This window comes from Anas platyrhynchos, chromosome 1, assembly GCF_047663525.1.
Source record: "Anas platyrhynchos isolate ZD024472 breed Pekin duck chromosome 1, IASCAAS_PekinDuck_T2T, whole genome shotgun sequence".
NCBI lineage: Eukaryota > Metazoa > Chordata > Aves > Anseriformes > Anatidae > Anas > Anas platyrhynchos.
This window is the reverse complement of record NC_092587.1, coordinates 79,245,845-79,381,482: the sequence shown is the minus strand read 5'-3', so window position 1 is coordinate 79,381,482 and position 135,638 is coordinate 79,245,845. Positions and strand designations below refer to the sequence as shown.

General features: G+C 41.6%; 4 protein-coding genes and 2 long non-coding RNA genes across 7 annotated transcripts; 4 read left to right on the top strand and 2 right to left on the bottom strand.

Moving 5' to 3' along the window:
• The first annotated feature begins 6,228 nt into the window (after nt 1–6,228).
• On the top strand, nt 6,229–14,400 carry FGF6 (fibroblast growth factor 6). Its single transcript, XM_027449911.3, has 3 exons — nt 6,229–6,942; nt 7,730–7,833; nt 9,964–14,400. Exons 1-3 carry the CDS (start codon nt 6,603–6,605, stop codon nt 10,138–10,140), a joined length of 621 nt encoding a protein of 206 aa, XP_027305712.1. The 5' UTR covers nt 6,229–6,602; the 3' UTR covers nt 10,141–14,400.
• Nucleotides 14,401–34,711: 20,311 nt separating this feature from the next.
• FGF23 (fibroblast growth factor 23) lies at nt 34,712–39,289 on the top strand. Its single transcript, XM_005012650.6, has 3 exons — nt 34,712–35,316; nt 37,458–37,561; nt 38,000–39,289. Exons 1-3 carry the CDS (start codon nt 35,094–35,096, stop codon nt 38,435–38,437), a joined length of 765 nt encoding a protein of 254 aa, XP_005012707.1. The 5' UTR covers nt 34,712–35,093; the 3' UTR covers nt 38,438–39,289.
• A 15,185-nt stretch (nt 39,290–54,474) lies between these two features.
• Nucleotides 54,475–65,288, bottom strand: TIGAR (TP53 induced glycolysis regulatory phosphatase). Its single transcript, XM_027449912.3, has 6 exons — nt 65,113–65,288; nt 63,236–63,273; nt 61,293–61,414; nt 58,944–59,021; nt 56,404–56,514; nt 54,475–55,984 (listed from the first exon to the last, which is right to left on the bottom strand). Exons 1-6 carry the CDS (start codon nt 65,142–65,144, stop codon nt 55,526–55,528), a joined length of 840 nt encoding a protein of 279 aa, XP_027305713.1. The 5' UTR covers nt 65,145–65,288; the 3' UTR covers nt 54,475–55,525.
• A 1,217-nt stretch (nt 65,289–66,505) lies between these two features.
• Nucleotides 66,506–72,129, top strand: LOC140003225 (uncharacterized). Its single transcript, XR_011811490.1, has 3 exons — nt 66,506–66,761; nt 67,162–67,271; nt 70,132–72,129. It is a non-coding gene; the product is annotated as an uncharacterized lncRNA (long non-coding RNA).
• A 2,185-nt stretch (nt 72,130–74,314) lies between these two features.
• CCND2 (cyclin D2) lies at nt 74,315–116,014 on the bottom strand. 2 transcript variants are annotated; one of them, XR_003494950.3, is made up of 7 exons: nt 115,808–116,014; nt 114,521–114,741; nt 112,802–113,017; nt 109,972–110,131; nt 98,461–98,609; nt 78,840–79,218; nt 74,315–78,363 (listed from the first exon to the last, which is right to left on the bottom strand). XR_003494950.3 is itself a non-coding variant. In XM_027449915.3 (6 exons), the coding sequence occupies exons 1-6, from the start codon at nt 115,926–115,928 to the stop codon at nt 79,063–79,065; spliced, it is 1,023 nt and encodes a 340-aa protein (XP_027305716.1). In that variant the 5' UTR covers nt 115,929–116,014; the 3' UTR covers nt 74,315–79,062. The 2 variants fall into 2 exon arrangements, 1 of the variants encoding a protein (XP_027305716.1); XM_027449915.3 differs by having other exon boundaries at nt 74,315–79,218.
• Nucleotides 83,964–86,421, top strand: LOC110351512 (uncharacterized). Its single transcript, XR_002399042.3, has 2 exons — nt 83,964–84,282; nt 85,964–86,421. It is a non-coding gene; the product is annotated as an uncharacterized lncRNA (long non-coding RNA).
• Nucleotides 116,015–135,638: the final 19,624 nt, after the last annotated feature.

Below are 135,638 nucleotides of genomic sequence, written 5' to 3'. Positions count from 1 at the left end.
GGAGGCCTAATCATGTGGAAAGCACATGCAGCTGACACCAGAAGCCAGGGGTTTCTGAAACCCTGCCTGAGTCACTTAGATCAGTCTGGAGTTTTGATGCCCTTAGAAAATTTCACCCAAGTGTAGATCTGGAAGAAAGAGGGATGTTAAAGGGACACTCTGTGCAGCAACTCTCCACCCACTCTTATGTAGCTGGGAATGTGCAAATATTGTAGCACAAAACAAAGTCCTGTGGTCTTTGAATATACCCAGAGCATCCTGTACACTGCAGCGTGTGGCTGAGACACACTCCTGACACAAGTATGTGTGAAGACTCTGTAGGACTTCAGATAATAGGCTTGAGATAGCTTTTCAGAGCTCAGTGAAGAAACATGTCTGTGCTGTTGGGAGAAAAGTGCGAAAGATTTCCAAGCAGATACCATCACTGCAAATGCTGCTGGATCAAACACAACATATCCTGGTTGTGACCAGCTCACGCACGTTTACTTGCAGTCTGTCTGCTGCTCTGTTCCTGGGCTGGTTGCTGGGCACCAGGGAGGGGATTCATATCCAGATTAAAAAACTTCCATTTAAGTGTCAATGTGTGCATGCCTCAGCTCCTGTTACATGAAGACCTTGTCAATGAAGGTAGTGGAGTCCTGAGAAGGCTTCAGCTCACCCTGGAGAAGACACCTCCTGGCTGGTGAGCTGTTTCTGCACTCCTTGACTGTGTTAACTAGACACCCCCAGAATGTACTGCAAGCTTAGACCCTTGGAGCACATGGACTCACTGTAGTGTAGGTACCTTTACACCCACATATGAACACAGAGCAGTTGCTCACCCAAAATGGCCCAGGAACTCTTGCCAGAATGGGTTTCTCTTCTGCTCTCCTCTTGCAGTGTGATGCCCTGGATTTTGACCCCTTCCAGGACTCACTCTAACTAATTCAGCCTTCCCCTGTGAATGAGCAACATGACAAGGGTTACACACCTGTATTTCTTACAGGATGTTGAAATCCTCAGATGTGGTGAGTACCTTTTCTTCCCCCAACAACACGGCAATGACAATGGAAAAAAAGGGAAGAGGGCAGGAGGAGAACTCAAAGGCAGGTTCCTTTCCTGGTGAAATTCAGCAACAAATTGTAACTATTATCAAAGTTAGGTTCCAAGCTTTAGACCTTCAGTGTTGCCCAGCTTGCAAGAAACCAGGAAAGAGTTCAGATGGCCCCACAAATGCCCCATGATTCATATTTCTTCTCTGAAACATGAGGGATCAAGACCAAGAGATACAGAATTGACATGCAAGAGAAAGCCCTCACCTGAACTAATGGAACACAAAACAAGGAAGACACATTTACCTGGCACGTGGAAGAAATTGCCTTCAACCTTCAAAACTGGATTACTTCAAATCATCTGAATGGCTTCCACAGCCAGGAATAGCCCAAAGACTTTGTCACTTGGCCTCTTGTACAAAATATCAACACTACCATCAACAAAAAATTGTTATTTTTGCTTTCCTATTGATGATGCTACCTGAATGGTCCATTTAGTGTCCCTATCCCTGCACTGTCCTTGTTCCTGCTGTAATGATAAAACCCTGTGTGTAATAAACTAAAACCAAATTAAACATGTCCCACATCATTCTACTCTTCTAATAAATAACACTGAAGAGATCTCTGTGGGGGCTGGTGGCTGTCACTTTTTTTAAGCTCAGCATTTTGCCCTCGGACTACCTGTACTTGCAGAGTGGGAACAGCTGAGGAGGTGATGAGAGAGGCAGTGGGTTGGTGTTCAGAGCACTGGCTTGGGAAGCAAAAGGTTCACCATAGATTCACTGGTCTGTCTTCTGAAAGTCATTTCAATCTCTATAAGATATGGCAAGGCAGATTTAGCCACCTCAAAACTGTTGTTAGTGGGATTTTATTGTGCCCAGGAATGTAGAGAAGGACTAGGCCAGCTGCACAAAAATACGTCTCTTACTGACAACTCTGCATCACAACTCTGCACAAGTCTTTTCCTGTGCTTCCAGAGAGCAGTCACAAATCTTCAAGTGTCCTCCAAGCTGTACCAGCAAGAGGTCTACAGGGGATCCAGTGCAATCACCAGCTGCTTTGGCCACTCCATTTCCTACTCAACACCAACCACATCTGCAGCTTATGTGGGCTACCTTCTCCTCACAGCCCCTAGAACAAAGGAGAAGTTGAAATACAATTTCTTTTCCCAGAAGTCTTCCAGGCTCTGGGTTTCCATGCCAAGCTTTAAACTGGGATAAGCCTAGGACAGCTCTTGTGTGGAAAACTATAAAGGTAAGATGCAAGTTACATCATGGTACATGAAGAACAACTCTGTTGCAAGAAGGAATTTGTGTTCATGTCTAATGAAGTTCATGTGTTCATGGCTAATGCCTTGGGAGAAAAAGACTAATTGGCTTGGCATATCTGTGTTTGACATGCCCTCTTTGGATTTATATGAATTTATCTTGAATGATCTTGAATGTACCTGTCTATACGAAACTAGCATGTAAAACCTCAATGAGAGGCCTTGTGGTGGAATGGGAAGGTGATATTTATTATAAACAAATCTCTAAGTTTTCTCCTACCCACATGTTCACATGCACCAAGACATATGTGTCCAAGTGTCCTGGCCAGGATCACTGCTTGTGACATGGAAGATGAGGGAGGCTAGCTGTTACATCCTCAGTCTATGTCTTGGTTTCACTTTGACTAGTGATGATAAGCTGTTTTTTGAATATGCCTTTTACATGCTTCGGAAGTCAGCAGCTGTAACAAGGTGATAGTTTTGTTTCAGAAGCTTGTTTGCTTCAGCCTCTAAGTGTCTTATGCAAGGCTGCTGTCTATTTTCTTGCTTATTCACTCTGGGTATAAATGGCTACACATCTGCCTTCCCAGTGGGATAACGGGAAGAAATGCAAAGTGCTATAGCCCTTTTTGTCATTGTCCTGCCACCAGCATTCTGGTCTTCTATTGATTAGTCACATGTGCTGTAGCCCTATCCAATGTGGGTTGTCTGATCTTAATGTCAGCAACACACCCAGAGTTTACCAGTTTTATTTTTGTTAGCTGGGTCCTTGGGTATCAATACAAGTCATTTTCATAACCCTTGCTATATTTTCTTTGGTTTTGCTTTCATACACACATTCTGTGATTTATGTCTTTCATTCATAATAGCATTTCTGTTACAATTCTCTCCATGCTGGCCAACTCATTACAGCAAACCTCCTGTGCCTGAAGATGGTCTGATGGGGCTCTATGTTCATACTGGGGCTAACAGTCCTGTGTGAGATATCCAGAGCATGCAATGCCCTGCCATAGCAGTCTGATCTGTGACCCAGCAATCTCCTTCCTCCTCTGTTCCACCACCAGCCTGGATCTTCAGCACAGGCAAGGTGAACAATTTTAGTTTGACTTTCTGTTTCCGAATGAGGGTCGGCTCCTTCCGTGCCTTAAAATAGGGAGAGACTTTTAAGAGATTTGAAAATGGAACCCTGGAGCCTAGGTCATCATGCATTTTTGAAAGACTTGCTCTGAATCTGTATCACGTTACTGCTCAGCTGCCTGGCTTTTCCTAGACTATCTGAAAGTGGATCTGTATTGCTGTGTTCCAGAGGGGCCTTATTTTAATATTGCACTGAAATACTGACAATGAAAACCTGTTACTTTAATTAGGTGGTAACCCCCATCATCCTGGGTCTTACGACTTTGAGTAAGAAGAGGTTGATTGCTGAGATAAATTTTTACCATTATGGAGTTCATGGGATTTATTTTACTGTAAATTTCTATTTTACATTTTTTTACTGCTACCTCCCTTGACACCTTGCAAATTCTGCAGGACACATGATGCCAGAACAACGTGCTATCTGAAAAAATCAAAAAGATTTCAGTCAGTTTTCTGGAGACAGTTAATTCACAGGCCAAGACAACAAGTTTAACCCAACAAAATACATTGTAAAGGAGAAAAGGGTTATTTGAATCAGAAACTCTAGAACTTACACAAAGGTTTGTCTTCAGACACCTTTCCCAATACACCAAAACTCAGCAACCTGCTGGCTATGATCAGACTGAGAGGTGGTTCAAGACTCGTTTCAGCTCTGATGCAGAACTGCCGAGTACTACAAGACTATAGTATACACCTCATCTCTCAGCTGCACACCATTCACTATTTGGTCTTAGGCTGGGTACCAAAACTCTGTCTCTGAGGACTGTCAGACATCCCAGTGAAGTGTCAATTTTTAGCTGTTGTTTTAGTTTCCAGATCAAGCAAAAGTGGCAGTAGCAGACATGCCAGGAAAAATTAGAGAAGCTGTTTTAGCCCATGCCTTGGCCCTGCTGTGAGAAAACTGACAAATAAGACAAAAGTGACTGAAAGCTGGTGATGGAAAGCCAGCTCTGCATCCTTCTCCCTCAACCCATGAAACCACCAACTGCTGTTTTGCCTGATGATTGACAGCTGTATTCTGCTTTTCCTCTTAGGACACTGATCACAAGCAAACTGCAAAATTACGCTTCAAAAATTTATTAGGGAGAAGAAAACTACACTTGGGAAGTGAATATTACAATGCTTATTTTAGAGACAAGGATGGTTCTGAGAGATTCAGCTTTTCTCTTGGAGTCACACGCATTGGGAATGAGCAGGAGGACTTCAGACTGCACTACAAAACAATCTAGGAAGTCGCTGCTTCATCCCTGTAACATCCCTATAACTATGAGCCTTTTTTCCTGTCAGCACTGGCCTCCCACAGAGACACTGCAGCTGTGCCGAGAGGGTGAAAAATGCAGGTAATTGCTAAAAATTATATATGCAGTTCACACTGCGGAAAATCATGAGATAAAGTAGACAGCAGCAGAGAAATTGACAAAAACTTTTTTCATCGTGAACAAAAGGCAGAAGATACCCTGAATGTTGCTTTGACCAAGACCAAGAGCTTCTGAAATGCCACCTGGCACAAGCTGGGGGACTAGTCCAGTGATTCCCAGTCTTTTTATAGCTGAGCCCCTCTCAAGAGAGTAATCAGTATTTCACACGTCACTGAATCTATCTGCTCACCTGCTTCAAGGCTACCATCTCCTCCCCATCGCTCACAGTGCCTCTGCTTGAGTGTCTGCTGTGTCCATGGCCTCATATTACAGCCCTGTGAATGTGAAACTGTATGTCATGCCTGATGTGCTCAGTTCCACTGCGCTTCCAGGTACTCTCCTTACTAGCGTGCAGGCATCTCAAATGACACGGACAACACAAGTTCTGTGCTGTGAAAAGCTGCCAGGCATATTGGCAAAAATATTTGCAGATATCTCAGCCATTTTCCACCACCTAGTGTATTAATAAGCTCCATGAAACTAATTAAGATAAAAAACTGATGTGCTAGACTTGAAAGAAGAAAGAAAAGAAGAAAACAACAGTAGTGCAAAGTGAGGGGAAATAAGTAAGACAGTCTGAGGAAGAAGGGGAAAATGAAGATGCTTGTCATTTACAAAAGTAAATAATAAAAGTAAAGGAGCACTTGGGCTTGAGGAAAAGAGACAGTGAAAAGGTAGGGAGGAGTGGCCATTTCCCTCTCTCTTTAATGCATTGCCAAAGCCCCTGTCTTGCAAATACAATTGCACACCTGTAAATGTATTCTAGAGCAGCACAGATCCCAGGTTTGTTCACTGTATTAAGACATGTCCTTCCCAAATAAATGGGATCACTTGGCAGTCACCTCAGTGAAAACCACAAACACTTAAGAACATTAGCAACGTCCCCTTGGTACCAGCAACAGCAAGCTCAATGCTTGTGCCTGCATGCCTGGCTTAGCAGAACTGCAACTGCAAACAGCAGAAGCATGTTTGAGTAAAAACGGTAGGAACAAGCCCCACCTTTCACATGGCCTACCTCTGTGTTAACAGACCAGGAGCACTCCTTTTAGAGGCACAGAAAAGCTGTTAGCGCATGGGCCGCTATCATAAGAGGTGCCCTGGATTTGCTGGGCATGCACTAAAAGAGAAACAGCCACTTCAAGCCAATTCTCCCCAAATGCTGAGCTACCCTGATATACACCCAGCGATCATGCAGCTAAGGAAGTGACTGCAAAGTTTTCATTGCTCTCTGATGAGGTCCATGACTGTTTTTACACCTTCTTCTCTAAATAAGGAAGCTGCCTGCGAGGCCTCTGACTGCCCAACCAATTTGATTCCTTTGCTTTGCGCAGCCAATGAAACCTCACTCCTGCCTCTGGTCTTGGATGACAGCACTCATCAAACCCCAGCCAGCCTGGGAGGACGGCAGGTTAGTGTTACAGCCATGGCAAGCTTACCTCTGGCAAGCTGTTGATGTCAGAGTGATGATGTGGGGAGGGACAGCCTCTGCACTATAAAGATGGGTCAATCAAATACAACCGAGGCTGCCCACCAGAGAGCAGGACCTCCAAAACATGGTCCCCACCAGTTTGAGTCCTGTTGGCCTGTCTCTGCTTCCAACTCAACTGCTCTCAGGCTTTAGTTTCATGTCAGCAATCTCTATTTGCTTTCCAAAAATAAGCTTCTGCCACCATGCTGAAGGGAGAAAAACAAGAAGGGCGGTATTTTTAGGGCCATTAATTCTGACCACGTGCCCAGGAGGTGAACCGGATGACCACTGCACAAAGACTTCTCATCACTATGTTCTCCAAAGCCAGCATTCATCGGACGTTGTCTGCTTTCATTCTCCTGTTTTTTTTAGCTGGGATTGCTTCAACATATCCAGTTTTAAGCAGAACTAATGGCACATTGCTGGAAAGAGGATGGCAATCCCTGTTGTCCAGGTCCATTGCTGGGATGTCAGGGGAGAAGTCAGATGTGAACTGGGAGAGTGACTATTTGCTAGGAATCAAGAGGCAGCGGAGGCTTTATTGCAACGTGGGCATCGGGTTTCACCTTCAAATCCTCCCAGACGGAAGGATAAGCGGAGTTCACAATGAAAACCAATACAGTGAGTTGCATCCAGAAATGAAATAGATGTCACTTAATTGCTGTGAACTCTAGTAATTACCCTTCATAGAATGCAAATGTTATTACTTGTTATTGTTAACTGTGCTACATCTGTTGCCTTTTAAAAGTCTCTGGGATCAATACATATTGGAAACCTACAGGCTGAAACATGTCACAAATGCTTAGACAAATTTAGATACAATTAATTTTTACTTTGCTTTACTGAACAGATGAGAAAAGACAAAACAAGTTGAAAACGTTCTCTCTGCTGCATTTGCTCACTCCTCACCTTCTCATTTACCTTTTGAATCTGGGAGGTTGTCACCGAGCTCACAGAGCCAAAGAATGATTTTGGAATCCTACATTTGGGACACTCAGTACTGGAAGGGGCTTGCTGTTCCTGGTGTAGTTGCTCTTATGGCTGCTGTTCTTTAACTATAAGATTAAAGGAAAAGCTTTAGTCCTTTGGACTTGATTTTTTTCACAGAAGACAGTAACAGTAACGTAAAAATAAGTTGCATATTAAAAAGTCTAAGAGAATTTGATAGATACAAGAGCAAAAGGATTCTATATGATGTGTATATGATTCTGGAAGAATTATTATAAGATCTTTTGGCATATAGAAAAAACATCATTTTCTCTGTGTACTTTTATTATGCCCAACTAGGGACATAGTTCTAATAAAAATTATGGTATGTTCATTAAGGTTTTAAAATAGTCATATCTGATTTGCCTTTGATTAGCTACAAATTCTGTGATAATGTTTCTATTAACTTCTTATTTTTTAGGTCTCTTTGAAATATCCACTGTAGAGAGAGGTGTTGTTAGCCTGTTTGGTGTGAAAAGTGCTCTCTTCATTGCAATGAACAACAAGGGGAAGCTGTATGGAACGGTGAGTACAAGTGCAAATAATTTTAATAATTAAAATAAATTAAATAATTCAAGACTTAAACAAAAACTTCAAAGGTCCTGAGTTTTGGTGTTTTGTTTATTTGTTTGTTTTATTTTTTCCTCTTGAAAATCTCTACTTTCAAGCAGAGAAAACAGACTTTCAATTACAGGGAATGTACCCGGCCTGAAGTCATCAGCGTTATTCAGTGCAACAAGTGTTGTGTCTGTTGGTGGACTGTTATTTTAAAGCTTTCCAATAACACTGTACAGAAAGCACCCCAGGAAAATGAATGCATTTTGCAAATAGTACAGATTAATTAGATACCTTCTTCTAAGGGCTCAGCACTGCAAACGTTGTCGTAAGAGTGAATCCTGCTGATGCCAACACTTCATTACACTTAAAATGAAAGAGTGTGCTTTGGAAAAACTGCTAGAACCTAAAGTGTGTGTGTGTGATCATGTGCATACATAAGCGTGTAAGAGAGAGAGAATTAGAGCTATATCAGTGCTAGCTGCTGTTAGTAAAATCATGACAACATGCCTCTCCCTACTAAAAACAAACACAGCATGGAGAATAAATAGGAAGTCTACCCTACAAAGCCCACATATGTGACTGGGGCTATTTTAAGGATTGGTTTTGTGGGATCAATCCCAAAGAGTGAAGAAACAGTAATAGCTATTAATAATGGTATGCAAGTCATACTGAAACATCATCACAATCATCTTCCTCCAGCAAGTGCTAGCTATGCTTTTTAAATGCAATTTAATCTCTGAGACCTGAGCAAGGCATCCTCAGTCTCAACACGGAGTAGAAAAGGCACCTGTCAGGAAGCTCATTTGAAAGAGTCTGACTCTGGGCAATAAGCAAACCTGCTTATCTCACAATAATGAATTATACTGACAGAACTCACCTTTTTTTTTTTTTTTTTTTTAAAAAAAAAAAAAACGAAGCATTTCACTGCTTAATAAAATACCAAATGCTGTGAAGGACTCGTAGCCATTACTAATCTGTCTGTTTCCTGCTCACACAGATAATAGTAATGGGGCATCTTAAGGTTCCACTCTTGGAATATTAGTTCACTCATGTCTGATTTCAAGTACCTAGAATTGCCAGAAACCCAAATGTTTTGCTCAGCCTAGGTCTTTCTAAAGAAATCCAGGGCTCCTTCGGATTATTTTTTACAGTGTCTATTCAATCTTGCTTATTTTCAAAGACATTTTAAAATGCTGAAATAGACATTCATTCTCCCTTGCACAATGCAATGCTCTGAGTTAAACTCTTATAAACTTTGAATTGTTTTATTACAAAGATGCTCCAGTAGAATTGCACTGGTGGTGTCTCATATGCCAGACATTTGATGTCAGAGAATTATTCAGCTTTCTTTTTTGATTTCCTTGGTGCTCTGCATTTGTGTCCTGCTTATCCTGTCACCTTCTCTCCCAGATAACTCTATTTCCTTGGACTGAAGTGACACCATATGAAGATAACTAAAACTGCTTTCCTGGCTTAGAAGCTGGAACATCATATCTCACTAACAGATATATATAACATCAGTAATGATGTAACAAAATATAGCATCACTAATGATGTAACAAAAAAGAAGGTTTGGTGCTAATCAAAGGTTTTATTCAAACGCCTTATTCAAACAACCTGTTCTCCCTGAACACTGCTGTTTGTGAGAGAACTGAATGATTTGACAGGCAGCATATAATTATTTCATGAATGACAGGACCTCTTGCAGAGGGGAGGTATGAAATAAAGCTACATCAATTGGGCAAAAGGGCATGATGATGACAAATTATTGCTTACAAAGAAAATGGTGACATCCATGATTTATGATGAATTAACTTGATCTGTCACAGGAAGTCCACAGTTCATTATCTGGACAGGTGGTATCTAAGTTCATCTGACACCAAATTAGCACTGCAGAGGGAGATTTATTGTTGGATGCAGACACTACGGCACCACCTGTTGCACACTGTAACGTGCTCTTCTTCAGTAAAAATGCTAGTAAGAAAAGTGACTTGGGTCTCCCTGAAATACTTATTGCAAGTGCTTTGCTCTCTCCTTCCTCCCTCCGCAACCCCTCCCCCCCCCCCCCCCCCCCCCCCGGCCCTTCCTATTCTATAGGCTGTTTTCCAAGACGAATGCAAATTCAAAGAAACCTTGCTGCCCAATAACTACAATGCATATGAATCAAATGCTTACCATGGTGCTTACATAGCACTCAGCAAACACGGGAGAGTGAAGAGAGGAAATAAAGTTTCTCCAGCTATGACAGTGACCCACTTTTTACCAAGAATATGAACATGAACAAAGCAGAAGACTTAATCCCAGGAAAAACTCTTTCATTTTGCACATGGGAATAATCTCCCAGGTAAAGTATTTATACTGTTCATTGAAAAAAGTAATCTATATGTGTATATTTGGATAAAATTATTTGTACTAGGTTCATCATATAGCATATGCAATATTATGCTGCTTCTCTTCTACTCTGTACAAATTTTACATGGCTGTGTGCCTCCTTTGGTGCTGAACAGAGAACAATGCAAGTTGATGTGCAAAGAGAAAAAAATATTAGGAAGATGTAGAATGGCTGTGATAAATATCTAATCAACCATTTATTATTTACTAGTTAATATTAATTACCTCAGATAAAAACCCTACATGGTGAGCTGTTTACATATCATGGGCCAAATCATCAGATGACTTTGCTTCACCAGAACGTTGAGCAGTTTACTCCATCTGAATATCTGTCTGCACCTCCCCTCCTACACATGTACACTTGTGTCTTGTCTTGTGAAGTCCTCAGACTATTTTGACCATGATAGTGCCCATTCCGCAACTGTTTCCACACAAGCAAATTGCCTACCCCCAGAGTCCCTCTTTCTCTGAAGGGATTCTGCAGGTCCTCCTCACATGGGCTTGTTGGCAAAATTAAGACCTACAATCAATTTCCCTCAGGAAGGGCCATGGGGTGTATCAGAGGTGGGTCCCAAATACAAAATGCATCAGGAGATTAGGATGTTGAATGCCACCCACGTGGCATTTTGTGAGCTACTTAAGTTTAGACCTGCCTCTAATATAGAAATGTATATCTTTAATATAAATATATAGAGAGATATGGTATGTGTGTTTGTGCATCTAAGTAGTTACATACTTTTAATGCATCAGTCATCCCAGTCTCTAGATGCCCAGGTGCTCTGATATGCATACACACATACAATTATAAATATTTAACAGCAATGTATTCAGTTTTAGCTGAAGCATATTTATCTCTAAGAACTGAAACTGGTCTGTGGGATGCATTATTTAATTATATAATATAAGATGTATGGAATTCATGAAAGCTTCCATCTAATGGTTATTGTAGAAAATGTCTCTGTTTTGAATTCAATTCTATTTACTGCCTTAAGTATATTTGGTTCTTTTCTATGACACCTCACTGAGGTATCAAGTACAGAGGAAGAAGGAATTTATGTAAGCACACCTTCCCGGGTTGGTGCAGAGGAATTTTAACTATAATTAGAATTTCTGTCAATTGCAAAGCATCACATTCAAAGACATCATGGCAAGCTATATGAAATATTCTCCAGATCTCTCCTAGAAACCATACAAATGGTGCATAACCTTGCCTTACTATTTTGACAATCTTTTTTCCATATCACAATTCTCTGTGCCTTTGAAAGAGTATTTTAAGAGGTCCAAAGTCAATAGTCACTATAAATGTCAGTTACCAGAAGCCTTGGGATTCCTGCATTGATGGCGTGCTCCTAAATTTGAAACTAGATTCAATGCAATGTCAGAGCATGAGCATTTTCAGCATAGATGGACTGTGCTGCTGCAGAAGTGAACATCTGAGTGCAAGATAATCTCCCATGTGCAGCCAAAATGTGACTATGTCCAGCCTTGACATGCCATTCTATTTGCAGGGGGTGTCTATTCATAATGAATTTGAGCCTTCTGACATGTAAGAAAAACACTGTTCAGGGCCAGATCCTCAGATGGAGTAAAGCAGCCAAACTGGACTATCAGTTTATAGCTGCAGAAGATTTGGCCCAAAGAGTGTGCCTACAAGGGTGCATCTGCAGCCATACTTTCTGACTTACTGTCAAGACAATTGTTTTCTGGACATAATACAGTTTTCCACTACTTTTGTGTAATTTATACTTGAATTTATTTTTCTTAAATGTAAGTGGTGATCACAATGTAAAGGAAGAGTAAAAAGAATGGAACATTGCTTACATTACATTAAGGGGACATTTTGGATATGGCAAAGGATAGGAGTTATTCTTAATTTTCTGGTCTTGCAGTATGTAGAAAGAAGCCAAGTTGGCAACCGTTGTTCATCTACAACGTGTGCAGCAGTTTACTTTGGGAAAAAAATGCATTTTAAGAGAAAAAGTAGGATGTTTTGAGTGGGGAGATTGCCCCAAAGAAAAGTTTGGTTGATATCAGACAGTTACACTGACATAGAGTCCCTAATAGTGCTGATAGGCAGAGCACAGCTGTGTTGAAATACATTAGCTGACAATCTGTATTCTTGTGTTATATTTCTAATTGTCTTTTGAAATGAAATTTGAAGAAGGGTGGAAGAGTGCATGGACATAGAAGAAATCATAGTTTGAATGCTGACACATTTGTTTCTGATTACAGCTTACACCAGTGTCATTAGGTTAGGATGAAGTCTGTTCCCTCTTAAACCAACATAGATTAAATTAATTTGTTGTTGGCGGTACTGATAAGTAATGGGATAACTGGCATAAAAAGATGAGAATCAGACTCACTGACTCCATTTTATGCATACTGGTCAACAACAAGAAAACCATAGACCAGGTCACAAGAAGTCTGTTTCGATGCAGCAAGCTGAGCTGAACTTGTTTTTAAGAACTGCAGGCCCCCATGGATGCAGTTTTGGTCGGCATTTGAAAATTCCCACCATTCACTCTGCTGAGTTACTCTTTACACCACTGCTTTGTCCATATTACATATCAATGCCAACCAGATCAACTATGAAGTCAACACTGAAAACATAAAAATTTCTGCAGTGCCAGGAGCCATGATTAATACAAAAATGAACAATGACATTGTCAGGTGTGGTAACTGGCAGGAAGCCCCTCCAGCACAACTAGTGCAGTACCGCAGCATTGTGCAGTTTTAGGTTGGTTGAATGCAACTTTGACAGAGGTTCTTCTTCAGTGAATGCTTGTCTACTTTCACTAGAGGAGTTAAGGTGTGTGCTGACACATTGCTGTGCATGTGCAAGCAGTCTAGGGGCAGCCCACAATAGCAGAATTCACTGTGGTAGGATTCAAGAAGTTACACAGATTCAAAAAAAGCCGGACCCTGTTCTTCCTCTTGCTCGATTAGCTAAATTCCTCCTCCTTCCTCTGTTGTCATTTTCATGGAAGAAGGAGGGCTTAGAAAGACCACCACTCACTTTAGACACTTCAGGATAAGTTTATTGAGCTGGTACAGAAGAAAAAAAATCATAAGTTGAATTTGCATCATATGGAAGTTATAGAGAGAATACGGGCATGATCTGGCAAACTCTCAAGCAAGGCCATCTTGAAAAGAACAGTTCCATGGATATGTAACTATGTAAAGGCAAACGCATGAAAGTAAAACAATTTCCCAAGTCAGAGCTAAGAAACCAATTTTTGACATATTTTTTGGTGGTCCCTTTCAAAGCATATGTCATCTCATTCTGCATTAGCACAAAGCCATGAAATGAGATGCAAACTTTGAAAGTATTGCTATGAATTCACCGCATCGGTCTTTGTGGCTTAGATTTTGCAAATGATATTCTCCCAATGACCTGAAACCTATTTTCGAAGTTTCTTCCTCCATAGGCAAAGTCCATGATAATTTAAGACCTAATCCACCTCTGTTAGAAAATAGCCTTTACTGCCACTGCATCATGTTCTTAAATAATCCATTTTTCCATAAACAGGCAGAAATATGGACATTCATACACAGTGGAAAAGCAGAGTAATTTATGTATACCTCACTAACTATTGCAATTCCAAAATTTTATTTGCACAGTAAAATGGTGCCAAAGTTCTCACATTATTTTTTGTCACAAAAATATACCTCATATTCTGACTCAATATGGACTCATAATTGAGACTGTAAATTTGCAAAAGAACACAAAACTTTTTCAATCAATTGTTTGTGAAATTGCTTCTATTTTTATATGTATGTGCTGCGCACAATAGTTTAATGTATTCATAAAATAAAGTTTTATACATTTTTGGAAGTGTTTTGACTCCAAATCCCTCCTAACATTTGTGGGTTTTGTTGTTGTTGTAATTTTTATTTATTTGCTTTGTTTTGTTTTGTTTGTGTGTGTGTGTTTCTTTTTTCCCCCCTTGCTTCAGAGCTGCCATATTCAAACAGAGAAACAAAACACACAGTTTTAATTCACCTCTAGAACCAGAGAACATATCTGTATACTTAAAATTGTGTTAAAATTTTGTATTATTCAGACTTCTTCCCTGGAAAGGCATAAGAAAATCATTATTGTTGAGAAGTTTCACAGAAGAGAAGGAAAATAAAACTCTAATCTGTCTAAAGATGAGCTATCACATTCACCTGTCTAAATTCCCATGCTTTTTTTCCTAGGGAGGGTCTAGTGTTACTCTCTTGTTGTTAAAGCTCTTCAGTATATCCTTTACTTCATTAAATAAAAAAGAATTTTTATTTATTTATTTATTTATTTATTTTTACTTCTTGCTTGGAACTAACTTGGGAGGGCAACTTCCTGTAGCCACCTCTGAAGGTTTTTGCCTCAGTATCCCTCAAAATTGGGGGCATGTTTCAGTGATTTGGTAAGTTTCAATTATTTGCTAAGATTACTCTCCCTCCCTACCTTCCCATATTGTCGTTTAATCAGCTTTTCAGTTGGTTAAATGACTGCATACATTTCCCAATCCGGGAACTGGCACTAAGATATTAGAAATCAATAGCTGTGAATCTGCTACCTACTTTTTAGTTCAAATGCACTGTTTAGTCCTCAACCTGCATGGTATAGAATCATAGGATCACAGAATGGTTTGGGTTGGAAGGACCTTAAAGATCATCTAGTTCCAACCCCACTGCTATGGGCAAGGACACCTCCCACTAGACCAGGTTGCTCAAAGCCCCATCCAGCCTGGCCTTGCACACCTCCAGGGATGGGACATACACAACCTCTCTGGGCAACCTGTTTCAGTGCCTCACCACTCTCTGAGTGAAAAATTTCCTCTGAACATCAAATATAAATCTTCCCTCTTTTAGTTTAAAACCACTCTCCCTTGTCCTGTCAATGCTCAATCAAAAAATTTTGCTCTCCACCTTCTTTATAAGCCCCCTTTGAGTACCGAAACGCTGCAATGTGGTCATCCTGGAGCCTTTTCTTCTCCAGGCAGAACAGCTCCAGCTCTCTCAACCTTTCTTCACAGCAGAGGTGCCCCAGCTCTCTGACCATGTTTGTGTCCCTCCTCTGGACCCATTCTAACAGCTCTACATCTTTCTTGTGCTGGGACCCCCTGGATGCAGTACTCCCAAGTGGGGCCTCACAAGTGCAGAGCAGAGAATGACAATCACCTCCTTTGACTTGCTGACCACTCCTCTCTTGATGCAACCCAGGACGCAGTTGGCTTTCTGGGCTGCAAGTGCACGCTGCTGGCTCATGTTGAGCTTTTTGTCCACCAGAACCACCAAGTCCTTCTCTGCAAGGCTGCTCTCAATGAGATCTTCTCTCAATTTGTACTCATGTTGGGATTGCCCCAATCCACATGCAGCACCTTGCACTTGGACTTGTTGAATGTTCATGTGATCCCACTTCTCAAGCTTGTCCATGTCCCTTTGGATGGCATCCCTTCCTTCTGTTGTATCAACTACACCACTCAGCTTGGTGTTGTCTGCAAACTTGCTGAGGGTGTGCTCAATCCCTTCATCTATGTCACTGATGAAGATATTAAACAGCACTGGTCCCAGGACAGACCCCTGACGGAATACTGCTCATCACCAAATTCCACCTGGACATAGAGCCATTGACAACCACTCTCTGGGTATAGCCTTCAACCAATTCTTTATCCACTGAATGGTCCCCCCATCAAATCCATCTCTCTTCAATCTAGAGATGAGGATTTTATGTGGGACCATGTCAAAGGCCTTACAGAAGTCCATGTAGATGACATCAGTTGATCTTCCCTTGTTATCTGATGCAGTCACTCCATCATAGAAGGCCACTGAAGGTATCACAGAGTGGCCAAGTCTTCAATGTTCAGCACCAACACTCTCACTAAATGGTATTCCTGCGTTTGTATTTTGGCTGTATAAACTCCCCTGCAATAGATCCCTTTGCATACAAATAGTCATAAATTTGTTGCATATTGTTGCTTAGTGCATGTGCGGAATTTCACCTGTGGGAGGACTACATTTCACAGGTAGATTAAGCAACACTTCTGTCTGCTACAGTAGTGCCTTTTTAACAGCTCTGAATGCCAGTTGCTGTAGGCAGAATTTGGAACAGAAAAATCTACAAAGCTGACATGAAGTGACTGAAAACAAAAGGACAAACCAACCTAGCCCCAGCAAAACAAAAACTTCAATGACCTGGTAAGAAGTTCACCTGCAGAGGCTAGGAAAGAGCTACATATGGCCAGCTCATGAGACAGCACCTCATAAATAGGCTAGTTCCCACTCCTGTATCACAGTTTACCTTTTGAAATGTGAAGCTGGTTAAAAACACCTAGATGAGTGCCTTGGTGCCCTGGGAGGCAGAGATGGGTTTGGTGGTCCCATATCCTTGTGTGCTGTCAGCTCAGGTGCCAAAAAATCCACAGGGAATTTTTTGCAGAAAAAAAGCTGCTTTTTACTCCACTTACATAATTTTCTTCCTTCTCCAGATAATTTGAAATGTCTTTGTGTATCTGTTCCTATGGGTACACCTATGACACTGAATGTTTGTCAGGGAAAAAGACGTTTTAACAGAGAAGGACAAATGCAATTTAAACAGAAAAATTAATCAAATGGCTTATAAAGGATGCCTCTCTGAGCTTCTTGCACTAATCCTGGCCCACCAGCCTCTTCTTCCCTCCAGTTCTTTTTCTTTGACCTGTCACTGAAAATATGACTGCTTATCTGAAATGTCTTTTTCTGCAGGCAGAGCAGTTTCCCAGTATGTCTTTTCTCTCTCCCTTTCCGTCAAGTCACGCTGCCTTCAGTGTCCCCTTGCCTGAAGCCACTGGTAGAGGCCCGTAATCTGTTCATTTATTTGGACTTTGTCTTCTCTGATGTCCCACCCTCTATATGAGGCAGCAGGTGCTGTTTTCATTAGCTTCATGACCCTGTGTTGTCAGTAGTTCCTGACTGACAGAAGTTCACACTGTGAGCAGCACAGGTGAGAACAGAGAGCACTGCACCTTCATGAAGCCAGCAAAATTTGCTCAACCATGGTAGCGGTATCTAAAAGTAAACAGATAGATGTAAATATATATGAAAGAGCAGGAAATATTTCCTACTCTATGAAAGCTAAGGTTTATATAGGTGTTGCCCTGGAAACATCCTGGTCATTGAATCAGAGATATTTAAAGTGGAAGGAACTGCTAGAGGACTCCACTCAACCTCTAGCTCAAAGCAAGACCAACTTCAAAGCTAGAGGAGGGTTCATCAGGAAGAGTCCCCTCCATCCACCACCTCCAACAGCCTGTGTGATAGCCTCATTATTCATTAGCCTCTGGATAGCACATCTACAGGGTTCAATCATAGAGAAATGTCTCAAAGGGGTCATCAGTGCTGCTCACGCTTTGCTGGAAGCCACACTCAGGGCTATCAGCATCTCCCTATCAGTTCTTGACACAAGCCACATCTGGTCTGTGCATCAAGAACTTTATCTAGTTTCCTACTGGAACTCATTCTTACCAACACACTTTGCTGCAGAAATCGTCTGAAGGCTTCAGTCCCCTGAAGATAAAAAAATTCAGTGCTTTCTGACAACTCAGGGATGCAAAGTTACCTCAGTTGTAGGTACACAAGATTTAGAGGAGGACACAGGTACATCAACTGCCTGGCTTCAGCACACCTCCAAATCACTTTCGGCGAAAATAGCAGCAGCAGTGCTGTTGTAATATATGTGTGTCATGTAACACCTACGGAGACAGGCAGAAAGTCTGACCTCCTGAGGCTGATTACTGCATTTTTTTTTTATTGGCGGTTATTATTAGTGCCCTCTGGTGGCTATTCTGTTATTTAGCATTGAGATGTCAAAGACTAGACATACATGTAGGTTCTGGACACAAGCCTGGACACAAGGAGAAAAGGAAGCTAAGACCTCCTGGACTGGCCTTCAGAGTATCAACATCAGTTGCATCCATGTACAGGAAAGTCAAAATTTTAACTGGGATGCAACTAAACACGGTATTTGGGATTCAGGTATCTTATTGATTAATGACTTTTCATAACACAAGGCATGTAAATTTATCATGAAAACTACCTTTCCTCATTTTTTTCTAACATGATGATTTACCAAGGTTTTTGCAAATGTGAAGCCTGATCTTACACATCAAAAGCAATGCCAAAAGGTACAGTTTAAAAGACAAAATGACAAGGTTGATTGTACACCCCTGCTGTCCCAGAAGACACCTGTGACAGGAAATACCATTTAGCAGCATGGAGCACCTTCAGGAGAAAAGCACAATAATATATCATCGTTTCCCAAATTATATTGAAAGCAGAAATTTGAAAGCATATTAAGAAAACATTTCCTTACATTATCTCACTGAGCACATTATTTTACATAGTGCTGTGGGGCCATAAGTGTTCACAGTTGATACAATGTCCATCTGCTACCAGAGATGCTCTGTTGGTGCTCTGACTGCCAGGGGGCAGTGTGCCACCTGCAGAAACGACAACTTGAGGCAAAAAAACAAAAAACAAAAAACAAAAACAAGGAGGGGTCACTCACACACTTAGAAACAATTATTTTGAAGTATTCTGTTAAGAAATATACCAAGCAGAGATTTAGCTTGCCAGTAAAATATCTAATATCATTGACAAGTTAGCCACTTCTCTACCAACTACTGAGCCAACCCAGGTTTTTTTTTCCTAGAATAGTGGCAGGTACTGTAGTTTCACACTATAGAGTCCAGTAGAGTTTCATACTGTAGTTTCATACTGTAGAGTTTCACAAAAATATGTAACCAGATCTTTTGCTCAAGGAATAAAAATAGACTTTTAATTTAAACTTTCCAACAAGATATTTAGTTTCCTTAGAACACATGAGTGGAAAGATGATACCTGAAAACATTTTCAAAAATTTACAGATATTTCTTTTTCAGATCAAGAAAGTTAATGGCAGAAAAAAAAAAAAAAAAAAAAAAAAAAAAAAAAAAAAAAAGTAAAAAAGTTCATTTAATAGTTTTATATTTTTCTCTGTTGTACAAAAATAAAAAAATCCCACCAAGTTTAAACCATAGATACGTGAGATATTTTAGTGCTTACACTTTTTGTTTTGGTTTGGTTGTTGTTGTTTTAAAAGTGAATCCAATAGGAAGTGAAAGGCTTGCAACTTCCTCAGAGAGGTTGTGGAATTTCTCCCCTTGGAGATTTTCAAAAGCTACCAGGACATGGTCCTGTGCACCCTGCTCTAGCTGACTGCTTGAGCAGGAGTTGGCCCAGATGAACTTCAGGGGTCCCTGCCAACCTCAGCCATTGTGTGATTCTGTAAGTCTGTGACAGTCTGAGAGGAAAGGGCCAGGATGAACTCTCTTACCTGAGCTTATCTATCCTGCTATAATCAAGGTAGGAAGCAGGTTCAGGCTTGCCTGGTGTACTTAATCTAAGCCTACAATACGGCCTCTGTGAGTTTCTGCACAGGATCCCAACACTGATCCTAGGAGCAGGATAAGAGGTTGGAATGCAATCTTGAAATCCCATGGGACCTGCCTAATTGCTTCCTGGTCCTCTTTTCCTTCTCACTTAATCTTGGTGTACAAGTCGGGAGACTCAAGTCAAGGGAGTCTCAGAGTCTCTAGCTGTTCAGAAGAGCCTGTCTTTTAGGAACCACAATGAGAAACCAAAGCAAAGGTGAGAACTAGACCCAGTTTCTCACAGATCATAAAGTCCTGCACAGGCAGCAGGATTCCTCGAGTCTGCTGTAGGTCAGCTAAACTCAGCCTTGCAAATGTTCCTGACAACAAAACACACACAGGGTGCCAGGATGAGGGAAAAACTATTGCTGTGGTCTACTTATACTTCAGTAAGGCTTTTGACATCATTTCCCATAGCATTCTCCTAAAGAAGCTGGCAGGTCAAGGCTTGGGTCTGTGTACGCTCTGTTGGGTTAAAAACTGGCTGGCTAGCCAGGCCCAAAGAGTCGTGGTGAATGGAGTTAAATCCAGTTGGAGGCTGGTCACTAGTGGTGTCCGCCTGGGCTCAGTACTGGGGCCAGTCCTCTTCAATATCTTTAGCAATGATCTAGAATAAATGATAGAGGCTCAGGGGAGACTTACTGCATGTTATAATTATCTTAAAGAAGAGTGTAGCAAGGTGGGGATCAGGCTCTTCTCCCAAGCAGTAAGTGATAGGACAAGACAAAATGGCCTCCCATTTTGCCAGGGGAGGTTTAGGTTGGATATTAGGAGAAATGTCTTCACTGGAAGGGTTGTGCGGCATTGGAACATGCTGCACAGGGAAATGGCTGAGTCACCAGCCCTGGAGATCTTCAAAAAACATGTAGATGTAGAACTTAGTAACATGATTTAATGGTGGACTTTTCACTACTAGATTAAAAGTTGCACTACATGACAGAGGTGTTTTCCAACCTGAATGGTTCTATGATTCTGGGCCTATCTTGTCAGAAGTAGGTTAGGACTGCCCACTCAATGGTCCTGCTGCCTGGTGAGGTCAGCAGGATCAGTCTTCATCTCCTACCTAGTCACAACAGCAGAGCTCAGGATGAGAGACAAGCATCAACACACTGCATGTCTGAGCTGCCTCAGCAGAGTGCTCATCTTCAGCTCTGTCGTGGAACCCACTGATCTTTACCCCAGTCTGATTTCCCAAACTGGCTTTAACACAGCTCTGTCACCACATGGACCTGCCTGGCTTTCACTGGACCTGATTCTGATGGGAAGATCAGGTCTAGGTCCTAGACCTTTCTTGTCACCATGATGTTGTCTTGTGATCTGGGCTCTTGTCTGGGCCTGCCACCATCTCTGGGTCTGCTCTATGCCCCAGTTTGGGTATTGTGGGACAGCTGCTGACTGGTGAGGTGATTGATTTGCTATGCCTCTGATTATTTTATTTTATTTTATTTTATTTATTTATTTTTTCCTCTCAGCTCTCAGATCCTCTTCCCCTAGAGAGCAGACCCAGCCCACACTGGTCCCTGACACTTGTTTACCACAGTGACTTCTAGTGAGTGATCCACCGAAAGAGATGAGCTTTGTTCTTTTAAACTGGTTGTTGTGTCCTAGCAGGATTCTATGCCAGATGCTTCAGAGAAAATAAATTTCTGTCTTAGTATCTTCTGATGATGCATTTGGCAAAGTATCCAGTGTTTCACAAAACAGAAAAAGCATTTTCCAGATATTCCATTCCACACACATGCACAGACATATGAGACACAAATGTAAAAGCTGGATTGAGATACATCACCATCATTCTAAAGAACAATGTTTCTCTGTAAATTAGCAGTATTAGAGAGATTACCATGAATTTTCGCAACTCTGTACAAATTGCATTTCTGCTTCCAAAAATGGAGGAGAAAGACAACTCTGGGAAAAGGTCTGTCATGGAGATGTGTAGTTGAAGAGGCAGCAGGGAAAGGTTTATAGGATTCTGGACTAGCCTTTGGGAGATCTAAATGGTGTGTGACAACTACCTCAGCCATCTATTTTTCACATAACAACAATATTATTTCTGTCTTCTGTATATTGCCACTCAAGTACTGAAACTCCAACTAGATTTTACCCCTTGCCTTCTCCAGGCCAAACTAATCCAGCTCTAACAGCCTGTCCTTGTGTATCATTCTCCAGTCCACATAAATTTTAGTGGATCTTTACTGTATGTGCTCCCATCTGTTAACATCTCTCTTGCAATGTGGATCGCCAAATCAGACACTGTTTTATATGTGGCCTTACAAAAGGGAAATAAATACTTCCTTCAATCTGTTGGTTATGCTTTTTCGAATGCAACCCAATATGCCATTGTTTTTTTAATGGTTGGGTTGATAGTCTTGCTTAAACTAAGGAGTCTCAGAGGGTATGGGCTGGTAAAGGCAGAGAGTCTATAAACTGGGGATTCCCCCTCCAGCCTCTCAAGGGAATCACCAGACATTCATTTAATACAGTTCAGTGCAGGAGCATGACAATGGGGTGAGGTTAGTGTCTGGATTTCATAAGGCAATTTGCAAAGAGAAATTAAACTGTTGTGAAACAATCCAGTCCCCAGGAGGGTTAGCAATGCTCTGCTCTGCTCCCACCGTTGCTAAGGAAAGCAGAGGATCTTTGACAGAAATTTGCAGGCCATAATCTTTCAGTGACTCAAGAATGCTGGTCAGTAATGGCCATGTGACAAGCTATGCTCATAAAAGGAAAAAAAAAATAATAAAAAAACAGCCTCAAATCTCGTTTGCATTTCCTTTTTTTTTTATATATATATATACATATATATATGTGTCTATACATATCTCTACACACCCCCACCCCTACTTTTTCTTATGTAATTGGCTGAATGTTCTGCATCAGTTTAATCAAAGAAGGACAGAATTATGTCCCAGGTATTTAACTAAGAAGGACTTTGTTCTTTGGGAAAATGACCCAAGTGCGAACTCCTGTGCCTCAGGTTTAGAGTCACAAATGACTCAGCAGAAGCAAAGAGGATATTTGGTTTCCCTGCCATAATGCAAGACTGAAGGAAGAAACACGAATCTCTTCTAGTTGTGGGGTAACTGAGGAAGAGACTGAGGATAAGACAGTGTGGGAATCTCTAGGTTTATTACACGTAATGTAAACTGGATGTACATTTAATTGCAGTGACCAACCCTGACTGATGAAATAGCTGTCACTGGAAAAAAAATCCTAAAAACAAACAACTAAGTATGCAGCCACAAGTAGAGAGTTCTTTTTTTCTCTGCAGCCAACCTCTGCATCCAGCTCAACCCAAAAGCATGTTTGTTTTGGAAGCCATAGTCTGCTGAAAAGAGTTTGGCCAAAATCCAAGGGGCGAATAAGTCCAGATGAGCTGAACAAGCTGTGCCCTTGGATCATGAGAAGAACATATAATTCAATCCTTTATTGCATGCATGCATATCATTGGTTATTTTTTGTTACAAGGTGTAGAGTAAAATGCCTTGATTGGGACTAAATTTCTGTCCCCTAACTCAACTGTTTAGAGTCCTCAATTTTACTGTGTGTTTGTGATTTCATGGGCCAGAACTCATAGCACTAGAATAGCTCCTCCAAGGACAATACAACCATACCAACTTACGTCAGATGAGAAATCATTAGGGATAATGTATAAAACAATGAAGTTGTTTGCGGTTATATTTTTACACGGTTGCCAGGATAAAAGCACCTAACTTTCTCTTAAATATTTCTTAGGAAAACTGATATATTCTGAGTTATTCCAGGTGATCAGAGCCTATTTTTTTCTGGGGTTATTCCATCTGTGACCTGAACCAGAGCTTACCAGGCCAATAAAAATCCTCCGGTTTATTCAATGGACAAGAGATCTGCTTCTAAAATATATAGAAGGTAGTTATGATAACGAGCATAGGTGTCATTCAGTGAGATCATCACCTTTTTCAAAAGCACTTTAGTGCTTTTATCTCAGTTATCCAGTGAGGAACAAGTTAGTTTACATTTACTCCAGGGTCAAAATACAAGCAGGGCACTTGACAAATCCTTACACTACCTTGGCTCTTGGCAATGTTTCCATGCAGCCAGGCCTTCAGACCTCTTGCTGAGGTGATGGGAATAACAAGTAGCACAAGCAGATTATTTGACTCTAACCTCATGATCTTGCCTGGCTTGATCCAGAGACCCTTACTGTGAAATGTTAAGTACTTCTGCACTTTAATATAACCATGTAGCTAACCCTATGCAAAAGTGTTAAATCCTAGAGCTAAATGAACAGAAATGTTAGGAAACTTAAAGTAAACCAAAGATTATTTTTTTTCCCAAAACAAAACAATTTGTCAGCCTATCTTTAGCTTATATGCAGCACAGTACATTAGGGGATGAATGCCTGAACTGATTTTCTTGTTGAGACTGCATATCTGGATCTTCAGTATTCCTGAGGACATAGAAGCAAGCACACAAGAAGAATGAATATACTTCTGTAAATGAGACACACTACCTAGATAGGCCGGTCAACAATACTGGATGTGCCAGCTAAATAAACTGTACTATAGGGCAAACTTCAGAATCAGAGAATTCAGAGAGAGAAACTGCAGCCTTTCCATGGCAACTCACCAAAAAACAACACTTTGCAAAGAAAATGACATGTATGGGACGTGTATGGGTGTCACATTCTTTAAATATTGACCAAATCTATAGACGTTCTGTATTGTGAATTTTAATGAAAAACTTGAAGATTTCAAAAGAAGACAAGAGTAATATTGAACAAAATTTATTTTTCACAACCCTATAACAGTCAACATGCGGGTCTAAAAGCCCCTTGTGTTATTGTGAAATTTCTTTTGTTTGAAATTTCTTATGTATATTTGTATTCTGCACAACTTCAATTTTTTGTTGAGCTGGGTATCAGCTGACATCAAAGTGCTAACTTAACTTTCATTCTTTTTTAAGTTTCCATCCTTTAAGCTCATTTTCATCACTTTCCCCAGAAGTGAAGTCAGAGAGGTGAATGAACCATGGAGCAAAGGGTCTTGAAGGGACCACTGTGTCAGATATACAGTCATGTTTGGGATAAGCAAGTGGGCTACTCACCCTCTGACATGTAAAAAGGTTCACTGGGGCAAAGGAATAGATAAATAATAATAATAATAATAAACAAATAAAATAAATAATAAAAAATACATATTATGTTTCTAAGTTTAAAAAACATATCAGCCAGCAAATCTTTGTTTTTGGAAAACTGAGCAGTTTGGTGAGAGGCCAAAACTTCAATAAAGATGATAAAAACCAGCTTGCTTTTATTCTTTGAAACAGAATGCATTTCCCAACCAGCCCTGGCATGACACCAGACTGTGCCAGCTGTAAAAATGGCTAAAGATCAGCAGGGGGCAGGTGCAGGATCAGTGTCCCAGCAATTGATGAACCTCTGCATCCAGGACACCAAGTTCCTCCCCACCAGCAGCATGATGAGAAGGCAACATGAAGAAATATTGTGGTTGCAGGGATGTGTAAATCTACCTGTAAAGTCATTCTATGATTTAAAGCCTAAATAAGGACAGCATTCAAGACACATTTTTGACAGATTTCCATTCAACCTAATCAGTCCTTGCCTATGTGCTACTGATGTGCACTTTCCTGGTGGAAAGATGAAGTCAGTATTATACATCTTTCCATGCCATTCATGAAGTTGGATCTTCATATTGCTTTAGAGGAGTTCAGAACTGTATATTAGTCTTGCAGTAGCTTGCGAAGCTTTTCTATTTTCCCTGCATTAGAAATACTGGGTACAAGAGTAATGATTTGCTCAGTCATGACCTTCATCAGTTACTGCTCAGGTTTTCAGATTCAGAAATAACTCTTAAAACTTATTTCATATATATATATATATATAAAAGTTTCTTAAACAAGCATTTAGTTTCAAAGGGATCCCAGTAAAAATATGTCTCAGAGCTAAAGAACAACACATGGAACTGTGTTGAAGCAATTCTAACCAAATCAGTCGCATGCCATGTCGTCACTGTCACACAACAGTAGGGCCCTTGGCTGACGATGAGGTTGTCTGCATATTTTGTCTTTTGACAGTTTCAGGGTCTCCCCCCTCCCTCTGTGCATTTTCTAGTCATTTCTTTGACCTAAGCCTTTCCATCTCTTCTTCCAGAATGCAGAATCAATGGAGTAAAACGTCTGAACCAAAGAGACTGAAGTAAGTTTAGAACTAGGTTAGAACACAGTTTATTGTCTATTCTTGTCTTCTTTCTAACAAGGGAAAATGATCCTATTATTTGAAGCTGCCAGCAAATGTCATGGCATACATTACCGTACCCAATGTCACAGAATCACAAAAAGATTTAGGTGGGAAGGGGACACTGGAGCTTTCTAGTCCAGCCCAAGATCACAGTAGGGTAAGTTGCCAAGCTGAATCAGGTCACTTAGGACTTGCCCCGTCAGCTTTTGAATATCTCCAGGGTTGTGAGCTACAGCCTCTCTGGGCATCTACTCCAGTGCTGCATCACTCTTATGGGAAGAATTTTGAATTTTTCTCCAAGTGAAATTTCCATTTTTGCAATTTGTGTAGTATGTTTTACCATAATAGACCGAAACTGAATGGATTTTAGTACAGAAATTGTTCATTACAAAGGACTGTTAGAGAAGATTGTTAGAGAAGACCATTTGAAAAAAAAAAAAAAAAAAAAAAAGCATTATCCATGGAGATCAAACTTTTTTTTTTTTTTTTTTTTTTTTTTTCCTAGACCAAATTAAAAATTACATTGTGTGTTCTGTTCCTGGTTTATTTAGTTTTGATTCCTCCTCTTTTCAGCACCTAATGCTACTTAGTTTGGTTTGCAAACTGTTATATATGGAGTGGTAATTTGTGTCGAGAAAATGGTTGATATTAATAAAGAAGGGGGAGATTTGGTAATGTGGCCATGGGGGTTGGAAAGCCCCATGGTTGAGATAACATTAGACTCTTAATGACGAGGCCATCAGGACTATACAAGAGTTTAGAGGGAACAAAGAAGGGTGATTCAGGAAGACTCCATGCAGTCTCCAGTTTCTTGTTATCCAGATGGTTTCTTGTTCTCCAGTCGTTAAGGCATGGATGTTTCTGGGTGTTTGCTGTTGTTGTTACATTCAAAGTTGTTTGACCAATGAAAAGTTGTTTTGAAAAGAACTGCTGTGGAGAGAAGGGTATAAGAGGGGAGCCTGCCCTCCTCAAAAAAAAAAAAAAAAAAAGGCAGCACGATGAAAAAGAAGTGAAGAGGAACAGGCTGACAGAATGGAGACCAGGACGGGAACAGGCACTTTGATCACCTCATGAAGATAGGTTCGGCCAGACTCAGCAAACCGCTCAGAGAAGCTCGTACTGAAAGGCGCTGGAAATGGGCGCAATGGAGCTGGAGAGAAGCTCGAGCTGAGAGAAGCGGAGCCGCGCACACAACTGCCCCTCGCTGGTAAGCAGTTGTGCATTATGGGGAATCATACAGCCTTAGGAACAAAGACTGTCATGGTAACCTTACAGCTTATTCTCATTATTAACGATCGGACAGTTTATGAGCCTGAAACATGGGACCAAACTGAGGTCAAGGTGTGGGACTCTGCAACTAAAAACGACAAGGTTGCATTGGGGTTGCTCAGCACCTGGTGAGCAGTCTCTGAGGCCTTAAAGAGCCATGTGGGACCACAGTAAGACATGTATGGTTTGCCAGACAGCGAGGGAGCTGTGGGCTCCTTTACTGATCCGACTGCTACGCCATGGGCCCCTCTGCTGCTACAGCCATCAAAGGCTTTTGCTGTTCCGCCCCCTGCTGACCTGGACGTGCCTTTTGACCCAGGCCTATTGGCCTTGAAAAGATGGATATGCTTTTCTTCGATCCAGGGAGAACGGGATACATAAGGCCTGAAGACCGAGTTGCTTGACAACTTAAAGCGAGACATATTGTTCAGAAGGAATGGAAAATGGAGACTTGTTAAGTCATGGAACTTAAAGGATTGTTTGTTACTTTTTCTGATTTTACGTATGTATAGGCGTACTTGATTTTAGTAAGTTATTGTTTGTTACCTTTCCTGATTGTACGTATGTATAGGCATACTCAGGTTTAGTATGTCAAGCAATGTTCTGTATATTTAGAATGTTTGATGTTTGTGTGTGCATGTTGGTGGAGTGTAGACTCCCCGCACACCCAGTGCTGTTTACTTGCCTTTTATACCTTTTAGAAATATTTGTTTTATAAATATTACAAAATTCAGATTGACTTGAGACCTCATTTATAACACAAACACTACTCAGAAATGCTTTATAGTTGCATTTCAAAAATTTTTTGTAATACCAGTTTTTCTTCAAAATTTTGAGAGGATCTTGTTTGCTTCTTGACATCTGAAACCAAGCTGATGCTAGATAGGTCCATTTAAAAAATGTTAGCTGTTCTTCAGGAAAAAAAAAAAATAAATAAGAACCTTCATAATCACTAAAACTCAGGTGCAAATCTGTAGAGATAAAGTGGAGAGTTTGGGCTGCCCAGACACTACCTTCAGCTATGTCTAGATCAAATATCATTGCTGTAAAGCTGAAATCTTAAGGCTTGTGAATACTGTACCAATTTATTTCTTCTCCAAAACAGGTTTGGATACAAAATAAGAAATTATCATTAAAAAAAAAGCAAACTCTTTTAAACCTTTTGCTTCTGCTTATAAGGCTGCCATCTCCATCCTTTCTAGCCCCATGTGCAAGAGTATGCATTTCTCAAGTGCAGACTTGTATTGCAGCTGAGAACTGAAATGCTCTTCAAAGACAGAAAATATTTGCCATGCTAGCAAACTGCATTTTACAACATTGGACTCCAATTTAAGTGCCAACAACCCCAATAGGTTTTTACAAGAGAGATGAGTTCACACCTCAAAGCAAGTATCCAGAAAACTGAGTTATCTACTTCATGTGTGCTGATATGCAGGAGGAAAAAAAAAAAATCCTTGACCAGTTTAATAACAACACTTTCAGTAGCATTTGGCTATGAGGATCTGAATTCAATTTAGCACCCATAATCAAACACTAAATGTGATAACTGCATCAAGCAACGAACATTCCCTTTAGCCCTGAACACCCAAATGCTTTTGTATCAAGTATGGAAAATGGCACAGGAAAAGGAGGATTTTCTATGGGCGCATTTCTATTTATACTGATTTTGTTTCCAGTACTAAGAAGAATGGAAGTGAAAGCCAACAGCCTTTGGGGGCAAAACATTTCACAAAGAGCTCAGCGCCAGCCTTTAAACTATTGTGTATCCAAAAGGAGCCCTTTAGAGGCTACAGTGTATATTTTTGCTCCCCAGCCCTGTAGATGAAGGGGAGGCTATTGTACTTACCTATGAGAGGTGAGGTGGGGGGGGATGGGGGAATTATAATTAAGCTTAAAAACTGCGTATCACAAAGAGAGCTTTGTTACTCCTCCAGCCACCTCTCACACCTCAGCTCCTCGCAGCCTCCTTGCCAGCGACATCCAGTCCAGTCTGCAGCCACAGGTGAGCTCTTTTGGCCACCTGTGCAGGTCCCACAGGCCGCAGCACCCTGCTGTCTCATCTCACATGTACAAAGCTCTGCTCCGGCTTTTTCCTGGCTGAGCATTACTGCCTGGAGTAATCAGCTACTCAAGAGCATGTATTTAGTTAAGCTGGACAAGCAGAGAATATAGGAAATAACAGAGACATATCCTGGGAAGAAATGAACATGAATTGAAACAATGGATGGACAGATGTTTCATTTTCTTACTGCTGGTCACAAGCATTTTGTTTTATAGAGGGTGGTCTGAACTGAAGATAAGTATTCAGACTAGGAAGTGAGTAAGAGCAACCATCCAAGGACACTCAGTGGAAGCATGCAGAGATCTCCACATGAGAGCTCAAATTGACTCAGCTGTCTAGTTTTGAGGAGAAAAAACACCCAAGAGCTACTACAAGTATATGTGTCAGAACAGCATTAACTTGAAAGACTTTCACTGCTATGGTACTTTATATGAAATTACAAGGTGCAGACTGAGGAGTCAAAATACATATCTTTAGTAAATACATATTTTATATATATATACATGTATTTCAAGCCACAGACTATCAGGAGAAGCTACTAGCACAAGACACTGGGAAAGGACACCTAGACCTAGTTTGGCCACCTGTGTCCTTCAAGCAGATTACCTCAGAGTTTGCTCATGGACAAAGAGCAGCAGGTCCTGCAGCCAAGTATGAAAAGAGGTCTGTCTTTGTGCTCTCTGCCTTCTCCTTCTTGGTGTACCTCTCACACTTGTACTGCTCACTTTGAACACTTGCCTCCCACATACTCCCGTTCTGGGGCTCACCCTCAAATCCTAACTTTTCTCATTTCTCTCACCCTAGGCGAAGTCCATCCTCTCATCTACCTACCACCAAGAATATTAGCTGGGTTGGTTGTGCCCAGGTGCTGACCTGAGGTTCAGAAGCAGGTCCCTGCATATGGAAGGGTTTTCCCACCCCCAAAGGAACAGATACCACAGCCTGAGAAACTCCATTTCAGGAACTGGAAGCATCTCTTTGGAAATGGAGAGTATCAGCAGCTGTCATTTCAGACTGGGACCACTCTCTATTCCACAATACCTAAGAAAATTCAGACCCTTTAAAATGACAGAAACAGTCCCTGTTCAGAAAACACAACCTTTTAGGGACTCGTTCTGCTTTGACTGGGAGCTCTGCCAAAGATTTCAGCTGGGGGAGGAATGGGGCCCTTCATTTCAGTCAGTTAGAGTAAAACAGCACAAACAGCATCACAAATGCCCATGTGGGATGTTTGCAGACCGGGAAGTCTGATTTCTTATTAACCTCCTCCTCAGAATATAGTGAAGTACTGGGGCTTTCTGCTTCTCACCATCTTTGTAGCATTACATTTTAAAAACCCATAATCTCTAAAGCCACTGGTAAAAATCTACCTCCCTTTGGGAATTGTGAATGAGAGCTAAAAGCTTATGCCAGCCTTCTGTCTGACTGGACAGAAAAGAGCCTAGAAGAAAAGACAGGCACTCCTCATGAAGACCATATATCCTGTATCATGTGAACACAGGCACCAAAGAAGCTGCTCCAGAGCTTCAGACACATGTGATTTAGCACTTCTACAACTGGAAACAGATTTCCAAAATGTCTGTTATGTAGAGAAAAGGTTGAGGGGAAAAAATAGAAGAGCCAAGACAATATATTTGGAAGTACATGGCAGAAACTGCTAGTACACGCTGCGGTCCCAAACCCAGTGGGCTGTTCTTACTTCATTTGTTTCACGTAGGTGAGGATGGCCAGGATGTTTGCTTTAGTCGTGGGCAGTGTGACAAGAATGGGATGTCCAAATAAGGTCCCTCAGGATGTGTTTAACAATGCTGGGTAAAGTCTGTGGTGAAGGCTCATGCATACACATGCTTACAGAGCATCCACTGTACATACTGTCGACTTGGTACGTCATTATTCCTAGAATAACTACTAGAGAGGCACTCCACCCTTGTACTTTCAATGCTGAAGATGTGATTGTCCCAGAGCCAGTTATTACAGTGATTTTAGGAAGAGGAGGGAGGGAAAAAAGACCCCAGTTTCTCTTATGTTTTTGAAGTGACACAATGCAAATAAAAGTGTTAAAAGCAGAGGTAGTTTCAAATATGTCAACTCAAACTCCCTTGCAATCTTTGAAACAGTAGAGAGCACAAGGCTTTCTGAGGCCATCTGAGATACCTGGGAACTGCAGGGGCAATTCCTGCCCAGCCTCACACACTTACCACGTGGCTCCTAGCCAGGGGGACAGGCTGACTGTGAACAGGGATGGTGAACATCCCTCTGTCCCTAGATAGCCAGAGTTCTGCAACGGGACAAGCCACACACCTGTTTAAATAAGGGTCAATATGCTTTATTAAGCAACAGTGCTACAGGTGCTCCTACGTGATCAAGGTGGTCTAACACTGTGAGGGAACATGCCTCTTTACTTATAGGAGAGTCCTGGAAGGCAACCACATTATGTTGATTTTTTTAAACAGCTTCTCTTTAATGTGAATTTTTTTGATGGTGCATAAAGCACTTCCAAGGTGTCTGTAAAAGGTAACTGAGAGCAAATAAGTTGTAGTAACTTAAATTTGTAATAAAAAGCTTGCCTTTCCCCTGAAAGTCCTCTGCAGTTGACTGAAGTGATAAACAATAGAGGAAAGGAGTTACTTTGCTAGCAGCTGAAGAAGAAATGACACACAGCTGCTGAGATCAGGGTTTTATAGAGTTGAACATATACATTTTGATTTAAAAAAAAAAACAAACAAACAAACAAAAAAAAAAACTAAGGCTGAAACACAACATCATTAAGCTAGGGGGAAGTCAGAGTTTAGGATGCTCCCATGAACCTAACACACTTCCCTTTGTCTACAGTCTTGTGTATAATTTACTTAAATTACAGAACTTTCCACCATACATTTACTTTACTCAGGACAGAAAGTTATCTTGTTAATTTACAGATATCTAGTGTTTTCTGTCCACTGTTTGCTGCATGTGCTGTTGTCACACTTAGATCACACTTTGTACTGGTGAGGCACTCAGGCATTACAGCTGAGGCATCTAGCACAGTCAAACCTGTGCTGCCTCAGCAGGAAGGAGGCAGCAGGAGTAGGCCTGGGAGGAAGGCATGGCAGAGGGAAGGAGGAGAACGGGATCCAGTAGGGTGCATCAGAAATTTTCTCAAGCACCTGCAAGCCAAGCCCGGCACTGACAAAAGCTGTCTTGGTTGGTCAAACATCTCAGAACAATACAGAGAGCTAAAAAAGCAATATCAATATATGTGGTAGAAGTTGCAAAAATATTGTTACTACTGATATAACAGCATAATGACAAAAGAGAAATAAGGTGGTTACTACTTCTAACTGATGCAGTTGAAAAATCAAGCAAAGAGTTGAATGGGTAGGAAAGTTAAGTGGCATACCAAAAGAGAAAATAAATGGATCAACCAGGAATAAAAAAGAAATGTATTGTTAAAAAAAAAAAAAAAAAAAAAAAAGGAAAGAAAGAAAAGAAAAAGCACACACACAAACAAACTACCAACAGTGTACATTGATAGGTTTAAAACAGAAATGTAAATGAAAAGGCAAAACCTACATTATCACCCTCAAAAGTAGAGAGTTTAATATATTCACTTTAGCCCAGTTGCTAATACACAACTCAGCAAAGTCAGGGGTTTTGCTGACTCTCTGAGAAGCTTCTGAAAATGCCTAACAATTTAAGCATATTAAAGAACTCTTTGCTTCTTTGAGACATTAAAAAAATAAAAATAAAAATCAGGTTCTCACAACTGCTGTGTGCTACCACAGGGCTTGAATGCATTTTTTAACCACCTGAGAACCATTTCTTTGTAGCTAAGACACCAAAGAGAGATCAAATGAATGCATAATGGTAAGCATAGGAAGACTTCATGATGAATACGAAATATCAAACCAGAAAAAATGCATTAACAAAAAAATCACAAAAATTTCCAAGAGGACTCAGTACCCTATACGTGCCTCTTGTGGAAAATTTTGCAACTACTTCTGAAGTATCCATATCCACATTTCCATGGTAGTCTAATGAAAGGGAGCAAAAGGCAAATGAACAAACAAAAAATACTTTTGTTTGAATGCTGGACCAAAAAGCTTCAGTAGATAATTTCAACAGTAAATAGATGCATCACTTAAAACAAAACAAAACAAGAACTCCTTTATTTATAAGCTATTTTTTTCAATTAAGATGGCAAAGCGTTTCAGATGTTATAACCAGTGAAAGATTTGTAGCCTAGATTGTCTCTCAGTGAAGACAGTTTTGTCAATCTACTCAGCTTAAGATATGACCCTTATACACTTTGGCTAAAAAATGCTGTCATTTACACAGGTGTATATACAATGACGCAAGCCTCTAGATTTACACAGGTGTGACAGAAGTATTTGGCAGAAATATTTTGCTGATTTAAAAAAAAAAAAAAAGAATCACATCAACCTTTACAGTTGTGTCAAGCTATAACATATTCTGTGATGATGGCACTGCTCCACAGGTTCTTCATAGAACTAAAAATTTTGCACACTGTGTCTAACTAAAGACTAACTCGCTGATATCTGTGCTTGGAATTGGTGAACTTAAGACTGCTACACTTAAAATCCTCGTGTTTCCTTTTAAAAAGTGACCAATTTATTGTTTAGTATTCTTTTCAGTTCTATATTCATTTTAAAAAGAAATCTAAACACTGCCTAGTTTGTGACCTGTTATTCCTATCATCGTTTTACCTGTATACTCAATTTCCCATTAGTACAGCATTTTTTTATTTTTATTTTTATTTTTTTTTGTAAAAACACAGGACACCGGCAGGACAACTGAAAAGCAAGTTTCATATCTCGGAGTGTTTTTTAACATTGCTTTACGTGTTTATTACTTTTTCAGTTTGGTCATGTTTCTAAGTAGTTCTTCCAAGCTTTCTTGCTGTACCTAAAGTAATAAAAATGTGACAATATGAATGTTTTAGTCTTGATTCAGATCTGAGATCTTCTGGCCATGCTAACCAATATGGCTCTATAAAAGACTGTCAGCTAAATCTGCAGTGCAGGTTCTTGCAGATTCTAAGTGTTTTGCCTCTAATTTTAATTAGTTTTGCAGTTAATGTTTGGCCAACTTCAAATTAATTAGTGACTCAAATAGGAGAAAGAAAAGGGAGAGTTTATTTGAAATGGGCTGCACTTGCTTCAAGTTTCACTTGCTTAAATGGGGTAGCACAAGTATCAGTCCAACAAGGTCACTGCTAAACTTATACTATAATGAAGAGGGAATCAGGCCCAGACCAACCTAATGTCAGCTTTTGATACAGCTGTGGAAATTTTTAGTAGCATTGGTATTTTCACCAAATCAGAATGTCATTTGGAAACTGAGAGGGAGGTGGGAATCTAAATAAACATCTATGAGGAAAAAAAAAAAAAAAAAAAAAAAGATAACTGAAGTTTAAAGGGTCATTCCCTTCTCTTCACAGAAAGGACAGTGGAGTGCTCTTCCTGGATTTAACAGTAGGGGCGTGGGAAGCTCTCAGATGTCACAGGGTTGTAGATAACATTTGAACATATGATTAGCTTTTGTGAGCTGTCTTTAGAAACCTTACATTTTTCCCCCCCGCACCTTACCCAGAGATCCTACGTGCTTTCCTTCCCTTGAGGTTTTGGGACACTTAAAATGTTGCTTTGACAAAAATCAAGGATGTGGAGAAGTTTTTCCTGTGTGATGTCATTTTGCTGCCCTTTATAAGCCTCTGCAAAGAAGAAGGGAACCTATCCGAGAATTCTCACTCCAGGCACATGCAAACAAGGGAAAGCAAGAAGCACAGAGGAGTATCAAGTTTCAGATACCAACCAGCCACGACGAGCAGAGAGCCATGCAACAGACTAGTCCCTACTGCTGCCTGGAGCACATGCTGCTTGTACTCTGTAGCCTGAAGGCTACAGTCGCCTTTCCCAACTCCTCTCCACTGCTGAATCCCAGCTGGGGGAATGGAGATCGCCTGATGCACCTGTATACATCTTCAGAGAGGAACAGCTTCCATCTCCAAATCAATGCTGATGGCTACATTGATGGTGTTCCTCATCAAACCATATACAGTAAGTAGCTTACTACGGACCCTCGGTCTTTATGGGAACAGGGGAGGGAGGACAAGACTTTTGTTTTCTTGCTACCTGTAGAAAATTCCATCCTCTTGTTAGGCATTGGGACAGAGGAGTATAGCTATGGGTTGGAAAACATACACAATTATAATGCTTCTTTTGATTAACAAATAAAATTGCTTCAAAGAAATATAGCAGGTGGGAAATTTCTTTCTTTGTCTCAGAGCACTACATTTCTATGGTTGTTGTAATCCTCTTCAAGCAAAAACTACCTGAATTATCCTTCACTGCATGATTTTACCTACAGTTTCTTGTGGAAGTTCCTATTAGAATTTGGTGATATGTCCCAAAGAGCTACTTCATGTTGCAGTGACAGCATTGTACTGAAGAAAGTCATCGCAGTACCAGTTGGGGAACTGATTGTGTCCACAGAATCTTTATTCTGGGGTAGAGAGCTGCTAAATACTAAAACTAGGTCATGTCCTTTCAAATATAACCGTAGATCTCTTTATTTAAAATTGGTTTGTAAGGCAACCTTCAAATTCTTATGTCTGAAGGTGTGTGGCACTAATTCAGCAATGCATAGAACATAGGTAAATAAGCATGACATGTTTGATTAAATGGGGGGAAACTGCAGAAGGCCAGACTGTCATAAATGAAGAGCTACGCTTTTGCAGTTCATGAGAAGTAAACATCCACTTTTGTAACTAAAATCTTCTATTATAGTTTATTTTCATGGAAAATTCATGTATCCTTGGCTGAATGCCAGCCCAAACAGCATGACTAGTTAAAAAAATGTTGTTGCTCTTGTTGTTTATTTGTTTGTTACATTTTATTTTTTTAAGACATGGGGTTATTTCACAGGATTCCAAAATTACTTCTCTTCTAGCATCACTCAAATCACAAGTAGCTATGCACTATAAAGTCTTTTATATCATTACCACATAGCATGTTCTTCACCCACACAATGCAAAATGTAAACACATCTTGTGATATTTGTGTAGAAGTATATAAGGAAAAAAAAAAAAAAGGTATTTTAAAAAGTTGTAATTTGTTAAGGAGAAAAAGGGATCAAGTTTCAGTATTTTTTCTTTTAAGGAATTACTGATGAAACGCTTTTAGGAATGCCTGTGCTCTCTTGCTGCTATTCTTCCTGCATATTGATAGGTTTTATAAAATTCACTTTTAAGTATGTTGGTCAAGAACCAGGGAGAAATTGTCGACAATAACAGCCAGCAAAATATCACGTTTTGCCAATGTCTGCCTTGAAACAAAACCACCTATATTTGGAATGGTAGAATAGGGAAGGTGGAAATCAGACAAAAAGGTCATGAAAGGGAAGGTGACTGAATCTCTGCCAGGTCGCCACAGTGCCACTCAGACACCAGGTAAATAAGAAGTCCAAAGTGCTGCACAGACTGGGCAGAGGCTGGGTGTATACAACTCTCCTGGGTAGGACCTAAGGGTTACAGAGTATACCAAATCAAATACAGCACACTCAGTTTTAGAAGATGACAAGCCATCTACTGTGATCAGTGGATCAAGGGAAGTTAGTTTTCCCCCTTCAGTTGTCATGAGGGAAACTGCACTTGGAGTACTATAGCAACCCCAGTTCAAGATGCATGTGGAGAAACTGGAAATGGTCTAGCAGAGGGTTTGCAGATTGCCCAGGCACCTTGAGCACAAACTTTTGCAAAAGATTTAAGGAGGCGATCTTTTTAACACAGCAAAAAGGAGGTTAAAGATAATCTAATACCACATAGCAGTCAATATAGGGCAGTCATAAAGATGAGGATCCAAACTCCTCGTTGTCATGGCTAGTGACAGAAGAAAGGGTAATAGCCCCAGATTGGGGTTTGGGACTTCAATTAGGATGTTAGAAAAAAATTGTCTTTGAGATTCTACTACTGCACTGGTACAGGGCACCCAGAGAGTTGGTAGCATTTCCACCCTGGGAGCTGACCAAAGCTCAGACAAAGCCACAGCTAGATCTAGGGTGCACAATAGTCTCAATTCACACAGTAAGTGGGTTCAGACTCCTCAGAGGACACTTCCAGTCACCATTTCTGTGGACCAGTAAGGCAAATGTGCAGTGTCAAACTGGGTCCTGGATTTGACATCTTTGTTTTCTTAAACAGGTGCCTTAATGATCAAGTCTGAGGGTGCTGGCTGTGTAATAATCACAGGTGTGAAGAGTGGACGCTACCTATGCATGGACATGAAAGGAAACATCTTTGGATCGGTGAGCCACCTTTACTAAGACTCATTTAGGGCAAATCTGTATAGCTACAGCAGGCGGATTCAGGCTTAGGCAAGCTGACAACCCGCCATTTAAATTAAACTTTCCTCTCTTTTTTGTTTGTGTTAAATTGTAGAGCTGAATTCCTGCTGGGATAAATGAGAGCAGAAGGAGATCCAATGAGATCTTACAGTCTTGCTGTAGTGTAGATTCACAGGTTGGGAGTAGCTCAAACAATGCAGACCTCTGAAAGAAAACAGCGCTATCTGAATAATATCTAAGTTGAAAATGTAGGCACCCATAATAGATTTGCGTTTAAATGAGCCTGAAAACACCCTGCTGAAAGAGCTCATTCCTCTTTCCATCTTTAATTGGTACTTGTCTTTTACCAATTGCCTTTGATCACAGTTGTCACAGTTGTCTTTTTTTTTTTTTTTTAAGCATTACTTCAGTCAAGAGGACTGTGTGTTCAACCATAGGACACTGGAAAATGGATATGATGTGTACCAATCTCCCAAGCACAACTTTCTGGTTAGTTTAGGCAGAGTTAAACAAGCTTTCTTCCCTGGTATGAATCCACCACCGTACTCCCAGTTTTTGTCCAGAAGAAATGAAATCCCTTTGTTTCGATTCAACACACCTGAGCCCCACAGAAACACTAGAAGTGCAGATATTGATCCAATGGATCCACACCAGATCCTGGTCCCACAGAGAAAGGTCTCTGCATTAGGATCTCAGCTGCAGCTACAAACAGACTTTTCCCACATGCCCAGGGAACCCATGAGAATCAATCAGAATGATGTGGTGAACCCAGATGACCCACATGCCATGATGGATGCCAGGAGGTATGCGAGTCCTCGCTTTTATATTACAAGATAACTGGGGCCACCTGCAAATTGATGACATGCGTGAGTGAATATAATAGACAAAAGGAGGTGCCTAGCACACTCAATTTCTGACTCTTAAGATGGCTATTAGAAAACTGAAAGATACTGGGAAAAAATCCTGTATTTCAAATTCTGTCCTTACAGATGACAGCTTACTGAAAAAAAAGAAAAGAAAAAAAAATAGAGTTGCACTCTGCTTTACTGGAAAGAAGATATTTTCAAAAAGAATAATACAAACCAAATAATCTAGGGTCTGAATTACCCTTGGTATCTATCAGTGAGAAACAAAATTCACTGGAATGAATGGGAAACTGATGTAGCTTGGAAGAGACTTGGGCCCTGGAGCAATTGATATTCCAGCAGAGGCAGAGAATCCTCTTACCAGCTCACTTGCAAGCACAGCAGACTAACTAACCAATGGTGTGCTATATTATTATATAAAATTTATGATATATGTTTTTAGCTGTTAAGATTGGAACTTTGTCTCTTTTCATGCCTGTAAGAGTTGAAAAGTGACCACTCTGCTGTTAAAAACAAACAAACAAACAAACAAACAAAACAAAAACAACAAAAAAAAAAAAACACACAGCACGCCTGGAAAATGTAACAACTGACAGGAGAACAAGGATCAAATAATTTTGTTTAGGAAGAGTCATTTCTGACACATCTTGATTCCAAGCTGAGGTTTAGAAACAGAGGAGCTGATTTCACCATTTTCTTAAGTCCTTTTCTGTCACACCTCTCTATTCACTTAGTTGTAATGATGTGAAATATAATGTGGAAACATTCATTAATTTTGCATATTTCCAACAGAGACATAAGTAACAGAAATATTAATAACCAATAATGTGTCAAATAGGTTGTTTTGTTTGTTTGTTTGTTTGTTTTGCACAGTGCTTAACTCTGCACAGTGCTTGGGGAAAAAAGTCTCCGCAAATTATGCCTCATAGACATTAAAATATTAACAGTTAATGCAGACTCTCATCTAATAAGTGAAAATGAGTTGTGTATTTAGAAAAGGAGAATCTAAGTTTAGCATCAATGCTTTTATCTAATTCTGAGCAGGTATCAGATAATTTATGTCTGTAAGAATGAAATGACCTTAATATGATCAAATCTCTAAATGTTGACAAAACTTAGACATCTAGATTGGAATATGTTATGGTAAGTTTATTTGTCAAAATATAACCTCAGTATATACATTTGACATTTACAAATCTTTAGTTAAGATGAGATATGTGCAGAGCAGAGCTTTTCATTGTAATTTAGGTGTCAAACTGTTAACTGGCAGAATTCAGTATAGCTTCACTGGTTTTAATGAAGCTATATTCAGGACTCAAAATTGTACACATATTTAGTTATTTTTCTCCTTTATTTCTTCTACTTTTAATCCCATCTTCCTGGGAGTAAATTTGAGTAATTCTGAAAAAGCTGTTCTTGATGTACTCCAGCAGAAATCAATAGCATCAGAAATCAACAGCTGGAGAAAAATCCAGTGTGGTGGATATATGAGAAGGGTTTTACATCTTGGTGTGCATGTGCTTTCCGTCAAGATGCAGACCCTTCTGTTTTGTTTACTTAGTATATTTAACAGTCTGACACCATTCTGAAAATAGTACATTTGGCCAGTTTTATTTGCAATAACACAAAATATGTCAGGCTAGATTCTGGTTCTGTTCTTCCTACTGTCTGGTGAAGTAATTCACTGAAGTGACTGGAACTGCATCACTGTAACAAGATCAAAGTAAGACCCACTAAGTTCTTTTTTTTCATGGAAATTCTGGATTTAGCACAGGGTCTGTCCTGCTGACAGCATTTAAAACATATTTATATATGCATATATAGTGATATACATACAAAATATTTATTTATTTACAACCTCCAGGTAGTTATGTTAGGATAATCATAAGGCCTGATTCTGCTGCTACAATAGTTTTGCCACTTGGCATGATTCTCAATTCATACAAGTACCCAGGAGCACAGGACAATCCAAATGATTAGGATTAGATCAAGAATTGGGTCTCACAATTTATTATTTTTCTTCCTCTAAATTCATCATGTTTATAATTATCTTCTAAGGAAAATAAGTGATTATAATGGACTGGGAGAATTGAAGAGCAGGGTTTGTGTATTTTCTTGCTTATTCAAAATCACAAGACTCTTTACCTTGTTGTTTATGTGGTGAACAGGTATCATTTTATTTGTGTTTCAGTTTAATATTTTTACTTATTTCTTTACCATTCTTCTTGGCTTTTTCTCCTTGACACCTCTGGACTGCAATCACACAAGCAAAAGTTTAATTTTGCATAAATTGTTCTAAGCTTCAGAGAGCGCTCCAGGACTATGAGTCAATAGATTTACAACAGTTTTAATTGTGAAAAATTCTGCCTCAATCCATATCGAGCTTTGATGACAAAATCCTGTGGGGTTATATCTCTATGCCATCTCTATATTTATGCATCATAACAAAGTAAGAAGGGTTGCTCACTCCATGAGTAGCCAGGAGATTTAGTCCCTATGCTAAGAGTGAATGCACAGTAATTTTTGCATCAAAAACATATTTGTAATTACAAAGAAATGTAGTGAATGTGTCAAAAGAATTAGTTGTTCAAAGGAGATGCTGGCCATCACCAGCTAGTAAGAAAGCATTACTTTATATTTTAATATTGCAATATTTATTTATTTATTGGAGTGGGTCTGAAGTCCCACATAATATTTATAAATATTTATATCAATGTATTATAGTGACCATTTCCTTTTATAAAATACCAATAAACTTTTCTTTCTCTCAGAGTGGTGGATTTTGCATTGTTTGTTCAAGCCCCCCATTTCAGAAAAAACCTGAATGGACAAATGGTACTACCTGTGTCTGATAAGTGAGTCCTACTGTCCTCTGTGATTCTCAGCTTCATAGATTGCAGGTTCCTGGGTTTTTCATGTACCACACCTGCGGAAGTTGTGTGAAAGATGATGAGAAAAACAAAGCCTTAGTGGGTCTAAACTGACTGTGAAGAGATTGTCACCTTTACTGGGAAACTGCTTGTGCAACACAGAAGTAATGGAAAACTGCTGGTCTAGCAGTTCGGTCCTACTGGGAAATGCTTGTGATCCTGACTCGATCTTATAATAAAAGGCATTAGGTAAATTACTGTTACTTCTATCTTATTGCTGCTCATACAAAGTATTCTTTCTCCATTCCTAAGGCCATGATCAGGCTGTTTTGCAGCAAACAGGTCACAGATTGAAAAAAATTGCAGATACTCCCTTTCTGCAATGGTATCCAGGCCCACAAAGACCTAACAGACACCCTCAAAATGGCAAAGGGCCCATGGGTCTCATAAATTATCTCCTTGTAGTGCTCCCTCACCACAGACACTCTGTGGTTCTCTGTACTGTACACTCACTGTTAGTTATATGTATTATATTATATATTATATATAAATATAAATATATATATATATATATTATATATATATTATATATATAATATATATATGCATTATATAATTTATAATATATATAATATATATAATATATTATATATGTATAATATTATAATATATATATTATATATTGTACCACAGTACAAAAGTTCAAAAGTTGCACTTTGTGACCAAGAAGAGAGTGGTCTTCAGTGGGAGAGAGATATCAGGCAGGTGGGGGTCTCTCCTCTCTCCTCCAAGACCCCTTTCTCCTCCCATTGCTGTAAGTTTAAACCTGTGTACTTGAAGGAGGAAGAAACACAGCAGAAATATTCAATAAGCATTGAAGCACATGAAAAACTTTATAGAAACTTCATTAAAAAATCAGCTTGTATCATTTAGTTTTACACACATTTGAAATCTCCATACTGACTTGGGACCTTTTGAGCTTCATTCACAGTAAGGTGTGCACAGGGAAATAAAAAGAAGCATGCTGAAGAGCAACCATACCATGAAGAAGTAATGGACTAGGAGATTTCTGGAATGTATGGAGGATAACTTCTTCACACAGGTGATGAGGGATTCTGAAAAAGCTATTCTTGATGTACTCCAGCAGAAAGTTGCCCTGGTCGATAGCCAGCTGAACATGAGCCAGCAGTGTGCTCAGGTGGCCAAGAAGGCCAATGGCATCTTGGTGTGTATCAGAAATAGCATGGCAGAGGACTAGGGATTCTGTGATTCTATGCCCACAGGCACCCACCAGTGACTGTTTCAGCTCTCAAAGGATTCTCTTTCACACAATCTCCTGCATCATGGGGAGAGGTTCCTTCCTTCCTTTTGTAGCACCATGCATACTTTCTTTCTAAAACCAGACACAGAGAAGGAAACCCATCCCACCTCAGGCTTACCATCTCACTGGTCTATTGTGTAGTTTACGGCATCTGTCACTTCCCAGTCTTTTGTTCCCCCTGGGTTATTTCTGGATCTGAGCAGAATTCAGCCTTGATGTGTCAGAGAAGGATAATGTGGCACAATAATCACCTAATTAGTCTTACAACATTTTTCTCACTGTTCATTATTGCTTCCTCACAAGCCCACATAGAACAACAGCTCCCACATAAATTCAGCTGTGGAATTATCTTCTTCTATACAACTGTGAATTGAATGGAGCATCTATTTACTTCTGTAAGGATGAAAGGAAATCTAACCCAATGTGGCTTGAATCTAAATTATATTTCTTCTGACTCTCCCGTCTGTCACACAGATGTGCATAGAGAACATGCCTCATGTCGGGTCATATGAGTCAATGTGCCACATGCTTGCCATGGATTATCATGTTGTCCCAAGTAGCTTCAAATCAAATATAATACACAGTGTTCACAGAACAGGACCCCTAGGCTCTGGGGTGATGCAAAGAGATGATAAAGGCAGTGAGAACATGGGGAAGGATGGAGCCCTGCTGCTTACCCTCCCTGCCTCTCATTATGGGGTTGTCCTACAGCAAGACACAAACCCCCTGTGAACACCATTGCTGCTGATACAGAGCCCCCCAGAATCTAGGCTGGATCTCAGCAGCCCACTCTGGGGAGCACTAAAATGTTCTAGACAGGAGTGTGCCAGTGTATAAGAAACATAGTTTTTCAGATCTTCATATCCTAGGCAGAACCTGACTAGTTTGATGGCCTTCTATGATGAAGTGACTGCATAAGATAACAAGGGAAGAGCAATTTATATCACCTACATGGACTTCTGTAAGGCCTTTGACACAGTCCCACATGACATCCTGATCTCCAGATTGGAGGGATATGTATTTGATGGTTGGACCATTCAGTGGATAAGGATAGGCTCGAAGGCTGCACCCAGAGAGTGGTGGTCAATGATTCTATGTCCAGGAGGGGGCCAGTGGTAAGTAGTGTCCCTCAGGGGCCTGTCTTGGGACTGGTACACTTGAAATCTTTATCAACGACATAGACAATGGGATTGAGTGCACCCTCAGCAAGTTTGCAGATGACACCAAGCTGAGTGGTGCAGTCAATGCAACAGAAGGAAGGGATTCCATCAAAAGGGACCTGGACAAGCTTGAGAAGTGCACCCATGTGAACTTTATGAGGTTCAATGAGTCTAAGTGCAAGGTGCTGCAACTGGGGCAATCCCAACAGGAGTACAAACTGGGTGAAGAGCTCCTCGAGAGCAGCCCTGCAGAGAAGGACTTGGGGGCTCTGGTGGACAAAAAGCTCAATGTGAGGCAGTGTATGCTTGCAGCCCAGAAATCCAACTGCGTCCTTGGCTGCATCAAGAGAGGAGTGGTCAGCAGGTCGAGGGAGGTGGTTGTCATCCTCTGCTCGGCCCTCGTGAGTCCCCATTTTAAATTTGATGTCAGGAGGAAATTCTTCACTCAGAGAGTGGTGAGGCACTGGAACAGGTTGCCCAGAGAGTGGTGGTTGCCCCATCCCTGGAGGTGTTCAAGCCCAAGCTGGATGGGGCTTTGAGCAACCTATTCTAGTGGGAGGGGGCTTGGAACTAGATGATCTTTATGGTCCTTTCCAATTCAAGCTGTTCTATGATTCCACTCATCACTCGTCTTTACCTGGACATAAATCTGTTGACTGCAATTCCCTGTGTGCAGCTATTCAGCAAATTCCTTTTCTACTGAGTGGTCCAGATAGTCCTTTGCACAAGTCCAGATAGACGACATCAGTTGCTTATACTGTTTCTTGTCAACAGCTCCTTCAGGACTATGTCCTATGGCTGTGGTTTACATCTGTTTTTATTCCTCATGTACGAATCGGTTAAAACAGTTTTGTTACATGCTTGAAATATTTGATTGTATTTTCACAGGTTTGACAGTACTCTGGGTGCTTGCAGGGCATATTGGTAGGACAAGACCCCATGTACCACTGCTGCATAGACTATCACCTGCAGCAAAAACACTGTCAGCTTAGTAGGAGATCAAGGAGCCTGACCCCATATCGACCACAGGGCGTGATCACCCTGGTGTGAAGTTACCTCTTGCTTTTTTACAGACCTGACATGACGGTGAAAGACAAGGAGAAAAAGGAGAAGGAAGGGGAGTGGCTGACAAATGGCAGGTGACCATCTGATTACATGGTATTACCCAGAGCTTGGCAGTTTGTTGCAGCATGACAATATCAAGCTGGATTTGCCTTCAGAGCACGGAACCTTGCAGAGGAGGAGGAAGGAATGAAGTAAGTGTGTGACAGGAAAGCAGAAATGAGAGAAATAGCATGGAAATCCAAGGAAGGGAACACATAGCATCAGTACCAGCATGCTGTAGAGGTTCAAGAAGGGTACAGTAGTTAGGCATTGTGGTATAAGGAGCACATGGACAGGAATATCTGTCGCAATAGAAGATCACCACAGTTGAGAACAATGCATGAAATACAAGTCATGATGAAGCCCATACTGTTCTCTGTGGTTTGACTCCTTTTAGTATAAATGACCAATATTTAGATGGAAATCACAGGATAGTTGTGGATGTGCTGTGTGGTGCAAAATTCTTCTAAACCATTAAAACACAAAGAAAATTTAAGTTGATACATCAGAGGGAAAAGTAATTATCTGCTGGTTAAAAATAAATAAATAATGATATTCTGAGCTGTTCCATAGAGTTTGGGATGAATCTGGACCCACTTAAAGTGAAATACAAATACACAAATATCCATGTTGTGACCTCAGCATTGGGTTATGAAATTAATGTCTGCAGTACAGGCTCTGCTTCCAGTAGATGGATATACCAGAAAAAAGCAGGCAGAATCTCACATTTGGTATTGCATTAAAGTACCCTTTTATGAAGGAAAAAATAAAGTGGCCTACTTCGTTTGCCTGGGTGGGGTTTTGGAATTATAGTAGCTTGATGTAACCTTCTTATACCTTCTCTCTAGAGGTCCTCATACTGCCTTTGGCCAGTGCTCTCTTCTCCAGAGCAGATGCAGATGCAAGGACAAGGAGAAGAAGGGATTAAGCTAGACACTTACACAGCCCCCAGCTATTCTGCCTATTGCTGTATTTCATCTCATTGTAAATTGTGTAATTTTACAAACTACTCTTCTGTAATAATCCTGTAATCCTTTCCTCTTCCCAAACTTTCAAAATGGATACAGCAACAAGCTTGTAAGACTTCCAACAAATTTTTCCTTCATTCTTAGTTTAATAATAATAACAGACAGCATAAAGCCAACAAAAGTTTTTGCAAAACGTTGATAAGCCCCTCAGTTTCCTTTTGGTATGGGCTAGGCTGCTGGTGGACTTGCCAGCACAAGATCAAAGGCTGTTAGTGCTTTAGGTATAATCACAGAATGTTAGGGATTGGAAGGGACCTTGAAAGATCATCTAGTCCTATCCCCCTGCCAGAGCAGGAACACTTAAATCATGTCACACAGGAACATCTCCAGATGGGATTTGAAAGTGTCCAAAGAAAGAAACTCCACAAGCACCCTGGGCAGTCTGTTCCAGTGTTCTGTCACCCTCAGCATTATAAAGTTTTGTCCCATAATTAAGTGGAACCTCCTATGTTCCAGCTTGCACCCATTGCCCCTTGTCCTATCATTGGCTGTCACCAAGAAGAGCCTGGTTCCTTACTCCTGACACTCACCCTTTACATATTTATAAACATTAATGAGGTCACCCCTCAGTCTCCTCTTCTCCAAGCTAAAGAGACCCAGCTCCCTCCGCCTTTCCTCATAAGGGAGATGCTCCACTCCCTTAATTGTCCTCATGGCTCTGCACTGGACTAATAAAGAAGCACCAAGTACCTCCTAGCATGAGTCACACCTGCTGAGCATAAAACACAAGCTCTTGCAGCCCCTATTTCTACTCTCCTGCCTGTTATGCAGGCTGTGGTTGAGTTCTCTTCATCACCCACCATTCTGTTGTCTTCCCTACCCTTGTCTTCACCCTTGCCTTGATTTAACAGGGATTCACTCTTTTTTGATTACTTGCCTGATTCTGTGCTTTTCAGAAGATCACAGACCCTCTGAGAAAGTCCACAGTCAGGAGGCTTTTGGGAGGATTTATGCTGAAGTTGGAAGACAAAAAACATTTCTGTAGCCTTATCACATAAGCACATGTGATTTTCACAGGCATGAACGAAGTTTTATTTTTATTATTCAAAAACAAAAGCAGCATAAATAAAAAAGCCTGCTAGTCACAGGCCTCATTCAATACCAATGAAGGTAATGAGGCTACTCAAACAAATATGAGAACCCTGAAGTTTTTTACTTGGAGTTGCTGTCCTTCCAGCAGAGGAAGATGAAGCATGAAAGTTCACACCTGGTTCAGACTCCTGTCCCTGATGACATTTGTTTTAGATCCTAAAGCATGATGATTCACATCCCAGCCAGAACTTTTGTATTTCCTTTATTCTTTTAATTTTCCAAGTCTTCTCTAACCTACCAGATCCCAAGTTTTCCCCAAGCAAGGGAAAACTCCAGACTGCAAGCAGCAGACTGAGTAAGCACGAACCTGTTCCAGAACTCTGGGCAAAACTTCATCCCCAACAGTTCTTCACTTCATTTGAACAACCTCTGGTGCATAAGCCAGGAGACTGCTTGCTGAGGCAAAGGAACAATCCTAGATACAGCACAAATGTTTTCAGAACTGATTTTAAGACCTAAGAAGTAGTAAGACCAGCAATATAACTAAAGGTAACCTTAATTTCTATGATTTTTGATGCTTTACTGTTGGAAATTCTTCTGCAGAGTAAGCCTCTCCTCCAACCCTACGCTGAGCATGTAAACAAGATGCAAGACTTGTAATATTCATCTGCACATCAGTGAACTTCATTCTTGTCTTCGCTTTCAGGGTAAGCAACTTACCTAGGAAGGTACAGTTTAGAAAGAGGAGTTTTCTTACGTGAAATCATAGAATGGCTTGGGTTGGAAGGGCCCTTAAAAATTATCTAATTCCACCCCACTGCCATAGGCAGGGATGCCACCCACTAGATCAGTTTGCCCAGGGACTCATCCTGGTCTTGAACACCTCCAGGGATGGGGTATTCAAAACATCTATGGGCAACCTGTTCCAGTGCCTCACTGCCCTCTGAGTGAAGAATTTCCTCCCAACATTGCATCTAAATCTTCCCTCATTTAATTTAAAACCATTCCCCTTGTGCTGTCATTATCTGATTGAGCAGATATCTGATTGATTATCTGCCCCCTCCTCCCAAAACTAAACATGCATTAAACACCAACTCCTGGACCTATTGATAAAAGGCAAACTTTTACAAAATGCTGTTGGTGTTTATTTAAGTAATGAAGGGCTTTGATTTAACTTGTGTCATTGGCTTGCATTTTCAAGGTAGAGTTACATTTCTCAGCTCCTCCTCAAAGGTGACAAAAATTATTATTGCAGGTGCAATCTCATCAGTGCTCATACAATGGCATTAATGTCTCTGGTCAAGGTAAGGAGTCATCTTTCAGGATTAGGCTTATGTTTCTAAATACAACAACACCAACTACCCATAGTAAGTAAGAGATTTATATTACACAAATTATTCTCCTCTGTTGGTCTCAGCAATTTAACCCCATGCCTCAATTTCATCGTTTATTTCCCTACATGACATTCTGATCCACTTATTGATAATGCCTCCACACACTTCCACATTCCTTAGTATTTTTACTCAAAGTCGTTAAAAAAAAAAGCCCCATGAGGAACCTACTCTCAGTGCTCAACCTCGAATGCTATTACTTAATCATATGTCTGGAAACTGCTTGGATACCTATTTCACTTTCTTTCCCTAGTAACACTTATTTTTTTCCAGTTGAGCTGAGGGTTCACGCCATTGCGTTGTATCAAGTGATCAATTAAAATTCATCTGAATCACATTCTATCACTGTTCCCTTGCCTAGACATCAGTTATTTCAAAGAACTATCAGTTTAATGTTAATTACCTATAGCAAAACCTTATTTAAGTATATCCCAGGTTTCATTTACCACTCTGCTTGTAATTACATTCACCTTCAGAATTTGTTCTAAAGCTTTGGATGTTAAGGTCAAACTAACTGTTCTGTAGGATTACTTTGTCCTCTGTTCTCTAATAAAAAATATTTTATTTCCTATTCTCTAGTCATACAGTTCCACACCCAGTTTGACAGATCTATTTAAAATTCTTGCTTTCAGACATGTAATTTTAGATGTGCTTTCAGAATTCTGGAATAAAGATTAGTCATTTCCCCTGACAGAAGCATGCTAAATTCTTTAGTTTTTGGCTTTAAATGTGGTATTTTCCCTATCCTCAATTCCATTATCCCTTTTTTTTTTTTTTTAACCCTAGTGTTCAACACTACTGCAAGTGAAGCAATGCATTTTGGAGATACAATTCAAAACTACCTAATCTCTATTCCAAACATGGCAACAGTTCTGAAACTCCTTCCCTTGCTCTATATTTAGATATATATGTATTTCAAGCTCTTTTTGCTACTTGTTGCGTTATGCCAATTCTCATAATTTCATATCTAAGATATGTCTTTCTGCACAATACAGCTTTCTTCCTACACTTTATAGGGTCTCTTCCCACTACTAGTAATTCTTTCTGAAATGATTATTCATCTAATTGGGCCTGAAGACCTTCCTCATAATTGTTGCCAATTGGGACAGAAGTTCTAGGTAATTTTTACATTCAGTTTATTTAAACAGAACTTTCCCCCATTTCTTTTATATTATGTTCATTTAAGGCTCTTAAGTATTAAGCTGATCTCACTCATTTTGTGACATCTCCCTTTTTGAAATAAATTAAAAGATAAGGTAAGGAAGGTTCTAAGTGAATTCAGTTAGTTCTCCAAGGCTACATAACATGACTTAACTGTGCTAAGTCTAACACATCACACTGCTGTTTAGTTATGGCTTGATAAAGCAGCTTGGTGCCACAGTAAAAGACTACTATGTCCCATCATGCTCCCACATGGGTTCTGCTTGGACTCCAACACGCTACTTCAGTGAAAGTAATTACCTATTCCAAACGCATGCTTTTTATCCTTGGGGCTCCTGGTATCACCCTCTCTGCCTGTATTCTCAAGGCCTGTGCTATTAACCTCTGATTGTGCTCTCAGGGGTCCCACTACAAGCTTCTGGTGTTCAGGTAGGACATACTAAGACTCAAACATGGCCTTCTACATGCTAGGGAATCCCAGAGATGTTTACAAATGACATTAGAGCTATCTCAGTGCATAAGACCTGCCTGAACAGTGCTAGATTTACCACGCACATACAGATCATCCACACAGGTTTGTCATATCCACAGATGTCAGGGAATCAGTTCACATACTGCACAGTTGATTTGTGCTCATGCAGCTGTTATTTGCTTGGGATTACTATATATCCAAAAACCTCAGGCTTATGGCCAATGCGCTCACAAGAGGGACACATCTAGGGAAAACTTGACATATTTCAAGCCCAGGCATGTGGGCTGTGCATCCGAGGCAGTCTCATGAAATACCAAAAGCCTGGATGAAGAATGCATCTGATCTAAATTCTGTAATAAAAAAATAAAAAGAGAGAGAGAGAGAGAGAGAGAGAGAGAGAGAGAGAGAGAGAGAGAACCAAACTATTCCAAACTATTGCTATGGGGCTATGTCTGGAAAACAACACTAACAGAGAACTGTGGGAATAAAGCAAGTGTCTGGAAAAAAGGTCTTTATTTTAGATGAAGGAAACCGTGATACTATCAGCACACTCTGCTAAAGTGCATGCCTGATGACTGCTAGACATTAAGCATACCTGCTAGGAGACTGTGTTGCTGGAGCCCAAACTAAAGAATAAGTGGAACTTTGAACTCATAAGGGAACTTTGAACTCACCTTTGTCTCTCCTGTCACCTTTTCCAAATCAAGCTTGGCCTCATAAAGCAATGCTTAAGCATGAACGAGGGACTTCCTACATTTTGAAGCATAACTTTCTTGGGAGTAGAGTATCATTGAACAAATAAACAGCAAAATAAAACATTAGCTTAAGGAGGGGACTAAGTTTCTTGATCTTGGCAACTGCCATAGTCACCCTTTCCTTCTCCTGTTCAACTGGGAAAGGCTGCCAAGACAGCTTTTATTTTAATTTTCACCAGTTTAAAAGATAAATTTTAAATAAGCATCAGTTCTCTCAGAGCTCACTAAAGGCCATTAAATGGGCAAGCTGAGATACTTCTGACATTTATTTCAGTTCTGTTTTCCTACAGAAGTAGGAAAAATGTGACTTTTTCTTATCACTTGAAATTCTCATCATCCTAGTAACCTCTTTAACAGCGCAATCTGTTTTCATAGTCTCTCTTACATCTTGGCAGCTACTACTGAAAATCCAACCTGCAGTTAAGGCATTGTCTCCCACTGCTAATTAGAGACTGGCATTTCACAAAGACAAAACATTCATTTTCCACTACTGAGTAATCCCTCAAATATTTATGTTCTGCTACTATTCCTAATGGAACTATCTATAACTTCAACTCTCCTTTCCCATTATCCTAATAAACTGTACAGTAACTGTACAATTGTACAAGATAATGATTTTCTTACAAAAACAAGAAGATTTAATCTTCGCATCAATTTCAAGACTTAAAAGACCAATACTATACACAGATGTAAAGATAAAAGGTTTAGGATTTACTTCAGAAGCTATCAAAATTACTGATTTACTTTTTAATGCATGCATACAATGTAACAACAGTGAAAGAAAAATTATTGTGGTATTACATACACAGATACAGACTGGACAGAGAAAGGATTGAAAGCTGCCCTGATGAGAAGGACCTGAGGGTGCTGGTTGATAAGTTCAACACAAGCCAGTAACGTGTACTTGCACCCCCAGAAAGCCAACTGTATTCTTGGCTGCATCAAAAGAAGCATGGCCAGCAGGTTGAGGGAGGTGATTCTCCCCTTCTACTCTCCACCTGGAGCACTGCATTCAGCTCTGGGGCCCCTAGCATGAGAAAGAGCTAGTCCAGAGTAGAGCCGTGAAGATGATTAAGAGTCTGGAGCAGCTCTCCTAGGAAGACAGAGGGAGTTGGGGTTGTCCAGCCTGGAGAAGAGAAGGCTCCTGGGAGACCTTGTAGCAGCCTTACAACACCTAAGGGCGACCTACAGGAAAGCTGAGGAGGGACTCTTTGTCAGGGGGTGTAGTGATAGGACAAGGAACAATGGCTTCAAACTAAGAGGTGGTACATTTAGATTAGATGTTAGGAGGAAACTCTTTACTCAGAGGGTGGTGAAGCACTGAAACAGGTTGCCCAGAGAAGCTGTGGATGCTCCATCCCTGGTGGTGTTCAAAGCCCAGCTGGATGGGGCTTTGGGCAACCTGATCTAGTGGGAGGTGTCCCTGCCCACGGAAGAGGGATTGGAACTGTATGGTCCTTAAGGTCCCTTCCAGGGCAAACCATTCTACGATTCTACGGTTCCACAATTAGGACAGGCTATAGGATCACCTAGGCCAGTATCCTGTCTCCAACAACAGCATGGGACTACATTTTAAACACCTGCAAATACATTCAAGATGGTAAAACATATTGTAGAGATAGAGACAAAAATCTCTAAGGGAAAAGTATTTCACAAGTAGCAGCAAAGGATTTGACCAGTAAATAGATTTTCCGATACTTACCTCATCAACAAAAGCAAAGTGTAATTAAGTTTGGGGGTAGGAAGAAAGTAAAAGAAGACTTTCTAGGCTAAGGAAAGCACATCTCATCAGCATATTTTAAAACATCCAACAAAACATACTGACTTCAGGAGGAAAGTGTATTGGGTCCCCAATCACTTCCTAGATGTGGAAGGATATGCACTTTTAACTTGGTTACTTTGGTTCAAAGAAGTGTTAATGGAAATGGCTGACAAAATTCAGGACATGGCAATTACAGAAAAGCTCAAGCTATTTAAAGTACCAATAGGATAGCCTCTCACTATGTAACTAGCTTCCATGAAATAAACATGAACTATCAGAGACAAGCAAATTAAGAATGAACTCTCCTTCTACCCTCTTCCATAAACTCTGTTAGTAGACATAATTAAAACTTGCCCATCTTCTTCAGTTGCGATGATCTAGTATTCAGGAGCCATCTAGTAAGATGCATTTCACAAAAACCTTTTGTGTAAAAGCCCACATTCCCATTTTTCCATCATATGTACATCACATATTTTATTTAACATGTCAAGAAATCAGGAACTATTTCTTTTAAAATCTTTGAACACTTAATAAGAGTCTTGAACAGTTCCTCAAGCTACCACTGGCATATGTGTATTATTATTATTATTTTTTGAAACAGGCCCTTTATAATTTCACAAATACAAATTTACCATTCAAGTGGTATTCATGTATAATGTCAATAATGGCTAGCTAATCAAGTGTTTTTCCAGTTGGCTGGCTCTCTGGAAAAAAAAAAATAAATATATATTTTCTAAACATTTTACTGTGACAATCTGAATTCAAAAAATTTTACTTCTGAATAACATTGAAACCATGAAACCAAACACTTAAGAACACCTTTGTTTTGAACAAAGACTGCTTATATAAAAGTCATTTTGACTACAGCTTGTTTTTGTGTTATTGAGAAATCTTAAGTTTGCCACGATCATGTATTATGAAGGCTTCTTTTTTGCTGGAACAACCTTACTCATAAAACTGTGACCAGATATACTTGTACATTTGTGAACTGCCTCAAATTGGAAAACAAGAGCCATAAGGAAGAGGTTTTCTTCTCTATCTATAAATAAAGTAAAGCAGTTGATCAATCAGTAACAAGGTTTACCAATGCGTAAGTTCAATACACACCTCTGATTTAAATTTGTCAACCCAACTTTAAGAGTCCAATTCTTATGTAATGCCTTACAGGACAAAAGGCTAATCCCTGCTGACACGTGTTACTAGTACCCATTTTCACACATCAGGCACACTGCCTTTCCTCTCTGTGGTTTAGCTGTCAGACACAGCAGCAGCTAGCTGGTTTCATCATCATTTACTAGATAAATGAATCCCATTGCAAGTAAAAGCCTTAGGTTTGGTTGTTTTGGAGAACTCTGCCATACAACGCTAACTCCGATTATCACAAGGCAGAACACTTCACATTTTATCCTCCATATTTCAGTAGTATTAGCACTGGACAAACAACACAACAGAAGCAGACCCCTAATCAGTGTTTACATAGGAATCAAGACAACATACCTATTGAACCACAGTCACAGGAATTTAAGAAGCAAAATACAGTCATGAGAGTCAGATTAAACAGTTCCGTTGTTGGTTTTCAGCAGGACAGCATTTTAGTATATGTACTGACCTGTTCAACCAAACAATGGCAACCTCTCTTTGCTCCTTAAAATTCAAGTGTCTGCTTCAAGACAAAGGTGCCAAATTGGTTAAAGTACACGACAGCACATTAAAAAAAATACAAAAAAAAAATAAAACTGCAGTCAAACAGTTAATTTCATACACTTAAACTACTTCCAAGTGTATCCTTACCATTTTAACATTAGTGTTTTTTTTCTTGTGAAGAGTTAGGTTAGCACTAATCCATCGGCCCTTCATGAGTAAACAAGAGCTCTATTTAATTATTAAAAAAGTAGCCTGGAGTTTTTCAGAAAAAAACAGAAGCTATATTATCTGAGCAAGGCTTCATAGAGTATTATTAACAAGAACATTTATTTCAAAGGAAATACAAAAGAAATGGAGTTCTGTTCAGGAGCCTTTAATTCATTTTTACAGGCTTAAATATGCAAATGAAGAAAAGGTATGTTGAGATTATAAATAACATAAATCAGATAAGCTTACACAGTAACGCTACAAACACCCCAGTGGGGAAGGTATGCAGCACTAACAGCAGCTATATGCAATCAGTCATCAATAATCAAGCAATCAAACTTGCCTAATTCTAGGCAAAAATATTCATCCATTAAGTGTATGACTGCAATGGATAACAGGATTCCAGTCAGGTACAATTTATCATATTGATAAGGTTGCTTTTTGGAATAGAAGCCATTGTTTCAATTATGTGCGCGTAAGGTTTCTCATTCTGCTTACAGTTAAAAATAAGTACTTTATGTTTGTGTACAGTGCTCTGCAACAGAGGTCTCAACCACACTAACAATTTCTTACAAAACACTCCTGCGAGGTAGGTATATCATCATCCCCATTGGGAAAATGGAAAAGAGGTTTGCCCAGAGTCTCACAGTTATTTAGTAACAGAACCAGGAACACGTCATCTGACTCTGTACCAACCTTTTCGACTAGGCAATACCCCTTTTTAAGTTATACTATTGCATTCAAAAAAATTATTTCAAAACATGTTAATACTACAGTATAGCATTTTGTAATAAAACAAGAATACAGTATAATTCTTTTTTTTATGTACCGTTACTCTCCCCTACCCCAACTGCTTTACCTGAAGATAACTAAAATATTTATGGACTAACAAAAAGCAGTTTTTAAAAATATTCATTGTAGGAGCAGGCATGCAAGTGGTTGGATGTTACTGTTCATAAAGAACATGTGTTGTTTCTCTAGCACCAACTTATACATGTACTAGGAGCATGCAAACTGAATGTTATTTTAAGATGGTAGGCAGTTGCGTGTCTTCAACCTTGCAGTTTAGTGCCAATAACTCCAGTCAGTATAAATACCTTTCCCAAGCTTAGTATAATGGTGACTGAAAACCACTCCCCCCTATAAAAACTCTTAAAACACTTTCTGAGCTACACATTCAGCTCCCACATCCACCAGGTGAGAGTCTTGATTAAGACAAACACACCTGATTTCAGGTTCTAATCTACTTCCACTTTGAAGTTCTATAATGAAGTGACTAACTCCTGTATTGGGACTGACAGAAGACAACTGAGACTTTGTTAAATTTTCTGGCAAAGTACACTTCAGATCTGAAACAAAATAACCAATCCAGTTCCTCATGTAGGCTCCATGACTCACCACTAAGATATTGGCATCTAATATTTTAGAAGTTCCACCGTTATCAGAGCTAAGTCCTGGTTGACTGCAGTGATTTGTCCAAGGGAAAACAGACTGTTCTTCAGATGTTCCTGAGCTTCTGCTTGCTGCACCATGCATCTCTCGCTCCTTCTGTTCCACTTCAACAGCTAGCTGACATAGAAATTCAAAAAAATCCTTTGCACGTTCTCTTACCTAAAAAGAAATTAAAGGTCAGAAGAGTACATTGAGAAGAATGCAAGATATTTTAGCTTTCAGAAAACAGATACAACTACTTCAGATAAAATACAAACATTTATCACAGACAGGAGTCTGAAAGCACTGGTTAGTGAATGCTGTGAAAACTGCTCTGCCCTTCAAAGCCAAGGTTGAGAGCAATTGCCACCATCCTGAGCTTAATGAAGAGTCAATCTCAGAATGAATATTTTACTTCTAAAAGAGACTCCCTAATGGACAACCATTAGGTCAAGTGGTGTTTTTAGCTTGGAAAAATGGTTGGAAAAAGTCCTTTGGTTGGACTAAACTTTCAGTAAGATGTTCCTAAGTAAGCAGTGTCTGTATCTGTACTAGTGAAATTGCCTAGAAACCAGGGCACAAATACATAAATACCATACTTCATCTAGCGTTTCTCCTCCAGAAGGTGTGAATGCAGGACATTGTTCTCCAGCAGCTTTTGCCATAGCTTTGAGGTCAGTCAATGGCCTTCCTTCTGCAACTCCGTATTTCTATGAGAGGCAAGTTACAAAGACTAGGTTTAGCAAGATAAATCTTCACAATCACTTCCAATGCAAACATCTCCCACCAGCTTTGTTTTCTAGATTCTCAAGCATAATGTGCAGATTAACTACTTTTTACCTTTTCCCCCAACATTGGAATTAAATGTATCTGCTATTTAGGTTAGAAGTATATATACATTGGGTAGAGAAATACATTAAGAGTAGCATCTCATTTAAAGGGCTAGCATTCAAAACACTACTTTCAGCCTGATCTTTGACTAGAGATTTTTTCCTTATATTCTTGACACTCAGTATACAAAATTAATGTCTTCATAACTGAGGTTGCATTGCAAATACCTCTGTACATACCTGTTCATAGGAGGATATAGGAGGATAAACTCCATTTACTTTTCATTTGCAGAAATACTACAAGGAATTATTTTTCACAAGCAAAAAATATTTAATCTACAGAATTCTGTAACTGTCACAAGACAGAATTAATCCATTTAAAACAAACAAAGTTTCTGAAAAGGACAAAGAGTAAACTAAAACACCACAAGTATTACATCTATTAAAAAATAACCCAAGGGCCACCCCCATTTTTTCAGGGCACACATTATTGCTGTGGACGGAGTTTTTAGAAAACAAGGAAGGAGAAAATGATCTTAACATATGACAATGGACTCAGAACATGCAATTAATGATATTCAATGACACACTTATTCCTGAGACCTCCAAAGGCAAGGCCCATATGAGAAACAGAAAAAAGAATCCATATACACGTATATATCAACTAGTCATTCTGGACCACTAGTGGTCACATTATAAATTAATATTTATCATCTATAATATATTTTAAAAGATATACATGTGGATGTCTACCACCATTTTTTACCTTGAAAATATTTCCAAAGTACATCTCTTAACAGTGGCAAAACAGATTAATACTTCTCCCACTGAAGATTAATACCTCACTACCACTAACAGATCAAAAATACATTCAACCAGAAAGCTTTGGTCCTTTCTTAGAAGGACTGAAGACAGTAAAAACAGTAGAGTTATGCGTATTTTGAGAAAGGACTTGTGCTGTACTGTTAAACTCTCAGTTACCCATGTTCCATAGATCCAGACACTGACAACTGGAAAACAGATACATGCTTATCATTGATATTTTGATTTCTATGCTGTGGACATGGAATTTGCAGCCATAATATTTTATTATAGTCTTAGGAATTTATGTGTACTGAAACAAGTCTACTGTCAGTTCCCTTCTCTAAAGGGAAACTTGCAATTTAAGAACATTAAAATGTGAAGAAATAAAAGCTCTGAAACTACTAAAAAGGAAATCCTAATCTTAAAAGATTTTTCCAGACTTCTCCCATGAAAGCAAGTAACAAGATAATAAAGCTTTCTTAATAGGATCGATGACATATGTTCCTTTAAGCTTAAGTTTCTTCTCATACTATTCAAACTTAAATTTCAGTTATCCAGAGAAGTGCCTTACAACTTGTGGCTTGCAGAAACCATACTGGCAGTTTTATACTGCAATACAAACACCGTGAAAAGAAAAAAAAAGTACAATTAAGATTATTCTTTGTAAAAACTGTATCACAGCCCACAATATTTTTGAAAACACCAGGTAGTTAAGCAATTAAAGAAGACTGAGAGGCATGTAACTTGCTGATTTCAGGGGGTGAACCAGAGTTTCTGTCAGAGAAAGAGATCAAAATGGGAAATGCTACAGTCAAGTTCTGCTCTTTAAACACTTACTTGCCTGCAGGCAATATGCAGTCCCACTTTTGGTTTTGTAGCATTTCAGTATTTAAAATTCAGCTGACACAGTCAGTGTAGCATCTGAAGGGTGACTCATACTAGCAGAAACAGCCAGCATCTGAGCTTATTCTGATCAAGACATAGTTAAAAACAGACAGGAGGTACTATTACGCCTGTAATTAGATAAAGGGGCTAATCAGGAGAGCAGATTGTTCCATGACCAGCAGAAAGTTTTCCAATAGTCTTCATGCAAATGAGAAGGTATAAACAGGTTAAAAAACAACATCAGATTGTGCCACCAGACTAGAGAAGGGAAGCAAAGGGAGCACCTTTAATGTTTTATATATGGGGCTAGAATGCATAGCTAAGCTTTTCATTACATATAAGGTAACTCCCTCCACATGCAAGTCATTCAATACTGAAATCACCAGAACACCAGTTACAGCCCTATCACTAGCTTTTGGCTTTGCTTCAGAATTCTGCAATCAGGCAAACTATTTATAGTACCCGATGTAAAAAAAAAATAAATAAAAAATCAATTCTTAATTATTAAATATACATCACATAGTGCTCTTCGTTGTTAAATCTATTAAATAAAGTTAAGATTAGCAGTAAGTTGCACTTTCAAATTGTTCAATATTAAAACAAATTCTTTTGGCACTTACTCTCTCTCGAAGTCTTGCATCATACTTGATTTCCAAATCTTTGCAAAACTTATTTTTTCCTATAATTGTGGCAGCAGTCTAAAAAGTGAATATACAGTCACATCAATATCTAAACGATCTTACAAAACCACAGTCTAAGTGAATTGTATTAATAGTACCCAAAAACCCAAGTACACAAGATTAAGAATTTTCCAGCTAATAGCGTCTGTCAGAATTGCATATATGGCCTGTGTCATGCCATAAAAGGCAGATTTTTATTTCCCAATTCAAAGTCCATAACAACTAGAGACATTTAGCACCCATGAAAGGTGGGCAGCTAGATGCACATCAGCAGCACAATTTATTGGGATAAAAACCACACCTCCTCTTGAGTATACTGCTATTCACAAAGTGATCATGCCACCACATGCTTGTAGTATGTGGGTCATGCTTGCAAGCAGTGCATTCCTAAAAACTGATCAGTTACTCCAACTGCCATCATCTATTGAATGAAGTAACTTTCTGGCAAATAGCTACTTAATACACCTCAGAAATCAAATACTCTTGAAGCACTTAAGAGGAAGAAGGGTGTTTGCTGGCAATAAACAGAAGTGTCAGTCTTGATGCTCAGGAAGGAGACGCACACTGGATTATACACTTGGAAAAAAAACAGATGATACTCACCTGCTTTTTGACAGCATGGCCAAAAAGAGAGAAAGAGAAAACCCAAAGGGCTCAGTTTGCTTTTTAACAATGTCTTGATGTCTTGAGTTTTATATTTTCACATTCCAGGTCTGTCTGCTCTCTTCCACACTGCTAATTTCTGGAGCTAGTCTTTGACCCCTCCCTACCTCCCTACTAGACTAACTCTGTCAAACATGCTCCTCTGCAAAGCCTCTCTCTCTCTGCCTGTCCTATACCTGTTCACTGTGCATCTCTTCTAGCGCTCAAGATTTCTGCTCAGCTAGTACAATTCTTTTTGCATACATACCCAATTTCTCCTACCCTGCTCAGGCTTGAGTGTTCCCCCACCCCCACCCCTTTTTCAAAGGAACTTGTACATTCCTCTCATACTTGAGCAGTGAAGTGACAGTGTAGTAAAGGGCACCCTTCATAGATCTTCAGCTGCCAAAAAAGGGAGTTACAAGCAAATAGAAATTGAAGCTCTCTTCACGTCTTCGGAAAAGCTTCCACAAAGTCTAGATAGCTTTTCAAAAGAATGGTAAAACATGTGCCCTTATGCAAATGACAAATTCAGGTCAGCTTTCTACTTTAGAATTGCACAAATGCTTCCCATGGAAAAGGCTTTCTCTAATAAAAGATGCCACTATTATGCATTTTATAAATATTTAATTACTGCATCCTCCCTACCTCTCTAGTTTGCTTTCTGCTTAAGTTATGCTGCTACAAGCCTATGAGTCACTGGTCTCACAAGTTTACGTGCTGCAAAAACAGATGAGCAAGATTATCTGTGTTAAAATGAAGAAATTTTAATCTAGATTTCATTGATCTGGTTTACAAGGCTTTAAAGATTTTTGTAGCAGTACAACTAAGGAAAAAGCAAGAAACTAGGGCTATCATAAATTTCTTAGTTTCAACCATGTGAAGTCTTATGTCTCCTGAAATCACAGAATCAGTAACAGGAAACAGAATTAAGGGTAGGACTCCCATAGGAGATGTGACCTTCCTAGAACAGCTAGCAGCTCGACACCTCTACATACATGTATAAAAGTTCTGTTTCCCTAACTTTTTTGAACATTTTGTAATCTTGTATACAGAGCCATACGTAAACCCACTCAGTAACTAACATTGTTTGCTCTTTAAATAATCTATTTTACGTCTTTAAATGATCTATTAAAACAGTACATAAGGTGAGAGGTATGGTATCACATTCCTGCCAAAATCCAACAGCTCTATACATTTAATGGTTCCCGTACTGACTTTACAGCAAAACTTGACCTTGCCTTTATTGGTCTGCCTTTCTCAAAAAAAGGCAAGTAGTTACAATGCATAAGACAGTGCATACAGCAATTTGCTTTGTTTCTTCAAAGAAAAAAAAACAACTTTGGTCTGTGTTACCTCTGAATCCCAATCACTCTTTTAACAAGAACCTATGCACACACAAAATAACGGAAAATCCATAAGAAAAACACTACATGTCATCTTGCAAGCTGGCCTTCATCAGTGTGCTGTTTGCGCTGAAATTCCCATATTCACAGAGGCCTTCTGGAATTCTACACAACTCAAACTTCAGTTTTAAATCCATTAAAATAGCCTTTGGCCTTCCTTCACTGTATTATTTTTGTATCATCAATAACAAACACCAAAATCTGAAGCTCATATTTACACTCAGCCTCAAGATGCATTTACCTGCTTTGCTCGAAGGAGGTCACTTGAAAAGACATGTGTAAACTTTACATTGCTGAGAAATAAACCAGCAGCATCTGCTTGTTTGAAACCAGTTGCAGAGAGTGGCTCATCTACTCCTTGACCTACAAAACAAAAACCCATCAACATTAAGACAAATAAATTTAAAATCATTTATCAGCTTTGCAAACATGGCAGACAGAACCTACTCAGTCATTATAAAATGCCTCTCCTGCAGCAAAGCCAGCCATTTGTAAAAGAGACTATTACTCTAGTCTTTCTTAAACTTAGTCACACAGTATAAAGAAAGGGAGCACACACTAGAAAGGCAGAAGGATCATTTACTGATGATATTGAAATTAAGGTATTCAGATAAGAAATTTTTTTAAAAGCTTTTAAACATAAGACAGAAGCCTAAATTTTCTAAACATGAGTGGTCATTTCAACTCACTTGTCCTTTTTAGAGTAGACTCTGGTAGGCTCCTTGCTAGAGGAGTCAGTCTCAAGTGAAATTAAAACTGAAAATGTTTCTTCATTGTAAATTATAAAAAACAGACAATACAATTGAGATACAGCTGTTGATACTAAAATACACACACGGAAAAACATGCACATCAGGAGAAGCAAGTCCTAACAAATATGAAATGGTAGTTCCTCCCCATTCCCTAATATCGACAATGCCCTGAAGAAATGATGCAACAAGATGGGATTTTGTGTAATGTGGAAAGCAGCACACACTCTTTGCCAAAGACACAGTTTCACAAGAATTTTAGAGTTGATGTAAACACAATCTGTTGTGGTCTATCCCTCTCCCCTGCTCCACCTCGCATATTGACACTAACACTCATACAGCTGCACAGCAAGTGTGTGCACAGCAACAAATCTAGCTGAAAAGTAATCCTTACAAAAATGGTTTTCAGATGGAATAGTCTGTGAAGCTAACTGGCCACAGAGCACTAGGACAGTGCTGAGAGAACAAGCACTTTGGTGACCCAACATTAATGACAAAGGTGTGCTCCTTTGTGCTGGCTGACTCATACACCCAAAAGTGTGGCAGAGGGACCAACCTGTAAGAAATTGTTGTGTCTGTGCTTGTATTGCCTACTTTAAGCTGCAATGTCAAAATTGAGATAGGAAAATCCAGAAGCACGATTCTTCTTTGCAACACATAGCACTGAAAAAAAACATATTTACTCAGAGTAAAAGCCTCCAAGGTTCTTTGTAGCTGTAAGCCTCAGTTTTCCTACAACTGGCATCTAAACAGCTCACAGTTTTCAGTTCTGGGTGCATGAGTCAGCCAGCGCTAATTAAATGCTTTTTCTAAAAACTGTCGTCATAGAAAGAGCTGGGATTGAACAATTCAAGCACATTTAAGCAATCTTCACTTTTCTTTTTTCCTTGCAGGTGACAGATTACCACCTGAAGGCAACAACATCCTTTACAACATAACCCTTATTCCTGCCTCTGTGGTTCCTTACTAACTCCAGACGTTGCATGAAGGTGTACCTAGCTGCTTCTTCATCAGAGCTGCTGCTCTCACTACGCATGCAAGTCCCATAAGCCCTTTTCTCAGTCTTGATACTAACTCCTGAGACTTAAGGATGCCAGAATGTCACAGACCACTGTCTTAACAGGTGCTGCTATCACTTTATTCAATTACAGGTAACTTTTTTTTTTCTTGTTTAGCAAAAGGAAATGTAACACTTCTGTCAATACCAGAAAAGTACCACTATTTGGTGGCATTATTCAGAGACTGACTTAGAATCTTTGTAGTCTTCTACGGTTATCAAGCTAACATTCCCATCTACAAATAAAAATATTTTAATAGCCTAAGGTATTCAATATTATTCTGTAGTAATATTTAGCAGTTGATTCTGGGATTTTTCATTTTGTAGGGAAAAGTAGTTCTCAATCTCCAAGAAGCTAGTAGAATAACTGACACTAACCTTGCAGTATCTTGTCTTTGTTGTATCTTGTTTCTCCACTGAAAGACATTAGACAAAAAAAGTAACTCAATAATTTAGTCAAAGTTCAATAACATTATTATATTATAAACAAAACGGAAAAGAAGAGTCTGAATATCAAAAGCAACGTACAGCACAGCTTACTTTCAAAAACAGATGTATTTGAAGATTTTACTATAGAACAAAACCATTTTCAAGTGATCAGCCTCAATCACACTATCAATATTTACTAAGACAAACCTACCTGGAACAAAGAGAAGGAAAGCAATCTCTTAAATTCATCATAAATGCTGCATAATTTATCTATTACAGTGTCATATTGGAGAGAGAGAAGTAGGAAGACTCTGTAGTCCTCTTAAGAGAGGTATTTACTACTCAACTGGACCCCTGTGCTTTAGAGTGAAGCCAACTCAAGCAATTATCAACGTTGACAGCAGAGCTGCTTGCACACCTTGAAGAAGCACAGTATAAAATGCTGGAGCTGTAGAAAAACTACTAGAATTAACATAACCTGCTTTTGAAATTAGAATATTTAATCTTGAAAATCATAACTGGGGGTATTGCAAGAAAAGAACAACTAAAACCACAAGAAGATATATTTTGGAGGAAAAACTTAATATGAACAAATTTAAGCATGGTTTGTTGAGACGTCTCACCTGACTGAAATATCACATGCTTAGCTTTTTGCAGTACTGAGGGCCAAACGTGCTGCTTGCTTTTTAAATAGCTATCAACACTGCTGGGCAGAAGTCCTTAAGATGAGCCCCAAATAGATAACCAATGACAGAAAGCAAGTATTTTAAGAGAGAACACTATTTTACAGCACACTTTAAACATCCCTGCGCCCAGGGCAACAATTTAATCCTTCACACTCTATCCACACCCTGACAGCTGTTTTCAGCCTCCTGAGGAAAACACATCAGGGTGGATGGAGTCCATCCTGCTGGTCATCAGCTTGGGGGTGGGGAACAGCAGCATCCCCAGATTTCCAAGTAACACTGACTTAGTGCAGCGCACACAAGCACAGCCTAAGTTAAACCAACCCATTTCCTGATGAATGACTTGGATCTTTCCGAAGTGCCTCCTACAGTCCCACCTGAAGATAGTTTAACAAACTGTTTCTGGCTTTGATGCTTTCTAAATGACGTAAAAGTAATGCTGCAACTAGAGCACCGAGTCATGGGAGATAGGTCTGGAAGGGAAGAATAACTCTGTTTAAGAGGAAAATTAGAAATAGGAAATTGTTGCTCTAATTGCACTAATCAAGTATTAAGCCATATTATGCTGAAGATGAAATGTAAGTTTGGTTTTCATAAAGTTAGGCAGCGAACTACTGTGAGTTGGAGGGAGCTGTAGCTAGCTTGCTAACTGCTAACTTAAATTAAGTTGACTTTCATTTGGAGGGAGCTGGAGCAGCTTAGTCCCATTAACCACTGGTCTCGGTCCATATCCACTACAGCCTGAAAGTGCAGCTCGCCTCAGCGCTTTTGAAGAAGCCACAAATGCCAGTTCCGTAACATTTCGCAGCAGAAAGGTTAGCCTACCCTTCTGGAGCGAACCCGCCACCCCACCAGAGAGCTTCTGGCAGGAGGACGGTCACAAGACCCAGGAGCTCATAAATAGCCCTTACTAAATTTACGTCTAACACCGGACCTCGGCCGATCCCGAACCACCCTGACACCGCCTGCCTGAAGCAGAGCCCCCCCCGCCACCACCCCCACCCCCCCGGCTGCGGGTGAGGGCCGTGGGGCTGACGGAGCTCCCGCCCAGAGAAGGGCTGGCGGCGGAAACGAAGGCTTTGTTTCCCTGAGGGAGGAGGAGGAGGAAGAGGAAGAGGAGGAGGAGGCGGCGGTACTCACTGCCGGACAACGGTCAGCCCGAAGCGAACCATGACGGACCGCCACCACCACGCCGGCTGCCGGGGCCCGCACTGCGGCGCCCGGCGGTGACGTCACGGGGCGGCAGCCGCCATTGCTCCTCCTCCTGCTCCTGCTGCTGCTGCCTCCTCCTCCACCTCCTGCTGAGGTGCGCGGAACGGGAAGGTGGCTCCTGAGGGAAGCCTTCGGCTCGTTTCACTAAATCTATCAATCAATAAATAAATATAACAATCAATCAATAAACAAAAACCTACTCCCCCCCCCCCCCCCCCCCAAAAAAAAAGACACTTTCTAAAAAATACACTTTCTATGCGAACTTTTTTTTCTCAAAAACTTCTCTGCCTCCAAAACCTCCTCTGCCTCCATTCCAACAACCCGCCGCAAGGAGAAGCGCCACCGAGGCACAGTTTCGTGCCTCAGCCACGAGCTTTTTCCACCTCTTGGAATACGTTGGGAGCCCCAGCACGCTCATCACATTACTGTTTGTCAGGGACTGTGGGGATAGACGCGGGCTCAACCTGTGTTTGGCAGGAGAAAGTGTGTTTGAGGGGAACGGCTGCTCTACAGGCAGCAGGTACATCATCTAGCGGAGACGTGGGCTGTGCCAACCAGGCCTTAAAATGCTACGGATGTAGAATATTTCTTCTTAACAAATCCCCATAACAATTAAATTGAAGACATATACTGTCTGAAACATCATTTAAGGTCTCAATGCACATATTCTTACTTTACAATTATAATCGGGTGGCTTTCATCTTAAACACTGATTTTCACGTAATCTCATGATTCTAGGACAAGAAGCTTGACTAAGTTTATTAGGTTTCAAAAGACACAATATTTGCTGATGTTCAGACTTGTTCTATCAACTAAAATAAGAACACTAATCGACAACAGGACTTTGCTTGTAGTATCAGTAGTGAGTAAATTATGCTTCAGTACAAGTTTTGGTTAAAAGTTTTGGAAGCCAAATCATATTTTCTCAGTGATCAGCAGCAGAGAGAGGGCTGGTTTCAAAACAACTGTTCCAGACCGGCAGATCACAAGGCAAAAAAGTGGGTGATATAGGCACATTTGTAGACTTCCATAACAACTGGAGCCAACCTGGTCTTGTGTGATACAACTCGTAGAATAGTTTGGGTTGGAAGAGACCCTAAAGATCATCCGGTTCCAACCCCCCTGCCATAGGCAGGGACATCTACAACTTCTCTGGGCAACCTCTTCCAGTGCCTCACCACCCTCTGAGTGAAGAATTTGCTCCCAAATATTTAATCTAAATCTATCCTTGTCCTGGTTTCAGTTAGCACAGAATTAATTTTCTTCCTAGTAGCTGGTGGAATGCTGTGTTTTGGCTTAGGATGAGAAGAGTGCTGATAACACCCCGATGCTTTAATTGTTGCAGAGCAGTGCTTATACTAAGCCAAGGACATCTGAGCCTTTTGCTCTGTCCTGCCAACGGGCAGGCTGGGGGTGCAGTAAGAGCTGGGAGGGGACAGACCCAGGACAGGTGACCCAAACTAGCCAAAGGGGTATTCCATACCATCTGACGTCATGCTAAACAATATATAGGGGTGGCTAGCTGGGGGGAGGGGGCCGGACTGCTCGGGGTTAGGCTGGGCATCGGTCAGCGGGTGGTGAGCAATTGCATTGTGCATCACTTGTTTGTACATACTATTACTTTCGTATTATCACCATTGTATCATTATTATTATTTTTGTTATTATTATTTTCCTGTCTTATTAAACTGTCTTTATCTCAACTCACGGGCTTCACTCTCCATTTCTCTCCCCCGTCCCAGAGAGGGAGGGGGGAGGGTGAGCGAACGGCTGCGTGGTGTTTAGCTGCCGGCCGGGTTAAACCACGACAATCCTCTTTTAGTTTAAAACTGCTACCCGTTGTCCTATCACTACACTTCCTGCTACAGAGTCCCTCTCCATCTTTCATACAGGCCCCCTTTACGTACCAGAATACCATTATAAGGTCTTTCTGGAGCTTTCTCCAGGATGAACATCTCCAGCCCTCTTGTCTTCACAGGAGAGGTGCTCCAACCCTTTGATCATCCTCACAGCCTTCCTCTGGACTCACTCCAACATGTCCATGTCCTTCTTGTGCTGGGGGTCCCAGAGCTGGACGCAGTACTCCAGGTGAGGGTCGTAAGAGCAGAGAAGAGGGGGAGAATCACCTTCCTCAAACTGCTGTCCATGCTTCTTTTCATGCAGTCCAAAGCCTCCCTACATTTTCTGAAAAATGAGACAGATTGTGATCTTCTTCAGGCCCTATTTACCCAAATCATTTCAGTGCCTGGGCTCTAGATGGGAGATTGGTGGAATAAAATTTTGGCATCCAGAATCTTGGATGAATTTCATATTAAGACCGTTGCAGATTGACTTGTTGGATGGAAGCCACTTTTGCTCCACAGCCACCATCATTCTTGAGAAATAACAGAGAAGAGGAACTGGGAAGAGGAGCAGAGAGGAGAGCAAAACTAAACTGAACATTGCCACCCACCTACCTACCAACTTCTTATCCATGCCCTGTATTACAGTGGTGTTTGCAGACTTAAGAGTAAAACTGACGTCTGATCTAGATAAAATAAATCAGCTCTGTTGCCTAGTGGTATTCTTTCTGGGCCAATTGACACCATTAGTGGGAAGATGCATCTTCATTTTGTAGTTGACATTCTTGTTGCTTATGCATTGTTCCCTGTGTGAGTAAAGGGATTCTTTCCTCGGTTGCTAGGGTTTGCCATTCTGACTTTCACTTTTCCTAGTATGGATGAGCAAAGCAAAAGAAAAGAAGTTTTAGAAAAATAGAAGTTTGTTTTGCTGTTCCTTCCTTACCTCCTGTTTTTGAAAAAAAAAAAAAATCATGAAAAAAATACACTTACATTTTGGCAAACTGCAACAGCACTACATAGAAGGTGTTTTTATTAACACAGAAATAAGATATTCTCCCCAGGAAAAGGTCCTACTAGACAGAAATAGTAAGGATTTAAAATGCTGTCATTTGGGGAAATTAACCATAAAAATTTGGTCAAATCATGTCTCTGTTATTGATATAGGGTAGGATAACAGGTAATATGTATTTTATGGTTTCCAAAAGCAAGGAAAGAAATGGAGAAGTCACCTAAGGGTGAACACAAACACCCAAGAAATTATAATAACACAAAAGGACTGAGAAAATAGTATTTAATATTAATATTTTAATCTCTTTGCTGAGGATGATTTGTAACAAGCAATGAACAATGACTTGACTGCTGGTAAAATGGACAAAGTTACAAAAGAACCAACCACAGATCATCTTTTTCACCTCAGAAAGCTGAAGTTTTATGGTTTACAGATGATCTAATTAACCAAAATATTAGTTGGTCAGAGAGCTGAGTGTATTTGCTTTAGGATTTCACAACAGAAAGAAAAAATGTTATCTAAAAATCAGTTATTGGAGAAATTTTTCTGGGTTGCCTAGACATTTGACCTAACTTTGAAACCAATTTATGTCTTAACCCCCCACCCAAATAAATAAATAAATAAATGAAGACTAAAACATAATTCTTTCATTTTCCAGCATTTTAAAACCACATGATAAATTAAATGTTTAATACAGCACTGGGTCTATTTCATTCCCCTTTTATCTTCCTTCGGTACTGTGGCATAACCTTGTTTTTCTGTAGTGCCTCACAACTGACATTTTAAATGGGTGAAATTAGTGACATGTCTAGCCTTTACATGATCCAGTGCCAAATGACTCAGCTCTGACCTATTTCTATTGTAACACCATTACAAAACAATTGCATTTTGCTACGATGGTAAGCCCACAGCTGTGTTTCAAGCATGTTTTAAAAGTACAAGAAACAAATGTGAGTCAACACTGTTATCGTCTATCATCTTATAAATGCATGTTTTGGTACGGGTCCCTTGGCAAAAGTGACAACTCTTCAGGCGAAGTTTTAAGAGACTTTGTCTGAAGTTCCATAGCCTGGGCTTGTGAGAAAACAGCTCGAAAAGCATGAGGCTTCTGACTTACAGACTCATGGCTTAGCTACTAGATAATGTTTCCTTTTATCATAGAATCATAGAATCATAGAATATCCTGAGTTGGAAGGGACCCTTAAGGATCATCAAGTCCAACTCTTGACACCGCACAGGTCTACCCAAAAGTTTAGACCATGTGACTAAGCGCACAGTCCAATCATTGTTTAATACTCTTATCTTTGCTCTTGTCTTCTTCATCTTCTCAGCATGCACACTCATATATATATTTTTCCTGAGTGTTTTAAACTTATTTTTCTTTTCTTCCTCTTCAGTAATTTTTCTGCTGTAGCATATCATGTCAGCCTGTGATCATGACCCCATGTTTATGTTTTAAATTGACCCACTGAAGCAAAGTGTCTATAAAGCATAACTGCTAGCACAAACAAAGAAACTCCTCAAATGAGGAACAGTATTTTGAGGAACTCTTCTTAGGAAGAATAATATTTTATGGTGCTGGAAATTGAAAATTTTCAAACAGGAAATATTCTAATAAAAAAAAAAAAAATGAAAAATGTTGACTGTGTAGTAAAGTCATTATCACATGGATTGCACATCACTAACACCAGACAATATCAACAGGCCAGGAAAATTTGTCTCCTCAGAAGAAGAGCTAGCAGTTAAAATATGCAAAATTGAAGTCATCATCTGGGTGGTATTCTCTGCAGACCACTTATCATTTCAGAAGCTGATCTTCCTTCCTGCTCTGGCAAATTCACCAGCCCAGGAGAAACCGAGACTGAACTTCTGCAGAATTCTTTCCTCCCCCACCCCTCTCGCTTCATAATACAATTCTCAAGGACATGCTGGCGTAAAGAAACTCATGACTTGGTCGAATCCTAGCACAGAGATTGTGCTCTCACCAGTTCTTAAATTTGTCAGGCTGGAGAATATGGCTATGTAGTACCTTTGCTGCAACTACCTTAATTGCTTTCATGGCAAAGTAACTTCAGGAAAGTGTTTAATTATTTTTCAGATGGCTTTCAGTGATATATACCAGCTGCAAACAGGGAGCAGAGCCAGCCCATGTGGCTGTCCCGCTGAACAGAAAACATCCAGTGCTCCCGCAGCAGCGCTCCAGCCCAATTTGCACCAACCCCGAAGTGTGGAAGTTCAGGGCACGCTTGCACGCCTTCTGGGTGATGAGGACGTTCAGGCGAGTGCGAAGTTTCAGTGAAACATTTTGGTTCCCGGAAGGCTGCGAAGCGCCCAGCATCTCCTCCAGGAGCTCCAAGCAGCTGCAGTGGTGAGAGTTACGTTACTGCCATCTCGCGGCCCCCGCGAAATATGCACCTTTCGATTTTACTGCCCAAGTCAGGTTCCTGCCCATTCGAGTTCTGCATGTCATTCAGATTACATATTTAATCGTTTGCTCCAGTGCTGCTAGCCATCAAGGAGAATCACATCCAGATTTTACAAATTACTGTTGCAAGTTTCTATGACGTGAGGCCCAAACCTTAATACCTAAAATTGGGGAAACGCATTATGCTCTCAGGGCACTCCAGAAAGATCAATACTTTGCCATATGTAAGACACAAATCCAAAGAAACTTGAGGAAGCTGGAAAAACTGAGGGAAACTACTTTTGTTTGGGAGTGTTGAGTAATAGTCCTGATTCATTCCTTATCCTCCAGCTGGTTATGTCCCTCCCGCTCACAGTTTTGTTCGAGTGCTGAAAAACCCTAATCATCAAAAAGGTCAATCTGTTGCTCTTCAGAGATGGATGCTTGTTACTTTCCAGCTAGACAAAACAGAGGTCTTGCTCTAAGAAGAATTACTGAACAATCTGAGCAACTGTAGCTCCAAACGTGACCAGTGTGTTGATCTTTCTCTCTCTCCTTCACTGCTCTGTCCTAATGCTTCTCGTAGTTTCTGCATGTTATGTTTTGGACAAGCTCAAATAACATCCCAGTTTATTTTTAGAGAAGAATCAATATTAATATGGAGCTATCACCACATCATTTCTACAGAAGGACAGACATTTAAGCAGACAGACATTTTTCACTTTTACTGTACTGCGCATCAGCTTCTTTCTCGCTCTCTAGCAGGCTGCAGCAGAACACAGAACAGCCCCTCTTGCCAAGCATATGGCATGTAGAGCTCTTACCTCATTATAAATACCTCAGCTTTACTCCTCTTCATGTTTTAAGTTAACAGGTCTAGGTTTAATGTGTCTGCTACCGAGAACTACTATTCCCCACTCAGCTCTGAACAGTCAGAAGCCACAGAGCGCACCCGAAGCCCATGCTGAACAGTGCCCTGATGTTCTCCCCTGCACATGTCTGTAATAAGATACCCACAATTTTCACTGTTTTCCCCTGGTTTTAGTGTAAAAATATTGTGGTACCTGTGCCCCTGCAACCACACACAGCCGAAATGCGAACCACCTTTGGGAATCCTTTTAAATATAACATGACGTTAAGAAAAATGGAAGTTTGTTTGTTTGTTTGTTGTTGTTGTTTTAAATATTTCAAGGAGGTACAAGGTGTGGTGTAGCCAACTTTCTCAGAAGATCTAAAGGGATCCCCAGTCTTTTTAAAATAAACTTTCCCTTAATTGGGAGAAATGATTCAGTGTGCTGTGGGGGGCAAAGAACTAGAGCATAGCCTCTTTCTCTTAGTGCCAGCTGGCTGGCTGTAATTTGCAAAGCAGTGCAGAGAATGCTCTAATATAATTTCTCTAAAAACTGAATGCAACTGCTTTATGTTTATGGCTGCAAGTAATTGTAGACTGTTGCAAACCTGTACCAGCAATAGTCACCTGCATGAGCAGGGCCATACTCTTGCCTGGCCTGTTTCTTCCCTGTGAAACATAAGATTAAAATACATATTTTCTATCTTGTTATCTAGATTGCTATTAAGCAGTCCATGAGCTTGATACAGCATTTCCTGCTCTTCATCTCTCCTGCTCTTTACCCACAAAACATTTGATTTGCAGTAGGTTTGAAAATTACTGTAATTTATACAGTGTGGAGACATTCTGTGCATCCTTCTAGACAAAGTATAGTGGCTGATGGCCTCTGACAGCTGGCAGTGAGGTTCAGTGACCTAGACAGTCATGTATGTTTATTTTAATAGGATAAAGCACCATTGATATGCTCAGGGGTTAACTCTGTATTGAAAAAGATGGACTCATGATAACTCAGAATGAACTGAGGTTAGTGGGAAAATTACTGAACTTTTTAGAAGTCACTGTCTTTAGCAGGGATATAATTTCATTCTGTTTGTACCGGTTGCATTAGATTTATAGGGCTTTTTGCTTCTTTGGAGCAGCACAGAATGAAAAGTGGCTCCATAGTTCATGGACAAATTAATTTTTATTTATTTATTTATTTATTAAATATAAAAGTCAGTCCAGCATGCAGTTGCTTTAAAGCAAAGTTGCTTTGTGGTCCCTCCTTAAAATCCTCAGGCTGTCCTTATATAACGTATAGGATCATGATGGGCAGATATTGTTTGCAGATGGTAGGAAGATGACAATACAAAATAGTTTCACAGGCCACATAATGGAACTTAACCCTATTGTATGTGGCTTCTCAGCATTCAGACCGCTTTCTTTAAAGAACGGGAACAGGCTTTTTTCCAATTATTTTCAGTTTAGCTTCTGCATACTACATCCACTAATTTTGAAAATATACCTTTATTTGATCTACCACAGAAAATCTCTTCTTTGCTAAATCCTCTAAAACACAAAGCTGCAGAGCACATCCCTTAAGTTTCAAGGGGACTACTGTTGACTCTACAGAGGGAAAAAAAAAAATAATCTGGTAAGACCTGTGATTAGGACAGGCTCTTTGAGCTTCAAAACACAAATGGAAGGTGTAAGAACAACTCTCACATGTTCAAGTTCTTTGGCCCTTAGTTAGGCCCAAGAAATGCTACAGATTGTTGGTCAAGTTAAAGTGGTACCAGAGGGACACAGGACTCATTATGCATTAAAATCTTTGGTGCAGATAACCTGTGACTCACAGGTCAATTTCCAGGGAAGATTTAAAAGACCTTGCTGTAAACCACAGCTCTCATTTGTGTGATTATGACTAGAAGGAGCTCTATCTCCTGACTCATACCTCACACTTTCCATCATATTTCCTATCCCATCCATGATTTTTTCTTCTATTTGTTCATATATATATGAATATATATATCTGAAGAAACATATGACCCCCTTCCCCCCATATATATATCATACGTTTCTTCATTTTAGCAACATGTGTTTTCCCTCTGAGTATTCTCCTTCTCCCGGTTCAATACATCTTGCTTTCATTTTCCTCTTCACTTTTCTTTCATTTCACTTCACTATTTTTGTCTATAGCATTATTCATTTCATGATGGTGTTACTTTTTCTCCAGTGTCTGCCCAAATACTTCTTCATTCTTCAGTGCCTCTTTGCTCTCCTGAAGGGCACCCAAAAGCCTGAAATTCATTAGAAAGGAGCACACTACTACTTGATGGCAGTGGAGAATTTCACCTACAACAGAGACTGGGCAGTCTTGGCAGTGCCTGTTTACAGTGTTGTGGAGCAAGAGCGACTTAGGGTAGGCCAAACATGTTACGCATGAAGTTGGTCAACCCACAGTAAGGTTGACCTCACCAGCATGAGCTGTGATGAAAATGGGAGAGACAGAGCGGGTTTGTCTTGCCACCTGGTTAAAGGCTAAAGAAGACTTAGTTCATGGAGGCTTGTTTCTTCCCACTGGTTTCACCACAAAACCCCCTCTCTTTCCCTCACTTTTTACCCAAAGCTTATACAAAAAAAAACCCTACAGAATGTTGCAGTAGCCTTTAAAATACGTCAAATAACTGGATGTTTAAATAAGATTTAAATTAGTTGCAAAAATGTGCACTCCATGTACTTACAAACACTTTTCCACAACCTCAACTTAATTTCCACAAAATGTTTTAATCTAGCAATTTACCATTTTTAGGACTTTTTTCTCCTTAAATCCACCTGGACCTTTTCATGGAAGAAACAGCCAGAATTTGCCTTGAACAGTAGGCAATCATATAATGCTTTTTTTTTGAGGAAAACTTCTGTGACTGCAACATTAAACAGTTCCCATTTTATATGCCTGCTAACATGATCTATCCAGATAAAAAGCTCCAAAATCACATCATCTTTTGCACAATGAATGAATGAATGAATAAAAACAAGACAGGTAAATTTAGGTCAAGGTGAGTTTATTGTCCATACAGCATACCTAATCCTGCCAAAACACTTTTCTTAAAACCATCTTTAAACTAGTCAAAACAACGGGTTATTAATAAAAATGACAACACTGAACAGAGAAGACCTTTTAAAAGGTAATCAAGACTACACTGTATCAGAGTCTTATCCATCAAAAACAATCTCACATACTTTCTAAATACTTTTGTTTACATTGATCATGTCTACTACCACACTTTCTAGCATCCCCTGACCATATAAACATCCACACCTCTTAAAGAGCACATTGTGAGAGAATAGCTGACTTGATATGGCATCACACTCGTTAAAGCAAAAAAAAAAAAAAAAAAAAAGTTTGAGAACAGGAACTGTGCAACTGAGAGTGATTTCTGAGGTACATGAGAACATGGTAATAAACATAGTGGAAAAAATCCAGTGGCCAGGTGGTTTGCTGAGTACAGAGATGTCCAATTACTCAAGAATAAATCACTGACATCAAAATGGGACTCAGTATTTTTCTCTTTCACAAGCATGTTGGAAGTATAAATAAACCAATTACAAGGTGCTCCTACACTACAGTAATGGGTGGGAGGGGAAGATCAAAGTACCATCAACAGAAAGCTGACATAAATGGTTTTAGCAGTTGTGCCAGTCATTTAGCACTTTTAAAGTATAATCAGAAATATATATATATATTGGCATATATATATTTCTGATATACATATATTTCTGATCCATAGGAAGTTTTTATATCTGCAATTCAGGAGAGAAATCTTACACCTCATTTGCAATAACAGTATGTTAACATCTGTTAAAAGGGGTACTGTGCAGTATTTTTGTTTGGGTGCTGCTGTGAAAATGTTCATATTCAAGTATGTCACATAATTTTTAAGAACATCACTGCAGAGGACAACACTCCCAGCACTCGTGGTGAGCTCGTGGGTCTCCCTGCCACATGAGGGGCTGCCACTTGGTGCCGCCACTTCCAACCCAACTCCCGTGCCCACTTCTTGTGCCATGGTGAGGTGAGTGGACGTTAACACTTACACTGATTTCCAGTGAAACCTATGAAACTGTGAGTGGACACGGACCCACATAAGAGGTTACACAGCAAAGAGAAGCCTTGGTGGGGAACCCCACAGGGGACAAGGACACCACAGGGCATGGGATGGGCTATCACCCCCCTGCAACCAAATAAACCCCAATGGGGCAAAACGCTAAACTTCAGTCCACTGACTTGCCTGTGTTTTTATCGGGCCAAGAAGCCAATGTTCTGATGGCTGTCTTAAAGATGCCACAAAACTTTCCATAATTTTCAAGGGTAGGGGCAGGCACCATAGCTACTACTCCTGCCTATACTCAGCCACGCTGACTGGCAGAACAAAGGGGAGCAAAGCACCTGAGTGTGATGCATGCAGTGCCCACACTTTCTACATGCAGCTCTGCTAACACCAAGCATGTGTATGTAGCATTTCGCTCAGGATTCACAGACTCCTCTGGTGCACTTCCCCGAGAAACAACATTGATTAGCGCAAAAACTCGTGCATGCAAACACTGTCTAGGAATTACCTGATCTGTCAGGGAACATTACCTCATATGTGCGCTGCACATAGTTCTGAAATCTTGCTTATCATGGTGCTTCCACAAAACTATCACCTAAGAGTGATGTAGTTGCTGAGTTTAACATGTTCTCAGTGTGAAAAGCCACCACTGTCAGAACAAAGCCATCCACCTACTATTTTCCAGCAACACTGCTGCTTGTCCCTTTTGAAACCTGCTCTAGCGAACTGCAGGGTACCACTCTTGCCCCCAAAGCTGTTGCAGCCCCTGAAGCCACCAGCGGGAAGAGCACTTTGGCCCTCGCGCTTCGCAAAGAGCAGTTACCATCAGTTACTGTCACCTAACAAGGGGGAGACTTCTGCTCCACACCTCTTAAAGAGCACATTGTGAGTTGTTGTGGTGCACTCAAGAGCTGCAGGGCAGTACAGCCGAGAGCCCTGAGGGGACAGGCAGAGGGCTGGCACCTGGCCACTGGGGCGCAGTGGCACAGCCAGGCCTGATCCTCCACAAGGCGATGGCCATTTTGAACAGCAGGATTCTGAGAGCATCCACCCCGGTGGCTGCCCTGCTGCCCACCTAACAACCTGCAGGGGCTGGGCAGCACCGTGCTGGACCCTGTCTTGTGCAGACACCACCAGGGGCTGGGCCACCATGCTGCAAAGACAGCTTGGAGGGGCGCTGGGAGGGAGGTGCACAGCCACCACAGGCATGTCATCCATGTGTCCAGGATTAGGGCCTGGAGGCGCAGCGCATGCTCCTGGACAGGCGCTTGGACCAATGCATTTTTTCCACTATGAAAAGGACACCTAAGACCAAAAGGGAGCCAATGCCCCTGCTTGCTGCAATTTCTCCCCGACGCAGCCGGCGCGACCATGCTCCGCTGGCCAAAGTGCAGGCCCCAAGAGCTGCCGCTTGCACCGACCGCTCCGCTGAGGCTCCCGGCGGGGAGAAAGTAACTGTCACGTTGTGAGGTATTGTGAAAATGGGAACCATTTTTGTCTTGTCCAGTAAACCTGAGGTAAGTATACCATCTTTGCAGAATGTGATCAGGAAGGAAAAAAAAAAAAAGGAAAGAAAGAAAATAAAAGGAAAATAAAATAAAATAAAAAAAATCATGAACACGCTATTAGGAAAAAAAAAAAAACCTGTACAGGGCATTTCCAGTAAATCAAAGAACTCATCATATCTCCACTTAACCATCTACTTCAGGATTTGAAATTTAAGCAGTAAAATAATATATTATAAAAATGTTTATAAAATAGCAGCACACTCAGTGAAACAATACAGCTAAGTACTGTTAATGTGAATAAGAATGAAACAAATCATAGCTTCTTAGCAGCGCAAAAAAAAAAAAAAAAACCAACAACAAAAAACCAACAAAACCTTAGAATCTTACTCCATTTTCTACCCTCATCTAGCCAAATACAGCTGAGTCCATTCATATAATATTCTTCGAAGTAGCATGTTCGTTCTGGATTTTTGTCTGAAAATGCAAACATTTAACATTTCAACCAACAGCTTCATTCTGTATATTTGCAAACTGTTAATACAATTGTGCAAAAAAAAAAAAAAAAATTGCTCCAACTCCTTTGCCATCTAAATGCCTCTTCTTTATAGATGGAGCAGAAAAATAAATTCAAGTACACTGAATACACCTTTGTAATAAAACTCCAAGTCACACACCTTGATGTTTACCACTTGTGTCTTGTGCACCAGCAATTTTCTTTCATTGTCCATGGATAAGCATGCAGGTGGTATTAAGATCCTTCTGTGACACTGAACAATACAAATCGTCAGGCTTTTATCCGGAATGTCATGACAGGAATGTCATCTGAAGCAGGTGTTGGTATTTCCAGCAACACCACAACTAACAAAGTACACCAGATACTGGAAAATATTGACTATAAAAAGCTATAATGCTTTGCTTTTGTGACTTTTTCTTTTTTTTCTTTTTTTTTTCTTCCTTTTTTTTTTTTCCTTGGCAAAATCGTCATAAACCATTTCATTTAATCCCTTAGGAACAATTTTCAAAGTGCTTTTCGAATGAAATGGTTTATAATAACGCTCACTGTGGATCAATAAAGTTATTGAAATGCTGAAAAGGTGTGATGGGGCGGTGGGGGAAGCTGTGTAGACAGAAGAGGGATCATACCAAACCTCATCTTCTTTAACACAGTGAGGATATGTTAAAAAGGAAGATGGACAGAGCATCATTTAATTGTCTTTACACCAAGCTAAGGAGCTGCCAAAAGTTAACATTGATGTGAAGCATTAGCACTGTAAAGGAATATAATGCTTTTGACAGATGATCCACTGCATCTTGCAATCCAAAGGTCGGAGGTGGTCTGATTAGCCGACTGGTCGAAATTAATCGGTTCATTTCCCCCATCTAACGTGAGCACTCGATAACTTTGGCTTGGCCCACAGTTGGGTAAAGAGGATTGCCCTTATGCCAAAGATGCTGCTGTGTTTAGAATGAACCATTTCTGAAGGAAAAGTAGAAAAAGTCAGACAGGAGAGGGGAATTTAAAACAAAACAAAACAAAAAAACACCTGCTCTTCCGGCTGGCAAAATAAAGCATCTTCTTTCTTAGGTAGCAGCTACCACAGACAGCAAGAGTAAACAAAACTAACATACAGAGATCCAACAAACACTTCTGACTAATAACAGAGGTGACAGATCAGCAAATCTCTTCTGCATTCAAAATGGTTCAATTGCTTCAGGGACCTTTTCCCACTTTGCCCTAGCCCCTTCTTCTATTGCTTTGCAATCTAGTCAAGCCATAAAATCGCACACACAATTCCTTTCTTAAATCTAAAAAAGGGGTGTATGCACTAGGTCATAATACACAGACAAGTATACTCTACGTTCTTCCCACAAATGCAGGCTTACATTTATCTAGCTACTTGTATGCTTTTATAAGCATTTAATATCACTTATACATAATCAAATAGCAATTACCAAATATATTGTGGGATTCCCTTCTGTAGAACGTCATGGGCGCCAAATGTTGTTTTTTTTTCATTATTCAGTTTTTGTATTTTTTTTTTTTTTACCTAAAAGAACTTTAAATACGTTCTATACGGGAGCAGATTAAAAAAAAAAAAAAAAAGATTTCACTCTAAAAATAATAACAAAAATAAAAGGGCTGGGGGAGCAAGCATGACTTTCTGTGCTGATGTCCTCACAGGTTGATATCTCTCACATCTGTGGGAGTGCTGGCCTGGTCCAGTTCATCCACCGTCTTAGAAGGATTGCTTTGCTGTTGCTGCTGCCGGACTTGCCTAAGGTTGCTTACTAGCACCGACTCAATCTGTTCTTGACAAGCTTTAAGGCAGTCCTAAAGGATAAAAAGCAAATTGATCTGTTAGTTACTTTTTTCCTTACTGAGCTAGTAAAAGTTTGAAAATCAGCAAATGGGTATTGCTAAGGAACATCCGCTGTGACAGAAAATAACCTTGAATTCTCAAAAATTATCAATGTTTACGAACTCTTGGGTTAAATAATAATTCCACATTTATTATAATTTCCAAATTTAAATATTTTACCTGTCCTTGCTCATTTGTGCTGTCTTGAGCAAGAACTCAAAGCACTCCTCAGCACTCTTGTGAAAAACAAAGGGCAGGGTAAATGAATTTGTGCATTCTTCTATGCAAGGTTAAATGACTTGGCTGGGTCTTCACTGAAAAAGAAAAGTGTTTTTATTCTGAAATAACCACATGCACTATACCAATGTAATGCAGACAGAGGCACATCACTTCTACCATCAAGCAAGTTTAACACATTAAAATCAAGCAGGAGTTTTGAGGTCCCCCCAAAAGTGCAGTTCCTTGTCACAGTGTCTGTATCAGTCATGTATCCGAAGCCAAAAGCAAAAGAAAGGTCTGTGTATCTGTGAAAATTTAAGCATGAAGAAAAGGTCCAGAATAACAGAAACATCACAGAGTTAAACTGTACTGCTTCCAAATATATCCCAACATGGCGCGGCACAGGTCATCAATTCATGCCATTTTGCTATTTTTCTTTAAAGAGTCTTTGTTGAAGAAGCAAGAAAGAACCATCTCTGTGCTAAGTCTCCGAAAAAGGCAATCGAACATTAATCCCAGAGCAAATCACACTGCACAGTAACTGGGCACTCTGAAGGGAAATAAGGCTTTGTTCATGGTGAGGGAACTAACAATCCAGCCCCAAACATACATCCACAAATTTGCCAGCATTATTATCCTCTGAACACATTCCAGAGAAAAAAGGTGATTTCAGCATCACAGGAGGAGGAGGTATAGTGTACCCTCCCATACCTTTACTCTTGGAATTGGGCTATTTTAACATCCTTAGGAATAGTCATTGGTAATCATTCACAGAAGACATTGAAGCAAAGACAGATACAATAAAAAGATGCAAGTTAGAAGTACATAACCAAGCCTCAGGTATGACTACATTCCAAATTACAGCACACAACACTTAGGGAAAAAAGGATATAGTACAGCAACAGATTTGGGAGCCTTGTACGTTATCAGTCCTGCAACATTCACGAGATATGAATAAAGAAATGGGAAGAATTCACCACACTAATACCAGACACAATGACAAAGAACAAGACTGCTGAAGTATTACAGGATGTTCCACATTGATAATATGTTGGAAGGCCAAATATTGGGGTTGCTGGGGGTGAAAAAAAGAGAGAGAAATTTGAGAAAAGATTGTCAACCTCCTAGTTTTAGCAGAAACTAAAAAATAAAACTAAAGCCATAACTGTATGAACACAATGCCACTTATGTGTAGCATGCTGGGATTGAATATCAACACCACACTGCATATGTGGGCAGGTGGTGCTACTATAAAGGCTTTTTTTTCCTAAAAGCAGTCTTGCAGAGTCCTTCTAAAATACTCAAAAAGGTACTAATACTACGAACTCGCCGAAGCCTTATGTGAATGTTATAGAGCTCTGACACATTGAAGACTGGGTCTCTCCCAAAGACTTCATGCAATAGAGAAATGCAGTTTTGGCTAGTATGGATTTTCTAAGTATTCTGACCAGAGACGTTGTTATTTTTAGCAAGGGATGCTGAAAAACAGATAGGCATTGACCTCCACAGGTCACACAGGCGCTTGTGTCAGCCCAGGAACTGAATACAGAGCATGAGTGCACCTCTGGGGAGCAAGGCTCTGACGAGCAACAACACTCACTTTCTCCACACAGTATCAGGTTATTCAAGGAGAGTTTGACATATTCATGTATGTAGGTTCAATTTGTCATCCTGGTCAGACTGGGAAAACATGTCAAATGCAGAGTATCTGTTCCTCTGATATTTACATTCATAGTGCACGCAATTAGCTCTGGTGTAAATGGGTGTCATAAACACCCATTTTCTTGCCTACTGGTCAGCAACTGCTAGCTGTAAAGTCATGTACTCTCTTTGTCATGAAGCCATCCTATAATGGAGTATCATAACCTTTGTCTGAAGATGCATCTGCCAAAGACAGGCTGTGAAAGATGGCTTTTCAAACTGAACAGGAAAAAGGGGTTGGATGGGACGCTGGCTGTATTAAAGACAGAAATATTCAATGACGTGGATCACATGAGCTAAAACCAACACTGCCCAGCTAGAAAGAGATGTAATTGAAATGTAAGTATCTGAATTACCTGTGTGTAGTCAGACCCCAAAATTTGTTCCCTCAGCAAGAATTATCACAGTGAGTAACACCACGGTGAAACAGCATGATACTAAAAAACTGCTACACAGTGTATGTGTGGGGGCAGACTGTGTCTTCCCCATCCTTGTCTTTGGGTTTGAAAGCAGGGAACTATAAGGCTGCTCAAGAAAAACTTGACTAGTAGTCAAGTTCACTGGTTTGCAGCTGTACTGTATCTACGCCTCCCCCCCAAAAAAACCAACAAAACAAACAAACAAAAAAACCTCCACAATAAGCTAGCAACTTTCCTGAGTTTCAGTCACTGGAGCTGAACTTTTCCATGCTTCACCCTCTGTGAAGCACCCCTTGTGCTATCACTACAGGCCCTGACAAAGACTCCCTTTCCATCTTCCATGTAGGCCCCCCTTTAGATACTGAAAAAAACACTAAAAGCTCTTCCTGGATTCTTCTCTTCTCCAGACTGAACAATCCCAACTCCCTCAACCTGTCTTCAGAGGAGAGGTGCTCCAGCCTTTTGATCATCTTCAAGGCCCTCCTCTGGACTCACTCTAATAGGTCCACGTCCTTCTTGTGCTGGGGGCCCCAGAGCTGAACGCAGTTCTCCAGGTGGGGTATCATAAGAGCAGTGCAGAGGGGAGAATCACCTCCCTCAGCCTGCCAGCTACACTTCTTTTGATGCAGCCCAGGATACGGTTGGCTTTCTGGGCTGCCAGCTTACCTTTCCAGCTCATGCTGAGCTTCCTGTCAACCATCACCTCAGGTCCTTCTCCTCAGAGCTGCTCTGAATCCATTCTGTATCCAGCCTGTATTTGTGCTTGGGATCTCCCCGACCCAGCTGTAGGATCTTGTACTTGGCTTTGTTGAACCTCATGAGTTTCGCACAGGCCCACCTCTCAAGCCTGTTAGGTCCCTCTGGATAGCACCCCTTCCCTCCAGTGTGCTGACTGCGCCACACAGCTTGGTGTCATCGGCAACCTTGCTGAGGGTGCACTCAATACCACGTCACCAACCAAGCTGTTAAGCAGTGCTGGTCCCAGTTCCAGCCCCTGTGGAATGCCACTCATCACTGATCTCCATTTGGACATTGAGACGTTGACCGCAACTCTCTGAGTGTGAGTATCCATCCAATTCCTTACCCACCACATGGTCCATCCATCAAATCCATCTCTCCAATTTAGAGACAACGATGCCTGTGGGACAGTGTCAAATGCTTTGCACAAGTCCAGGTAGCTGATCTCAGCTGGTCTTCCACCGGTGCTGTAACCAGATTGTAGGAGGCCACCAGATTTGTCAGGCACAATCTGCCCTTAGTGAAACCATGGTGGCTGTCACCAATTACCTCCTTATTTTCTATATGCCTTAGCATAGTTTCCAAGAGGTCCTGCTCCATGATCTTGCCAGGCACAGAGGTGAGACTGACTGGTCTGTAATTCATCAGGTCTTCCTTTTTTATCCTTTTTAAAAATGGGGTTTATGGTTCCCCTTTTCCAGTCAGTGCGAACTTCACTGGACTGCCATGACTTCTCAAATATGATGGACTGTGGCTCAGCAATTTCATCTGCCAGTTAATGAAGGTGCAGTTTCCCTCTGTAAGCAGATGGGAGCCCCCTTCTCATAGCACCTGCTTAGTTTTAGCTCTGGACAGCACAAGAAGGAAGCTGGGAGCAAAGTCTCAAAAGTCTTGCTACTCTAATACAGATGTTGGCAAGTATGATGAACTTCATTTGAAGACCTTAAGACTGAAAAGGTCTATGCTTTGGAAGAAGGCAGAAGTTATGCCTCTCTCCTGTTCTGGAGAGAGCAGAGTTTGCTCAGGGTCATGCCCCGATTTTTATTACTCCGGCAGTTCATCCCAACGCTCTGGGCAAGAATGATGCAGCTGGAAGAGTTATCACAGGTATCACATGGGCACAACCACTGCCTACCACAGCCAATGCATAATTAGTGTCATTGCCACCCAGTAGATAACTGTGGGACTGAGAATCATGGAGTACCTGAAATGCCAAGTAAATTCAGAGAGATGCAGGGGTTTTCAGGGTACTATGGAAATGAGAACTCAAGAGAAACAGCAGCACCCAGGCTAGAAAGCTATATTAAAAAATGCTAGTCTCTGTGTGCCTTCACCACACTGGCAGTCTCCTGATCACTGCTTCCCACTTTCTGGAGACAGGACATCAGCTTGTTCCAGTGCCAGCCCTGGGTGGACTGGATTTGGGCTTGCCGTACGGGTTCCCGCTGCACACTGTCTCTGTCCCACACCAGCGCCTGCTGCCTTTCCCAGCACTCCACGTTGCAAAACTCCTCATGTGGCAACCGTGTCAGCAGGAGGTTAATCAAAAAAACACGCAGTTACCAAACACATGTTTCATGAATCTGCTTAATTACAGACTGAGTAGGACTGAGGAGGGTACGCCTAAAATCCGACCTCCCAAAGCTGTCTGGCAGGCAGGACACTAGGCAGCCTGTCTCTGCTCACACTCACATCTGTGCTTGGCTCCCACCAGAAGGCAGGGAACTGCAGTCTGCTGGACTCCCACTCCTGTAGAGAAGGGAAGCTTTAATATCTAGCTTGCTTGGAGCTGAGCAGGAAGCCTCAGAAGTGAGAGGACAAGACAAATGTGTTTGAAGATGCAATAAAATGTGAGCACAGTGGATTTTTCTGGTGATGAATAAGATTCATAACAAACAAGCAAGATTTTAGCATGCCTCACCTCATAGGGTTCTTCCTTTCCTGTCACTTTAACAGAAGGTAAGGAGAAAGGCTTCCCTCTGTTTCCACTTTCCTGCTGCTGGCAAATCTATCTAGTTGTTTTAAGGTAAGAATGTGTACTTTTATTTAATCAGGTAAATGTTGTTTATAGCTGGGTATTGCTCTTTTATTATTGGGGACTTAGTGATTTCCTAGTACTGGAACTGATTGTTTAATGATGGGAGTTGGACAAATTCCTTGTCCTTTCTTCCGAAATACCTGACTGCCAAAAGCTATCAGAAACTCCGATAAAGAAAATCCCCCACTATTAGCTTGGGTGGGTTTCAGGTCCATTGTAATCATTCACTTCTTTGTGAGATGGCAATAGCAGCAAGTCATTTCAAGGGTACAAAGCTGATGCAGTTACACTGGCAGGCAGTTATGTGTGTGTGACTGAAACCGCCGCTTGCTTGTAGAAACTGCTTCTTGCTTGTAGGAACAGGTGCTGAGATTTCCTGAACAGATTCTGAGAAAATGCAAGAGACCTAATCAATGTTTTCAGACCGACTCTGCTCTGTTCAGCAAAGCACCCCTACCTACACTGCTTTTTTTTCTGCAACATACTTGCCAAAGGCACCTTGCACATGATCAGACATGGTTTTGTGCAGCTCCACTTGATAGTGATTCTCACTCTGTGACCCTGGTTTGGGAGCTACCCTTCTCAGAAAGCAGAGGTTCAGCCACAGAGATAGCACAACCCAATCCCAGCTGCTACAGACGAGTCCCCTTGGTGGGGGAGTCCTGGAGTGTTACAGCCCATGGGCTGCCACTTCCAGCTGCAGCAAGTCTCCCTGGAGGAGATCCAGAACCTGTTCCCGTTTAAGTTGATGGCCAAATTGAGCAGGATCAGAGCCGTAAATGGAAAAAAGAGCAGAGCCACCAATTTGTAGACTATTGTAACAGATTGTAGTCATAATGCTCTTTTTGTATAAGAATCTCTTAAAGCACAGTGGTGCAAAATTTCAAAATAACACAGCCTTTTGAAAATAAGCCAGATTTTTTACAAGCAGCTACTGACTAGAGAGCTTAATGAGGCAATTTCCTTACAGCCAGGCTTGGGGAAGGAAGGGTGGTGACACATGGAACATAAGGCCTGAGCATTTGGAGCCTGCTTTGCCTGTTTATATATACATATATATATATATGCTCCTTACACATGATAATTTACACTGTAATTGTAAAAACTTGTAATGGTCAACATAATGCTTCATTTAATTTATGAAGAGGCTAAAATCTCTTAGCAATTTTATACAAAAAATGGCCATTTCTGATGTCTTCATTTTGTACATAAAACCAATAAAGCAGTCCAGACTGAAATTGCCACAGTTTACATGAATTTTACCTTACACAGGGATCCACAAGCCACTGATGTATTTATTGTCACATGTTAGGTCGGGTCTACACTTATGTTTTGAACATAAAATCATGTACCACAGGAGTCCTTAAAACAAAGAAAACTATGGAAAGATGACAAGCATGTTGCATTTAGTGTGAAATAGCTTCCAAATATATATATATATATATATATATATATATATAAAGGTTGCTATTTGCATGCTAGAACTCTGTTTTTATTAATCTGAGTTAAATATTCTTTTTAGTCTCACCTATAAAGCATCCATCCATAAGCTGAAATTGGCTGGCCAGCATTAACTTAAAATGGTGTCACCTTATTTTGCAGGTTGTCAAGATCTGCAGTCAAAATCTAGTAAGAAGAAAAACCTCAATACCAGATTCATGAGTGAATCTCAGTCATGCAGCAAAATGAGCTGGAACATACCAGTAGATTTAGTCCAGATTCTTCAGTACTGATGACTGAGATACAACCAAATCATCCACCTGAGACTGTGGCTGTGCAACCATTAGTCCTGGATCTGCGTACTATTTCATCTGCCAATCGCGATGATTCTGTGAACATCATGCACAGGCTCCTAAGACCACTTCTGCCAAGGTATTCAGACCACATGATGTCTTTTCAACATGCTATCTGCAGGACAATAGATGAAACCTGACACAACACAGTCAGAGCGGCGTGGACACATTTGAGCTACATGCTTTTTGTCAGATGAGTTACTAACTAAACCTGTCAATGTTTTTTGTTATTTTTTTTAATAAACTGGAGTTAGCAGACAAAGTTTACACATGGCCAATGATGTGAGCAAACGGCTTGAATTCTTACACAGCAAATCCTAAAACCACATTTTGCACTTGAACCACAGCCTCAGTGTGCAACTAGCTGTAACCACCATGAAGTATACCCAATGGATGGTAATGTTACAGGTGAGAGGAAAAGATGGGTTTATTATGAGTATCTTATCACCCAACTACTGCAGTGTGTTATAGAAGGTGGTTTATTTTATAGATGGGGCTACTGCTTCTGCTTGCCTCAGTGGAACTTCCTGGCAATTCAATAATAAGTGATACAATACAAAAAAAGGAAAAAAAAATATCCTGGAAAACAACTGGGCCTTCCCATGAGACAGTGTTATTAACTCCTTGAAGTTTCATGTGAATTTGCTGCACATGTACACATTTTACTAGAGGACTTTCGTTTTTCAAACTCTAGACAGTACTGATAAGAGAAAATTCAAGCTTTAAAAATCTATCAAAGAAAAAAAGTATGAAATTCACTATTTTCAGCAGATCTTCCTTGAAAGACAGCATAATGACTGAAGTAATGGCCCTAGATTTTGCGACATAGGGATTGGGCCAATCCTTCAGAATACTGTAGGACTGTTTTTGTTTTTTAAGTGTGTCACATGGATCAACTTCCTCATTCTTCTTTATGGTCTAGTAGTTTTAATGATGAAAATAGTTCAGGTACTTTCCACTCCATAGTTTTATTTTTACTTCAGCATGTGCAGAAGTAAAAAAGCAATTAACTTTTGTACTTGCTTTTTGTATTTGTTGTTATTGTTTTTGTAGAGTGGGGTGGAGAATTTTTGAAATCTAGCTGGTTTTACAAGCACACCTGAGAAGCATTTGAAAGAACATAAGTGCTTTCCTGTGTGTGATGAAGAGTAACTTCATGGCTCTGATAGAAACACTAGTAGTGAAAATGATTGGAAGGAGGGGTCATCAGCACTATGGCAGGATCTAGTTATTCAAACGAATAACTGAAAATTTCCATTTCCATGCATGACAGTCTTGAAAGAAAGCATAAGCAGTAGGAAAGATCATGCAGAATATTATACACAATTCATTTTCTTGAACTTTTCAACACATCATTTATTTATGTGACCTAAATTGTCCCCCAGCTTCCAGTTTTAAACTAATGTTTATAATGTTATTATGAAAATGATTGCAATTAGCAAGCTATCATTGAGGAATCCCACTCAAGTTGACCCAGCAAACAGGCTCCCTCTCACTTTACACTCATAATCAGTGGGATTCTCAGTCCTGACTGCTCCAATCTCCAGAATCATGGCATCATGACCCAAACAACCTGTTCACATGGGGTACCCATTCCACCTAACTTCACTGAGTTAAAGAGGCGCAAGGCATCTTTTCCATCTTGCAAGGCCATGACCAGACTGATATTTTTTTGTTTTTTAATAAGGGGTGGGGGGTGGGGGAGAGAGAACAGGGGACTTTGAAGGGCTTTGTACTTGTTCTAGTACCTTAACTTGGATTTCTGCCATAGACATTATATAGACATTTTCAAATCGTCCATGGCACCATGTCCAAACTGAAGTTGATAGATTGTACTTTTTGGATGATAGTGGTCTCTGCACCAGATCCCTCAGTGTAGCAGTCTACCACGTTCTCCACAAAGGAAAACACCACTCTTTCAAATGCCAATAGTGGACCATTAGCATAATAAGGTAATTTATTTTATTCATACATCTTTTCTACCTTTTCTCCATGTTGAATCAATCCAGAGCTTCTGTGACTGTAAGGCAACTGTGGTTGTCTATCACTGCACTTACTCCAATGATAACGACCACTCTAAAACATATTTAAACCACTAGACTCATTTTGCAGCCAGGCAGGGCTGAGAAATGATAATGTATCCCTGGATTCATTCTGGTCATGTAACACCCAGTTTTGCCAAGACTTGAGCTCCCTGTGTCAGCAAACACCAGAGTTTCTCTCAGACTTGCTCTTCATTGACTCCGGCAGGCAGGAAGGCATGCCTTGCAGAAGTAAGCTCTGGTGATGAACTTATCTCCTGTCTTTTCCACAGTGCTTTAAGACACAATATATTGTATATTGTGATTCTCAGATTTCCCTTTTGCACTGCAGTTTTAGCCTTACTCTGGCAAGACTCCTAATGTTGGTTTAATTGTTTTATCAATGAAATTTTGGGAAACACTTTGGTGTGCATAAACTGTTTTGCTTATCCAAGATGGCGTTCATATGGAAATACCAATGTATAGAGAAGATGTGTTACAACATCGTTTTAAGAAGAACCCAGACTGCAAAATTATTATTCTAACGACATTCCATTTCAATTCTGCTAAATTTAAATATTACCTAACTCTTGACATGATCTTAGCTTTACCATGAAGTCCAAGAGTAAGGCCAGCACCAACAGAAGCCCAATTCAGTTAAATACCTTTGATAGACGAGTGGGAAATGACTGAGGAGAAGCGATGCCCTATCTCAGATTCCTACCAGGGAAGTATGGACATCTAGCTGTCAAAAGCACAGCTTGGCAGCTCCAGTGAAAACACAGTTCCAATTGACAGTGACCAACACGCCAGCCATTGCTACTACAGTCCAAGTTGTGCCAAGCTTAGGTCAATGGCAAGGGAGATTCATTAAATCCTTTGCAATGACAAGGCTGAGGGCAATCACACTAAATCATGGCGCACATCATTTCTCAAGGACTTCAGAAAACTGAACAGCAGCCCTACTCTCTTAAAACCAACAGCAGAAGAGTAACAGTAGGGCTGTTGTTATATATAAATATATATGTAACATATGCACACAAATAATCCAAAATATTGAGCTGTAGCTGCACCGGGTACTTCTTTATCCTCTTGCATCTCCTGACAAGATTTAGAAGCCTGGATACAAACCCTGAATGCTTTGCTGCATGCTGAAATTGTCAAAGCTGAGAACACTGCAAAATTCTTCTGACCCTTTTTTTTTTTTTGTGTTAAAGCTTTCTACATATAGATTAACAACTTAACAACTTCACAAATAACTGTTAACACCCCTGATGACTGCTTTAAAGATCTCTTCCTCTTTCTTAAAACTAATTGCAAAAAGGAAACCAGAAAAGGACTGTTTTTAGGTACAAGACTTGGTATGATAAATGGAAAGGATGCTGGAGATGTTTTAAGTGACAACACTGTTCGCTTGTCATGAAATCATTGCTTGGATAACCTAAGAAAGCAGCAGTTAGACATGCATTGAAAAGTTGGGATTTACATTAATTCCAGCATGAAACATGTCATCCGTATTCCTAGATACAAAAGAGGGCTGGATTCCTCTGCTGGTTCACATTTAGGCTTCAATTCAAACCTCTCCAAAGCACATGCTTCATTGTTGACATAAACAGGGATTCCTTCCCAAACTAGAGCCTTCGTTTGCAGAACACTGTCCTTTAGCTCTCTGACATTCTCCCAAACAAGAGCCTGAAAAGCAGCTGCAGGAATATTATGCCCATTTACTACATTTATTGTATCTCAGTGATCTCACATCTAATGGATGCAGTTTAAAAACAGACATATTTTCCCTCCTAAATGTGCCTATTTTTGCTACTGTAACAAATAGCATCAATTACAGATAAGCTTCTATGTCTCTGTTTTTCCATCTACAAAGTACAGAGAATAGTAATTTGCTGTTCCAAAGAGCATTTCATGCAGACTAATGAGGACATCTTACTTGAAAAAAAAATTCATATCCATGCCAGAATGTCTTCACTCACTATTGTTACGTTATTGTAATAATGTAATATATAGCATAGCTAGCATTAAGCATCTGAAAGATGGCACACTTTTCTCTGCAATTTTTCAGTCTTTTCAGCACTTTCAACAGTATACTTTCTAGATTCAGTTCCACTGTTTGCTTAAACAGCCAGTTCGCTGGTTTCCTGTTGCTCCTGTGGTATTTCTCATAGCAACAGAAGAGAACAATGTTTTCAGAACTGGAAAAAGTGAGAGTAAAGCCAAAACACTGGCAGGGTGATCCAGGGGCAGATGCCATGCTTGAATTTATACTCCTTGCTTAATGTGACTTGCGATTTCTAGTTGATAATCCCTCTCCAACATGCAGAAGAATACTCTGCAACTGTCAGATGAGAGCTGTGAATTTAGTTTTTACGCTGCTGCACTAAATGTTGTGACCACTTATTAAAAAAAATGGAATTTCTGGAGAAAGCTGTAATAATCTGCCTGCCTTACAGAAAGCTGCATCAGAGCAGAGGACATACGGAAAGGAATCTGCCGGCTGCTATCAGCTTCCCCTGTCAACTTGAGCAGGTCACACATCTGCAGCAGCGTAGGTTGGGGCAAGGCTCCAACCAGATGATCGCAGTCTATCACCAGCCCCTGAGCTCTGACAGCTATGTTTGTGATGTGGAGCTCATTATTCGGGGGCCTCACTTCCTCTGCGCGCTGGCTGGCTCTCACAGCACTGCACCCTCCTCTGCATTTATGAATGGATTTGACGGAACTCCGCTATTAGCCTACAGTGTAACTGCATCACCCCATTGTTACTACACACGCACAGCACTCACTGGGGAACAAAAAGCTGAATGAACCAGAGCAGCTGCCAACTCAGGCAAAGACAACTTAGGAAACTATCTCATTCTTCCTTTCTTTGGAGGCTATTTTGTCTGTTGTTTCCTTGCATACAAAATGTGGTCTGCAACAAATAAGGCAGGATAAGATACAGCAAGTCCTGTTACTTGGTTCCAAAACCACAGGCCCTGAACACTACAAAGGAGAGAATAAATAGTGTATGTGCTTTAGGGACAATGTTCAAATGCTATCCATTCAAGATAGATTTCCATGATTTTATACTGCAGCTCAACAGAAAATGAATTCTTGAGTGAGTATGGTGGTTCTAAACGCCATTTCCATGCAAAAATTTGCAAAGATATTTATGAAGGAACTTTTCAGACCTTGGAAAAAAAAATCCCAGCACTAACATATGTAGCACATTTAAGTGGAGATATTTTAAATGTAATTTATTATGGATCCAGTCTTCAAAACAGCCTGACTCCACATTTTCAAGGGCTCATAGCCAGCTGTTTTGACAAGACTTTAAGAAAAGCTTGGTTCCTTTTTCTTTCTACCTCAGGCCCTTAAATATGCTTTGGATTTTCAAAACCACTCAGAACACACCAGTTGCCATCAGGGAACAGACTTTTTAAAGGGACTTGTGCCTGTGTAAAAGCCTACATTTGGCTCTGCCTGAAAACCCTTCCCCTACTGCTGATGCAGGGGAGGACAACTTTTGTCATTTCAGGGCTGCAACCCTGAAAGCTGGGCTCTAGAAGGAAGATGTGTGCACATAAACCTCATTATCACACAGACTGAACCTGACCAATGCTTCTGGCTGCTATCATTTTACAGAGTTTCTTCCACAAGCAATTCCACCAGCTTAATTTTAGATCTAACCTTGCCGGTTTTTATTGATGATATAATCTGAACACATTTTTAACATGAGATAATCATTTCTGTGTTTCAGTGCACTTAAGAGGTTGGAAAGGAACTGTGGAGATCATTTAAAATAACCCTTTGCTCAAAGCACGTACATAACTATGTTTTAAAGATAACCCTAATTCTCACTAATTTCTGCCTATAAAATTCTTTTCCAAGGTTACAGGAAAGAGCTCATCTACCTACCACTGCTGTAGTTTCTAAAGCACCTTGGAATCCTCAGTATACTTCTCCATGAGGAGGTCTGGGGCACAACAGAAAATGCAGGCAAGGCAGTCTCTGGACAGACTCAAGGGAAATGCAAGCAATAACCAGGTTAAATCATGTCTACGTGTGCCATGCTTTATGAGAATGCTCTAAAGCAAGGCCAGAGAGGCAGTTTCCAGACATGTGGCTAGGAAGCTGACACACTGAACTGATGGCTGCTCTTCCAAGGAGGTGAAGAGAGTATTTAACCAAGGCAGGTCTGTCACAAGGCAGAGTATTAACTTCAAAGTCTCAAAATGCCAGGTTTATGCCCTACCCATTCAGCTATCCTTCCTCATATCCCGTAATTGTACACAGCAGGAATGCTCGTATCCTCCTCTGAAGCAGCTGGCTCCACTGGGAACAGGATACTGTGCACACTGGAGTGCTCGTCTGGGATGCTTTGGAAATTCGTGACTTCCTGAGTTGTTTATTTTTCCATTGCAATGATCCTCCAAGAGATGCACAGGGAGCTTGTGTGCTTCCTGTGAGTAGTTCTGTTAACTCTTTGCCTACCAGCCTCTCCTCTTCAAGAAACAGCAAAGGAAATGTTCCCACCCTCTAGCAGGAAAACAGATCACACTGTGCAATCCCCATCCTGCAGAACTGCATCAAGCTGTGTTGGATTCGATCTTATCAACTCTTTGGGAAATCAGTTATCAGATAAGGCCATTCAGATATGCCATACAGAGCCTATTTTTGCTACCCATAACACCGATGAGCATTCTCAAACTCCTCCAAGAGTTACTCCCTGATGATTATTTTGGTAGGTGAAAGGAGTAATGAAACTGAGGTTTACACGGGCTAATTGTCACTGCCTCTTCAAAACTGTGATTCAACCTTCAACAAATAGCTCGGGGCAGCTATTTATCATAAATCACTGTTATCATTAAAATGATACTGGCATGATGCCTTGTACTATCTTGTCTGAAGCCCAGAGCACTGCTTTGCATTCATACGAGGGTAATCATCATCCATGTGTTTTTGAAAGAAACACTAACGTGTTGGTTCTTTGCTTACCCAGCAGCAGGGTTCTAAATTAAATGGTGTTTATTAGTAGCATATTTTTGGTCTAATTCTTAATGAAACACCCATTAAAAACATTACAGCACTATATGCCAAACTCCACTCTCAGTTACACCAGTGTAAATCTAAAATAACTCCATTGATTTCAGCTTCATGGTTTATGCTGCTATTTCCTAGCAAACAGAAAGCACCCTCAAATTATCTCTGTAGAACAGTAAAAGTTTAGAAAAGCTCAGTGCAGCTTAGTTACAGCAGGATTTCATTATCATTCTCAAGAGTATGTTTTCATATGCTTGCAACTTTGAAGCTGAAATTTTTCATATGCTTTACCTCAGATAGGGACATTTCTCTTTAAGTTCATGAAAATTTCCCATTATGTGTTTCCACACTAAGCGATCTCTCTCTCTCAACACTTCCCCCACCCCCATTTGCTGATGCGGGTTTTTAAGACACCTCTTTGCTCCTGAACAACTGAGAACTAGTTTCAAATATCGGAAGCATCCAAGGTGGCTGGTTCAGGAAATGTCCCTGCATTCCTCAGAGTTCCTGGGCTGAGCAGCAGGAAAGTTCATTTTATTTACAAGCTGAGCTAGGAGGTCAACTGCAACACAGGGGACCCCATAGGAAACACCATGGCACCCCTTGTTGGGCAGCAGAACTCTGCAACACTTTGCCCTCAGGACCTGCTCGTCGGGAAGATTCTCTTCCAGCCCTGTGCAGTATTCTGTGGGCTATGAGGAGGCACAAGGGGCATAAAGGCACAGACTTTTCCCCTGCAGAGCTGTAACCTCTGCAAGTTACCTCACTTTTCCACTGCATGATGCTCCTGAAACCTCCGAGCTATAGATTCTTGCTCTTCCCTAACCTCCCCTTGAAAACAAGATCATTCATACAGTGACGATGAATTAATTGTGTTGCTGCAGAAACAGCTTTCAGGCATCAGAAATTAGGAAGTGAGAGAACTGAAGCTTTTCATTCAACTTTAATTAAGTGCCAGCATAAAATATAGTACAATAGTCTTTACTCTTCATTAACACAGCCTTGGGTGACTCTTACACAATCCAGCCAGTACATTTTTACCAACAATACATTTTACAGATGTGGCTGATATAACTACCTATTATTAAGACTGCCTGATACTTCTTTGAGACCCTGTTTTCAGCTATTTTCAGCTGTTTATCGCTCCCTTAAGCTTTAACAGGTGGGGTGAAACTTTCCAGCACAGGGCCTGATTCCAACAAAAATGTCATGGGGAAAATATCTACCAAAATATTTCCAAATACCTGGCTAATGAAAAATACACTATTTTTGCCCAAGTTAACAATTCTTGCTCGCTTTGGTTGATCTGCGACTTCAAATTTTTGGAGGAGACAGACTCTGAGTTAGGGCCAGCTCTGCCACAGTGAGAATCCTCCAAGTTTAGCCACATGGAAGTATCTTGAAAAATTAGCACACATCTAAGTTCTTTAAAGACTTGATTTTTTTCAGTGACTAAATTATCCAGAAGCTCCTTTTGTACTGAGTGTGCTTTGACTTGGAGGCTGAGTGAGAGTCTCCATAGAAGTCTGTGCTGCTGTGGGCTGAGACCAGGAGCAAAAAGAAGAAAGCTTGTCTCTACCCAGTGCCGACAGACTCTTGGAGAGGATGTGACTAGTAAAATGTTAAGAGTTCTTTGTTATTTGGGGAGAGTGATTTTTTTTTTTCCCAAAGGCATATAAGCTTAGCCAAATTTGGGAAGATTTTCAGCAGGATGGCAAAAAGCACATTTCTGACAAAAAGCCATCTGCTAAATTTCAAAGAAAAAGCATGATGAATTTTTCAATGAGACAAATAACATCTTTTTTCTTCTAAACACTTAAGAACTACTAAACTGTTCTGGCAGGTATTTTCTTTCAGAATGAAACAATCAGGATAGAAAAATTCAGCATGAGAGATAAAGTTTGCCCAATCTGCAAGATGTTGCAAAAGGGCATTACATTAAGAAGTATTGGGAAGCCTGAGAAAGCTTCAAATATCTCCTATAAGAAAGAAAATGAGCTTTAAATGTATATCCATAAATATCAAATGAAGGGAATCCAGAAAAAAAACTCCCAAGACAGCAAAAAAAAAAAAAAAAAGCCATATATTCCCCTTCCAACATGGTCTTGTGTAATATCCTTGCAACATTCTCTGGAAGTTAATTAACAGGGGCTCCACCAAACCAAGGAGAAAGAAAATTCCACCAGCAGGACACCCTACTGTGACTTTTCATTTGTCTTTACAAGCCTTTGCAGACATCCCTGGTACACAGAGCATGGGAAGAGCCAACTTCTACAACAGCTGGGATCCTGAATCAAGGAGGGCTTCACAGCAAGACTCCAGCCAGTAACCAGAAGAAAACACATGGAGAGGTGCAGTAGGTAAACCTGTGAGTTTAATCCCTACCATGACAATTGACTGTGCAAGCGAGCAGCTGCATCTAGCCTCACTGGAGTTTCTAAACGTTATCCAAATATGCCCCATGCAGCATGAACTGCAAATTACCCAATCTAAAGGTGAGTAAGGAACAGATTATTGTGGCAAAGGCGGCATCATAAAGTGATGCTCAAACCTCTTTGCTGGCAAAAAAAGCAGTTGAGGGTAGTAAATTCTCTTCCCTGTTATTGTGGAATATAGGTACAGCCAAGTACTTTGCCAGATCCCAGTGACACAACCTTTGTGGCCCACATGCTGAGCTTGCCTGCCCTTACCTGGGTATTGTCAGCTGCCTGTTGTTTCTGCAAACCAAACCTCCTGTCCATGCTAAAAAAGAGCAAGGACAAAGATCCTTGTGGTTGCAAACAGAAGCTCTCAGAAGACATGAAGTATGACCTTGAACAGCTCCCTGCCATCTCCAGAAAGACAGAGCCTAGTTACTCAATGGTTGATCAAAACCTCACCACATGCATCTGAGAGAAACACATCAGCAGTGCTACCCTGCCATCTCCACTCCAACAAGCAGAAATAGTCGTAGAAGTTTATCTGGACCAGTATGGGGAGTTTCTCAGCTCTTACCAGTATGGGGAACATGGTCTAGTGATGGAAAGACTGCATCTGTAAAGCTCTCCAACTCTGATAGCACAGGCTGTTCTTAGAAACCAAGCAACTCCCCCCACCAACTCCAAAACAACAAATGATCCTTCCCTCTTTATGCTCAATCAATTCCAGGATGGGTTTTGAAGTAGGGACATAAACAGTTGTGTGGGCATCCATCAGCAAAAGCAAGCAGGAAAATAAGCAGCAGCCAAGGAGCTTCAACAGAAGCTTCAGCCAAGAAACCAAATTCATATGTCTTTGCTGTGCAGCAAGCAAAATCATGGCTGTGGGGCATCAGCCCATGGACATCCCATGGCATTACGACCACTGATAATTATACAAGAAGCTCTCAATGGCTAACACCAACTATATTCCTTATTATGTGGACATTCACAAGTATGGCCAGAAGCAGCACCTGTGTTAACGAGATCTTAGTCTCTCTGTAAGTTCTGGTCTTCCTCTGCCCAGTTTCTGATGTCCTGCTTATATCTATCCACTTGATGTCTAGAGGAGTCCTCCCTGACATTTGTTGGATGCAACACCAAAACTTACTGTGTTTCATCCAATCCAAAAACATCCAAAGAGAAAATTTCAGTCAGCCAATATCAATAACTGGTAATTCTTGTTTTCCACATATATTAAGTAAATGCAATAGATTTACTCAAACTAAAATAGAACAACTGTACAAATGAGCACTGTGCAATTACTTGCATCAAGCCATTCAGTCTTAATTGTCATATACATTTTTTCTTGTATGTTCCTGCTGCTTATTGCAATATACTAGTGCTGTTTCTGTGCCTGTATGAAACAGGCACAAAATGGCAAATCACCTGTGTGAAATTTTCACTTACAATGAAACGAGTGTTCATTAAATTTCTGCAGCTACTTGACATTATAAGCATTCAGATTTGTAAATGTTCCTTTTTCTTTGCAGAACTCATTTCCAATCAAAAGAAATGAGCAGATCCAAAAACGCACTTTAAAATAATTAGGCTCAGTCTGATTGAAAGGAAAAAGAAAAAAAAAAAAAGAAATTGTGAAATTCCCTTTTTCTCAAACTGGACTATTCCTTTTTAACCAAAATTCAGAACATTTGTTGGAAAAAAAACAAAACAAAACAAAAAAAAACACTTCTTTTGACAATTGTATCACAGATCTACTAATTGCACAGGGTATTTACTCTGCAAAGCAAAAGCAGTAAAACAATTTATGGTTAACACATGTTAAGGCTGACACATTGGAAATTGATACTTTTATGGTAAGAACGCATTATTAGTGGCCTGCATTTCATAAAGTCTCGCCCAATTTCTTTCCTTTTCTGTGTATTTCTCCATGGCAAAACTTGTCACCTTAGCAGGAGGTGAAGCTCCTGATTATCTTGTAGTGCAGTGCACGGTCTACCCGTAGCCACCTACCAACATGGCTGTACAACTGGTGGGAAAGGTGCCCTGAACAACCCATAGGGGAAAGGTACCCGGAACACTCCCTTCCGTCCTCTCAGCTTTCTGCTCAGACTGCTGAGCAGAGCTGTCTGTTTGCATTTTTCGTAGGTACTCACCAGAAGTTAAACTTACTTGTCAGGAACCACTGAACTGCCAGCAGATTCACCTCTCCTACTGATAACCTAATTTTCTGACAATACAAGAAATTCCCTTCATGGGGAGAGCTTAGCAAGGTTATAGACGGAAACCCAGATGGCCTGGGTTGCACCTGCCTCATATTTTGCCAGTGCTGGAGGATTAGGTAAGCTCAGAATTCACTTCCTTTAAGTCAAGGATTTTTAGGAGACTTCTCAGTGAGGGACAGAACAGCAGTTTCAAGGTTGGGAACACAGGACCACTGTCCCTGTGTTTACCTTATGCCACCAGGGATGCCGTCTGCCTTCCAGTGCCATCACCTGGAGGGCACTAAGGGTGGCTTCCCCACTATAGCAAGCCTATTCACAGTAGGCAGAGTGGGTCCAAGCACTCGGACCAGCCAAGGCAGAGCAGGCTCTTCCCTTATAGCTGCTGAACAAAACATGAATGAAGAGTGATTCCCACGAGACCAAGGAACTCCGGACATCCAGATCACTTCCACCAAGGCACTGGGCCCACACCTACAACCCGCTCTCCCCAGGAACTATTCCCTCCCTTCACTCCGGCAGGCTTTCAGGATCAGACCCCATTTGATGGATGGCCCAGTTTTCCTCAGAGCTCTCAGAAGTGAAACAAGAACAGGAATCCAGGACACTCACCACATCTGTGCTTGTGATCTTGGCCAGGAAGTCTGTTAGGCTGTCACCGGAGAGTGAACTGTCCCCATCATCAAGCTGAAGGCCACAGATGGCTGCTCCCACACTTCCAGTTGCTATCATTGATGGTGGGTACATGGCAAAGTTAAAATCTGCAAGAACAGATCTGGGAATTAGTCCAAGCCTGGACCAGAAAAGCTACAAAACATCACAGGCAATCAACATAAAAACCACACCCAAGAATAAAAAACGGGGAAGTAGAAGAAAGGGAAAAGTGCCACTCTTTTTGGTCTGACTGAGCTCATTAGTCACACTACTCATCACAAGTAGTCAAAGGAGGTGTAACAGATCTACAAATTAAGATGGAAATGCAGCTTGGTCTTTTATTCTCACTGATGCATAAAATAAACCTGGACAATTTTTAATAGTCTTTTCTTAGTTTACAAAAAAAAAGGAAAAAGAAGAGGGAGGCTTTCTGTAATTTATGTCAGAAATTTGGGTCTTGGTCACACTAGAGCTCTATGTACAATCAGAAAACTAACTGGAATAAGGTATCACAAAGGACTGAACTGAGATTTTTTTATTCACGTCAATTTTTAAAGACTTAATTAATTCCAGCATTTAACAAACTGTCTGGGAAAGAGATTTTAATTAACAATTCATCTTTACTGCTCTATGTTCAACACCTTTGCAATTAGTAAGTGAGAACACTTACAGCCCATAGCTATGTGATCAAAGAAAAAACAAAGATCACATTTCTCATTACTACTACTTTTTAACAATCAGGTTGAAAATGCATTTCAAAACTTCTCACACATCTGCGAAGATCAAGAGAGAAATGAAAATAAAACTGAATGCTCTTGTGACCTTTCTAAGGCCACTTTATGCTTTTTCATACTGCATAGGCGCTTGGTAACTTGTATTTCCTTGACTAAACACCATTCCCTGATTTACTAAGTTAAACATATCTTCCTAAATTTAAATCTGATTTGCAAATTGTTTGTTCAATAGTAACTCATTATTAAACCCTTCTCTACCACTTTTCAATTGTAAGGACTGGAGGAGAAAGAAGAGGAAATCCAAGTATTTCCCCAAATTAAAAATAATAATCCTAGTAAAAATATAAAAGAAATGCTATCAACATATTTAGTCTATTTATACAGACACTTCACAGAAAACTGTCCTTCCATTAAGGGCACATCACAAGTCTGAAGACAGCTCGCACAAATTCTGTAATCCTGCTGATTTTTGTGTAACCAAAGAAGTTTCAAACACACAGAGGTTTCTTTCTCAGTCTCCCAGGTACTGAGACAGCAGGCACAGGAATAGCTCTGAAGATGGCATGTTCTTCTCCAGGCTGTAATATGTACCTGGGATCCAAAAGGAATGCAGAATTCACTGAAGACAGGAACTCTGGTGATATTACTGAACCATATGGACTGGAGGGGGGCTAAATGGGGAGCTAAAAGTGGGGAGAGAAAAGGGAGGAGCTGAAACCCTCACACAGACTTATCTGTCTCATGGAGCCACAAGGAGATGACCACTTGCATACCCACCACTGGCGTCCCCATGTCCTTCCTCCCAGGAAAGCTCAGCAGACATCACACACAGACAAACACTTCTGAATGAGCAAATTCCCACTGACAGAAACAACTAGTATGGACTGCTATTATTACAAAAATAACAATTATACACTTCTGTAGTAGTAACCCACTATATGTATAAGAAAGCCAATGGCCTTGGAAATCATAATAGTGCCCAAATTAACAACTAAGTCATCAGGAAAGTCTAGACCCCCCTTCTTGTCAGTGCTGGACATTGCCTGGCGAATGCTGATCTCAGCATGCATCACAAATGACGCCACCAATGTAAAAGGAATTACACTTCCACCATCAAAATCAATCTTTCACATTTACCTCATGTGAATTTATGCTGCATAGGACAGCGTCCCCCAGCCTGTAAGTGGGAGACCATGGAGAACAAATAGTGCTACCCGATACAGAGCACATGCACTCTCAGCAGGAGCCTGTGCTATCCTCAGTGCCTCTGCCTGCTGTTGTGGTTATTACTGGGCTAGACCTTGAGAGCAGGCCATAAACACAGTAGGATTTTAAGCAGAACTCACCATTTCTTCTTTCATCCTGCATGAAAACGAATGTTCAAAATGGCCCTTGTTTTGTGCCATGCTGCCTCTTTTCCTACTCACTGCTACCTACTGGGAGCCCTGGGACTCAGCTCTGGGTGCCTTGCTGTAGCTCATTCCTGTGGACTGATCCGGTAGCTAGCGGCTCCACGGAAGAAGCACGGGCCACCAGTTTACAAAGTCCAACATGAAAACCAGGAACAGTTCCAGGACTAATAAAGAGGCGTTTTTGTAAAGCTCGTAAATGTTTATATGCTTTAATTACTGTCCAGTGTCTTCTCCCAGTCCATGGAGCAAGTAACAAATGTTTATAACATTTTAAAATATTCAAACAACATTTATAGAACAGACTTAGCATTCCAAAAATCTGTTCCTACAGAGCAACTCATGAGTTACTCCACTAATTTCTGTAGAAATGGATGAATTAAAGAAGGATGCATCTCCATTGATCTGTTTCTACCCTTGTACACACTGCAACTGCTTGGGGTTAGCTCTGTTGGGAACTCTCCTCAACTGGAAACAAGGAGTTCAAGCCCTTTGACTTCAGCATGTTTCACCTCCACGTACAGCACAAAGACAGGGGAACTAACAGTGCTCCTGGCTGATACCACAGGGGACAAAGCAGGCTGCGGCACAACGCCTGCTGCTGCGGCACAACGCCTGCTGAAGTACATGTGAGCATAAAATGAAGGAGACGAGAAAAACGGTGAGTGCAAACCCCATGTGCTTATGGGGGCATGAATGAGGCTGCAATTGACTTAACTTGGCCATAAGCTGGGACGCAACTCCAGCATTTGTTTTTTGGACTTACCAAACTGTGTCCTAATTATGCATGGGAACTAGAGACCTACCAGTGGCCATGAATTTTCCATAATCTACTCCTCCTTGCCACAATTTTTGGGAAGATGCCGTTATCTTTTGGAAAAGATAACTCTGACAAAGTCCAGACAGTCCATATAGAAGCTACAATACAGTGGGTAAGCCCAACATGCCTCCACTCCCACCCACTGCATCTGCAGCTGGGAGAAACAGATCCCCTTGGAGGCCCAGGTGGACCCATGCCTCACAAATGTCCTCACAGAGTAGCTTCCCCCAGTTGCCAGCAGCTAGCAGAGGAGATCTTATCAACAGGGAGCTCCTGCGTCTCACTCCCAACACTCATCACAGCCCAGGCTCGATGAGATGAGCGAACAACACGCATTCAGCCTCCCCTCTGAACTTCCTCGCCTCCTAGGGGCTTACATCAGGACCTCCACATTATTCAAATGCCGGTCTTCTCGTGGTTGATTTTATACCTACAAGTTATGTACTTCCAGAAACCGTCTTCCTAGGAAGCTGAATAAAGAGCCACAGTGCCCCTGCCAACTAGCACTGCTGTAGGTCTGCTTCCACGTGGGGTCACATGAGAACGTTTCTATGCCCAATAACCTTGTTAGTTCCCTTAATGTCATTCATAATGCAAATGAGACAGCGAGCGAATGGCCAGAGGCCCAGAGTGACTAAAGCTCAGCATCCAGAAAGTCTTACATTGCCTCTAGCTCTAAACTAACTTCCCTCCATAACAAGCACCATAAACTTGGCTATCAAAGCTACACATGCCCAGTCTTTGTTGTACAACAGGCAGCGATTTGTATCACTGGCTCCTATTTTTAGCATATTAATTAACTACTGCAACTGGTGAGGCAAGTGTCTCCAACTGGAGAGTGTGGCGCCATTGTCTGAAGTCATCACCTCATCTCGCGCTATTGAAAATCATGGCAGTGACCCTCCTGCTGATATGAATTTAACCTGACATGCCCACAAAGGGATGGGGGGTGGTGCACCAATTTTGTGCACATGGTTCTCCACATCACCCTGGACCCTATTAGTGTGGAAAGAGCTCATTGAAAGAAAAGAAGCCACATTGTGCTGGGCCACCTAGAGGGTTGAATAGAAAAGGCTGAGGAAAAGAGCAGGCAGCGGAATAAAGACCGTAATTAACATATTTCCATATTCAAGCAAAGCAATAACTACGTGAAGTGTTTGTCAAGGTGCAATGAAAGCATAAATATTAAACACCGTATCTGAGGGGATGCAGAACCCCCCTCCGAGTCTCTTACATTCCATCAAGAAATTTGAAACAAGATTTCTATATATGATTTCTCGATTATAAGCTCTTGTCCCACTTCCCACATGATAACAGCCAAAACTCGCCATTCTTACTCACAAGCAAAACTTCCCCCAGATTTAAGTCAAAAGCTTGCCTTGACATTTAAGAAAAAAAAAATCAAAATAAAAGGGGGAAGAGAGAGAACTTAAAATATTTGAGACATATACTTTTACTTTAAATTCTTGCTGGAGACCATGAACCCTGAATTACAAAGGCAATCTTATAAAAAGCACTGGACACCTGAAGCAAGGCTATGGCTATAGACCTATATGCAACCCTGGTTAATGGGAACACAGAGTATGTACTCAAGGCATGGCTATGACTTAACTTTGCTGTGATTTATGCAACTCCACAGCAAAATACGAAAGAGTTTCGAAAGTCAGAGGGGTAGCACAACAACATGTAGTCTAAGAGAATAAGAACATGCAAACACTTTAAGGAAAGAAATGGGTTGTTAGAAAGCAGGACTTGTTTTGCCTTCTATTCCCAGGCAATAAATGCCATGAACCATCCCATCACCATTTCCATGCCACCTTTTTTCCTAAAGGATCTTAAAAACTTGGGACCAACCCTGCACAACCCCACTTCAGGTAACTACAGGTAACTTCAGTACTGGAGGGAAAAAAAAAAAAAAAGCAAATACGAGAAAGTGCCATTTGAAACACAGCCACCTCTGGACCAGACAACCAGAGCAAATTCAGGGTACCAAGGACAATCAGCACTCTTCTGCACTCAAGCTAGAACTGACAGCCAGGACAGGAATGTATGCACACGCCAAGATCATTTTTCTGCACGTGCAGCAAATGTGACCAACGGTCAGGTGCTAGGACCCTGCACACCACAGCTGAGCTATTTTGCTGGCTCACTCCTGCAGGCAGATCCAGTGGACTTCACTACCTCTGAGCCAGGAAAATGAAAGGTTGACAGTCAGACTAAAGCAGGAGAGAACCAGAGGCAGGAACCCAGAGAGGTCCTGCAAGGGGAAGCCCTAACTCACAGCCAATAAAGGAAAACTGCCGGAAGGAAAAGAGCACTGACAAATACCCAGGCTGGACGTGCTCCGTGTGCCAAAGCCAGGTGGGAACTCCACCTTCTCACAATGATCCCTGTTGCTGTTCTGGTTGCAGGTTGCTATTTTAACAGCCAGTTTTCATCTATAGGATTTAATAGAGGTTTGTTTGCAGAGCTGCAAATGCAGAATTGGAAAGGGCTACCTAGAGGAAAGCAATGCTTCTCAGGGGGCACATCACAGGGGGAGGAAAAAAAAGGAACGTTATCTCCATCAGGAGAACACAACAATGATCCTCAACAACATCAGTTTATAAATTGCTATTTAAATTCTTATCAAGATTTATCAGTCTGATTTCATTCAGCATCGAACTTCACACAGCCAATGATTTTACTATGAGGATAAGCATGGATCTTTATTTTAGGAGGTAAGTTTAAAATAAAGTTGTAAGAGAAACAATATAAGTCACGCATTTAATTCTTGCCTGTTTTGATCCAAATGCATTTCCTGTATTCATGTGTTAATAATCCAGTTGGCTTTAACTGCACTGGCCATTTTATCTCTTACTCCTGTAATTCTGCGAGACACAACAATTTTTCCCAGTGTTAACAATTTCTGCTTTTAAAAGCAAAACCAACTGACTCCTTAGCACTTAAAAAAAAAAAAAAAAGGTATACCAGTGCCAAGAATGACAAAAGAAAAAACTATCAAGTAAAATAGGATGCAGATGTAAGTGCTTCTATCCATTGAGTAGGTGGCAGGGAAGACACCTAATTCTGTTCCTGGGCTACAGTGAGGCTAAAAAGATTGGACTTTATACTTTGAAGTATCCTAAATGCTAATGCTATCGCAAAACCTTCTGAGTGAAGTATAGACAGGAAAACTTGTTGAACACTCTACATAGAAAGGTATACAAGCACTCAATGCAGCATACTGATTAGCTGCAGATTATATCATAAGCTCTATTTCTGAATAACTATTTGTACTGATTATTATTGCCATTTGATCTGCAATTTCAATAAGGTAGCTTAACCAAGATCAGGATTATATTAACACTTGAACCATCAAAAGGTCAAATGTGCAGCTGGTAGGAAGGACAACTTATCTTCCAGCCCAGGAAATATACTAGCTTGTATCAGCAAAGGCTCTCTTCCTCAATTTCATTCCACCTCATCTTTCCAGATTTGTTGGGTCCTACAACTTAAGGAGAGAGCCTGCTCATATGAAATAGCCCCCAGGCCCTGCCTACTTGCTAATGGAGCTGTGATGGCTCTTGTGGCCTCATTCTGCTGGAGGCTTGTTATACTGATATGAGCTGCCTCTCCCAGGAACAAGCAAAAGCCTTCTTTTGTCTGGCAATAAAATCACATGGGTTATTTTTTCTTCTGACACGTGTAATGCAAGAAGCATTTGTGCAACCACCATCACTTTACAACGCGTATTTTCCTTCTATGAGATTAATGCATCTAACAAAGCCTCTGTGGACTTTTTTTCCCCTCTGTGAAGAACAGGTCCTTGCTAAGATGCATAGCACACCTTTGCCTTCTGCACAGACATAGCCAAGTAAGTCTTACATTGGCTAAAAGCATAAGGACACATAGCACATTGCCCAGCAGGACTCCTGAGGGAGTCCACAGCATTCTGTGTAGTTACCCTCCAGGTCGGCATGGCTATAGGCCTCACTGTGCAGTCTTTGCTCATACAACACTCCCATTGACTTCCACAGAACTTCTGTCTGAGTCAGGATCCCGGATTTGGCCCAGAAGTTTAAAAAAAAAAAAAAAAAAAAAAAAGCTTTCTCAGCTTTCAAATGTAGATGATTAATGTCCCAGAAACAGTGGGCAGAGGTTTGGCACACAGTACAAAACTGACTTAAAGTTGAAATTTTCCTCCTGTTTCTTAAGCTCATTCTAGACACGGATTTTGAAAGCCACCAGTCATGAGATGCTCCACGGTATTTGTTATGGTAACATCTCACCTGCCAGAGGACTCAGCTGAAGCACAAAAGAGAATGTGCAAACAACTGAGTCTAGGGATCTACACAGTTGCTTTCTGTCTCTGCAAGTCCACGAAGCTTTCTGCTTCCAAGTTTGGCATGCCACTTAAATAAAACACCGAGAAACTCCTGTGATTAGTCTCTCCATTACTGCTTCTGCCCAGAGAAGCACAGCTCCTCTTGCTGAGTCCTGGTCTGCACATCCTCTCCACCCTCAAAACCCATTCTTTTGTAGGTCCTGAGACAAAAATATACATATATACCCTGTGCCAAAACAGTGTCACATACAGCCTCCAACGAGAGAGCATAACTTAAGGAAGCAGTCAAGCATCTGCAACTCTGAACAACCTGGAAGAAGAAATGGAGGGCAAGCTGAAGTCAAGGAAATAATGAACAGTCCTCCTTCCATCTGCAGCGTGGCATGCTCTGCATGCAGCTCTGCAGCCAGGGCATTTTCCTGCTCCTCCAGGAGTGACTCCATGGCTTGGAGAGCAACACACACAAGCAAATGGATGACCCCCTAGAAAAATTTCCAAACTGTGGAGTGCTATGGGAAGAGACAGAGGTAAGCCCATTGCAGGACAAACGAAGGGTGAAAAGCAACAAACAGACGGGAGGTAGGATAAGAACAGCAAATGACAGTGACTTAAGAGAGCAAAAGAATGGTCTCTTTTGGGCAAGCAGATAAATAGGATCCTCTCAAGCTGAAAAAGAGGTAAACATCTGTTTTACCAAGCCATATTGTAAGGGCGGGGAGTCTTGCTTTTTAGTGCCTTTAAAATTCACAGGGCTCCTGAAGAAGAGTTTAGCTCACATAGGTAGCCACCAGCAGGGTAAGAAAACAAATGGCACTGTGAAAGACACAGTATGTTAGCACATATCAGTCTATACGGTGTTATTGTGCAGTTAGCGAGGCAACTTGAAGAGAGCTGTCCTATGCACAGGCAATTCCCAGTCAACAGACTGTGCTCTGCTCACTTGCCAGTACCCTGTGTGCACAGCCACAGCTCTGCAAGTACAGGCAGAGCTGGGCTGAGGGTGGCTCCACTTTCAGATCCTTCTGGTGGAGAACGAGGCTTCAGAAAGTGTTACAAGTGCAGGGCAGGGAAAAGAGAAAACTTCTTGTTCAAGGAATAAGCTTCTGTCTTGCTTAGAAGTAATAAGTTCAGATGGGACCAAAAGCAAGGAGGGATATGTTCCAGTTTCAGTCATGCTCATGTGAATCATTACTCACTACAATGATGGGGGAGAGGCTGTGGATTTATATTCATGCAGCTTGTTTCAGAAACCAGGCTTGAAATAAAGACAGAGCACCAAAATGATAAAACATAACTGAAAACACAAAAGTATTCTCAGTTATACAAAATACAAAAGGAGTGTCTTCTCCTTTTGTGTACTATTCAAACAGAAATCAGACTAGAAATCAATATTAAAATGATCCTAAACATCCAACTCAACCCAGCAACCCATCAGTGCCCCTTCCCAGTTTGCTGACATGAAGTCTCACAGGACTGAGACCACAGCTGGCTCTGCAAAGGCAGGGAACGCTTGGGAATTTCTGGTATAAAGCTTTTGCTGAAACCAAAATGGAGCAGTAGGTGAAGAACTCAAGCTAGAGGAGAAAAGATCAAAATATGTCAGACTTTACATGACACAGTAAAGAAGAACTACTTGAGAGCAGAGTAAAGCAGCATTGAGATAAATCAGGAAGCAAAAGAAGAGACATTGCGTGCCCAAGACTAAAACTATTAGCCAGCCAGCAAGGTCAAGTCTGGTAACACTAAAGAGCCAAAACTGGGCTAAACACATGCATGGAGGGAGCAAAGAAGAGGCATCCACGTGTCAAAGAAGGTCATCTAGCTGAAAGAAGGCAAATGGGGAAATGAAACAACAGGCTTAACCCAAGCTGGCTGAGAGCAGAAGCTTTGAGGGAGAAAGGGAAAGAAGAAATGCAGCGGCTGATGAAGAGAGCTCTGCAACAAATAAGACACAAAAAGGAAATGACAACTGGATCTGGAAGGAAGTTTGATGAGAAGGGGATTTTTTCACAGAGGAGGTTAAGAATTGCTTTGAGAAGAGTGGTAGTGAAAGGGAAATAAAGCAGTAATAACACGTTATTTCCATAATGCAAATAACAGTGTTGCAGCTTGCTAGTAAATTGAGAATAAGGTAGACAACTGGGAAAAGGGGCTTGGTTAAGGTATCTGCTTTTGAAGCTGTGAGGGGCTGTGGGTCCACCTCAGAAGTAAATGTCGCCACAGCAATTTGTGGAAAACGGGGCGTAAAGAAAAGAAAAACTGCAGCCACTGCCATTGTACCCTTTCTTCTGGGAAGCTCCATACCTACATCTTTAACGTGCAAAAAAAGGAAACTTTGACTTGTTGCTTCGTTAAACTCTAGAGGACTTCAGTTCATGCATTTGATACCACGAGAAGCAGATCACACAGGGGAAACAGAGGACAAGTGCATAGCTTGACCAAGGGTCGGAAAGAGAATGCTGTTCTGGAGCTCAGTAAATGGACTAGTAAAACATGGAACCAACCATCAAGGAACTCACGGACAAAGAATGGAAAGAAGCCAAGGCCTTTGGAAACTCCTTCATGGCCCACACTCCTACAATAGTATGGTTACTTGGAAAACTTCATGGGCAAAGGATTACAGACTAGAATCTGAAAAGTTAAATCATAATGGAATCTACGTTACTCAAGACAATGTCCTCTTAAAACAAAATAAAACACTGTTTTAGGAAATTAAAACAATGGAAGAGGGAAAACTGGGCTGGTATAGAAGACAACATACAAGTATGTTGGAAGAGTGATGGCTGATATTATGCTGATCCTAATAATTTTGACCACTGAAAAGACCACCTTTTGCAGAAGGAAAGAGCAGTGTTAATGAACCCTAGGTAGGGGGAAAACGCAAAGCCAATATATACGTGATGTACTAAAATAAGTTACTAATTAGACCAGAAATATCTGATGGATTACCAAGAGTGATCCTGCAGGTACTGAGCAATATTTCTGTTGAGCTCTGTGGCCTTTTGCCTTAAAAGGATCACACAGAAGTGGAAAAAGAAGGAAAAGCTTCAGCATCTTGGTAACCAAAAAGTTAATTACCCTCTGAAAATCCACATAAGCATTCTCTAAAAGATCTACTGAGGTAGTAAAAACTGGCCTACATTGTAAGAACAGTCTCAAGCACTGAGAAGCAGCAATAGCAGTAAACAGTCATACGCTTGTATTACCCAAAAGCTGCATTTGGTTTTCCATTTGCCTCTGCAAACACACAGGGGGAAACAGTTCTCACAATGAACAAATCCCATCACAAAGAGTTAGGTATATCAAACAGTAGAGAGTCAAAATGTTAAGCCATATACTACTTCGAAATACTCCTGTAAAACATGGCATGCTGCTCATCTGCTTTAGGTCTAACTCCTATAAAGTGGTCTAACAGTTAATCCTTGGAATGAAAATTAAAGTACACTTAGCCTTTAAAAGTCACCAGAAAATAACAACAATAGCATTTTACATATAAATATATAGCAAAAGCTTCTATTCCTTCAGAGCCATTTTTCTTATCTAAGCCTTCAGAAACTGTATTCAGTCAAAAATATGACAAAAGGGAAGCATAATGGTTCCCTACAAAAGGGAGCAGTTTCACTGCTTGCTTGGAGTCAAGTTAAGATAAAGAATCCAAATGTTTTTTTTTTTTTAAATAATTACTTTTAAAAATGGTTATTCCCTATGCTCCAGTAATGTAGTAGGATCACATACATATTAAAATACAATCTCTATCTCACTGGTTAACCAGTGTCCTGTTAACAACATTTTACAGAACACAACATTCATTTTGGGCTAACGTGCTTTTACAGCTTCTAGTATTTTGGCTATCCCATATCTGACCGTACAAATGACCTGTGGCTCTTTAAAAACATTACTGAATGAGGCAAAGTAGAAAATCACTGTGTTCAGCCTTATTGGCCTTACAGCAAAAGCACCACGTGTATTAGTAGGAACAGGACTGCAAGTGCTTTACAAGATACTGTTGATACACAGTATGAGGACCTGATGCACAACTCCTTTTGCAAAAGTCCCACTGGCTTGAACAGCTCTTCCCACACCGTACTAAGGACGGAGGGGATGAAAAGCTTTCGTGCCACCAGCGATTAATCTTCCCATCACATCTCAAGCAGACATATCCAGGGCACCTTGGCGTACCTGTGGCACAAAGGGCAATGAAGGTTTGTGCATGCTTCCGGATCAAAAGCAACTTGTCTTTAGGTAGAGGCAGCTTCCGTAGAATGTGTTCAATGAAGTCATGCGGGGTGACTGCTGCGAGGTTCCACTTCAACTTCCCCAGCACCACGAGCTCCCATTCCTGCAAGAGTTTGTGGGGGGAAGAAGAGAAGAAAAGCCATAATCAAGTCTGAAGAAAACACTTCACTTATTTATCTGATTGTAATTATATCACTGCTAAATTGGTTCTGATCAAACAATTTTTTTTCAGTATGCCCCTACTGCTTTGAAGTTGTTGGCTTTTTTTCTTTTTATTCTTTTTTTTTTTTTTTAAACCACTGGAAATGTCAAGCGCTGCTGAAAATAATGAGACCTGGCAGCTCCTGCCAAGATTTTACTTTTTTTGTATCCAGTGTTGAATGCCCACCCAGAAAGTTTAGCCTGCAATTAGATATTGCCAAGGTCATTGTGGTCCTTTCCTAGTAACTTCTTTTAAATGGCTGTAGTCCTTACTTTATAGCCATTTAAAGCCCTCGAGATAACCACACACAAAAATAACCTAGATATACATTCTTTTTCAAAACAGGGGAAGTTCATTTGATGGCACTCTCTCCAAAACTGCATTCAAAAGCTCCTGCAGATAAATCTGATGGTGCTTAAACTACTCTGAGACAGGCTTTGCAGAAAGGAAATGCACATAACACAGCCAAGAAGTAGCCTGTGTAAATTATATGCCAATAAATCATGTAGGATCCAGTCCCACATTCTTTGCACGCCCAAAACTCCCAGTGAAATCAAAGGAAAACTCGGGCGCCTATGTAACTACTGGCCATTCCCCGCAATGTGATGACACACAGGAACGGCACCTCATCAACAGATCTGACTGTGGGGCTAGGTTTGCATACTTAAACATTTAAAATGAGTTTTGAATACCTTACAGTGCCCCGCAGAGCAGACAAAACTCAGGCCTTGGACTCATTTCTGTCTCATGCATCAACCATTAGCTATTAACTAAATTCCATGCACTGATTCTTGAGTCCTGATGATGCGTTAGCCTGATGGAGCCCAGCGTGGCGGGAAGCCCCAGCTAAGTTTGTAGAGCTGGCAAGTCAAAAAAAACGTCCTTTAATTTTGCAGCCCAGGAAACGTCAACCAGTGTTGCTGAGAAACCATAAACATGGACCCCACAACGCCATTTCTGCAGTTGTTTCTCTGAATAGATGTCTGCTCTAACAGCAAGTTACTTTCCTACAGACATTCCTACTGGATTATGACAGAGCCCTCCATAGCTTGGAAATCTCACATTCACGTACCTACCCCCTACAGGGCCCAAAAAACAGATGCTTCTTTTCTTCCCTCCCTCCCTCCCCCCAAAAAAATAATAAAAATAAGGTGTTTTAACAAAATGGCAATTACGTTAACTAAGGTCTGATCTTCCCAACAAAATAGATTCTGATCCAGAAAAGCACATAATGGTGTGATCTGGAAGACTGGGTAGAGGGAACGCAAGGTTAAATGGACGTGACAAGAAGAGGGAGGTACATTGTGCTCCCTCTTCTTGCACAGGGTCCACAGCGCTTCCTGCAACAGCCAGTGCCACCTGTGGGACACCTAATGCCTGTGACAGCCATGGCAGGGTTTGCAGTGCAGAGCTCTTTATTCTGCAGAAGCACGAGCTCCTGGCCCCTCCCCAGGGGGAATTCCCACTGGCTTCACCCAGTGATTCATAGGAGAAATTCTCGTGGGATTCAGCTAGCTATGCACATCCACCAGGGTCTGTGCGAATGAAGCTATCCGGCTGAGCGTGCATCCCACTGACAGGCTGAACAGAGTCGTTACACTTGGAAAAGACCTCCGAGATCATCTGCTCCAAACTCCCGCTCTATGCCACTCTGCACATATTAAGCATTCCCCTGAATAACCCTGATTCCTTCAGTTTCTGCTTTCCCAGTGTCTGCTTTGAACCCCCCAACGCCAAAACCCTTTCCCTCGTGGGTCGAACTCCCCCTCCATCACCTGCCTTGCCGAGAACCCCCTGCACGAACCAACCCCGCCGTTCATCAGCCGCACAGCAGCCGGCACCCCAACCTTGCCCACCGGCACCCCGCCACTTGCAGCCAAGCAAGCCCCGCAGCTGGGCGCAGCGCCCCGCCACTGCACCACCGGGCGAGGACGGCCACGGGGCCCCAAATCCGGCTGCCCCCGCTCCTTGCTCTCCCTCCCCGCTCCCTCCCTGGGGCCGCCTGGCAGCGGTTCAAGGGGTGAAGTCATGCCCGGCTCCGCGTGTCTGCCGCCAGGTGGAGCCGCAGCGCCGCGCCGCGCCGAGCCGGGCCGCCCGCAGCAGCGCCCCCGCCGCGGGGCAAGCACACGCGTGGGGCCGGGGCTCCCCCGGGGAAATGCGGGAGCAGCAGGAGCAGCAGCCGGGCAGCCGCAGGGAACTGCACGGGGGGTGTGCCAGGGGTGGGGGCAGAAGCTGCAAGGAGGGGAGCCCGGGACCCCCCCCACCACCGCTGCCACCGCCAGCAGCCCCCAGCCCCGGGGGCGCAGTGCACCCGCAGGATCGGGGCGGCCCCGCTCCATCACACGGGTGGCTCTAAGCACTTTTGACAATTCAGGAGAGCGTGTGAAGGAAAAAAAAAAAAAAAAAAGAAAAAAAAAGTGGAAAGCATGATTTTAAAAAGGGGGGAGCGTGGGGGGAGGGTGGCAAAAGTGGTGGCTGGCTGTGGAAGAGAGGGAGAGGGAAGGGGACAGCTGTCAGCGCAAGAGCTGATGCAGAGGATGGGCGTGCTGAAGGTGGAAGGGGGCTGCTTACCAGCAGCTCTTGGGGTTTGATGGAATTGTCCGTATATATGCACAGCTTCTCTGCTGTGAGGGGGATTGTCTCTTTCAGCTTGGAGGCCAGGAACATGCACACTGCCCCCAGCAGTTGCAGATGGCACTTTCGAGTGGGCACCACAGCTAAGAATCTGTCCAAGTAATTCATTGCCAGAGGGAAAACTTCTTCTTCACACTTCTGCTCTTCACAGACCTGCAAGCAAGGAGAGTGGGGAGGGGAGGATGGGAGGGTGGGGGGCAGAGAAAGAGACAAGAAATAAAAAAATGAATAAACGAGTGACCCCACAAAACACACCACTGCCTGTGCGCTGCAGCTCCTGCTATTTTTGTTTCCCGGGGAGCTAAATTTTGGGGGAGGGGGAGATCTCTGGAGAGGCTGGGAAGGCTGTCAATCGGCTTTCACATTCCTTTAGTTCATTCAGTAAGAAATGAATTCAAGACACTGTGTGGGAGAGCCGAAAAGCCCCATCCAGCAGCAATGAGCAGCCTCCGACTTTTTTTTTTTGCGACCCAATTCTTCTTTTTTTTTTTTTGATTTCGTCATATTTTCAAAAAATCGATAAAAATATCAAAACACCCCTGGAGGTCCCGGTTTTGGTGCCAGTGGCATCCCGGGGCGGTCCCCTATCGTTTCCGACAATTGCAAAAATTCCCCCGGGGGGCATCCCCCAGTTCTGCGCCCCTGATCCGGTGCGGGGGGGAAGGACGGGAGACACAGCGAGGGCGAGGTGGGGTGGGGAGAGCCCGAGCAGCCTGAATCCTTAGAGCAGGAGCAAGCGAGAAAATTATTTCAAAAATTTACTAAAAATCAGCGCTGCGGAGAAACCGCACAAATCGCACATGAAAATCAAGCGGAGGGTCTGCTCTTTCCAACCCGGGGGGATTTGTCTGGGAAAAGTCCCCCCCAAAGGAGATCCGAAGTGGGCAAATGATGATGGTAGGAGCTAGGGCAAGGCAGTCAAGCCTGCGGGGCTGCGGGCCCGCTGCCGCCCCATGCTAAGGATCGGGGTGCAGGAGGTGTCCGCCGCCTGCTCGGGCTTCCCTGCAGCCCCTGGCTGCATTTGGGGGGGAGGGGGTGCAGCGGCGCGGGGCCCCCCCGGAGCCCCTTCTTGGAAAGAAGGGTGAAGACGGGCTCAGCGCCTCCGAGCAGCTGCACGCAGCTCAACATGGCGAAAAAAGGCACGTCCTAACCGCTGCATACGTGGGCATGAAATCCTCGCTGGGCAAAACGTGGGGGGCACCGGTCACCCCCCGCCCCTCGCCCTGCCCCAGGCGCAGCTCCTTTTCCCAGAAAAGCCACAATCTCAGGCGCTCCAGCCGCGCTCCAGCCGCCCTGCAGCCGGAGGCGGCTTTTCTTTTCTTTTTACTTGCAAATGACTTGCCCAGCTCCCCCCCACTTCCTCCCCTCGCTGCACCCCGCTTTGCAGAAGCGGCAGCCCCCCGGCAGGGCGACTGCCAGGGCAGTCTGCGAGATGCTCCCCGCGCCCCTTCCCCCACCGCACCGAGGAAAGAAGAAAAAAAAAAAAGAAAAAGAACCCTCCCCCCCCCCCCCCAAAAAAAAAACCAACCCCAAACCCACGGTGACCGGGGGGGCGACAGGCTGCAGGAGGAGAGGGGCAGTGAGGCAGGGGCGCTGCGCCCCAGCCCCCCGCGGGCAGGGGGCTCAGTGGGGCCGGGGTGGCCAGCAAATACGAACCTCCAGCATCCAAGTGGCCACCATCCTCCTCATGAAGGGCTGGATGTCCTTCTGGACGCACTTGAAGTAGGAGCACTGGGGCAGATACCTCTCCTCGATGGTTAGTAAGTTGTGCAAAACGCGGTCGTCGTAGAGCAAGTTTGGGTCAGGCAGAGCTCTCCTCATGGGATCCACCTCGCAGCACAGCAGCTCCATGTTTCCAAAGAGATCTCCCTCTTTCTCTGATGGAAAAGTTTTTTTTTTTTTTTTTTTTTTTTTTTGGGGGGGGGGGGAAGGGGGTGGGGAAAGGAGAGGGGTAAAGGAGGAGGGGTAGGTGGGTGGGAGGAAGACGGCAGGGCTTTCCAGCTCGATCCTGCCTCCCTTGAAACTCGTCTCTCCCTCTCTCGATTTCTAGCTTAAAGTTGAAGCAAAGTGACGCAACTCGCCAGGGCAGGCAGTTCTCTCTCTTGTTATTATGGAGAACAGCAGCTGGTCAGACGTAACATCAAACGCGCTTTTTTTTTTTTTTTTTTTCCTCTCTATAAGCTAACAAGGAACCAGGAGGCCCTCGTATAGGGACACACACACACAAATGACAGCTTCTCTTTTCTCCCTTACAGCGACCGAACGAAATCCGCTCCGCACTTTTCCTCCCGCGGGGAGCCTGCCTTTCGTCTATTTCCCCCCCTTTTCTGGCCGCAAGGGGCTTACGGGCTCCCCCTCGGCACCCACCGGGGCTGCGAGGGCTAAGGACGAAATGCCCCTGCTTGGTGGCGCGCCACATGCACGTCCCGTGTCCCCCCCCTCGAGCCCTTGACCCGCTCCCCCCCCCCTCCTCCGGTACCCCCCTTTAATCTGAGCCGGGGGGGGAGCGTGCAGAGCTCCCTGATAGCTCCAGCCTAAGAGCAAACCCGAAGAAAAAAAAAAAAAAAAGGCAAAAATATATATTAAATAAAAAAAATGAAAAAGAATGAAATAAAGTAAGATATGCCGAGGGTGCTGGAGGGGTGAGCGCTCGGCAACGCTTTCAGGGTGCAATCTAGCAACAATCCCTCCGCCACTTCCTCCGGTCTGCACGCCTTGCGAGCAGGCGAAGTGCTTCAGCAGCGCACGGCCGCAACTTTCTAGGAAACGGCGCGGGGGGGTCCGGGGGCCGGCTGGGGGCAGCGGGAGCCCCGCACCGAGGGCTCCCCCCCCGGCAAGGCGCTGCCCGGGCCCCGCCGTCGGCGCCCGCGGCTGCAGCCCCGCTGCCCCCGGTGGGAGCCCCCTGCCCCAGCCCGGGGCTGCTCGCTCTGCTCCCTCGCCTACCTCCGGGCAAAGCAGCCGGCTGGAAAAACGCGTCAACTTTGTGAGGTCTCTGCTGCAGCCCCCGCCGGGCTGGGGGCTCCCGAGGGGGAAGGAGCTGCTCGGGGGCGGCCCCGACGTGCATGCGGGTAGCACGCTGCCGGGGGCCGCCGGCCGCCCCCCCGGAGGTGGACTGAAGGGAAGGGGAGGGGGTGTGGGGGGGAAATACCGCCTTAAAACTGTGAGTGCGGAGTTTGGGGCGCCGCTTCCCCTCCCTCTATTTGCATAGCCAATAGCTCTGGGGCTCTCGCCGCTGCGCGCTGATTGTTACCGGGCAGATTATATTTTAAGGACGCCTGCCGCCCGGCATCCAGAGCGGCCCCGGGGGGACGGGGGCGAAGAGCAGCCCCCTCACCTGGCCTCCTCGGGCGAGGGGGGGCAGCGCTGCCCCCTCCCAGCCCGGCCGTCGCCCCTCTGCGGCGCAACGGGAGGGATGGGACCGGCTCTGCCTCTCCCCCCACCACCCGCCGTGTGCATCTCCCCGCCCGTCGGGGCAAACGTGGCTTTTTAGCTACCAAAAAGCTGCCGGGACTCCCTGCCCCGCGACCCCTGGGCGGGTGACACCGCCTGGAGCCGGCTCTCCGAGGCGCTGGTACCGGCGTTGCCCTACAAGAAGGGTCGCACGCCCCTCGTCCCGTCCCATCCCGTCCTTGAAGCGCTGCGTGTGGCCCCTCGCCCCCTCCGCCCCTTCGAGGCGAGGGCTCGTTGGGGCCGGGCCAGGCTCGGTGGGGACGGGGGCGCGTTTTGGGAAGGCGGAGGGGGGCTGCCTGGGGGGTACCCCCCGCCGTACGTCGGTCAGGGACCCTCAGCAGAGCGGCGTGCCCCGCAATGAAAGGCTCTTTAACTTCCACCATTCATTTCCCCTTCCTGGCTACTCCTGCGAACAGGGAGCGTGTTGTGGCAGCGCACGTTTTTCCTTCTCCAAACTTAAATTCATAAGCGCTCCCGTCCGGCTTTGTAGCCCGACAATGCGGCGATTGTGATTTATGGGGTTTCGGGGCGGGGGGGGGGCGACACGGGAGTCCTAATTGCCCAGCCGCGACTTTGGGAAGTTGGGTGATGTCTGGGGCACGGCGCCGGCGGGGACGCGAGGCCCCCGCACCCCGCGATGGGATCCGCCCGCCCGAGGGCTGCCGCATCCCCGCCGCTTTGCCTGGGGGTTCCCTTAAAAAGAATAACCCCCCCGCCCCTCAATCAATCCATGGAAGTACGCCAGCTTTGCACACGCGGAGGTGCCGCTGATCTGCAGCGATGTGATAAAAAAAAAAAAAAAAAAAAAGTAAAGAAACCCAAGAAACCCACACCTTTCCCCGGTGCGACGGCTTTCATGGTGGGTCACGCTTCCCAAAAGGAAAACGCTCTCGGTCCCCCCCGCACTGCCCCTTCGCCTTGTCCCCGTGCCCACGGGCACTGCCGCATGCGACTGGAGGCAGCAGATGTTTTAACAGCCTCCGTGGAGAGATTACCGAGTGCCATATGTTAAATATCACTCTCCCTCCGGAAAAAAAATAATAATACTTTTCGCCCTCGCTCCCCTCCTTATGACGCGCTGTTTCTGCCATTTAAAAGCGTAAATTATTAAATCCAGCGCCGCCGGTATTTTTTTTTTCTTTTTTTTTTTTTTTTTCCTTCCTTTTCCCACACCGTGCGAATCTATAGTGACCCGGGTTCCTCAGATGATGGGGTCGGTGCCACGGCTCAACATGCAGCTATCATGATATCGCTGATGTGTAATGGCATTTTATTAGCGTCAGTCCCAGAGTGATGCAAAACGCGGTGACTTTTCTTCTCCTCCTTCTTCTTCTTCTTCATCTTTTCTCTCTCCTCTCTCTCTCTTTTTTTTTTTTTTTTGATAGATCCTCATTTCTTCATCACTGTTACTTAGCTCATTTCTTTTTCTTTGGAAAATCCCAAAGAACCATCTTGAAGATGCTTCCAGGAGCAGCGTCGGATCAAGCTTTGCATCTGAAGCACAGACCAATAGCAATAGTGTGTGCGCGCCGGGTGAGCGCAGGTTTTTTTGTTTGTTTAAATGAAATAAGTATTCCCTTGCAGTGCTTGAAACCTGAAGACTGGAGTGTGAAACACGAGAATCTGAAAGTGAAACCGACTGGAAGCCAAAAAAGAAACAGATGAATGTATTTCCACTGTCCAAGCTGAGGAAAGCCCCAAAAGCAAATAAACACCATAAATAATAAAATATGTATTAGATGCAAAGGCAAATCAGTCCAGCTGCAGTCACTGGAAACAGCCAGTCTTGGTGATTTCTCTTCCCCTACCCTCCTCTTTTTTTCTTTCCTTTTTTTTTTTTTTTTTTTTCATATCTGATTTTTATCTTTTCAAAGGTAAAATTTATACTGTGGAGCACAATAGGAACAAAGTGATAAAAATCATTATTTTCTTTCTTCTGGTTTCTGATTGAAAGTTAGAAAGGGATTTGGATACCAAAGGAACTGCTGCACGTTTTCCATGTATTTTCAAGCAGATTTCTAATTATATAGGGCAAATTTTCAACTCTAAATATCTGTGTAGTCAAAGCTTTATCATTAACTGCCCCCCTGAAACAACACAATCACTGAGCAGGTGAAATATATCCTGTAATAAAACTACACTTGCCTTTAGAGGGTCATTTTATGCAGGCACAACAGTTACAGCATTAACTAATGAGTTCTGGGTGATTGTTTAATGTATTTTTGATTATTCAGTTCTTTCGCTGTTATGCGAAGTTTCTTCATTATCCTTTCTCATTCCTTAGTTTTAACTTCTTGAGAGACATAGCTATAAACTGTGTTTGTGCAGTGTACAGCGCGAGGAGTGCTCAACTCCACTTATAAATCTCTTCATTAGGTGAGTTTGGAAGGGACTCAAAAAAAAAAAAAAAAAAGAGCTACAAGAATGATTGTGCACCTGGAAATCATGTTTTAGGCTTGAAGACTTTGTAAGTTCACCACAGGTAGCCCAAAGTCACTCTCAGGTCTGACATTAACATAATTGGAGAAATTGAGAGAAAAGCAGAGCAAATTAGGAAAGTAGAGGTGATGGATACATTTAGGCTAAAAACAAAATTAATTTTGTATGTTTAATTAAGCCATCTATATTTCATTTAGGGCTGCGTCTTTCAGGTTAGGTGAGGTTAAAGCCTGAAAAGTATATACTACAACAAACTGCAGCCAGAATGAAAGGAGGAGTTACTATGTGATGCTGTTCTCTGACCAGTGTCACGCACACGCACAAATCTGATATGCAATCCCCATGATGTGTTCTGGCCTTAAACTTCTTGGATCTGTGAATCTATGTAGAATCTATAACCTCTAGTAGCACAGGTACACGCAAAATTAGGGCAAAATCTTGCAGTTGTTCCTGGAGCAAGGGAACTGAAACTGATGAGAAGTTTTTGCTGCAGCTGGAGGTCTAGGATTATGATTTTTCTCGCTATACAGGACACGGGGAAATTTTTGCATTACTTAACTCTCCTGGTGCCATGTACTTTCCAGCGAGTGCTGAAGACTTTATCCTTTCCTTGGTGAACTCAGTGATAAGGCTGCCATTCGTTTACAGGGAGAAGGAACACATAACAGGTGCCTCCCATACGCCAGGAAATCTATTGAAACAGAGAGCTCTTGACATTTTTAACGGATTGGGCCCCTGGTATGCAGAACCTTACATAAAATCCTTTTTTTTTTTTTTTTTTTTTTTTTTTTTGTTAAGTGGAAAAGTTGGCTTTTGAAGGAGAAATGTGAAAGAACAAGAACCGTTCTGATGAGTTACAGGTATGGACCATTGATATTTCTTTTGTCATTACCATTAGTACGAAGGGGACTCATGGCAACAGAATCCTTTTTTTTTTTTTTAATTATTTGCTCTGCTTTTGAATTTTTTTGCAGTATTCTACTTTGCTGTTATTAACTTCTCGCATTCCATTGTGTGATTTCTCTGCCCTCTGGGTTGTTCTTAGTTCAAAGATGATTTCAACATTAAATGCTCAATCTTATTTTCTTCCCAGACTATAATGAGAGATTAATAAAAGACTCAGTCCCCAAACCTTCAGCTGATCTTTGACTTTGAAGCATCTTGCTGTCACACACCTTCCTTCAAAAGTAATGATCTGACTTCTCTCTGTGTTCTCAAAGTCTTGATCCAATATATATGGTTTTACTCTTATCAAGACAAACGTGGGGTTTAAATTCCCTTTTTCTCTTTCTGTCTACACTGAAGCAAAGATTTTATATTTAATGTTAAGTGAATAGTATGTCCAGGTTATCACAAACTGGGAACAAGAGAGGAAGGAAAACCTTCAGAGAAAACTGTGGCTTTTATGGGGAGTTGGGAAGGATACATCATGCCTTGGTTGTCCTCATGTTGCCGTGAGCTGGTAAATAATCATGAAAGTTATTTCCACAAGCAGCTATATTTAAAAGGCAAATATAATGTCTTTGTTAATCTCCAGTAAGAGAATTATCCTGTTACGTGTTGAATAGTTTTTTGAAATGAACAAGGTATGTATTTTCTGGCAAATAGTAAGATACTTTATAGCGAGCTACGTCAGTATGAGATTTTGTTTTAGAAACCACGTGAATGACTGTGTTAAGGGACAACTTGTTATGGGGTAATGTTATTGGGCATCTCGTTTTGTTCAGATATACAGAGAACATCTGAGTTGTCAAAAGAAGTGGATTTTTTAAATGGAAGAAAAGCTAGGTTGCGTTTTTTATTTTATTTTTTCTTTTCCTCGGGTCATGGCTTATATCCTCTGTAAAAACATCATAAATTATCTGTAAGGAAGTACTAGTTTCACAACTATTCTGGTTTAAATAATCATTGATACAGTATTTTGGATATTCCCTTTGCATTGTTCCAGGGACAAGAAGACACTCACTAGAACTGTTGACTTTGGTCTTCTGACCATGGTCAAGTGTGAATATAATGAAGAGTTTACTTGGCTGACAGGTACATTTAAAAGAAAAGAAAAAAAAATAAAGTAAACCAAAATAAAACAGTTTAAATAAATACTATATACTGATGGAAACAATTTTACTTATTCATTTCCTATTGCAAAACTCCTGAATTAAAACCTATTCTCACAGATAAATAGTTCAGATATTTTACCACTCTGATCTTTGTCAATTACTTCCACACCTAAGAAAATTAATCCATAAAAAATATGCTAGCCTAAACTATTATGTTGCATATAATATTAATGACTGTCAGAATGCAATGCTATCACTTGCTTCTTTTTCCTCACCTCCTCTTTTGGGAATGCAACATTTTATGACTGTTTCTGGAGTTTATGGAGTACCTTGGCACCAGTGTGCTACAAAAGAAAAAATGTACACTTTAACATTAGCCATGACATGAAAGTGTTTTAAAAGGCTGTGCTCTTTTTCACAGAGGCAATTACAGCTGGAGTCTTCAGTCACTTGCCAGGTGCTGCATGCCTACTGAAGACAGTTTTCTTAAGGAGTGAGAATCTCTAGGTGGTATGAAACCTTCTCACCTGTGAGTTCCTTAACATCACTTGGTACCCCTGCTACTGAGGAGCTGTTGCCGTTATTGAAGCTTTGCACGAGTTAACAGTGACAGAAGACTTCAAAGATTAGCCACGTGTCCTTGTGCAATGAGACAATGAACATCTTTCAAGCTCTACCCACAACCTTTTCAGGTGTAAGCCTCTGCCATTTTCACGCAGGAAGTTTTTGTCTGACCAGGGCGCCTTGCTAGATATGGTCAAAGTCATGCCTGCTTTGTCAGATATAGCCGAAGTCTGAAGATGTTCCTGTTCAGTCTGAGCAAAACTACGGCTGATATGGGTAGGAAGGTCTCTTGGGCAGGGACTGAGACAAGAAAACACCTTAACTGGTTGCTGCCCTCCTGGTGAAGTGGAAAGCAATTCTCATAGGTCTCCATGAAATCCACTGCTGCTGCTCCTGGAGGGCTCCCAAAGCACCTCCAATGCTCCACAAGGACAAAATATTTTGGCAGTAGCCAGGCAATGTCGAGTTTTTGTGGGCCACCTCTTCCCAACAGCTATCAGAAGGAATCTCCTCTCTTCTCTGCACTGAGTTGTTTTCCCTGATCCTGGAAGTTCATGTTCAGGGTCAGACACAACTCCATATATATGATTTGATACTCTTCACCTGTACTTCATCTCTCTAACTGAGCATAAATATATACAACTCAGAGAAACAAACATTAGACACAGACTAACATGTCTTTAGTTGAAAGGGACCTATGGAAGTCATCTAGTTCAATCCACTGCTCTCAGCAGGGCCACCTTCCAAACTGCATCAGGTTGCTCTGGGTCTTGTGCAGCCAAGTTTTGAAAATGTCCAGAGATGGAGATCACACAGCCTCTTCAGGCAGCCTGCGCCAATGCTGCACCACTCTCAGGGAAGAAAACCCTTTTCCCTGTTTTCCAGTCACTGTTTACCAGGCTGAAACTTCTGTCCTTAAATTTTCATGAGTATTCAAAGAACAGCAAGAAACAATGATAGGTGCTCGCTGTCCATTGACGTAACTCCATAATACATAGGTAAGAATGTAGGGCAGAGAATGTGGGTTTTATTGGTAAATGTAACTAAACTGCCTTATTAACTAAGAAAATCACTAGCACACGTTTCAAGGAAGGAGAGCAAAGTGCAACCTCCAGGTCTCCACAGTCTTCTCCCTTGACTCCATTCCTGGTTGTGTGCTATATGCACTTTCCTCATCCCTGAATTTGCAAACATATACCCCCTGCTGTGCTACTGTCTCACTTCTCTGTGTATGGAAACCCTCACCTGGGCTTTCACTTCATGGTGACATGGCAGTAGCCAGTTTGAACAGGAAGTTAGCTCCTGGGGTGATGTTGTTGTCTTCTTTTACTGTAAGCACCTGAATGGGCTCGTTACCTTCGGAGAACAAAGGAATTGCTCTGCTCTGGAGAAAGTCAGTGCTACCCAGCTCCTCTGAAAGGCAGGGACTGAGGGACAAGCATCCCCTTAGGAGCAGGGCTAAGAATCCTTTTACAAAGAAAGATTGAAAACGAAGGAGGAAAAAAAGAAAAAAAAAAAAAAAAAAAAAAGGAAGGAAGAGAGAAACATACTTCTGCAAAAAGTGTGTCCTTTATAATGAGACAGAACCTGAGAATAGGTGCTGCAAGAGAAGGACTTCAATTTCATGTAGAGACACATTGTGTAAGTGTGAGAGAAGGCCTTTCCTGAGAGGACCTGGAAAGGAACTCAAGTGAGACAAAGGATGGTGAAGAACCAGAGACAGGGAAGTATGTATGGGATTTTTCCATTCCTTTTTTTAGCTCTATATATTCTCTTTTGTATCTCTGAGGTGGTAAATTATAAAGCAGCAGGGCCCCACAAATGTGGAGTGCATGCAGAAATATAAGCTGAAACTCCTGGAGAGCTGGGAAGGACAACATGTTATTCTCTAGTTCTAGCTGTGGGGTCTCAGGATGAAGTACCTGAAGTAAGGCACTTACTCTGAGAATATTCGTAGAAGTTTGCTCTTTAAAACAGTGACTTGGTTTGGTTTAAGGAAGCATGAAAAACACATGTCCAAAGTGCTGAGACCCAAACACAGTAGTATTATAAATATTCACAGTTAAAACAGAGCAGGTTTTGAAAGGATTTACCAGGTCTGGGGGACTGTGGGATTTCTTGCTCATTTTGTACTTTTTCCTGTGAAAGTCAGGGACAGATTGAAATCTGCTGACTCCAGTTCCTAGAAGATGGTTCAAAGGACCCAGCTCCTGGCGCAGACTTTCCAAACCCTGCTGGGAATCAGAACATATGTCCAGAGGAGCATCAGATACCCAGAAAGTTAGAAGGAGAAATAATTTTGCTTCCCTTCTAAACTGAATCACAATTATAATGTTTGCTGACAACTTTCTTATGCTTATTGTAACTGTAGCTTTTTTTTTTTTTTTTTTTTTTTTTTTTCTCACACTACAGAAACAGCATATTCTTGTCATGCAGCTGTTGCTTACTGTGTCTTCCTTCTGCTTTGGGTGGATTTTCCCATGTTCATATCCGTAGCTTTTGAGTCCTTCTGTCACTGAACAGCTGCAGGCTGATACTAGATAGAACTGAATTTTTTCTGTGTTCACACACGATCAGGCTAGTGAACAAAAGACTTTAAAAAAGCTGATAAATGAACAAGGTCTTTTGGACGATCCAATGTTGCTAACATTGCAGACAATAAAAATCCTTGTACTTGTACTTCACTTAAAGCGAAGGAAGACATAACTCAATCTGTTTTATCTGTGAACCTCCAAGCTTTTCCCTACAGGGTTGAGAGAGGATGTTCTATAATGAACTAATCTTTCATGTGACAGAAAGGGAAATGCTATCTCACAGCCTGATGCTTACATTTCTATCTGCCATTTAACTTGCGTGTTCCCTTCTAATGGGAGCCCTGTTCTCAGCATTCAGAGCTCAAGAGCGGGTCAGGGTTTCCCGGGTGGTTCCAGCTCTGACATGTGCAAATCACAGAGCTTCCCTCTGTCTGCAGGGAAAGCAGATACAACTATCTCTAGATATGTCCATCTCAGGCGTGTTATGAGGCTCGATTCAGTGAAATTTGCCAGCTGTTTGGCAGGCGTAGGACAGCGGGCTCAGCCGGGCACACTGACTGCCATTGTGTCCCGAGTGGGATAGTAACGGGAGTGTACATGGGGAAGTATCACGTACACTTGTCCTGTTCTCGCATCTCTCTCGTGTTTCCTTACAGCCACCGGGCTTTGGCTTTTGCCTGTGGACCCTGGGGACATCAGCGTTATTTGTTTTTTGGTGTCCCTCCCGCCTCCCTCCACCCCCTGTTTCCTGAACTTTTTTCCATTCTTGAAGTAATTCTTCCACACATGGGGAAAAACAAAACAAAACACAGTAGTGACTGACTCATCCAGCTGGCACCATCCACTGTCCACTTCTATACAAGTGGACGCAAGGACAAAGACATCCTGGTGCCCTGGGAAGGGGTACCATGTGGAGTGCTCACCCTGACTGGAGTGCAGGAGGATTTTTTGTGGAGGAAAGGGGAAGGCCAGGGTGTACAACAACAGGTTTGGCACAGAGCTGCCCACCCTTTGCCCCCTCTGCCAAGGGGCTTTGCCAACATGGACATTTGTGTGTGTAGGGGAGACACAGTGTGGGCTCAGGATGGGGGGAGGAACATGCAGACAGATGGACAAGGGAGAGTAGCAGGGTTATGCCCGGCTCTGCTCAGCCTCAGTGAGACAGCTCCGTGTCACAGCTGCTTGGGACACTACCAGCGTGGGCTCTGGGATGAGCATAGTGGGTGGGAGGTGGGGGGGAGTGCCAAACCCAGGCTTGATGCTGGAGGAGTAAAAGGAAGTAAAAAAAAAAAAATAGAAAAGAAAACTGGGCATAGCTGTAGACAAGGTATGGGGATCGGCATGTCCTTGGTCTGAACTGGCTTAGCCATACCCCATTGTTGTCCTACCTTGCTTCTTCTGTCTCTTATATATGATATTGCAAGGTTGCTGGGGAAAAGATCATTCCACTGACTTGTGTTCGTGCAGCAGTTCAGGCAGTGGGCACTCCTGTGAGTCAGACACCCATGTACTTGTGTCCATATGCCAGCAAGAAGACCCAGGTTCTGCTATGCCTTCTGTTAGAGAAGGTTGGTCATTTTACACCTGTATTCTGCTTCCGCAGGTACAGGAGAACTGCAAGGAAAAAATAATGTTAAGGTGTCCATGGCATTTGCCTGTTATACGAAGTGCTTACAGAAGATCAGAGTGAAGTTATTACATGATTTTAACAGCTTAAGCCATTGAAGCCAGCCTTGGGCAGATGTCAGCCTGCCAAGGCGCGTTGCTCTGTTGGTATAGGTCTGTGAGCATTACGGCCTTGTGGAGAAAAGTCAGACTTGAGAGACATTTATCTTGTGGTTGACTGAAAAAAAAATAAAAAACGAAATACTGTGACTGAGTTAGCTCTCATGTAGACCAATAAAAAGCCAGAGAGGCAATTTCTGCTCTGGAAGAGTTTTTTCCCCTATTTTTATTGATGAGATGAAGACACTTAACTGAAAGGGATGAGGAAAAGAAGGGTAAAGGGGTTTGTGGAATATGGGACATAGCTAGTCCATCATGGGCATTTTCTAATAGTATATGTTTTATCCTCCTTTGTTCCTTATACAAGGAAAGCGCTCCCTATGAAGCATAGCAGAACCTTTTTACTGTACCTCAGACCTTTCCATGCTGCTTCTCTCTTCCTCAGCCCCTACAGAAACTTGGCAGTGGCAATGCATCTGGTGTCCTGTGATTGCTGCTCAGCATGCTGAATGGTACCATCTAATTTCTTCCCTGGGCTCACTGCCCTTTGGTTCAGACCCACCTGCTGCCTCCCATTGTAATGCTGCATGTGTGTCCGGTACCATAATGGGAGCCTGGGCTATGGTTTCCAGCCCCACTTGGGACAGTGCTCCCTAGCCAGTGCTGAAGTGTCATCCTAAGAGTGGTATCTCATGCTGGGAAGAAGTTTCTGCTATCCCTAACATATTGCAGATACTTGTCATCTGACACTGAAAGCCTAGGAAGATGTTCTTCTCTATCATTTCGTTTTCTATTCCTAATAATGATGGCTTAATGTAGGAGGCTAATGTGATGAAAGCATGGATGTGGCAATGTGCATGATGGTAGACAATTGCCTGGAACCTTAAGTAGAAAGAGAACAGAACCAGTGAAGAAAAGTCAGAGGAGCAAGAGGAAGCTGAATGTGTTTTTAGGGGGGCTGGAGGTGGGAGAGAGTTAAAAGTGTCAGTTCTGTTAAAAAAAAAAAAAAAAAAAAAAAAAAAGTGGAGACGTGCAGTGAAAAGCACAGCTTAAACTCTGCACAGGATACTGTGCCAACAGGAGCTAAGCTAAAACAGTGGGCACTGATGGAAAATGACAGCTGCAGTTTAAGTCAAGAAAGGATTCAGGGCCATCTTCCATCACATTTTTGACAGGCTGCAGCATGGTACTGGCCCAGAGATTCTGCATTATCTCAGTGGGCATGAGGGGGAATTAAGAAATCTGGCAGCAATCTGAGCAAACCAAGAAGCTGAGGTGAAGGAACACAGTATTAGAGACCACCCAAACATCATAAAATGCTTTTAGCTACACACTCAAAGAAAACAAAATATGTTGTGTGGGATTGCTTATAGAGTGACTGTTGTGAAAATAAAGTACAAGAAAGTACTGTAATATATAAAGCCTTATTAATGAGCACAGTACTTCATAAGCAGGCAAGAAAATTACTCTAAAGTAGCACAGGATTGGAAGGGATCACCTGCATCACCAGGGCAAGTCCTCTGCAAACCCCAAGCCACTGAACAGAAGTGCTGAGCGCAAAAGACATCATCACTTATTTGTTCTCAATGGCCCCACCGCAGCTCAGAAGGTTGTTCAATACTCCATAAAAAAAACCTTCAGGAAAAGTCCAAAGCAAAGCCATGGGAACAGTGTATTATAGAATAGGGGGACAGATCAAGGACTTTGCCAGGATGATCAGCTCCTGCACCAACAGATAATTTTATTTACCTGATGATCCTGAAAATTGGGTCTCCATCAAACAGCTTCCAAAGGCTCTAACAGTCAGAAGACTGCTTATGTTCAGAGAATGTCAGTATAGCCACAGCCCAGGAATGCTGGAGGTTTTGGTACACTGAAGAGCCCTGCATGGTGACCCATATCTTCGTTCAAGCTGTGGCTGATCAGGGAAAGGCAAAAAAACATTTTTCATGGAATCACAGAGCTTATCAGCTGGTGCAAACAAAGGATAATTCAATCTTCTTGCAAACTCTCATGGAGATGGTAACATCTATGAACTACTGCGCTTGTGAAGGCACAATTCTCTCCCTCTGGGAGTTCTTCCTGTTAGTCATCATCTCCTCTTTGTAAGTTTCTAAGGCTTCATCTTCACTAGGGAGAAATAAACAGAAGAAAATGGGAAGAGTAGATTGCATTTAAACTTGCTTAGTGCACAAGAAGAGGTGTCCTGATGTGGCCCCTCAAGACTCTACACCATCCTGCTCAGGCTTAGCCACTCCTGGGGTGCTTAATTGTGTAACATTTCCAATAAAGCTTTTTCCATATTTGCCTTAGTAGAGCCATGGCACCAATTTCTCACTTACTGATCACAATCTGGATCCATTGTGAGCCTTCTAGTAGCTAGTCTGCACCTGCTGGTACCTGGGCTGGGATTGGGTTATCTTGGGCCAGGGCCCAGCTGTGTGCTCCCAGTGAGCATGGCTACCTCTGCCCAAAGGTAATGAGCCAATGTTCTGGGCTTGTTCTATCTTCTGTCACCAAACTGGAGATGCAGTATGGCAGGGAGGAAAGGGAAAACTAAGCTTGTCTTGAACTTGAACTGAGAATGGCCCTGCTTATTTACTCTCTCGGAAGGAGAGGTGGCTACCAACAAAGATCCCAGGGAGGTTCCGTTGCATAGGTTGCTGCTGTGCCTTCCTGAACTAGCTGCTGGTTTCTTTTTCCCTCTTAGTGTTTTAAACTCCTTGTAGCTTAGAGAAGAAGGGGGGGGGGGGGGAGAGCTATTTTTTTAAATTAATTAATTAATTAATTAATTAATTTATTTATCAAATCTTTATTGCTCCTGGACAAAAGGAATCGAGGAAGGGCACATCTTATTCTGCAATGTTTGTTTGTCCCCTTGCAGCATGCTTAGAATGTGGGCAGTGGCCATGAGTGAAAATTTTCAAAGCTGTCTTGGGCGCTTGGACACATCATGTACTTTTTAACCTTCCAGGAAGCTTTTAACAGTTTGCAGTTTTCTCAAAATGTAACTGAATGATCATCCTCATGCCTTTGACCTGTACCTTCTTGCACGGCTGGGGAGTCCAGCAAGGTAGGTCTTGGTTGTTGTTTGGATGGGAGATATACAAACACAATTTCAGTTATCTGAGGAAGTCTTGCTGGGGATTTGGAAATTGTCTTCCTTCTGGTTGGTTCTAAAACATTAGTAACAAAAATAGTGTCTGTGCCCCTGAAGGCACATTGTTTTGGATGTAGCCAGTGTCTTAACCACTTGTGGTTTTCAGAAATCCTATAGCAGAATTCTAGTGAAGACAAAATGGTGTGGATGGATTCAGGAAGACAAAAAAAGCCCAGAATTTCCTTCACCATCCTATAGTAAAAAGCCCAGGAGATACCAAAACACTATATGGTGTTAGTTACTGAGGGTAAAGTAGTAACGTAGCAATGTAGTAAGTTTTTAGATGGCATCCTGGAGTGATAGTTACTATGCTGCCAGAATCAACCTTAACGTACCACGTGAAAAGGTCCCTCAAAATGCATGAGCTTAAAAGCAGTAGTACATTTAATTCCTCTTGATTTTGAACATTGAAGCCTTGCTTTCAAGTTTTTGTTTTATTCTGTTTCTCTCTGAAGATGAAAATTCTTTCGTAATCTAAGGTTCTTTTTCTTTTTCTTTTCCTCAAAAGAGTTGACCAACAGAAATGTTTTGATGAAAGTGACATGACAAAGGCTATAAAGTTTTCAGAACCAAGCAGAGTTGAGGTGAAGTTTCTGGTGAAGTGGGAAGGGAAAGGTTGTTTGCCAGTCCTAGGGACTAGACAGCAGTAGGAATAGTATGCACTGGGTAGCATGTGAAGTGTTGGTGAGAATAAAAATAATTTTATAAAAATAAATTTGCTGTCAAATGAAAGTTGAGCACAAACCAAAATCCTATGTATAGTCCTGAAACAATTTATCATTGCTGATGAAATTTTCATCCTCAGAGAGGTGTGGAACTTCCACTGTTCTTTCTGCCTGAAGCTGAGCTGAAGTTTGGACTTTCAAAATCCTTTTGTGAGAGCACAGTCCACAGCTGCTGGTTATACCTCTGAAAGAAATAGTCCCCAGTACCCATGGAGCACCATAGCCTAAACATGTATCAAGCAGATGAAAGATGTGTCATGTGGAAAAAATGGAAGAAGGCTCAGTCTTCAGTGTGCTGACAGTCTGGTCTCAGTTCAGCAAAGATTTTAGCCGGCTTAGTTTCATTCTCAGTGACTCAATAACTATTTACATGCCTAAAGTTGAGCACCTGCTTAGGAATTCTGCTGGCATGAAGCCTGAATGAAAGCTAGGCATTCCTGGCATCAGGTCCATTTTTAATTTGCTAGTTTCAGACTGTTATGCTCCCCAATATCACAACCCTAGTCCAGATCTCCACTGGCTCCCCAGGGAAGTGGTCACTGCACCGAGCCTGTCTGAATTTAAGAAGAGATTGGACTGTGCACTTAGTCACATGGTCTGAACTTTTGGGTAGACCTGTGCGGTGTCAAGAGTTGGACTTGATGATCCTTAAGGGTCCCTTCCAACTCAGGATATTCTATGATTCTATGATTCTATGATTCTTCTCCTACCCCCTTATATTCCAGGCTCCAGCAGAAACTCCTTGAGTCCTCTGATTCTCTCTTTCTCTCTCTTTCCTTTTTTTTTTTTTTTTTTTTTTTTTTTTTAATACCTTGCTTTATTTCTTTCCAAATTATGATTACCTGCAAACTTAATTTCAGCACAAATCATTCATTCATCCTTGATCACATCATGAATACGGGTTTAATAAAACTAGTACTAGCACCAACTGTTTCTAACACCAACTGTTTCTAACACCAAGTAAAGAAAACCCGCACTACTTCCAGTTTGATTCATTGCTGTTTATCATTACCCCTTGCTTCCAGTCTTCTAGCCAGTTTGCAGCCCACGTGTTAATACTTTTTTCCAAGCCAATTTGGACTAATTTCTCCACTAATGGTTTCATGGGACATATTGTCAAATATTTTATTAAAATCTGAACACATCGTATGTCTTGTATTCCCTTCACACACTAATTACGTTATACATCCAAATAATTAATTAAATATGGCTGGCAAAAGTATTTTAAACCTCTTGTTGCCTATTTCTCACAATTCTGCTACCCTGGAGATGTCTAATGATGCACACCCACCTCCCTCTTCCACCCCCCAGTTGTTTCCGTACTGTATTTTGGATAAAAGCTAGACTTACAGGATGAAGGATTCTTGTGGCCACCCTGCACTGCACACAGCTATAAGCCCTTCTGGGAAGGACTGCTGCCTGGAAGGGTGTGTTACTGGATGCATCACCAGAGGAAAGACTTCCCAGCCAAGTAACCAGTGATTTGAAGTGTTTTCACACACTGTCATCCTTGGTCTGTTTTTCAAAAGGCACTTTCAGAAGGGTAGGCATGAACACTGAGCAGTCAAAAGGAGTGCGAACAAAATTACGTGTTACTTTTGGACATTTTTGTCTCTCACTGTCTGAAATGACCCAGTGATCAGAGAAGGATAGGCTAATAGTATGTTATTTACATTGTTATACCTAAAACTATCTTGATAAAGCCCTCAATACCTCAGCTAGGGCTGCAAGTACTTATTTTGGAGTGAAAGTGTAAACAGTCTAAGAAAGACCCTTCCTTTAATAAGGTTTCTTAGGAAAAAAGCCACTGCAATGTGAGGAAGGATGAGACATAAATGCTTGAATCAAAAGGGTCCACTAGAACTGTAAAATCTGCCAGCCTGCAAATGATGAGGAAAAGGAAAGACTGCATGGAAAGAGGGAATGAACTTTAACAAGTATCTAGCTCAGCAAAAAATCTTAATAATAATTAAAAATAAATAAATCAAAAAAAGCTAAATTTTCAGTGTTTTGCAAATCATGGTCAGTGATGTGATATAAAACCATCTGGTAGAGATAAGTGAGAAATAAAGCTAGATTATTGTATGTCTGGCATTTTGCACTGAGCTTTCTCCATGTGTGGTGGTGCTTCAGCAGAGCTCCTTGCATTGCATAATTGATAACAATTCAGTGACCACAAAGTATTTCTTTTATTCCAAGGGAAAAATTAAATCTTGCTGAGATTTTCACAAAGATCTGAAGTTTTCCATCAGTGCTCTGTTTCAGGTGAGCCTGAATTTGAATAGTATAATTTTTTAAAGTGATTCCAGATACTTTGATCAATGGAGGCTCCACATTGAACTGCACAACCCTGTGTGGCAAGAGAACCCAGAGGCAGCACCCTAGCACCACTGAAAAGTGCTGATAGATGTTGATGTAACTTAAAAAGAAACACAAAAGATGAGCTCAACACACCAAGTCAAAACATATCCATCAAGGGATGCTGATTTCTTTTTTAGTTTTGTTTTGATAGAGAGTGACAAAATTAAGTTTTCTTTTTGTGCAATATTTTTACTGTTGCATTTGATGAATCTGTCTGCAGGCAGAAGGACAATTATGATATTTTTCTGATGTTGGAATTCCCTAGCTCTGTTCTTTTCAAGTTCTAAATTATTTCATTTTTCCAGCGTGCAGATGTTTGCATCTCTGCATATCTGCTTTCTCTGAATGCCAAACTACAGTTCCACTTCTCTCCAAAACCATGAGTTTGCAAAGACATCTCCAAACCTTGGAAGAAATCTATAATATTTATTCTAAGCATAGAGTTGTTTAAGACTTTGAACAGTGGGTAATTACTTAGTCATTACTTAGTGTGTTTGTTTGTTTGTTTGTTTTTAGCCCTTTATCAGGTAATGTTACATTTGATTAAATGGGTGCCTCTGTAAATACAACCTTGTGGCTGCATTGCTGAACTCTGGGAAATGAGTTAGAGCCAAACACGGAAGTTTTACCCTGCCTTCCTGTGGCTGGATGATTGTACCAGCCAAGACCTAACTGGTAAGTGGCAGCAGTGTGATTTTATTGTACCTGAGAATGTGGCCAATTGCTTTGTACTGTTTTGTTTTCCAAGACCACTCAGAAATATATCTAGGCTGATACACTGTTTCATTACTCTGTAGATTCTGGTACAAAATGTAGCATACATTGGCCTTTCATGTGCCATGCCACCAATGGACCTTCAGTCAAATAATACATAAATGAGACCTTTTCCACGGAGAGAGACTGTAGTAGTGCTATAAATGGAGCTGTACTTCTCCCTGTTCTCTTGGAGTTGTCTCTTTAATCACCTTAAAAAATCACGGATGCTCACAGATTTCTGTGGAAAATAAGTTTGCAAATTTTATACTAAACTTTCTCTATACTTCTGCTGTTTTTTAGTAAATTGAGGTATCTGTGCAGCACAGTCAGACTAGATACAGACCTAATGTGCCTAAGATATTTCCCACATGACCTAATTCCACCTGGCTGAATGCATTTCAAGCACTTCAGAGAGCCTTGGGTTTGATGATCTTGTTGTCTGGTTGTTTCTCCAATAGCAAACTCAAGTATGCTGAGATAAGGCTTTGTGTCCAGAGATAGAATCATAAGGGTTGGAAAAAACCTCCATGATCATCTGGTCTAGCCAATGATGAGGAAATTGAAGTCTGAAACTGTGCTCTTAAACTCGATCACCAAGTTTGAATGATATTTCACTGCTCCCAGGGGTGAAATGTTTACTTTGATGAAATATGAAGAGTTGCCCGAGTTAAGTGGAGTGCCTGGAGCGCTATCCAAGGGCTGTGTTATGCTGCTGTGCATATCCAGTCTCTTATAGGGTTTCTGGGAGGTCACAGGACATGGGTGTGCTTGCTTTCTGCCCACTGGCAACCTTCTCATGCTGAAGAAGAGACAGTTTTTGATCTGAAGGCATATGATAGATACTGTTTGCCATTTTGCTCTACCAACATCCACCCGTGGCACTGGTAGATTAATACCGGGGAGCCAGCGCAGGCTAATGCTTGCTTGACATTGATTTGCATTTGTGGATGAGGTTCACCACTCCTCTGGGAAATCCACATCTGGAAAAATATTAAAAATCACTGTTCCCACTGGAAAAAAGGCTAAGCTAGTGTACCTGAGAGTGTGGATTGCTTTGAGCTGATCAAACAGCCAGCTGCTACCTAACAGGGCACTCCTGCTCCCCCTTGCATCACCCTGCCAACTCTCTTGTGCCAGTTGTGGAGTTTCCCTTGTCAGGCACCAAGGCAGTGCAGGGACCTTACCCAGAAAGAAGCTGTTCAGCTGTTTCAGCTGCACTAGTTTCCCACCACCTCCCTCGCCCCAACCCAGGTTAGTTCAGTAGGAGGTCAGCTGAGCTCCAGAGCTCATGGCACACAGGTCTGGAGGAGGGAAGGGAGACTGTCTCATCTCTGTCACAAGTAGTCATGAAATCAGTATGGGCACCATGGGAAAAATACTATGGCTAAAGAATAACACTGCATCTTTCAGGAGTGAATGACTAGTAGGAATCACTACTCACTAGTAGGAAAGAAAATCTTTGAAATTGCAGCTCAGTTGAAAGGTGACAAATCTATTTTAGTTCAGTGGGGACAGGGATTTTTACGTTCTATTGTAGTGGTCAAGAAATAGAATGTAATTAAATGCTGGACCCCATACATAGCAGAAGGAGCAAAGTATTTTGGCCATTCAGTCTTCACAGCAGTGTTTTGTTAATTTTCCTGCACAAAAATGCAGGTTTCTACGTGGAAGGATCACACTTGAAAGTGTGGTCTTCACTTCCTCTATAGTGAAGACCATACCTTCATGTATTATTGATCTTCCATTCAGAAAAGGTGTTATGAGTAAAAATCAAACTTGGAAGGCATATTACCTTGGCTCAGCTTGTTCTTTAATCTGAAGAAGTACAAAGTATAAACCTTGCCCTCCCATCTTCTGTCCTCCAAAATGTGTGCTTCCACTCTGAATCCTGAATTTATCTTCTTTCACATCGACATAAATCTAGGATATCTTCACAGAAATGTGATTGGTGTATCAAGCCTATAAAACACTAAACTGTAAAACAAGGTAAAATTTGACCCTTGTTGCACATTTGATGATTTAGCATAGATTCTAATCTCGCTTGCTGCTTTTGTTAATGAAGTGATGTATGAATTACCTCAGCATAGCTAAGGTATGAGTTATTTGTTGTGTCAATAAATCATGTTCCACAAATACAATATAAATACTTTTTAAAATAAAAACAAAACATTCGATGACATTTTGTACCAGTGCAGAAACCAATTCATTCTCTGCAGAAAGACTTATGCAGAGAAGAAATTAGAACATTGCTTCCTGGTGTTTGTACGGTATCCCAAGAAAATATGACTACAATCTGATTTGGGGTATTCCTATTATAGACAGTGATAATCAAAAGAAAGAGGAGTGTATATATATTTATATATATTCGTATCCCCTTGCAAAGTGCATCTGTACTTAACAACATGCTGCTTTCAGAAACACATCCTGAATGCTTGAAGTCCTGGCTCTGCAACAGAGTACTTGTGTGACCTGAGAGAAATTCTTCAGTTTCTCTAGATATTATTGTTTATACTCTGCTTACTCCAGTAAACTACACTGAAAGCAGGGATGACCCTTATTTGCTGTGATGCTATCAGTAATGTAGAGTGGCCTTGACACAAATAGAAATCAGTTTTCGACATATAAAATGGATTCATGAGTGTTTTATTCTGCCTGTTTTTGTCTGCTGTGTCCATTTAGATGATGATGTGTTTGAGAAGGGCCAGTCTGGAACAGTGTGAGTGTGTTGTGTCTAGTGCTATGAAAATTATGCCTCAGCTGAGATCTCTAAACACCACTGTAATGCAAATAATAACACCGCTGTAGTAGTACAACAGGGATAAAAGCACAGAGAGATCCTTAAGTCGGCAAGTTTCTGAAGCACAGCAGCCCTTGGCAGGCAGGTTGGATGTGATTAAGGGCTTCCTCTGCCTCTGAGGTGAGACTTTTCTGCCAGTTTTCCTGAGGTGAAGTAACACAGGAACTTTTTTTTTTTTTTTTAAATAAGAAGTCTCTGTGGGCTGT

What these genes read in the sequence shown, in the direction of transcription:
- CCND2 (XM_027449915.3), bottom strand. Translation starts at nt 115,928, where the DNA reads ATGCACGTCGGGGCCGCCCCCGAGCAGCTCCTTCCCCCTCGGGAGCCC. An exon ending in GCCGGCTGCTTTGCCCGGAG is followed by an intron (nt 114,742 to 115,807) that starts GTAGGCGAGGGA and finishes CTTTTCCATCAG; the next exon opens with AGAAAGAGGGAGATCTCTTT. An exon ending in AGATCACAAGCACAGATGTG is followed by an intron (nt 79,219 to 98,460) that starts GTGAGTGTCCTG and finishes TTTATCCTTTAG; the next exon opens with GACTGCCTTAAAGCTTGTCA.
- FGF23 (XM_005012650.6), top strand. Translation starts at nt 35,094, where the DNA reads ATGCAACAGACTAGTCCCTACTGCTGCCTGGAGCACATGCTGCTTGTA. An exon ending in TCCTCATCAAACCATATACA is followed by an intron (nt 35,317 to 37,457) that starts GTAAGTAGCTTA and finishes TTTCTTAAACAG; the next exon opens with GTGCCTTAATGATCAAGTCT. An exon ending in AAGGAAACATCTTTGGATCG is followed by an intron (nt 37,562 to 37,999) that starts GTGAGCCACCTT and finishes TTTTTTTTTAAG; the next exon opens with CATTACTTCAGTCAAGAGGA.
- TIGAR (XM_027449912.3), bottom strand. Translation starts at nt 65,144, where the DNA reads ATGGTTCGCTTCGGGCTGACCGTTGTCCGGCA. An exon ending in ACCTCCTTCGAGCAAAGCAG is followed by an intron (nt 59,022 to 61,292) that starts GTAAATGCATCT and finishes TTCACTTTTTAG; the next exon opens with ACTGCTGCCACAATTATAGG. An exon ending in ATGCAAGACTTCGAGAGAGA is followed by an intron (nt 56,515 to 58,943) that starts GTAAGTGCCAAA and finishes TGCCTCTCATAG; the next exon opens with AAATACGGAGTTGCAGAAGG.
- FGF6 (XM_027449911.3), top strand. Translation starts at nt 6,603, where the DNA reads ATGACCACTGCACAAAGACTTCTCATCACTATGTTCTCCAAAGCCAGC. An exon ending in TCACAATGAAAACCAATACA is followed by an intron (nt 6,943 to 7,729) that starts GTGAGTTGCATC and finishes CTTATTTTTTAG; the next exon opens with GTCTCTTTGAAATATCCACT. An exon ending in AGGGGAAGCTGTATGGAACG is followed by an intron (nt 7,834 to 9,963) that starts GTGAGTACAAGT and finishes CCTATTCTATAG; the next exon opens with GCTGTTTTCCAAGACGAATG.